The sequence below is a fragment of the Miniopterus natalensis genome, chromosome 2 (genome assembly GCF_054644295.1).
Source record: "Miniopterus natalensis isolate mMinNat1 chromosome 2, mMinNat1.hap1, whole genome shotgun sequence".
Classification (NCBI taxonomy): domain Eukaryota; kingdom Metazoa; phylum Chordata; class Mammalia; order Chiroptera; family Miniopteridae; genus Miniopterus; species Miniopterus natalensis.
The window spans coordinates 173,599,366-173,743,544 of record NC_142082.1 but is presented as its reverse complement, the minus strand read 5'-3'; the positions used below and the strand labels follow the sequence as shown (position 1 = coordinate 173,743,544).

At 43.3% G+C, this 144,179-nt stretch overlaps 1 protein-coding gene across 6 annotated transcripts; it reads left to right on the top strand.

The window, feature by feature from the left end:
- The first annotated feature begins 70,699 nt into the window (after nt 1-70,699).
- Nucleotides 70,700-141,297, top strand: IGF1 (insulin like growth factor 1). Of its 6 annotated transcripts, none has more exons than XM_016223216.1 (4): nt 70,700-71,044; nt 75,473-75,629; nt 121,348-121,529; nt 122,983-123,144. In XM_016223216.1, exons 1-4 carry the CDS (start codon nt 70,982-70,984, stop codon nt 123,142-123,144), a joined length of 564 nt encoding a protein of 187 aa, XP_016078702.1. In that variant the 5' UTR covers nt 70,700-70,981. The 6 variants fall into 6 exon arrangements, with proteins under 6 accessions (XP_016078702.1, XP_016078698.1, XP_016078699.1 ...); XM_016223212.2 differs by lacking the exon at nt 122,983-123,144 and adding an exon at nt 135,990-141,297 and having other exon boundaries at nt 70,702-71,044; XM_016223213.2 differs by lacking the exons at nt 70,700-71,044; nt 122,983-123,144 and adding exons at nt 72,809-72,894; nt 135,990-141,297.
- Nucleotides 141,298-144,179: the final 2,882 nt, after the last annotated feature.

The window sequence follows — 144,179 nt, the reverse complement described above, 5'->3', positions numbered from 1 at the left end:
TTACAGCAGGGGGTCTGGTCAGGGTCCCACTCTTCCACACAGGGCCCTGATGCCCCCCAAACTCCCCAGAAACCACACCAGGGTCCCTCCCTGTGCTTGTGCCCAACTTCCTACCGATTCAGGGGGAGGACTTGAAATCTGTAACCCAGTCCCTTCTGAGCCATAAGAATTTCATAAGATGAGCAAACTGCTTCCAGCCAGTGACTTAGAACCTGAACTGTCCCAGACTGCTGTTATGAGCTAATATCATGGGCTGAATTGTGTCCCCTCAGAATTTGAATATTGAAGTCCTAACCCCAGTGCCTGAGAATCTGCCTATATGTGAAGATAGGAAGGTTTACAGGGTTGATTAAGTTAAAATGAGGCCAGTCTGACTCGTAGCCTTATTAGAAGAGGAGATGTGGACACAGAACCGATAGGGACATGTATGCACAAAAGGCCATGTGAGGACACAGGGAGAAGGCAGCCATTTCCAAGCCAAGAAGAGAGGCCTCAGGAGAAACCAAACCTGCCAACACCTTGATCATGGACTTCTAGACTCCAGAACTGTGAGAAAGTAGATTTCTGTTGTTTAAGCTCCCAGTCTGTGCTATTTTGTCACGGCGGCCTGAGCTGACCAATGCAGCTGCTTTCCTTAATGAAGCAGGGAAGGCAGCGGAGAAATGGAGCCTCCATGCCCACGAGGGGACAGCAGTGTATCGGGTGAAGGACAAGGGGTGTTGATGATTGCAGACACAGGTGATGCCCGGTGAACTGGGCCATCTCTCTGAAAAGGTCTGCTTGATAAAGGTATTGCCCAACATCATTTTTAACCACATGAGCACCTACTCACACGTAATTGCCAACAATCGGTTGGAATATTTTCCCAGCCAAGTGAGCTCAGCCAGGAAGTGCATAGGATAGTGCTGGGCATATAAAAATAATGGCTTATATTGAGCACATACTACGTGGTGGTCGCTGACCTAAGCTTTACCTGTATTCACAAATGTTATCTTTGTACAACCGTATGTACTAGTTTCCCAGGGCTGCCATAACAAGTTACTACAAAGTGGGCTGAAGTCCACAGGCTAAAGGCTAGAAGTCCAAGATCAAGGTATCAGCAGAGCCATGTTCTTTCTGAAATTTGGAGGGGAGAATCCTCCCTTGCCTCTTCCAGCCTCTGGTGGTTGCCCACATTCGTTGGTGTACTTGACTTACAACTAGATCACTCCAATTTCTGCTTCCATTGTCACATGGTGACCTCCCCTCCATGTTTCTGTTTTCTGATAAGGACACTGATTATTGGGTTAAGGCCCACCTTAATCCAGTATGACTTCATCTTAGTTTAACCAATTACATCTGCAAAGACATGATGATTTCCAAATAAGGGTACTTTCTCAGGTTCCAGGTGGGCATGAATGTTGAGGGACACTATTCAGGCCAGTAGATAGGTACTGTTATTGTTATATCCGTTTTAGAGATGGGAAAACCTAGGCACAGAGGTGAAATAACTTTCCAAGTTTGCCCAGGTAATGAATGACAGAGCCAAGATATAGCTCAAAGCCCATGTTCTTAACTGCTACACTCTGCTGCCTCTCAAAACATACTTCCTAAATGAATGAATAAATAGTTACAAGTGATCGAATGCCGGCATGCCTGATTTTGTTGCCCTAACTTCGTTCCTCTTGAGTAACATCCGTGCTTTACTTCTGCTTTCTCCTTTCTCAAGTCCGCTCTCCACGTGACAATCAGATGTGTCTTTTCAAAACATATATCCGATCATTTTACAATAGTTCTTAAAAATTCAAAATGTAACTTAGCAGGACAGCCAATATCCTTCACCCACTGGACTAAAAGCTCCATGTGGGCAGGGCTTATATCCATTTTTTCTCACCACTGTATCCTTAACACACACAGGTCCCTAGTGCACAATAAGCCTTAAAAAATCATTAAGAGAATGGAGGAATGAATGAATGCATGAATGAATGGAATGAATGATCTGCGCCATCTCTAGTCTCAGCTCCTCCTGCTGCACTTAGAACTGTTCCACATCTCTTACATCTCACTGTACATTTGCATTTTCAATGCTGTACTCACATGGCAGCTCATATCATGAATTAAACTGATGCACCTCGGTGCCTTTGTTTATGCTGTGCCCTATGTCCGGTAAATCCTAATCACCCTTCAGGGCCCAACTCAAATCTCCCCTCCCCAGTAGGTACATGTAGACAACACACACACACACACACACACACACACACCTCACATTCATAAATTGCCTCCACTCACAAGGGTACCATAGAACTCCATGATGTCACCAACATTGCATTTAGCTTGCTCCATGACATCTAGTTGTACAAGGTTTCTTCCTGACTCCACTCCTGAGAGGTCTTTGGGAACAGGGGCTATGTCTTCTCCATCTGACACCATCAGCGCCTAGCACAGTGCTTATCAGAGAGTGGACACTCGACAAACATTTGCTGGAAAACGACTGAACACAGAATCTAACATCCATGTATACATAAACACAGCTTTTATTTCTATTTTCACTAAGGCCTGACTGTGAATCCAATTCCTAAATGATGAGGCAACTTCTTGGCTTTCAAAACCACCCAAGTGCAGATGTCACACAGCTAAGAGAGGCTAAAGCCAAGTCTTGGTTCAAAAACAGACATCCGAGGGGCAAACACTGAAGTACAGTGGAGCCCCTGCCACTCCCTGAATTCCTGTTTGTCTATGTGGTGGGTAAGTGAGCTGAAGAGATGAAGAAACTGACGGCACGATCCCAGCACTCAGGGTTGTTTTTACACAATTGACACAGTTTTATAGCTTTGTTGTTTCTTAATCACATCTGGAGTCCATTTCACAAATCAATAAGCCTACTTATTCTCTTCCCATTAATATTATTATGGGAGATGAAACGGCACAGAGGTGGAGAGCATGGGCTTTGGAATCAAGAGACACGAAATACACCCTGGCGCCCCCCATCTTTAATAGGCAGGGACGTTGTGTGCTCGGATGTCCCTCACTTGGCCACATGTCCTCCACTTTCTACCACATCATTTCATTCCCATGATCTCCTCCCCAGCAAGGCTCTCTAAAGAGTTGCTGACACGTGTTTGTACACATGCCCTGCTTTCTCACCTGGCGCTCTCTCCAGGGCCCTACTTAGGCTTCTGCCCCCTCCCACTGAGCCCACTCACCCAGATTCAACACTGCCCTCCGTATTGTCACCTCCCTGTCCTTACCTTATTTGACTTTTCAGGAACAGTACACACATAAGGATGATCCCCATCGTTGGAAGCATGTCTCTCCTCTCTTGGCTGCTGGTAACCCCACCTTGTCTTAGTTGCACCCCTTCCCTGTCATCTCCCAGGCTGTTTCTCCTAATCCTCTATGATTCCTCTTCCTCCCTCTGACCTAGAAATCCTGGCACAAGCAGGGACTCAGGCCATGCTTCCTCTGTCTTTCTGTCTGTCTCTCTGCCATTGGATCCTGTCCAGTCTTCATGCCACATGTATGCCGATGACTCTGACCATCCTTTGTCCCTGGACTTCTCGCTAACAGTTCCTTTGCCAGAGAAAGGCAGTATAGAATAGAATAGAGGGACTCGGGCCTCTTGGAGCCAGAGACCCTGAATCCTTACTCTAGCACTTAATTTGCTTCAGAACTTTGAGAAATTTATGGAACCTATTTCCTCATCTATGAAATGGGAATAATGCCTTATAGGATTATTTTAAAGAGGAAATGGGTTGACATATTTAAGGAATGTATACCAGTGCCAAGAACATGGCAGGCACTCAATAAATGATAGCAATTATTTGACCAGCAGTAGTAATAGAAGCATCTTCTCTTAGTCATTAAAAGGGCATCTCAAAGTTAATGTTCCTGAAACAGAACTCTCTATTCTCCAATTAAAACTCATTTCTACTCTATTATCCTTGTTCCCATTATCATATTGATTTATCTTATTTCTTCATATAACTTACTATTTGAAATGTCCTTATTTATTGTTTTTAATTGTTCATTGTCTGTCCCACCCACAGCTAGGAAGCTAGGACTTAAGCTTCAGGAAGGTAGGGCTGTGTCTCTTGTTCACTGCTGTAATTCTACCACCTCAAACAATAACTTGTATAACATGTAGTAGGTACTCAACATGCAGCTGTTCAATGAACGGATGGAACGGATGGATGAATGAATGACAAGCTGCCTTGGATTTGGTGCCTACACCCAGCACTTACTAGTTATAAGATATTAGGAAAATAGTTTACCTTTATAAGTATCAATGGGCTCACCTGTGAAATAGGATAGGAATGCTTCCTTATAGGTTTACTAGGAGATTTAAATGCACTTAACATGCTTTGCACAATGCCTATACCTAAGAAAGGTTTCATTACATGGTAATAAAAATGGAAAATATTCATTCCTATGAACTACAGAATGGTCTTTAAGAGAGATCGGAATCTAAGGAGTGTGAACCAAGATATTGCCAGAAAATTTTAAAAAGTATCGGTATATAGAATCATGGACTTTTAGAATTGAATAGAACCTTCAAGAAGAAATTTTATTACCCTTTGTGTCTAACACATGTGCAAACTGATGCTTGGAGAACTGGGTGGTTTGTACAACGTCAGAGGCTTGACTAGCAATAGAACTAGAATCCAGGCTCCCTAACTCCAAGTCCACTAACCACAACCCATTACTTTATCTTTTCCCAACTATTTTGACTTGGTAATTAATCTACATGAAAGACCCTCATACATGAACTTCAGGTTGAATTATTTTTTATATAAGAATATAGTATATTGTAATTATTTGATGGCAAGATGTGAAAAGATATATAGACATGCCCCATATTTCATCATTCATTTTTTGGTCTCCTGCTATGTGTTTAATGCTGTCCTTGATGTAAAGAAAACAAGTAGAAGACAGTCCTGTCACATTCTGTGCACAGACTAGTAGGAAAAACATATATTTATGTTGGTTACTCAACAATTCAGTTGGTTACTCAACAAATATATGTTGAGCCCCTGCTCTGTGCCAGACACTTTGCTAGGTTCCAGAAATGCAGTGGTGACTTAGGGTGAGGCATGGCTACTATAACAGTGAGAACCCAAATAACTCGGTGGTTTGAAGATTGAAGTGAATTTCTCTCTCACGTACCAATCTGAGGTAAGGCTCAGGTCGGTGGGTAGCTCTACTGCACCTGGCCATGTGGAAACCCAGGTTTTTTCCTTCACCTCCTGCCACTCCATAAGAGGCTTTGCCATCTGTCCTTCATGTGGTGGACACTGGGCCCCAATTGGTTCCAGCTGGGAAGAAGAGGAAGGAGAAATAAGTGGCACCCATCAGTTGTGCCCACATTCTATTTGTAGGAACTTAATCATGTGGCCACACATAACTACAAGGGAGGCAGGGAAATGCAGGTGGCGGGCAGCCATGTGCCTGGCTATAATCTATCACTATGGAAAAGAGGAGAATGCACTTGGACAGACAGCTAGCTGTCTGAGCCTCAGAGAGCAAAGCCTTCAATGCATCTCCACCTTTTAGTGCCCACAATCTAGAGGGGAGGTGGAAAATAATGAAATCCTTATAACTTATGGTAAACAGCATGAAGGCAAAGTATACGGGGTCATGAGAGCATAGTACTGGGAGAGGGACCTGGTCAAGTCCAGAGCACTCAGGAAGCAGGAATAGTCCAGGGAAAGGCCTGGCTGCAGTCGGGGAGGGGCAGTTTAGAAGCTCAGACTCCAACCAGATCCAGGCTTGAATCTTAGCTCGAGAATTTACCAGCTGCATAATCTGGGATGAGTTATTTAACCCCTTTGTGCCTTAGTTTCCTCACTAGTAAAACAATAATAATTATTATTACATATTATAGTAGTTATTATCATCACTATTATATCATAGGTTTCCTTGTTATGAGGATTAATTGTACTACATTACAGAACATACTAAATATGACTAACACTCCATAGGGGTTTGGGGAAACATGCATATCCCGAGGTCAGGAGGTTAGCAAGGAGTAATTTAGGTGGGTTATCTAGTGGTGGTTACTTAGGATTTTCTAGGTAAAGGCACAGGTATCAATTATGCCAAGTAATTCAAGGGTTTCCAAGTTTCTACTTTTAGTCTGTGAAGCACACGCCTGACAATGTGTGCCTGACACACCGCATCAGGGGAAACATCAAGCCTGTAAATCTTTGCGCTGCTGCCCAGAGTAGGTATAGATAATGCTATTGGTACATTCTACATTTGTACAGGAAGGATCAAGGGGTGGCAGGCAGGAACCTCCATCTACATGCTCCAGTGAATGTTCCTACTCCTTCGAGGGCTTCTTTGTGTTTTAAAAGCCAACTAAGTTCAGTTCTAAGTCCCCATTACACTGTGCAGTTGGGGTATTCAACCGGGTCATTTGGGGATTCCCCCCTCACACCTGGCACTCCACAGGTTCCAGGGAGCCCTTCATTCCCCAATCACTATGGAGACTGATTAGCTCTGAATGGTTTTTGTTGTTGTTTTGGGGGTTTTTTAAAGAATTTTTTATTGATTTTAGAGAGAGGAAAGGAGAGGGAGAGCAAAGCATCAATGTGAGAGAGAAACATCAATGTGAGAGCAAAACATCAATCAGCTGCGTCCTGCACAACCCCCACTGGGGATAGAGCCCGCTACCTGGGCATGTGCCCTGACCAGGGATCGAACAGGACGACGCCCAACCAACTGGGCCACACAAACCAGGGCCCTCTGAATTGTTTTATTCTCTGCTCAATGGGCCCTTCAGGTCATGGGATTGTGAAGTGACTCTGAGGAGTCCTGTATTTATTCTTGGTCTCCTCTGCCACTGTCCCCTCTGGGATCCAGCCACCTCCTTGGAGCACTGCCAGGGAGTGATGGTGGGGAGAGGGACGTTGGTCATTGATCACAGAAACCACAGACCTTTTCCCCCTTCCTACTGTCTGTGAATTATTTTTTCATCCTGGGAAGAATCTCACTCTTTACATTTTCCTCAAGGCCATTCCCTCTCTCCTCAAACTTTCTAGACTGCAGCCTGAGAAAATTTCCTTAATGGTGTGGAATTCTGACCACAAGGGCCAGGAAAGGTCATTGTTTGTATCCTTTGTTCTCTGTCAAAGACCTGATGGACAGGGAAGCAAGATCTCTGGCCTGCTTAACTGAGGGACAGGAAGGAAGGCAGGTGAAAAAATGATCTCCTTACAATTAGCACTGTTTCTGTGCAACCACGGAGCCATTTGCATCAGAATCTCTTCAGAAATTGCTTAAGAGATTAGCCTTTTCCTCTCTGCCCCAAGGCATCAGGACACAGACAAGACTCCAGTAGCAGCCGGTACCAGAAAAACAGACAAGAGGCTGAAGTGCAGAGGCCCTCAGATATAGTCTTTGTGTGTGTGTTTTAGTTTGCATTTATTTGTTTTTATTAACAGTTGAATTAGTTATCAATGATCAAAATAAATTCTGAAGTTTTCACATTAAACCAGGATAGCTGGCATTTCTTTTTAAAACAAAAATGGACTTTCAAAATACAGAACCTGTATTCCTAAATGGCAACACCGGAGCTGCATGGTGGCGCCCCCATCAGATTGAGCACTGAGCCCGTGTCCTCTGGTTTCCCACAGAACCCAATACCTCTAGTTCCCTGAAACCCAGTTGTGGTGCCAGATGTCAGGTATTATAGTAACTGTGATGTTGTTTTCTAACTGTAGAGTTAAGAAGAAAATAACTATTTTATGGATGCATGTTTCATGTAGAGAAATGAAAGAGACAAAAGGGCGTTTTTTGCTTTAGGAAAAGTGGGAGTGAGGCCATTTCCTTGTGGAAATGAAAATTATTCCTACATGTTTAATATGCAAATGAAGTGTGTCTGGGTCTAAGAGTACAACTTAAGAGTAGGGTTGCCAGATAAAATATAGCACATGAGTTAAATTTTAATCTCAGATAAATAAATTTTATTTTAGTGTATGTTCCAAATATTGCACGGGACATACCTATACTAAATCAATTGATCAATCAATCATGGTTTTTCTAAGTTTAAATGTAACTGGGCATCCTGAGTTCTGGGAATTTTTGTTTGCTTGTGTGTTTGTTAAATTCAGCAACTCTACTTAGGATGCTATTAGAAAACAAATCTTTTCCCTCACTTATTTCAAAGAACATGTGCTTATGTTTTCTAAGAACATAACAGTAGAAGAGATTCTCCTGGTGACAGGGTAAGAGTCTCTCCAGTAATTCACATAATTAGAAAAAAAGGAAAAGAGAAATAAGTGGAGAATCTATGACCTAGAATAAATTGAATCTCTCTTCTTAATCAGTTACATATTGATCATTTGTAAGTTTGGTCCTATTTCATTCATTCATTCTTTCATTCATTCATGGAACAAAAATGTATGGACTTGGCATTGGGGCTCTAGGTTCCTCCAGGGAGTGACAAATTGTGAATCCATACTGTTCAATATGTAACACTGTTCTGTCTTTTTTGCCCTCAAATGCTTTCTCCCCACTCTGAACGGTGCCTCAGTGCTCAGCAGTTCTAGAATTCTCTGCCGATCCTTCCCTAGGTTTTTCCTCCCCACCACAGAGCAGACACAAATCCAGTTCACTTTGAAGACTCTCGGGTTGGCTCTGGGATGGGAGTGGGTTTGGATTGGTTGTGTGGCGTGAGCTGCAAAAGATGAGAAATGAGCGTATTGACGTGATCCCATATTAGTCAGGAAAATTCTAAGAAACTGTTCCCAAAGCCAGGCGGTAAGAGGATTTTTTCTCCTCTATTAGACTTATGTAACTCGTAAAATAACAGGCTGCCATTTTAGAATAGTTGGTGTTGGCATGCTGTTATCGTGAAAATTACACGAAACTATTCTTTTTAGAAAATATTACTTCAGGTTTTAGGTTAAAGCTTGATGCCAATGGGTTTACACAATTATCGCCTCTTTCTTAGAAATAAGGGCAAAACCTCAAAACATGCCACAGCAGAAAAGCTATTTCTGTCACTGGCTAACAATTGAAGGACATCCACAAACCTTTGGAAATTAATATCCCTCAGGAAAATCTATTTGACGAAAGTCACAAGGAAGTTATTAACTAGAGTTAAGTCACTGGCAAGAGGTATTATTAATGATCTCATCAAAATTTCAAGTGCATTTAACTATCACATTGCAAGCCTTTATTATTGACGACTCAGAGGATATTAAATTATTCTACAGTAGTTACTTGGCTAGAGATCAAATAAAAAAAAGATGGAAAGATTAAGTTCTAGGTAATTCCATAATTCTCTAGGGTTCATACAATTAAAAAGTCACAATCATTAGCCATTCTGTCTCCCTCTGCCCCAAATCTACCTATGGCTAATACAGTCGGTTTCTTTTCACTGTTCATTGTTCCCTGTTTCTCTTCCAAATGCTGACACAGGAACCATGAAAGTCGGAGAAATCCTCCAAGTCTTGGTTTTCCAAAAGCAGTTCAGGAAGCTCAGTTTATTTTCAGATTGGAAAAGACACCTTCAAGCACACTGGGCATTGAACTGGCAACCCTCAAAGACGTTTTCCACAGGGAAATGCACTCTCTTTCCCACTCCATTCTCTCCTTCTGAGATTTTGTCCCGACTTTCAGGTGGATGCCAGTTTCAACCCCACCTTTGCCTTTGCTAGTGTCCTCCAAAAATGCTAGAGCTTGAGCAAGCACTGAGGTGGGGTAATAAAATTATATGTACATACATAGAGAGAGAGGACCTTTTCAGAAACAGTATTTTATAAGGCTTTTTGCTAAATTATAAGTTTGTCTGGTTACCTAAAACAATTTTCTCCTCGCTTTAGAGCCCCAAGTTTAACCAACATTCATTGAGTTTCTATTATTTGTGTAGCCCTGTGCCAAGGAGCTGGAGAGATGAAGGTAAATGTGAAAGGGTTCCCAGTGTTCGAGGAGGTCTAGAGATAAAAACAGAGTGTTTAGTACAGTGCAGTAAAGGTGATGTGCATGGTATGCCAGGAAGTCTAGGAAGCAGACAGGAGTGGAGCACCTACCCCGAGGTGGAAGGAGTGCCTGGGAGGTGCAAGGAAAGCATCCCGAGGAGGTGATGCCCTCACTGAACCTGGGGAAATAAGCAGGAATAAGGAAGGAAGAAAACTTGCATTCATCAATGTCTACAAAGTACAGGTGAGTCACACATGGTTTTCTGTGAAATCCTTTTACCTACCCTGGGAAATAGTGTTAGGCTCTCCTATTTCTAGCTAAGGAGACTGAGGCTTAGAGAGAGTATGTAACTTCAGTCAACTTGTAAATGGATCCCAAGCTTCTGCTCATGACCACTGCAGTCTGCCATTTCTGGTGTTAACCTCCTATTTTTGCTCCCCAGGTCCACCATTCTTATCTCCACAAAACTCATAGACAATCTCACTACACACACGGCCTGGGCAAACCACTTGCTATAGTTTGTCTCATCAGTGTGCTGTGCGCCACTGTGGCTGGTGCAGAACATCGAGTGTTTGAGACAGAAGACTCCCTGCAGGCTCAGGCACCTCTCTCTTCCATAATGTCTGGGCATTCAACACATGGACCACATCCTCTGGCACTTTATTAAACCAGGCATCCCTTGCTAATTGGTACATTCATTTGTAATGAGATGAAAGATTCTTTTTCCTGTTTGAGTGGCTGGTCAGAGGATTCTTTCAGAGGAAGGACCATTGTTGATAGGGAAATGACTGAGCAACCATCTTTGGGTAGGTTAGTCCCTGAGAGCTACACATACAAGCTGGTGCCAAAGCTTCAAAGAAAGGGGCTTCACAAATTCATGCAAGACAAAGAGAATTTAGTTGCTCCTGAGACAGTGGAAAATTTAGAAGGGAAAGTGAGGGGGTGAGAAGGGCAAGAGAAACACATGGTGTGATGTAACTTTTCTGGGATCCTCAACTTCCCTGCTGCATCTCTCGTCACACTAAATGCTCAGCTAGATTATTGGACATCTTGTGAAATCCAGTGAAGGAGCAGCTTCTGTCTGCAGAAGCCCAAGCCAGGAGGGTTCCAAAAGATTAACCAGAGTTCCCAGCGAGACAGCCAACAGGCAGAATGCCTTTGATTTTTAGAGGTGTGTGTGCTTTGATTCATCACAGTATTTTTCTCCTATCATCATTGTTTTTAATCTGAATGAATTTGACAACATTGTAAAATTCAGCAGATCTCACTTTTAAAAACCCAGATGTTCGGGTTTTCTGAAAAAAGAGTAAACAATGTGGCAACTCTGGGTCCAGAATACCACAGGGAAACAACCGAGGGGATGAGGTTGCCCAGTTATATGAGGCACAAACACTCTAGTTGCCACAGTCCCCACCACTCTCTATTACCTACACAACTCAGTGAACCTCACCAGCTTTGAGTTTGTGACCCCTGCTGTAGGCTAAGAAACTATCGCAGATCTCTTAGTGGTGGGAATTGGGGTTTCAGCCAATTTCTTCTTGAAGACAAGAGTTGTTTAGTCATGCTTTGTTTCTACAGCTATAGAACAAGGCCAAGAGCTATCAATTATTAATTATTAAATAGGTACTTTCAGTATATTGAATCTTCTAACCCTCATGAAAACCCTGGTAGGTAAATATCACAATTATCTAAACTTTACAAACAAAGAAACTAAGACTCAAAAAGGGTTAAGTAACTTGGCCAAATCCAGTCTTCTGCAGATGAGAGCTGGGATATGAATCTGGCCCTCCAACGGCTCCACTCTTTGCTTATCTTAGCCCTTCTCTAGGCTGTGAGATCCCTGTGCCTTTGGTGTTCTTCCACACGGCCCCCAACTCATCACCAGCTGGTCGGACAGTGGTGCCCTTTACTGAAGCAGCCAGTGGCAAATAGTGCAGAATGCTCTGGTCACGCTCAAGTCCTTTGGGGGTGAGACAGCTGGTGCTGGGATCTGGCAAATGCTGGTCCTCTCTCCAGGAGCCCCGCCCTTCTGGCCTATGGCTTGTGCTTCTGCACCCATATTTTTCTGTAACATCCACCGTAGTTCAAATAGTAGCAGACAGCAGGAGGATACGGAGCTTGCGATGAGACTTGGGGAGGTGGCCAGGAGGTCAGCCGCTGGGAGGCTCAGCATTGACAACAATATTGAGAAACAACAGTTGGGGAAAAAATGGAAGAAAGAACAAAAACCAAAAGAGCAGCGAGAGAGGAGAGAAACTACTGGATGAAAACAGGGACAGCATACAAAAAAGAGAGAAGCAGAAAATAAGAGAAGGGGAGGAGGAAACAGGAGCGTGTCCAAGTGACAATCACTCTGCAGTAACACAAAACCTCCCTCTGGGGAGTCCAGGAAGATCCCCTAGGAGAGACTGAGCGCTTCTCCGTGGGCCTCGGGCCCTCTCTCCCGACAGCTTCACGTCCTGGCGCTGGGGAAATCCTCTCCTTACCTCACTGAACACACCCAACCCCAAAGGCACTGTGCTCCTCTTTCTAGCCCAGGACTGGATAAATCTCTTCTTTGCCCTTCGTTACAAGACAAGCTTTAGTTTTTTGAAGGAATCTGACTAAGAACCGAGGGGAAACAGAAATATATGAAAGTGTGGCAAAATGGCTAACCATGCCACTGAATTATTCCAAGCTTAAGATTGCTAGATCTACTGTGCAAGGTGCCTGATTCAAACTGGCCTCTATCTTTCACTCATTCAACTGATATCTACTGATTGCCTGTTATGTGTCATGCGTTGTTCTAGGTGTGGGTATAAATCAGTGAGCAAGACAGGGAAGTCCCCACGCAGACTCCTCTCTCCTGTCCTATTTTGGCCAGGCATCCCACATGACCAATTCAGCCTTTCTCCTTCTGCCCATACCTGCTTAGAATAATTTCTTTGCAAATGACTGAAACCCAATTCAAACCAACTTAAGCAAAACTGGGAATTTATTGGCTCATATTACTAAAATATCAGCTTCAGGTGTGGCTAGATCTAGCCCCTCAATACTTTTCTTAAGGAGTCCTCTCTTTCCCCTTCTCAGTTCTCACCTCTTTTTTGCTTCACTTTCAGATGGGCATTCTTCATGTGATGGCAAAATGGTTGCTGTCAGCCCTAAACCTACTGTGTCCTTAGTGTCTGTCCCCAAGAGAAAGAAAAAACGTCTTTATTGATAATTCCAATATAAACCCAGTGGAGATTTCTGATTGGTCTGGCTTAGGTCATCATCCCTGAATGAAACCAATTTCAGTCCCACGTTGTCCTAAGATAAACATACAGCGGCAGTCACAAACAGGAAGCCACAAACAACAATCGTTTCACAATAGATATCCTCAAAGATATTCTTATTTTCTCAATTAACTAGAATCTAAGGATCAGAAATTGTGGAACACCACGTTTGGAAATCAAAGGAGGGAGAGAGTATATTCTTAGACAAGACTAGGTTTAAGGATCGACCCCAAGAAGAACAGGCTCACTGACCCAGCTCCAGCCTCACCTCCCCAACTTTTCAAGGTCTCCTCAGTTGACCTAGATGTGTCTTCTCCATCTTTGCCTCTCCTAAAGAGCACTGCATAGTAATTTGGCTACAGCAGGCACTCCAAAAAGATTGGCTGAATTGCCCTGGTGAATACAGGGGCTGGGGGTAGGAAGAGGAGAGGACAGAGGAAGGGAGCAGGAGGGGAGAAAGGCAGTAGGAAGGCACAGGGAAAGGAGCAAGAAAGACAAGGAAGGAGAAAGGGAGCACAGTGAGGCATTCAGGGACTGTACCCTGACGTCAAACATCCTGCTGTTCAAATCCCACACTGCCATCACCTTGAGAACATGGACAAGGCTTCAGAGACTCCGAGCCTTAATTTCATCATAGTATAATGAACACTATGCTATTCTTACTGGAGTCTTAGGAAAATTATGTGCAATGATGGCTGTAAAGCTCTTTAGCTCAGTCGGTTCCTGGTACATGACATTCATTTAATGATAACTTCTAACATTACCCTTATTTAGGCCCAATGTTACCATATGGGGGTGGGAGTATAGTGAAGGCCAAGGTGAGGCCCCCCAGAGCCCCACATGCCTCTCAGAGGCCATGAACGGCCCTCAGAAGAGGTTCAAAATACATTCTGGGGGGAAAAAAAAAAGTCTGCAACCAAAAAACTCAGACCGTTTCTAGAACCCAGTCCAAACCAAATCTTCTTGAAGGTCATAACGTGTTCTGAGGTTTCATTCCACTATTTTTCACTTATACAGTCCTCAGCCCTGCCAAAGCTGAGCTAGGATTTGAGCTCAATGTAGCCAAATACCACAAGGGGGGGAAAAAGTCCAAGCCCTTTGCCCTGAATGTATTTCCAACCCGACAGAGAACTAAAAGCCCTGGAAAGCACCAGGCAGCTGCGACCCCAGCAGCCACCTCTTCACTGCAGCTTCAGAGCATCATCCTGTGGGCCTTGGGGTACGGACCACAGCCCCCAGCCTCCTCTGTTGCCTCCACAGCCACAGATGCAGACAGGGGTGCTGGCAGTCCTTGAGTTCTGGCAATCTACCCACAGGCTTGGTGAGAAAGGAAGGCTGCCAGAATGGGATAAACTGACTGATTTTTCCAGAAAGTATCTTCCCTCTAGAGAGGCCAGTATTGAATGCAGTCACAGAGCTGATCCATGCCCACTTTCTTTATGGAAAAGAGTTCCCCAGTATTCAGTACACTGCGTGTCTACTAGTTTGCTTCTTGCAAAGATATGGGGGAAAAACTATGGAACATAAGATGTGATGGGTTCATTTAAGAAATGGAGTAAGACAACTGCTCATAGAGAGGGAGGAGGGAGGGGAAGAGAGAGAGAGAGAGAGAAAGAGAGAGAGAGATCAGAACACTAACATCTGTTGAGCTGAAATGAAATACAGTGTGTTGTCCTTTTATACCATGTGCTTTCCAGTGACCCCCATGGATTTTTCTGGAAATGTAGAGAGTACTTGTAGGAAGACCGGGTTCTAGGAAACAGACTTTTGCACTTAAGATGAAAGGAAGAACAGATGACCTGAAATACAGGGATCTCTTTCTAAGATGTGTAGTAGCCATTGATTAGGCCAACGTTCACATCACTGATAAAACTGTGTGTATGGGGTGGGGAGGGAGAGAGAGAGATAACATTTTTTGTCTACCACTTATTGGCTATGTCACTTTGGGAAAGCTATTTAACCTCACCTCGCTCATCTGAAAAATGGGCATAAACAAGAATCAACTGATAAAGATTATGTGTAACCATATATGTAATGTATGTGGTTCCAGGGACATCATAATCACTCAATAAATAACTGTAACGATAAAATTATTATTAATAAAAAGAGTCTAGAACTCTAAAAAAGTTACAGACCACTGATCTGGGTAGTTGTTAAGGCCAATTCAAGTTCTTTTTTAAAATTTTTATTTAACAGAAAGCAAAGGGGAGAGAGAGGGGGGAAAAAAATCAATGTGCTGTTCCACTTATTTATACATTCATTGGCTGATTCCTGTATGTGCCCTAAGCAGAGATCGAACCCACAACATTGGCGGACCAGGATGATGCTCTAACCAACTGAGCTACCCGGCCAGGGCCCAATTCCAGTTCTAATAGTCTGTGTGCCTTCCTACTCCAACTTCCCTACCTGCTCTCAGCCCAATGTCCTTCCCCCTAACATGGAAGAGGGAAGAGGGAGGAGACCAGAATAGCATGCTCCTCTCCTCTCCAGCTTTCCTCTTTGCATCTCTTTCTTTGAAACCTACATCCATATATGCACACCCCTGACCAATTGCAGCAATTGCAAGAAACATTCATCCCATGTCTGCGCTGGGTACTTGAATCAAAACCATGAGGAAGGTCCCTGTAGTGAGGCAGAATCAGGACAACAGCATGACAGGCATGCTCCATAGAAGTGATTCTCAGAGTCCCCTGAGGGGCTTGGAAAAACACAGATCACAGGTATATACCCTCCCCTCTACCCCCACCCCAAACTGAAAGCAGGGTCTAGAACAGATATTGGTACTCTCCTGTTTCCAGAAGCATTATACACAGTAGCCAAGAGGTAGAAGCACCCTAAGCGTCCACTGACAGATGATGAATGAACAAACAGTGTGACACACATACAGGAATATTATTCAGCCTTAAAAAAGAAGGAAATTCTGACACATGCTACAACATGGTTGAAACTCAAAGACACTACGCTAAGTGAAATAAGCCAGTCACAAAAAGAGAAGCATTGCACGATTCCACTTATTTGAGGTACTTACAGTCATCATATTTATAGAGACAGAGAATAGAATGGTGGCTGCCTGGAACTGCTGGCGGAGGGGAAAAGGAGTTGTATAATGTGTAGAGTGTTAAGATGAAAGTAGTTCTGGAGATTTGTTATACAACAGTGTGGATATACTTATCATGGCAGAGTGGTTAAGGTGGTATAGTTTATGTTTGTGTACATTTTACCACAATTTATTTTTTTTAAAAGGAAAAACAAAACACAGATCACTAGGCCCCATCCTCAAAGCTCTGAGTGGGGTCCAAGAATCTGCATTGCAAAACAAGTTCCCAGGAGCTACTGATGCTCTGTGTTGGGAACCACACTGAAACCCTACAGTCTAAAGTCTAAAGATCAGAAGCGTTACCCCAGGCAACATTACAGCCACTACTGGGAGTTGGCATCTTAGAACAGGGATCCACTATAATGGAACTGCAGTCGAGGTCCTCTGGCACTCTAGTTCAGACACTGGGTTGGCCCCCAGGCTCCTGAGACACTGGGTAAGAAAGGATAGAGGCAGCTGGCTAACATTTCTAATACATCCCTTCTCTTGGCACTTAGCCTGGAAGGCTCTCAGGACAAGGACTATCTTAAGCTTCCCTAGACCTCCCTTTGATTCTAACATCAGGTTTTTACATAGTAGGTGCTAAGCAAAATTCATCGATTCAATCAGAGAAGGTCACTACCTGCAAACTGGACCACAAAAAGCAAATGCACTCAATAAATATTTATGGAATGTCAACTTGGTACAGGCAAGTTCAAAGGGATCTAACCCCAACTATTATTTATTATTACCACTATTATTGTGCAAAAAGACCTAGAGCAGTGCTTAGCACATAATGAATTCTCAATGAATGTAATTTTCCTCCCACCATCCTGTTTACCAAAAGTGCTATTCCAACCTTCACTGTCTTATTCCAAGTGCCTAGCCCTCTTTTCCTCTTTGGGCAAGTGACTTTTGCTAATACTTTTTTAAAGATTATTATAAAATTTCTGTATCTCCTACCCCACTCCCACAACTACAAATATACTCATCTCTCTAAATATTCTTGCCTCTCCCCTCCCGCCCCCCGTTTTAAAAGGAGAAATGTCCTTGAAGCCTAATCCTCCCACCTGTCCTTTGTTTACCCTGCCGTTGGTCTACTCCAGCACTTATATCCATCAACCATGCCCCTCTTCCTCCTAACACTTGAGCCTCTCTTTCTCTCCTCTGATTCCCTTGCCTCAGAAAACAAACCCATTCTTTAAAAAGCAAGCAAACGAGCCAACGAAATGCCCCCTCTCTACCCTCCATCTATGTGTGGTTCCTGCTCTAACCCTCTTCTTCCCCCCCCAGGCAAATTCTTGGAAATCTAGGCCACCCCTTGCTGATTTCATTTCCGCCTTTCCTCACCCATAGCAGTTTCGATTCCAGCCACCTCTCTACTCACTCTGCTGTTGTCAAGGTCATGTTGACCTTTATAGTTACAGGTCCTATGGAGCTCCACTTGCCTCACCCTATTTGACCTTCCTAATTAACGCATTTGGCACTCCTCCATGAAACTTCCTCTTCCATTGAACTTTCTATCCGTTTCCAACTGTCTCTCACATACCTCTGCTGGGTTGTCCCATGGTCACTTCAAGATCTGTGTCCAAACTGAACTCTTTGTCTTTTCCTCCAAACTGAACTATTCTCTTCTGCCTCTCATTCTTGATAATGGCACTTCCATTCATCAGCTTACCCAAACCAGAAACCTGAAGGTCACCCTCAGTTTTTCTTCCTTCATTCTCCATATTCAATAGTTCACTTAATTATCTATAGTCCCTTAACAGCTCTGGGAATCATCTGTGTCACTTCTTTTCACTATTGCTGCCTTTTTTCAGGATATTACAACACTCGCCTAGCTTATGTCAATGGTTTCCAAAGTGGTGGAAACATCCCCAGTCACTCTTAACAACAAGCTATCTGCCTTGGAGTAGACGGCAAATAGCAAGGTGGTGAAGGCAATAGACAGCCTCTTCAAATTTAGGCTGAGCCCGTTCCCATCTGTGCGATGCCAAGCAAGTGATTTGCCTTCTCTGTGCCTCACTTTCCTCAACCATAAAGTAGGGATGATAGTAATGAATGGTAACCTTCCCTTTAGGGTTCTTGTGATATCAAAGGACTTTAACAGGCTTAGAATAGAGCCTGGCAAAGAGCAAATGTTCATTAGTTATCAGTAATTGTTATTATTACTATGATTTACTGCTGCCAGAGTAAATGTTAAATATTAAAGCTAATTAAGTCATTCCCTCATTTTGAAGTGAACTGATTCTACAACATAGCAGAAAGGGGGTTAGGTTCCCTACCTGGTCTTTCATCTCCATCTCCATTTCTTATGGCTCATGCTCCATACAAATTTACACTCCCTTCTTACAGTGCAAACCACGCACTCTTAAATTCCTGGAACTCTGCATGTTGTTTCCCCGTGCCTGGTATGCTCTAATGCTTCTTATACACCACAAAACTCCTATTTACTCCTCAAATCCGCTATGTTGTCTGTGAAATCAGGTTATTTTCTACCACCTCTAATAAAAAATCACTGATTTCTACATATTATTTCCATAGCTTGCAGGTACTTACATGTAAATACACATACATTATACTGCATTACATTTGTCTATCTGCACGTCTGTCTCTCCTTCTAAAAGATAAGTTCTTAAAGACAGAAACTATCTTACTGGCCTGCAGATAGACAGACCTGGCACATAATGTGCCCTTACATTATTGACATTTTACATTCCTCTGTGCTTCGTAATTTACAAAATGATATTTGTAGCAGATTGTCTCCAAAGCTGGCCATAATCAATTTCTCCCCTCATTGCATGGGCACACTGCTTCGTCTAGGGACTTTTTCCTCTCCTCCTGAACCTAGGCTGTCTTGGTCTCTCTGCTTTGACCAAAAGAATGTGGTGCCAAGTCACATTCTGGAACTTTCAAGCCTAGACCTTGAGAGAACTGGCAGCTTCTGCTTCCCCCCTTTTAAAAACAAGCCCAACCACTCAGAGACCCCCATGCTGCAAGGGAGCAAGGGCTGTGAACAACCCCAGAAGGCTGTCTCCTCCCCATCTTCAGCATCGCCACCATCCAGGGGAAAACCCAGCCATGCTTCAGAGCCAGCCTGCTCCCTCCTTTAGGGGGGTTAACCAACTAGCCTGATTTACCTGGAAATTCCGTGATGTTAGCACTGAAAGTTTCATCTCCCAGAAACCCCCTCAGTCTCAGGGAAACCAGGATAGTTCATCCCCCTGGCTTCTGGATGCCCACACTGTTAATCTGCTCTCCTGGATCTCCATTGCCCCCAGAGGTCTCTAGGTTGGAAAAAGATATTTATTACCTCCAAGACCAGTTTCCTCATAGTCCAAAGAATCACCCTCTATTCTATTTCCCATCTCCAGTCGTGCCCAGCCACATGGTTCAGTCGAGCGTGCCAAAGGTTATACAATGAACCCAACTAATACAATGAAGACTATTCCAAAGTTATGTAACAGAAACTCCCTCTAATTATTCAATTCCCGGTGAAATGAAAGCCCAAAAGTTAAACCCCAAACGAAGTCTCTTTTTAAAGCTCAAAATACAAGAAGTTAAATACATAAAATCAAAAAAATCCTCTCCTCTGCAATTTCTGTCTCTGCCTAGAATCAGCCAAATGGCATTTAGGTTCCTTCCCCATTTCCCGCACCATCATCCTCAAACATGAACAAAGCCCCTCTACCTCCTAAGGTGCACAAGTTCAGCTCTGTCTCTCTCTCTCTCTCTCACACACACACACACACACACACACAAAACCTCCACAAGCAAATCTGAGCACTGTGGCTCTGCTTGCCTAGCACACGGTCTCCTCAGCACCATCCACATAGGTAATTTAGGCCTACAGTGCTTGTTGTCAGCCACAAACCATCACAGAGACATGGTGCAACCTAGGACAGGGTGGAGAGAAAAGAGAAATGGCCCAAGGCAGGAACTTGAAAGGTAGTACTTTCATCCAACTCAAAGAGAGGTGTAAGGAATTATGCCAGGGGTCTAGTCTTAGTTTGTGACTCTCCCATTCCAAAGTCCAGGTAAAAGGATCGCCCTCATTTCCTATTCTTGGAGGTCCTGCTGCCTGTAGTCAGAGGGCCTTGACTAAAACACCATTCTTAAGAAATTAATTATTAGGGAAAGGAATTTTCCCTACACCAAAGAGCCCATCCATTTGGTTCCCTGAATTATCATCTTACACAGTTCGAGGAAGCTATCAATAAAGCACTTTTAAGTACAACGTGAAAATGAGCTCTGAGAAAGTAACTGGATAGATAAGAAGCCTGAGCAGAATTTTTTAAATTTTAATGGTTAAATTGCATTTTTACTCATTTATTAACATTTTAAAATATTAACGCTGTGGGATCCATAACAGCCTTTCTATTTTAGGGGGAAGCTTCCACAGACGTGTATCATGGCATGATTTAGGATTTATGGAACTGCGGAATGCTCAGAAATATATCTACCCAGAAATATAGCCCTTATTATGGTTCCCCAACTGCACACATGTGAAGTAGATGAATATGCAACAGATGGACCGAAGGACATTAGATGCCTTTTAAAATAAAATAAAGCCCTCGACGCTTCGAAGATGCCAGAGAAAAGAGATGCTCCATAGTTGAGTGGCGGTGGGAAAGCTGGATCTTGTAACCAGGATGTTTGTCCCCAAAATTCACCTCCATGAATCTCCCACTAAGAACCATCGGCACAAGTGTGCAAGCCTAAGAAAGTTGAGAGGGGCACTTCTCCCCCGTTTCCCTTTCTGGTCCAAGTGTGGACATGAGCCTTTTCTTCACAGTCTGTAACAGCTCAAGGCTGAGGTGGAATGTTTAAACAAGACACTTCTAAAGGCTCAGGAATAGCGAAAGGAAAGAAAGTGCATATGTAAGCTGAAGTCCTCCTGATCCTTTTGTTCTAGAAGAAATTCCTTTAAACCACCTGCTACACCCCCTCCATCACCAATTGCCATAGCCTCAGGTCCTTTCTTCCCAGAGTGTCTTCTTCGCAGACGTGGCTTCTGCATTTACACAGAGTCAGACAATACACAGCAACCAGCATCTGTTTCATCCCTAGAAGAGCACTGTGCACACACGACACTCATACAGACACACAACACAGCACCACACAATCCGGGCTACTAAAGAGTCTACATAGGAGCCCAGGGGAAGCGAGGACTTATATCACACACCAAACAAGTAGAAAATTCCTTCTTGAACATTTGTTACCCCAAAGGCCCCTACCATGTTGGGGCCGCCCTTCTCCACTGCAATGCTGTCTCCTCCACTCATCTCCATCTTACTTCTTGTGGTCTCTCAACCCTTTGTCTCCTCAGGAGCCACAAGAAAAGTTCCTTTTCTTGCCTTATGCAGAGCACTTTAGCAACCACCTTCTGCTATTGGAACATACCCTTGGGATCTCACCCTCCCACCCTAGAAATGGATCAGAGAATTTCTTCCACATATGTTCAGTGCATTTCTAAGAATAATTCTGCTGAATAACACTTTCTGTGTCTTTGTATGGAAATTAAACCCAGAGGATAATATAAAATTAGAGAATCCATTTTACTCATATTATTTGCCTTCAATCGCCATAGACCTGATCCTACCCAAGCTTTAGGCGTGCCTCGATGTGGTGGGTGTCACCGTCATCCAGTGGCACAAGTTCCTTGATGTCTAGATCCAAGGGGCCACACCCAGGACAAAGAAGCTTAGCACCCATTTATTAGTATCTGGTTTTCTATCTGAGGGTCCATCTATTATTCACTTGGTTGACTCAGGAAATCTTTTTTTGAGAAAACCATGGTTTCTCAAGTGGGCATGGTTTTATCAGTAGACTACACATGGGCACATGGTACTGACAGCACCAGGGCCAGCTTCATGGGTACGTGGCCTGGGCAGTCACACAAGGCCCCATGTTCAGAAGGGCCCCATGCTTGGTTTAATGTTCTGCAGTTACTGTCTTAAAATTCTTGGTTGTCATTGAACAAGGGCCCCTTCTCCACATTTTCACTTTTCAATGGATCCCACACAATGTGTAGCTGGCTTTGCCCAATATTTATATAAGAGGTACACACAGAAAGAACAGGGGGTGGGTCTTTTCCTTCCAATGACCTTAGTAACTGTGGCAGAAATGCTTTTAGTAATCATTACATACGAAGCTTCTTTGTCAGATGAGAAAATGGAATCCCAGAGATTCCACTTGGAAAGCAAATGATCCCAGGTCTCACAGCTCATCGGTGGGAGCACCATTGCTTCGCACAACTCCAGGGCACATCAGCCTCATTATCTTAAGAGTTGCAGAAGTCACCAACGACCTTATTTGCTGTGAGAATAGTGGTCCTTAGAGATGTGTCACACAATGACTCAGAACTCCCTCTCCAAACCAGCACACTCTCCCCCTCCTACCACTTTAGTTCCAGGGCACATCCCACCCTCTAAAGCTTTCTTTCTCTTTTCTGTGTCCATTTAGGAACATGCACTTGGGCAAGGAGAAGGCAACATTGTAAAAGGACATCTCTAGAAACAGGTGCCCAAAGAACTGAGGAGGATGCTAAATGACGGAAGAAACCAGAAGTTCGTCAAGAAAAGGAGGCCCAGAGAACATTTTTGTTATAAATTAAATTTCATAATGCTGGCAGGGAGATGAAAACACTAGAAAGGCAAAGCTGAAGTGGGTGGCTGACAGCTGTAGGCAGCTGGAGTGGAGAGAGAGAACAGGGAGACCATTAATGCACAGCACTGGGAAAAGGACCTGGAAATAATGAACATAAAACCCTACTGAGGAGCGAGGTGACACAATTAGAGCCAAATAATGGGCCAATAACGCAGTTCCTCTGCTAAAGGAGTTTTAATTTGCTACTAATAATACTGATGTGCTAACATGTGCTGCCCAAGGAAGGGAACACAGTGTTCAAATCTCAAGGTCATCTGAGCCAGGTTTTGGGGTTTCTCCAAATAGGGCATATCTGAGTCCACCTCTGGCACGAGGTTTGATTGAGGCAAGACTTGCCTCAGAGAATAATCCTCGTGCATTCGTGTGTAGTCATTGCCTGGCCCCCATGGATGCCTCTGGTGTTTGGGAATTCTCTTTCTGTTGGGAGATTAAAAGAAAATTGTTTAAATTTACAAACTACAATGCAGATTAAAGCTCAGCCCCAGGGGGTAGTAGCAGATGGGAAATATGAATTTAGTGAAAAAGCATCTGAACATTTGGAGTAAATTTGAAAACAGAACCATCTGTTAAATAATCGGATCCAGTAGACTCCACACTTTGCACCACCAGCTGCTGTCAAATAGGAGATTATGAAACCTTGTAATAAATGCTCCACTAAGCCTGTTTTCTTTTTTCAGGGTTAACTTGGGGCAGAGCTGCAAGGCTGCAGGGATGAAATTCTGGAGTCCTTTTATATAAGCATTTTTGTCCAGGTGTATGTCTTCATTTCGATTCGGTCATCTGCTGTGGGTGTAGAAGTGACTTCAAGCATGATGTGTAAGGTTGGAAGAGAGGTGTAAGAAGCAAGGTCCACCCTGGCCAGCATGGTTCAGTGGTTGAGCATCAACCTATGATCCAGGAGATCGAGGATCAATTCCCGGTCAGTGCACGTGCCCAGGTTGCAGGCTCAATCCCCAGCAGGGTGCGTGTCGGAGGCAGCTGATCAATGACTCATCATTGATGTTTCTATCTCTGTCTCCCTCTCCCTTCCTCTCTCTGAAATCAATAAAAATGTATTTTTTTAAAAAAAGAAAAACAAAAATAGAAGCAGGGTCCACAATAGCTCTGCTCCTTCTTACTGTAAATTCTGACTTCCTCTCCCATCTCCCCTAGTGTTTCTCCAGTCATTCCCTTCTCTGCTCTTCCATGGCCCACCATGGTGGATTAACCTCAGAAATGACACGGCAAGAGAAATAACAGCCAGGATTGAAATGGATGTAAGGGTCAACATTTGGGGTTTTCTTTTCTTTACTTCTGGTTTTGCCCACAGAAACAAAGGGGAATTAACAAGGCAGAGGAGCAGTCAATAATAATCCCAAAGAAAAGGGAACATTCTTCCCATGTCTACCCCACAACTTCTCTTCTTTCTTTAGTCCAGGTCCAGCTCCCAAAATCCTTGTTCTGAGTAGGTCTTGCTCACTTTGATGACGGAACTTTCTGAGTGTTGCCAAATAAAAGGTCTCTGTTACCTGCAGTCTCACAAGAGAACTGAGACCTGTGAGAATCTGAAGCAAAGAGTTTGGATTCAAGAGGGTCTCAGGAGTCTTTCTTACCTCCTCTCTTTCTCTCATTGCCCACATCTAATCCATCAACAAGTCCTCTTGCTTCTGTCCTCAAAACATTTCCCAAACTTCTCTCCGCCGCCTCCTCACCTCTGGCCTGGAAGACTGCCTCCTACCTGGTTTGCCTGTCCACACTTGCCCAACCTCAATCCTACCTCCAGCCAGTAGCAATAGGGGTCTTTGAGAAGCTTAACTCAAACCATGTTGTTCTCCCACTTCCAATCCTCCAGTGGCTTCTGTTGCACCTAGAATAAAGTCAGACTCTGCCATGTCCTATATGATCTGGTCTACATGATGTGGTCACTTCAGCTTCATTTATCATCATTCTTCCTGACTCACAACACTGCAGATACTCCAGCCTTCTTGTTTCTTTGACAGGGTAGACTGGTTCTCAGCTAAAGGCCTTTGCATTGGTCATCTCTATGGCCAGATTCTTTTCCTCCTGGCTGTCTCCATAGCTTTCTCCTTCTGGCTCTGACCACCTAAGTAAAGTAGCTGCCACCTCCTGCTCCCCAAGTCCACCCTCTCCTCAGCATCTGGACTGTTTCCTTCATGGTACTTAACACAATCTGAAATTAGGTAGCTTATTTATCTGATCGATTATTTGTGTTTGTTTGTTTGTTTATTACCTGTCTTTCCTCACTAGAATACAACCTCATTAAAGCCTGGGAATGTTTCTGAACTGTTCACTCCTGTGCCCTGGTCAATGCTTAAAAATACTTGTGAAATGAATGAATTATTGGCTGGAGATGCTGCAAAGAGATTTAGAACTGAGGACACTTAATACATTCTCTCTTTTAAAGGCTCTACGTTCAGTGATTTAAGAGCATCATTTGAAAATTCAGGCCAATATAGTGCATTTGTTCGACAATTACATTCATGTTTGTCAATGGAAATGATATGTGTGGATGATACACATTCCATGTAGAGTCACCACTGGCATGTAGTTATAATCATAGTGAACCCCTGTGTTTGTGAAATGCCCAACCATTTCAAAGTGCATCCTCCCATCAACTTCCTTCACCCTTTCAATGCAGCCCTCTGTAGTCATACTATTTCACAAGTGGGGAAACTGAGGCTTGGTGACATTAGCTAACTTCCCACAAGGTTCAGAGATAGGTAGGGAGCTTCTGCCCAAGTCCTCTGGTTTCCCACTCAGCTGGGCTGCCTCTCATTATCTCATTTGATGCTCACAAAATTCCTGAGAGATCACAAGGGCAAGACAGTAATCCCCGAGACATTCCAGTGAAGCCTTCACATCACACATATGGGTGCCAACCCTGGCTGGAGAACTCATTCTGCACATACCAAACTGGGAAACAGGATTGCAAGGGGTTCTCTTAATGCCACCCAAACAGCAGGGCAAGCTCTTCCAAGTTGCTGTGTGTGTGCAGCACAGGCAAAAGATGAGCCCATGCTTTCTCCAGCGCCACCTATCTCCATGGCCAAGTCACAGCCTTCAGGTCTCTTTGATTCCTCTCTCTTCTTTACCACCACCCACCCTCCTACCCACTAAGTCACCACATAGGGTGGGTTCTCCCTCTAATCCATCATCACCTCCTGTCTCGCACCACCATTCATTCCTTAGTTGTGAGCCAGTCTGACTATATTCAAATGCCTGTTCTACACTTATTTAGTGGTGTGTGGCCTTGGCAAGTTATCTCACTTCTCTATGCCTCAGTTTCCTAATCTGTAAAACAGAGGTAAGAAGAAGAACTGGACTCACAGGGATATATGAGGACAAAATTTTCCAGTGTCTATAAAGAACAGGGCATAGAGGAAGTGCCATGGATCTGTGAGCTATAATTATCATCATCAGTCTTTCTAGGTCCTTATTAACACTCCTCTGGATTCTTGTTTTAATCTCCTAACGGGACCCCTAACTTCTGTCTTGTCCACAGAGCTTCTTAACATATAAAAGGGATCATTTCACTCCTTGGCTTAGAACCCTCAATGGCACTCCACTGATCTTTTAAAATTTAAAGTTTTATCCACAAGGTCATGGTCTGGCCCCTTCATCCCTCTACCACCTCACCTTATGCCATCTCTGCTTTGCTCATTTGGTTACAGCGTTACTGGCCTTGCGCCAAGTTCTAGAACAAACTAAATTCTTTTATACCCCAGGCCATTTGCACATGATGTTCCTGCTGTCTTAAACTCTCTTCCCTTTGTTCCTCATATCCCTCTGGTCTCAGTTCAGAGCAGTCTTTCTTATCTACCTTACTTGAGAGAGGGCACTCACATCCATTATTTTCTGACTTGGTCCTCAAGTTATTTCTTAAAAGCACTTGTCCCACTTTCTAATTATTACATATATTTGTTTCTTTGCTTATTGTTATTGCTCTTTTCTCTTTCTACAAAATGTAAATATCATTAAGCCAGTGACCATGTCTTTCTTAGTGTAACAGCAGAACTTAGAGCAATGCTTGGAACTTAGGAGAGTCACCATAAATATTTTTGAATGAGTATTGAATCTGTATGAGCATGAACCAAGCAATATTTTCTGCCCACTTCTAGATAGATAGGCTTGAATGCCAGCACCAGAACTGCTATAAACATTGGAACTTGTTTGAGCCTGTGGACATGGCCTATAGGAATGACTGTATTTCCCGAGAGCTCACACCATTTCTAGTCCCACAGATTTTACTTTTCTTGTCGTGTTTGATCACAGCTTCTATTTTAGAAAAATAAGCAACAGAAAAGTTTTAAAGATGCATGCTTTAAGTAACCAGCTTTGAAAAGTTTATTATTGCTTGATACTCACACACACACACACACACACGTTTTAAGGAATGAAAAGTAAAGCTTCCCAGAGGAAGAAACAAAAAGAGAGAAGTGAGAGTTATAGACATATAAAGGGAACAAAACAATTAAAATGTCACCCATGAGTTTCACTAAAGAGAAATTAGAGGGGATTTCATTAAATTTCTCTACATTTTGAAGGAAAGGGAAATGAGGCCTATTAAAATTGGTCGGGTTACTCAAAGGTGAAGGTGTGGCAGCGTGTGTGTGTGTGTGTGTGTGTGTGTGTGTGTGTGTGTGTGTGTGGCTGTAGGAGGGGAAGTGGGCAAATTGTTAAGATCAGCAAAACCTCATGGGACAGTGGTGTAGCCCTGCTGACTAGTGCTTTGAAGACTTCCCGTAGGTTTATAACTACAGAAAAGAGCCAATTAAATTGAGTTCCTCCCTCCCTCCCTTCCTTCCTTCTTCTCTCTTACCTTCCTTTCACAAAACTTGATTGAGTTCCCACTATACACCCGGTACTATACTAAGCACTACTAAAGCAAAGATGATAAAGACCTAGTCTTTGCACTCAGGAGACCCACTTATCTGTAGAGAACACAGATATGTAAACAAGCAACCAGCCCAAAACATCACAGCTACAAAAGGAGCTACAAACTACAGTGGCAGGGTGATGAATTTTATTTAGGGGTAGCTAGAGCACAGGATTACAGCAAGGAAGGCTTTTCAGTGGCAGCGACAACTACTGTGGGCCTTGAAGGTTCCATGGGAACTTGGTGCACAGTCAGGTGAGGACAGGCATGCCCAGCACAGGCAAAGGCCAGGCTGGAGATCCTACATTGCCACCTTGGATCCTCAGCTCTACCATGTTTGTTTATCCACTCATGAGGCCAGCCCTGCCCAGGCCTGGAGCTGGGAGGGAGACAAATGCCCTTGGACAGTTATAATATGCTAAGAAAGCACAAAACAGAAATGGCTTTACATTGAAAAGAAAGTAAGCAAGCAGAAAACAAGCAAACATCAGTCAATCAATCTGAACAGCAGAGAGTTAAAAGGGACCTCAGGGTTCTCCAAACCTTTGTTTTCCAGGTGAGAAGGGGCTTGACTAAGACAAGGCGTTGCAACCAATTCAGGCTCTCCCTGAATCAGGCCACCCCTCCCCTGCCAGCCCTTCCCTCTGGGCCCTGCAAAGTCAGCCCACATCTCTGCAGCCGGAGAGGAGGGCACGGCCTCCACCACCAGGCAGTTCAAGGTCAAGGCTTCCCCGCCTCCTCGCCGGGTGACCCTAGCCAAGCTACCTGTCCTCCGCGAGTGCCCGTTTCCTCGGTGGTAAAATGTGGGTGAGGCCGTTCCCGACCACTCTGCAAGACTGTGTGAGCGCGGCAGGTGGCAACGTGCGTGCGGCCGCGCTGGCACTTGACAGGTCTTGTAAAAAATAAAATAAAATCATCTGTACTCACAACTGCAGAGCAGCAACCAGGAGGGAAGGCCCGTGGAGCCCCAGGTAGCGAGCAGGCCAGGGCTGCTCCCCTCAATCGCTGGAGGACTGGACACCCAGAATGCCCTGCGAGCAGCGCTTGCCCGCCCTCGGCCCACGCATGCGCCTCGGGCCCACACCCATTGGACGGGCGGTGGCACGTGGTCCTACTGCCCCGCCCCGCCCTCGAGTGCACCTGCCCGGGGTCACCCAGATGTCAGGGCAGCGCTCCACCTGGGTCTCAGGCGCAACCTGACACGGGAGCTTTCTCCCACCAGCCAGGGAGGAAACATGTGGGATGAATTAATGACGCCAACCGAGGAGAGCAACTGCAGGAGAACTCCAGTGGGCTCCTGACCGAGGAGCAGGGCGGGCCTGGGGGCACCTCCAGGCTGCCCCTGCCCCCCAAAGAGCTGCCTCTCAGCCAGCCCCCAGGCCTAGGGATGTGGGGTTTGAACCCAAGCAGCCTGGCTCGTGACTAAGAAACGAATGGTGCAGGGAGAGAGGGATAAGTGAGCAGGATAGACATGGTCAGGACCTCATGGGAAGAGTGCTTCATGTTTGCAGGTCAGGGGGGATCCAAACTGGGAGACTGGGCACCTGTGGCTCTAAATGCTCCGCCACACCGGGAAACGCCTCTTTTCCACCTACCCTTGCCCGCAGTTAAGTCGTTGTCCCCACAGGTGAAGCACTGGCTTCTTCCCAGCCACACGTTCCCCAGGGGTAATAGAACTGGGCCCTGGGTTTGCTATTGCTCCTTCCCTGTCCCGTCAGCCAAAGTGTCCTCTCTTCCATTGACTGCCCTGACCAAGGGTCAGTTCTCCGTGGAGGCGTTTCGTGTCTGGGCAGATGATGCCCAGTTTGAAAAGGACAGTCTGCACCGACAGGTGTTGCCAGGTGCTCACACCTGCCTGATGTGGGACATGGTCTCCTTTTGGGGGACATGGTGCAAGGGGCTGGTTAAGGAGAGAGGCGGGTGAGAAACAGGATGCCAGGTATCTAACAAAGTACTTGAAATGGAAACAAGGAGGGGCTCTAGTGGAGGTTTCTCCTAACGGGAGACTGCTGTCTTAAATCAGGCTGCCAGATAGCCCATGGCTAAGGCTTTGGTGACATCCTGCTGCTCTGGACCAAGTGGAATGAATTTATCTCCTTCTTGTTTATCGAAGACAGTCTTAAGGGGAGAAGGTGGGAAGTTAAGAGGAAGGTTGAATACAACCTGCACTGAAGTGGAGTCTTGGATAACCTTTGGACATTCCAGTGTGATTATTACCTTTGCTCCCATCTGCGTTCCGCACCCCTCCTCCCTGCCAGAGCATGCTTCTAGCATTTTCCTGGCTCCACCCGGTTCCCTCTGAAGGGGATGCTTCACAGCAAGGCTGTCTTTGTGGTCTTGTCTCTGTGATGGATGGCCGCCCACCATCATCCATCCTCGCCCAGGAGCCTGCACATCTGGGCGCACTTAATCAGGTTGTGAGATCAGAGTGGGAAAAGGAACACCAGGACCGCTGCCAGCTAAGGGATACTGGGAGAGGTGGAGCACGAAAGCACCGGTCCTATTTTATAAAGAGTTCCAAGAAGGGGCAGCCATAGGGTGGGGCAAGCTCTCCCTGGTACAATCTTCAGAGGACTCTGGCCACTGTAAATGGTGTATTTTCAGTCCTTTCTTCTTTCCCCCTCCCTTTTAATTGTTGAAAATATACATAACATGGAATTCACCATTTGAACCATTTTTAAGTGTATAGTTTAGTGGCATTAAGTACATTCACATTGCTGTACATCCATCACCACCATCCACCTCCAGAACTTTTTCATCTTCCCAAACTGAAATTTTATACCCAGTAAAACTAACTCTCTATTCCCCTTCCTCCCAGCCCCTGGAAACCACCATTCTAACTTTCGTCGTAATGAATTTGACTACTGTAGAATCATACAATATTTGTTCTGGTGTGTGTGTGGCTTATTTAATTTAGCGTTATATCTTCAAGGTTCATCCATGGTGTAAAGTGTATCAGAATTTCCTTCCTTTGTAAGGCTGGATAATATTCCATTTTATTGATCTGCTCATCTGATGACAGACACTTAGGTTGCTTCCACCTTTTGGCTATCAGTATGTGTGTACAAATACCACTTCAAGACCCTGATTTCAATTCTTTTGAGAAGTGGAGTTACTGGATTATCTGGTAATTATGTGTTAATTTTTTGAGGAACTGCCATATTGTTTTCCAGAGCAGCTGCACGATTTTATATTCCCACCAGCAGCACACAAGTGTTCCGATTTCTCCACAGTCTCTACCAACACTTGTCATTTTCAGTTTTGTTTTGTTTTATCTTGTTTTTCATAAAAGGGCTTGCTTTCTTTTGGTTTTTCTTCCAAATGGGCAATTGATCTTTGCCAGGGTGAAGAATTTCCAGTTCACCTCCTTCAGTCACCACAGGGGGCAATTATCTCACCAACGATATTCTTCTAAATGGTGTGGACACCCCTTTTGTGAACGCCACAGTCCCTGAAAGTCTGAATTCAGGATGGAAGTGCTTTTCCAGAGTTCAGAAACTTCAGGACATCTGGTATCTCTTTCTGTAGGTGATGACCCTTTCCACTGTTGCTGAAAAAAGTTACTCTGCTTTAGGGGAGGGAAATAAGGCACAGGAATGAATAATGTGAAGTAGAAGAAATGCAGGCAGTAGAGGCAGACCTCTGGGAACTTGCCTCCTCCTTTGCCATTGCTGGGCAGCTCTGTGGCCCTGGGCAGCCACTGGACTCGCCCAGCCTCACTTACCCTAGGTGAAAGTGAATAGTCATGTTTCACTATAGGAGTGATGCTATACTCACATTAAAGTTTCTTCATGCAATATGTACATTTACATATATGCAATATTTATCTATCAATTCATGTATGTGTGCACTCACACACAACCACAAATGCACACACACTTTTTCCCCCATAAATGCCTAAATGTGATCAATTCAGACATGCCAGTTTTTTAAAATATGTTTTTATTGATTTTTAGAGAGAGAGGAAGGGAGAGAGCAAGAGAGAGAGAAACATCTAGGTGAGAGAGAAACATTGATCATTTGCCTCCCACATGCACCCCAACTGGGGATCAAGCCCGAAACCTGGGCATGTGCCCTGACCAGGAATCGAACCAGCGACCTTTTGGTGCACAGGAGGGTGCTCAACCAACTGAACCACACTGGCCAGGGCTAGGGTTTGTTGTTGTTGTTGTTGTTTAAGAGCAATCTTTTTTTTTTTTTTACTTTGCATCTCTGTTCTTTCCCTGACCCTTACAGACATCAACCCCTCTACCTGTATAGCCCCTGTGAACTATCAAGTATGTATCTTTCCACAATTTTCTCCACGCTTATATGATCATGTCAATAAATACCTGTTCATATTGTGTATGAAAAGCAGTGAAAGCCCTTATAAAAATGGGACGTTATATGTGCTTTTCTGCATTTTGGCTTTGTCACTCAACATTTCCTCATGGAACTCCCTCCAAATTGAGCGGCAAGCTCTAAGTCAGTCCCTGTAATGGCTTAATCCGTGGTTTGACTGTGCTGTAATTTATTCCACCACCCCCTCTTGGTGAGCATTCTGTTTTCCTGTGCTCCACGTGGCCTGAGGGCCGCTCATGGACTGGGACTCAGCTGCTCAACGCCCTCCAGAGGCACCTTTCTCACTCAAAATGAGATCCAAAGGCCTCACCATGGCCTATGAGGCCCTGAACGATCCCTTCACCCTCCCTTTCCCACCGTCCTCTGCCCCACTCTCTCTGCTCCAGCCACACTGGCCTCCTTGCTGCTCCTCAAACCTGCCCCAGGCCTGCCACACATCACGCAGGCAGTTCTATTTTTTCCAGCAAACTTGTACTTGGTATGTACCCTAAACCACCACCTCCTTTCCCTCTTCACCAACAAAGTTAGTCAGTTCTTTGTGTCCCCAGAGTACCTTGTCTTTGTCTTAATTCCCCTTCCCTGGCTCTAGATACTGCAGGTGGCCCCACCTCTGAGGTTCCCAAAGCTGTGACCATCTCTCTCCAAAGCTACAAGGAGACTGAGACCAGTAGAGGTGGAAATCAGAATGTGTCACCACAGGGCCAGAAGCAGAGGACAGAGCTAGAAACTGAAGAGCTAGCTGTTAGCCTCTTCACCTCTTTCTCTGCAGAGTGAGGTTAATAACCATACTGACTCCATAGAGTCGCTGTGAGCACTGAATGAGAGAAACGATGGGAAATTTAGCCCAGCACCTGCCATAGAGTGAGCAACGATGGAGGAATTGGGAGAACTGGAGTTGGGCCACTGGAGGAGCCAGAACGTAAGCTTTGCAGGGGCCGGAGCCAGCAAGGGAGTGTGGGGGCTGCTGCAAACTGTTATCCGCTTCTCCTCCCGGGAGGATTGTACCTGCCTGCTCCACGGAGGCAGTCTTGACCATGTGACATTTTTGGTCAACGACTTGTGAATGAGATGTGCTCCCTCTGGGTAGCTGCATTAAGATTCAGTGCATCGTTTGCTATACACTTTCCCCTGCCTCAGCCACCACGGAGCATTTTCGAGATGAAGACTCCATCAGCCTGGAGAGCTGAACTAATGGGATGAGCAGAGTCCCTTGGCTGGCTTGCAGTGGACATGTAACACACCTGAAATAAATTTTCCTTTAAGGCACTAAAACACGGAATGGTTCATTGCTGCAGCCAGAAAACATCTTGCTATTGCTGGAGTCTGAAGTCAAGGAGAATGTCAAAAGATGCATCTGGTGGGTGGGTGGGTGGGAGTCCAGTCAGAGCCCTAGCGTGCCAAGGTGCTCAGACTTTGTCCTGCAAACCATCGGGGGAATTCCTTAGGCAAGCCCTCCTACCCTTGATGGGCTCACAGTCCCCGACACGTTCTTGGCATGGTGCCTGGGGCAGGGTCATATAACAATAACTGATTCTAAAGTCCACAGTGGCTCCTTCTTTGCCAAAAGATAAACTCATAACACTTTCATCTGGAATTTAAAAATGCATATTAATGGCCCTACCTGCCCCACTTCTTGGCACCATGAATTGCCCACTGTAACCGCAACGGTCTGCTTTACCGCCTGCAGAACGTGTTTTGGCAACCCTACGCTTCAGCTCGGTTCGCACCTTTCTCTCCCACCTGTATCGGTCCTCTCCTCCTCTCAGTTTATCAAAGTCCCAGTGGAAAGCCGCAGACCACTGAGGAACTGGAGCTCTGGTCCTGGTTAGCTTGATGGCACCCATAGGAACCCTACCACCAACATTTGAAAAGTTCTCTTAGCCACTCGCTCTCATGAGTAAAATGAAGATTATTGGACCAGATGCTCTCAAAGGTGCTTTCCAGCTATAACACTTAGATTTTAAATTCCAATTCAGCCAAGTAACTGCTCCCACCGCCAAACTCCTGTTCTCTGTATTTTGCACGTATAGGATGCTGTCTTACGTTATCTAATGTAAAGGCTTTACCTGCCTCCTCTCTCTTTCCACCCCCTCCCCTTGATGGCAGAATTTACAGTCTTGGATGCATTCATATTTCCTATGATCAGGAAAACCTCTCTTCTCCAAGTCTCATATTTCCACTTGGAGGGGTCTCATAAATTAACGCTCCTGGTCTCTCTTGGTGCCTCCAGTCATTTCTCCCTTGGGATAGATGACTAACCTGATTGGTGTTTGGGCAAAGGAACAGTATATTGGTGCTCAGCCCCTTCTGAGTGAAGCTTTTTCCTGATCCATCTGCAGAGAATGAGTTTGACCTTCTCTCTGCCATTAGGTCTGGAGCTGGCCCTGTGGGTGAGGCCTGCCACTGCCAGTATTACTTAGGATTCGGTTTGGCTGAAAATGGCAGAAAACCCAAAATGACTAGAGTTTAGGTCAAATAGAAGTTTATTCTTTATCACATGTAAATGAAATCAGCATTAAGCAGTTCGTGGCCAACCTAATACTGAATTATCACATTTTGTTTTTTATAAGAAGAATTATATTTATTTTACATTAGATACATGTTATTTTACATATTAGATACATATGTATTAGACATATATTTTATGTGAGATACCTACAAAGCTGCCTGTCACTTTTGTTTAAGGGTACAAATTATTCGGGCGAGACTGAAAACTTTTGAATAAGTAAGATCCCGTCTCTTATTCACAGATGATTCATTTCATGTCACACACACTTCATTTTTGACTCATAAAGTACGTCGAAACAGGCTCTGTAAGACATAATTATTGAGGCTATTTTGGGGCCGCTATTCAATGCCTTTTCCTAGCTTCTCTGCATTAATAACCAGTTTTTCCTCTTTATTATTTAGTATCCAACCAAAGGGAACTGGTGTCAGCCAATCAGCATCTTGGATGATGACTCATGTGCATTCAAAAGCTCTAAAATATTGAGTCCTTAACAACAAAAAATAAGCCTGCTGCTCAACAGGCACTGAGCTAGGTCAGAGGATGCGGTGGAAACTAAGACGTGGCCCCTGCTCCAGCTCTCTCTTGCTAGAAATGTAAATGCTCCATTACATAGTCACTAAGATCCCTTCCGGGAGAAATTTGTATTTTAACACAAAATAATCACTGTCACTGACTGTACAGCTAACAAGTTGCCTCCATTTGCATTGAGCTCATTTGAGTTGCACAGCAGCCTCAACAGAGGTCTCCATCATTAGTCCCATTTAACAGACCAGGAAACTGAGGCTTGGGTTAAAAAGCTAGCCCCCACATTACTCTGAATTTCAACATCAAAACTGTGTTTAAAAATCCCACTCCATGTGTTCCTCAACTCTGGAAATCTTTCCAGAAGGTCTGGATATAAAAGTATGGAGTGTTTTCAGAGTGGTGCCTGAGTTTCCAGTGTCAGAATCACCTGCGGCCCTTGTCTAATAGGCACGCTCCTGGGTCCCACCCCACTCCCGGTGATTCTCCAGCCCACTGTAGTTTGCGATCCACCAGAGGAGGCCCTCCGCAGGCAGTAAAGGAAGGGTAGAACATTCTAAGCTGGGGGAACTGTACAAACCAAAGGCTGGAGGTATGAACATTCATGGCAAACTCAGAATCCACAACAGACCAAAATTATCCATTGCATCAGTGTCTAGATGATGTCATAGACTAACCACTGAGTTGAAAATCTTGAAGGGAGGGGCCAAAATGCTCTCAGAGCCTCCGTGCCCTGAGTCTCTGCAACACCTTCAGCCTCTTCAGTCAGACAGGCTGCAACAGCTGGACGGGCAAATGTCTGCCTCTTGAAACCAAGGACACTTAATTTAAACCCAGACACAATCTGCTGCTGGCTGCAAAGACCTGCTTTCTTCTTCTGGGAGGTTTTTCTCCTTGAACTACATCCAGGTTCTAAACAAACTGTGTACGGTAATTATCAGAGGACTGGACTGGAAGCCAGGGGCCTCGTGTTCAAATCCTGCCTCAGCCACCATACTCATTTTATCTCTTTGTTTGCAAGTCGCTGAGCTATCTTAAGCTAACAGGGGAAGGCATGTAAAGACACGGGTATTTCATAGATTCCTGAAGGCAGATCTCTATTATTATCTTCCACCTCTCTTGACACGTCTGTTCACTTTTCTTCCTTTGGCCAGAGAGGTTTTTCTGCTGCCCTGTTGATAGTTCCCGCTCTGCTCCCAGTAAGAGCTATGGCAGTTATTGTTCACTTACTTAGTCCAGACATTACTCTAAGCTCTTTATAAATATTATTTTACTTAATCATCACAAAAATTCCTTGTAATAGGGATGCCATGATTACCCCTGTATGCAGATGGCAAAACTGACACACAGAGAAGTTAAGTACCTTGCTCAAGGACACGCAGCTGCTTTTGTTGTGGACTCCAGAGCCAGTAGGTTTATGTCCTGCTTTGTATTCTTTTATGCCACATACGAAGGTTTATTGGCTGTCTCTCCATCTGATTTCATATTCCCAAGTAGAACCAGGTTGCCCCAGTGTGACTGAGGCCTGTGCTCATGGAAGTGGTGGCTTTGGGGAAACCCCCGTGCTTCCTACACAAGTTCGCTCCACACCTGCTAATGCAACCAAGGGATTTTCTACAAGTCCCTCTCATCTTTGGGTCTTAGGTTCTTCTACCACACAATGAAGGCACTGATCCTGCGCAGCATTTCCCAGAATGTGTGCTATGAAACACGGGTTCCTCGAGATGCAACGCACACAAAGAGCTCTGAGGGCCAACGGGAAGTGGTTTTTACCTGATCCCCCTCTTGGACACCCACAATGAATGCTGTGTATTAAAGGCTCTGAAAAGTCCATTGGGGAAGATAGCTGCTAACGTTTAACACAGCATTTCTCAATTATATTTGCCTACAGAAGCTCTCCCCATCCTTGGGACAGACACTGAGCCTCCTGCTCTGCAGTAACCATGGAGGAGTCTAAATCCAAAGTACACTATGTTGGCCCTTGTCTTCCGTCTCCTCAAAGCCTGCTGATCAAGCCCTCTGTCCCAGCAAGTTCTCCCCCTATGGTTTAAGGAACACACTCCTCTCCTGGAGTCCTTCCTACTCCTCTCCCTGCTCTGTCCCAAGACCTGTGGTTGTCTGTCCTGTGTTAGAGTCTCTCAAGGTGAGTTCTCCGATTATTATCACCTACAGCTCCAATTATTATCTCCCCTGAACACAACACTTGTACCTCTTTCTGCCCACTTGACATTTCTACTTGGGTAACTCACAGAGGCCTCCAACTCGACACATCCAGAACTTGATCTTCCCTCAACAACCTGGTCCTTCTCCAGTGTCCTCCACTCATGAGAGGTCCTCTAGTCCACTAATGCGAGCAAGCCAGCAGCCTGTGAGTCATCCTTAATATCCTCCTTTCCTCACCGCCCACATCACCAGGTTTTTTATAGTTTGGCTCCTAAATAACACTCAAGTATATCCACTTATTCCCGTGTCTACTTCCACCACTCCAGCTGAAGCTGCCATCATGGATCGCCTGCTCTTCTGCAATAACTGGTCCCCTGTTTTCCCTCCTAGCCTTCTGTGCTTCCTACAGATCCCAGCTAGAATTCACCTACTTAAAACCCTTTGGTAGCTTCTCAGTGCTTTCAGGATAAAAACTGAAATCCTTAACATGGCCTGCAAGGTCCTGCCTCATCTAGTCCCTGCCCTCCTTCCAGCCTCACCTCTATCCACACCGCACCTGGCCCTTGGCACTGTGTGGGTAGAGGTGAAGAATGCTGGTAAACATTCTACAATCTACAAGGTGGCCCCCACAATAAGGAATTGTCCCCAGATGTCAATAGAGCCAAGGTTGAAACCCCTGTCCGAGTTCATTTCATTCCCCCTTGATAAAGATTGGTTTATAATTCCTGCAGCTCATGGTGAGCTCACTTTGGCCCCTATGACAGGTCCAGGGGTGAGCACATATCCTAAACTGATCTGACTGTAGAAATAGACTTTTCTTTCCATGGCTGGAGGAAGGGCATGTTCATTCTAGCCCCCATGTTTCTCCCAACCCTTTTCCTCTTCCTCTATCCCTCCCTCCCTCCTTCCCTCTCTAGTGCTTGGAAACAATAAAGCATGTTACCCCACCTGCTGCTGACAAACACCTTATGACCACATGAAGAAAGAATGCCAAGAACACAACTCAGACATCAAAGATGGTAGAGCAGAGAGTCAGAGAGGACCTGGACTTTGTGGCATTGTCGAGCTACTAGGTCACCCAAATCTGAAGCCCGCCTTACTGTTAAACTTCTTATTACATGAGATAAATCACTGTCCTAGTTGCACAAGTTAATATGAATTGTATTTTGTGCTACTTGAGATACTGTCAAATGGATCTGTATGGCTCCTTTCAGTGCTTTATAATTCAATGACTTCGTGATTCTAGACGTAACCAAGATCCTTCCAGTCCAGCATGTATTCAGTGGAAACATACATAACTCTAAGGGGTGCTGGTAGAAGAGGCAGGGAAGACTGCACTTCCACCAAATTAAAGACTACTTGGGCCACTCTGCATTTTCTGTTCCTCTCAGATCTACCTCAGAGCTATTCAGGACACCACGAGAGGCAGGCCATTTATTTTACTAAGATGATGACAGGTGTGTTTGTGACCCCATGGACCTTGCCTTCTGCCTGTTCTTATGGCTCCAGACCCAAGCAGCTGCTCCTTTTTCTGCTCTGGATGTGCTGGATGTTCAGAGTCATCTCTCCACCACCACTATCATCATCATCATCCATCACAGCCCCAGCTGCTGCGGTCACTTGCCATGACCATTAAGTACTGTCGTCAGGACAAACCAACCTAAATTGCTGGGTTCTGTGTTAGGACAGCATTTGAACAATGTTGGTAACAGCTAGGATGGCTGGGTGCCTGTGATAACCAGCGCTTAGCACTTGCCACACTCCTCTCACTGAAAGCTCACAGCCACTCCGAGATGCTGGCACCATTATTAACCCTATTTTCCAGATGAGGTAACAGGCCAGAGAAAGGTTAAACGATTTGCCAAGTCTACACAGCTGGTAGATGAAGCCTTTTTTTCCTGGATCATAGAAACTGAAGGATGAAGTCCCCATGCTTTAGTCTTTTTCAATTAAATTGGTCTTTTCTAAAACTTCCAATTAAAAACAAGAGATAGACAAGATAATCTAACCTAACAGTGTGGGGAGTGAAGACTTAAAAGCAGAAGTCTCCCCTGCCTGGTTGCCCCATTCTATGTGGCCCATCCGGCTCTGCCAGGGTAAAAGCTGCTGAAAGTTTCTGGAAGATATTTTTGCAGAAATTCCCTTTGCACCCGCAATGAAGCAGTGCTTCCCTTTATATCATCATCTCCTCCCCATTCCAGGACAGCCCTCTCTTGACACAAACCATTCTTTGCCTTTCCCCTGTGTCTTTTCTACCCCATGCCCGCAGGCCTCTGCCCCTTCTGGGAGGGCGGGAACTGCCCTTTGCCAGTGTCAGCAACAGCCAAGTCATCTAAGCACATGACCATCATGATCACGAGATAAGAGGATGAGAGCTCAGCCACCAGCATCTCGTGATGAGAGAAAGAAAAAGATCCAAATAAATCCTAAAAAGCAGAAGTTTCCTGAACAGTCCTCCTGCGGCCTTGTTGGGCAGCTCTCCCTTCCTCACATCTGAGCTGTCACCCTAATTCCACAGACTGTCTGGTTGCTGAGATGTCAGGGGGAGCCCTCGTCTGGACAGTTAAATAAACACATGAGGTCACTGGCAAAGAAAGACATTCCCAGGGATCTGTGCTCCCTTGGAGATCCCCAAGTGACAAGTGGCGGCAGTCCCAAGTGTGAACTTGGGGTCCCACCCTTTGTTCCGCTGTCACCACAAGCGGCTCATGTTTCTGTTCTTGTTCAAGTTGAAGGGCCGCTCTCGCGGAAAGGCTCTAGGAAATAACCCTTCCAACAGGGTTTCCGATGCTCTCTCCTGTATGCTCGCTCCATCCGTAAGTGGCTCGTATTTCCCAGCCACTGCTAATCCAGGCTCACTCTCCATCTCTCTAACATTTCTCAAGAGCATCAGCCTAAGTATCAGTTGAGTAACAAGCATTTATTCCTTAGAAAACCAAATGGAAATGGGGCAGTGGGCGGCGCATCTCTCTAGGGCCCAATCAGTGCTGTTCATGCCTGAGAAAGATGTGTGGCTGTGCTTCAGGTACATGAGGTGAGAGCTCCGAGCCCACCCCTGGAGGATTCCATGACATTGGTGACCAGACAGTGACTTTGAGAGGTGCCCTACTTCATCAGGAAGAGACTTGACCAGCTGGTGCAAAACAAAAATAAATCAAGCTACTTCTTCATGACTATTTATACGTCTTGAACCTGTAATCTACCCGCTTGCTTTAGGTAACTCAGGTCACTCCTTCCAAGATAAGGTATAAAATAGAAAGATCTACTCTTGCTTTAAACACAGCACTATCTCTCTTTCAATGTCCATCACCTCCACCACGATGCCATCTACCTCCTTGGCCAGAGTTCACCACCCCGCTGCAGCCGCCACCACCAGACAAGGCATCTGCTGCTCTCGGTTTGCACCGCACTGCATGCCCAGCTTCATTTGCATTTCAAACAAAAACTGAATATTTTTAGTATAAGTATATCCTAAGCAATATTTGCCCATATTTATCTGAAATTCAAACTCAACCAGGCCTTCTGCATTTTTATCTGCTCAATCTGGCAGCCCTACTCCTACACCACTTACTCTGGTTGGCTTTGGAAAAGGAAAAAGAGGGGCACCCCCACCCCGGCCTCTTAAAGCTTAGGGTCACTTATTCTATCACGCCCTGGAAGAGTTATCTGCACTGAAAGCTTAGAGCATTTGTTTTTGTCAGTCTGTTTGAAGTGATTGCCCAGCGAATATTCTCTCCAAATTCCAAGGCGCAGGGGTAAGGGGACAAAAATATGCAGAGTTGTTTACACTCCACATTCATTTAACTAACTCGAGGCAAGGACCCCGTTTCTCTCTCGAACTGTTACGAAAATCTGTCCGTTTCCAACACATCAGAGGCGAAAGAGAGAGTTAAATACCAGCAGCCACGCACTGAGATGGCAAATGGCCGCTTATCACTCCCCGGTTCGTGGAAGGACCGTATCTCGTGTTGTCAATTTGATTAAAGGCTTCAGCTTCAAAATAAGATTCGCGTCCAAGGGGCTTTCATTTTCTCTCTGATAAACGGGCATAATTCACTTTTCTCTAATGTTATTCCAAAGAGCGTCGTGTTACAATGGGGTTTTTGTGATGCCCCAAGAACACTTTTGAAACTGTTCTTATCTTTGCAGGCTCCTGCTAACAGCCACCGCAGTATTCTCTTGGGCATAACTGTGCCTGCTCTAAAAGGCTCAAGAAGTAAGTTTCTAGCCTCTGGAAGTTGGATCTCCTGGGCGGGAGGCAGGAAAGGTAGCATATAAATGCTTTTCCATAAAAGGCTTTATCAAAGGACTGAAACACAGCATCCTAGGTAACTGGCTCCAGATTCCCTCGCAATCAGCATTTTGTGAGCACCAGCTAGGCACTGGGTGGCTCACAGGCCAGCGGTGCTTAACCTTGACTGCGAATTAGAATCACACAGGGAGCTTTTAATTTATTTTATTTTATTTTATTTTTTTGTTATAAATTTTATTTTTGTTTAAAATATTACAGATGTCCCTTTTTCTCCCCAATGACCCGTTCCACCCCATTCCTTCCCCCTCCCCAGTCCCTCTCCCCACCATTGTCCATGTCCTTGGGTTGTGTATATATGCACATAAATTCTTTGAATACTGCTCTCTGGGGCCCACGGCCAGGTTCAGGCTCAATTGGTTTGGGGTGGGGAGTGAGCATTAGTGACTTTAATAGTCCCCCGGTGGTTCTAAGACGGAGGCAGCCATGGGAAGACTGATAGGTGCAGTTTTGCTTATTTACGCCAGCAACCCCACAAGGCAGCAGCAGGGTGGTATATAACATGCGAGGGCCCTGCCCCGTGAAAAGCGGTCTCCGTGGCCTCCTCCCCAAGCTGGGCCCGTTCACGCTCACTTTCCTACCCTGACAGCTCAAGATACCCGGGGGGCTGCCCCACCAGGACGTCTTTTTCATGTTGAGTCCTCTAAAAAGGGTACAAATGCTCAGAGCACCTCAAAAACTGAAATGCAACATATATGTCAAAAATGATAGATTGATTAAACTTTGTATTATCAAGTATTTAATGTATCCCAAAGTGAAGGAACAGTATAATGAACCCCCAAAAGCCATCACTCGACTCCAACAATTACACGCCTTTTCCCAGCCCTGTTTCCTCTCTACCAGGGGTTTGTTTTGTTTTGTTTTGTTTTTACTCAATCATTTCCTAGCAAATCCGGGTCCTCATGCCATTCACCTGTAACTACTGTAGCACGTATCTCTACTACCCGAGGACCTCTTTTTACTGTGGTAGAATGAAAATGACATAAAATCTACTATTTAAACCATTTCTAAATGTACAGCTTAGTGTGGCATTACGTACTTTCACAGTGCTGTGCGACCATCATCACCATTTGTCTCTAGCACACTTTTCATCCTGTAAAACTGAAACTCTATCCCCATTAAATAATAACTCTTCCTTCCCCTCCCCCCAGACCCAGGCGACCACCATTCTATTTCCTGTCTCTATGGATTTGACTACTCCAGGTGCTTTGTATCAGTGGACTCGTTTGTATCAGTGGACTCCTAAAGCACTTGTCCTTTTGTGCATTTGCCTTATTTCACATAGCATGTTCATCCATGTTGTAGCATGAAACACCTGAAGATTTCTTTCTGTAGCAAAATCCAACGCCATTTTATGGATACCATATGATATTAATATGTGTCCTTCAATCTGACAGTGGCCCCTCATCGAAAACCTCGCACTGTTTTTGTGCCATTCGCTTGTTAACGAAAGCAGGTCATTTGTCCTGCAGAGTTGCTCACGTTAGATCTGCCTGGTTGCGTGCTCGCTCCCTGGGATGCTTTCCACGTGCTCCTCCATCGCATTTCTCCTAAAAGCTGGTGCATAGATCTAGAGGCTCGGCCAGACCATTATCCAATTTTCTGGCAAGACAACTTTATGGGGAGTCTGACATAGGTCATGTTGTGCCATTCAGGAGGCCAGTCATGTCTGATTATCCTAATGTTGAGATTACTAGGGTGATGTCACCCTGTTCTTCCATCCAACTTCTGTGTGATGAAATTTCAACACTGAAAGAAGCCACTCTCAGTGTATGACCCCCTGCCCAGTTTCTCTCATCTGTTCAAAGGAAGAAACAAGACCAAAGACGTTCAGCGTTTTGTTCAACATCAGTTGTTTGTCAACCAATATTTATAAGCTTCTGCTCCTAAGAGAACCCGACGTTCTTTCCATGTAAAGTTTCATTGCTTCTCCCCCTGCTTCCAATGTGGCTCAATTCTTAAAGAAGTTAGTAGGCTCTGAAAACTGCCTAGAGGAGATATCAATCCCCAGGAGGGCAGAGATCTTAACTACTGATCCTCCATTGACCTCCCTGGTCAGAGCACAGTTCCTGGTACAGAGCAGGGGGCTGAAAAGTACTTGTTACATAAAAGGATGAATGAATGAATGAATGAATGAATGAATGAATGAATGAATGATTCACCTAAAAGATGCATGCTTTTGGGGCACTTTTCCAAACATATGTTTCCATCTTCTTTATATACATATATCTTCATAAAAAAATACCCAATAGTTCTTATTAGATTCTATGATTCCATCTCAATATGAATTTTATTTGTAAAGAGCACTGTGATCCTTTGCCAAGTGTCTTTTCTGGGAGATCTCACAAGGAGTCAAGGATTGGCTTTGATTTCCCCCAAAGGGCTTTGAAGTCTCTTACATGGATACTCTGTTGTCCCTCTACACATTCTAGAGGGTGAAAATTTTCAAGTGCCATTCTGATCACGTCATTCTCCTGCTGAAAACCCTCCTCTATCCTTCACTGTGCTTAGAATAAAACCCAGAATTCTAGCTGGGACCCCCAAGTTCCTGGCTATCTTACCTCATGTCCTTCTCCCAGCCTCATCTCAGCATCTCTTCTCCCACAGTGGCTTCCTTGCATGTCCCTGACCCCAGAACCTGCATCCCGCTCCCACCCCAGGCCCTTGCACCTACTGTTTCCTCTGCCAGGCCTCCCCCCTCCCACTCATCCTGAAGGTGGTTGATCTCCACCCCTCAGGCCTTCCTGATCAACTCCCCAGGACAACCTTATTTACAATGGGTCTCCTCTGGTTGCTCTCTAATCCAGCCCCTGGGCATTCACTTCGTAACACAGACTGCAGTTCCCTTATTTCTTGACTTGTTCCCTCACTATCACCTCTCTTCTCCATTAGCTTGCAAGCTCCACGAGGACAGACAATTTACCCATCTTAGCCTCTGCTCTGTTTTCAACAACTAGCGCAGTGCCTGATACAGAAAATGAGCTCAGTAACTGTTCACTAGAGACATGGCAGACTTTTAAAAGCTTGTGAATGCAGGTTGCCTGAATCCTGCCCCAGCCCGCCTGCTCCAACCCCCCCACCTCACCCTAGCAGACAGCTAAGCTCCCTGACACTAGCCCAGCTTGGCCCCAGGCTCTAGGCAAGGCTGAAAGCGCCCTGGTTTGCTTAGATCTCACGTCTAATTCCCTCGTGTTAGGCCTGCTCCCACCTTGGGCCTAAGGTCTACCTCTTAAGGTTGTCGCTTATTCCTGGTTCTAAATTTCCACCTGTTTCTCAGCTCATACATAGACTAGAACAAAGAAGTTGTTCTCCCTGCTCCTCCCTCTGTCATATTCTTATTCACTCTCCTCCCTCCTAGGAGCTAGTGTCCCGGTCCTATCCCGGTCGCTGTGCCAGGGCTGTGCTGCTGCTGACCTGGTGGGACGCTCTGGGCCTACCCTCACATCTCCCCATCCGATTTTCCCACCCCCTCCCCCAGCCAGCGCCTGGACGGTGGGCCATATTCTTAGGGCTGTCCCATCAAGAGCAAGCAAAAATTGACTTGTCCTTCCTCGATGGAAGGAGGCAAGGGTGCCCCCAAGATCTCAAAAAGGAAGAGCAAGTAGGTATCTTTCCATCATGAACACCTAGAATAAAAAGAAACACCAGATTCTTATATCCGAACTGCCGAACTGCCACGGGGAACCACATGAAATGGCCGCTATTCTGCCCACTCAACGCAGAAAGTCCTTGCCACTCAGCCTGCCTCCCCCCCCCCCCCCGACGTGGCACCCAAAGCTATTGGCAGCTATTTTGGACTAACTAGGGGGAAGGAAATATGGCCCTTAATTAAAGAATGAAAACTTGTACTAAACAACTCTGTGGAGGGGAATGCTTTACCAATCCCTTTGCCATAGCTTAGGACACCCGAAACCAAGGATAAGCGGAAATATTGGTTATCTATTCACTTCCTCAGTGCAGATGCATTCTAGCCCTACTGTGTGCTAGGCATCATGCTGTTAGCTTCACTTTATTTGTACATCTTATGTTTAATCCCAGTGTTACTCCTCCTTTCTAGGAAGGCCTTTGTGTTACAACAGAAATAGCACTGGAGTCAGAAAAACCATGGTTCAGTTCCCAGGTCTGTTCCTTCTTGTTTGTTTTGTCCTTGGTTTTGGTTTTTGTATTTTTAAAAAATTTATCTTTATTGTTGAAAGTATTACAGATGTTCCCCCTTTTTTCCCCATTGACCCCCTCCACCCCCTCTCCCTCTCAGACCTTCACCACACTATTATCTGTGTCCATGGGTTATGCATATATGCATATAACCAAAGAACTGAACTAGGTCTGTTCCTAATTAGCTGTATAACCATGAGGGGAGTTTTAGACTCTCTCTGTGTGCTGTCAGTTTCCTCATTGAGTACAAAAAATCCGCACACTATACTTTCAGGATAAAACAAGTTGATCCATATGTCAAGTACACTTACTATGGGCAAGTTCCCTTCACTCCTCCTTTTTCCTTAAATGCTTTACTTATTCTCAGGTTTCCTCATGGCAGCCATGGCCTCTGGTTTGAGCAGGTTTGTTCAGGTTGGAGCAGACATTTGCTGAGTGGAATAAAAGTCTGTGGCAAGGTTCACAGACACCAGGTGAAGAATCCCTGATGTATGTCTAGGTGCTTCCATACTCAGTGGATGACTCTGACTCCAAATGATCAGTGTCTGTTTGTTTTCTGTTCTACTTTCAGATGTTTTATAAACACACCAATATCAAAGAGCAACACCAGAGTTCAGCTGTCACATTGGACTTTGTCACTACCCACAGCTCTGGGCCAATGTGATCATTGGTTATGACTAATTGTTGGCAAAGCTGCAAAGAGCAGTCACCCTCAAATCCTGTTAGCGGAAGGGTAAATCTAGAACACCTTTTGGAAGAACAATGTGACAGTCCATATTAAAAGACCAAAAATGTATATAATTTGTACTCTAGAAATTCACCACTAAGACTATCTGGTGAGAAGGTAATTCATCAAATGTTTGTTTATAAAAACTTGAGAGGGAAAACCCTCCATATCTAACATGAGAGCCTTGATTAAATCAAGTATGGTTACCCACAAAATGGAATACAATTTGATGATGAAATACAATATCTCATGGTGAAACGAGAAAGTTTAATCTACTGTTAAGCGGGAAAAGCTGATTATAAAATAACACAGTACAATATTTATCTTTTTAACCAAATATGTCAAAGTTTCACAGTGGTTATATCATATATCCCTCATACATATGAAAGGATTATTGGTTTTGTCATTCTCTGTGCATTTCTATATTTTTCAAATTTCCTGAAATCTGTATAAAGTACTTATCAATACTTTCAAAATTAGTATGTGTGTTGGAGGTGGGGGAAAGTATGCATCTTTTTGTTTCTAAGCAGTTAACTCAAAAACAACTCTTTAAATAGTATCCACCACAAGGGAACAGAGTGGAGAGCAGAGTCTTCTGAAGATGGGTACATTCTCGTTGGTGGGGACACAAATGGCCATTGTTACATCATAGTGAGGGAAGATTTGAGAATCAGTCTTTTTGCTATTTCCCTATTCTGTATTGGTACATATTTAAAGAGTGTTGTTGTGAGTTTTCCAGGCTACATGTAAAAACTTGCCTTGACCAGTTGCATTCTGCTCAGTCAATGAAACAATGAAATACCAGGGCAGGAAGGAATCTTAGAAAGAATTTATTTTACTTCTCCCTTTCTTAGATGAGGCATCCAAGCTCCAAGGAGCTTAGTGACTGGTCTTAGGTAGCAGAGTTAGTCATTTTTCTTATATATGGCACTGTGTAGCAAGTAATTGGGGTTCACATGATGAATGGGGAAAGATGATCACAGATTAGGAGCCCCCTTCACAAAACTGTCCATTTGAAACAAGGTGGGGTAGGAAAAGCAGTAATGAGACAAGACGGAAGCTGCATTTGCCCGCATTCCTCTCAAAGAGAGCACAGTGTTTGTTCCCAGGAATGCTGTGATAAGCTTGCTTGGACTAGAAGCCAAGGCCTCCAGGCCATGAAACAGCAGATTCCAAGGCTTCAGGAGGGGCACAGAACCCCTCTGCACAAGAGGAGAGAATTATGTTTGTTCCTTAAAGAGTGAGGGATGGGGAAAGAGGAAAGGCATGAGAGATGTTCATCATGAAATGTTGGTGGGTAGGTCACTTTTTGTGAGGACTATGAAATAGTTGAGTTCTATATCCAAGTTGGGGCAACCTGTAGTCTGACTTGTCCCAACTCATCCCAGTTTGCCTGAGACTTTCCCAGTTTTAGCAATGACAGGGCAGTTGATTACCCAAGGGCAACATGTGCAGTGATGGGAGGAGGAGACTTCATCTGAAATGAGTTACAAATAAATTTTTATAAAAATCCAAGAGACTGTCAAATTTTGCAAAACATTCTCAAGTTTTGCAAGAGGTTAAATGAACAAAAATGATTAAGAAAACCTCTCTTCCCACATTTTAAAAATCTATAAGTTTGCAAAAATTAGTTTATAAGCCATAATTATGCTTTAAAATATTTATGAATGTGAAAACCTGAGTTAGAAAGTTTCTTTCTTGCCATTCTTGTGCATGAAGACCAGGGGTCACATTCCTGCCCTGCCAGTTGTGCAACTCACCAGACCTCGGTAGTGTATGTAGAAACCACATCTCCTGTAAATAAAACCCGGCTTCCATATGTGAAGTGGAAATATAATTGTTGCACTGCTTCAAAGTACTGAAGTTTAAATGAGCTCATGTGTATAACAATGACTTAAAAATTGTTAGTTTCTCTGTCTTTGACTGGTTAGATCTGCTGGAGACACCCTCATGAATGGGGTTATTGCGCTTATAAAAGATGTCCCCAAGAGATCCCTTGACCCTTCAGCCATGTGGGGATGTAATGAGAAGTCTGCAGCCTGGAAGAGGTCCTTCACCCAACCATGCTGGCACCCCCATCTTGGACTTCCAACCTCTAGACACTGAGCAATAAATTTCTGTTGCTTATTAGATACCCAGTCTGTGGCATTTTGTTATAGCAGCCCAAAAAGACTAAGGCAAGATTCATACTTTTAGCAGACACCTGTATATTTAATTACTTCCTCAGATAATTCCAATGGGTAGCCAAGGTCGAAGACCTTGACTATAGCATATGTGCGGTGCAATGGGTCTCAGACTGGGCGGGTCTGAGGCAAATGAAATGCACAAAGCACTTCATCCACTGAAGCTGGGTCAGAAAAGGTGACGCAGCTTCTGCCTAGTTATCTGGGAATACTCCTCCTTGGAATCCTGCACCATGCTCTGAGGAACCCAAGCTCCTTTGTGCAGAGGTCCATGTGGAAATTACCAGGCATGTAAGTGAGCCCTCTTGGAAGTTGATCTTCTAACCTCAGATTAACCACTCCAGGTGACACCATGTAGAGCAAATATGAGCCATCCCCACTGAATCTCACCCATATTGCAGATCTGTGTTATAAATAAATGACTGCCATTTTTAAGTTTTGGGGTATTTTGTCACATAGCAATAAATACCTGGAACACTTAGCGAATGGTGAAGCTCACATCTGAACACAGGCATTCTAACTCCGGGGTCCATATATGCAGTTGCTACAGATGTCCTTTCAGGATGGAAGGCATATTTATTCAAATGCCGAAAGTGTTGCCCACCAACAGCTCTCAACTCTCAGGCCTCTACAGCAATTGCCCTTGGCTGAAAAGAGCCACCTTGCCCAAGGTCATGACTCCCTTCAGGGCAACCTACACCCAATATCTGGCTGATGCAGGGATATAAAAGCTCAGCCTCCTTACCCCAACTTGGGCCAACTCTGAAGTCCTGTCCCAGCTTCAGAGCTCTCTGTGGGGTCAGCTAAGGCCTTGTTGTTGCTGCACCAACTTCTCTTTTCCCCCCTCTTCATTCTTTCACTTCCTCCACAGGTGCTGATCCTCAGAGACCTCCCCCAAAGCCTCCTGCACGCAAATGTCCATTTAGAATCTTTTTCTTGGGGAGGAAGCCAACCTGCAACACTCAAACTACGTGAAGAGTTGAATGAGACGTCTACCAAGGTGGTAAGCTGGAGGCACTCGAGCAGAGGCACTTGGCGGGAATAGGAGAGAAAGAAGTTGGTCTATGTAAACAACTTGTATTGAATTCCTACTGCATGGGAAATAAAGATAAGAGATTGTCTTTACCTAGAAAGTTTACCACCTAATAAAGAACGCAGGCAAAGAAACAGGAAATTACAGTACAATGCAATAAGTACTATGACACAGGGAGTGATTCTAACAGGGCCATGGGAACCCAGAGGGCCAGGAAAGGTATCTCTGAGCTCGAAAATATAGAATATAAGCAGCATATAGGGATTCACAGGCACTGCTCAAAATACAAAGGATGGGAAATGCTAAGTGATGTAGCTAGAAAAGTAGCCATGAGCAGGACCATGCAAGGCTTTGAGTACTCTGATTAGTGGAATGTATTTTACTTTATAGGAAAATATGGTTCCACTGAAGGAGTTTAAGAAATGGGCTATCAGAGTGATACCCACATCATGGAAAGATCATCATGGCCACACCTTGGAAGATGATTTTAAAAGTGGCAAGACTGGAGACAGGGAGGCCCTTTAAGGTTTGCTGTTGCAATGATCCAGATGAAAAATTATCATCTTTTATTACTGTTGTTGTTGTTACTATTATTATTCAATGATACTAAGAGAAATGGGAGTTCTGAACCTTCTCCTCTCCAACTCACTGCCAAAGACCGAACCATCTAATCCGGGCAGTCTGTGCTAAACGTGGCCGCCTGTGCTGATTAAATTGAGCAATTAGCTGATGAACCTTCCCCCCATGGAGAGGCTGAGAAAGCAGAAGAAAGAGCCAGAGTTTACCAATTTCACAAGGACAAATGAGTTCCTCTCCACCCGCCCCCACCCCCAGCACTCTAGAAAAAGCACCAGTTCCTCAAAATGAAGGGCTATGTTAATTAGACACTTCTTTGACACTCAACTGCCCGGCCAAATGTTGAAACATTCCGGGCACCCCTGCAGAGTGTGTCCCTGCCCGAGAGTGGAGTGTCGTGACCACTCGCGGGACTTTCCCCAAGGATGAGCTCATTTCTGCTGCCAATGTCATATCAAGGGCATCTCGTCCAGCTGGTGCCAGAGCTCACTTGTTGTTTGCGTTTGTCTTTAAAACATTCATCAGCCACCATTTCTTTGGTCCCAGGAGAGCAGGGACCTGAAAAATGGACAGGGAATGAACCCTGGAGGAGGTCCCTTTCATGACTGGTTTGGAATGAAATAATCCCAAATTAGCACATCTCAGAGCTCCAGAGAAGGGCTGGAATCCTTGGAGATTAAATTCCCTTGGGATTAGAAGGTGGAGTGGAGGTAGGGGAAAGAATTTCTATTTTGTTTTATGAACTACAATCTATACACAGTACTCCAATTCATTTAAAATTTTAATTCTTAAAATAGGTTATACATGAACATATTTAAAAATTAGTACAATAGATTATAGTAACAAAAATATGTTTCCTTTCCACCTTGTCTGCCTTTTTTCTCTGTATATATGTATACATCCAGTATTTATATACATAATTTTTATACATATTGCAGCATACTTATTCAAAGCTTTATGCATCTTGCTTTTTTAAACTTAATAATATATGTTGGACATCTTTCTGTATCAATACAAATAGAATCTTATTTATTTAGCAGCCACATAGGGTTCTGACATATGATTGTGCCATAATTTATTTAAACAGCATCCTATTGATAGACATTGAGATTGTGTCCAAAATTTTGCTACTACAAATAATTCTTCATGAATATTCTTGTGTGTATTTGTGTGTTTGTGCAAATATGTGCATTTATCAAGTATGTAAATTTGTATAAGTGCAATTTCTGCACAGAAGATACGTACATTTAAAATTTGGAAAGATATTAACAGATAGGCCCTGGAGCTTTGCTCTTGACACCCCACCATATCCTTCCTCAATCACTCATGGCTTCCTCCGGCCAGCACCTGGCCCTCTCCCCCTGAGGGATTTCCCTGGCTCTAAGAGTGTGCTTTGTTTGCTCACAGGGTAGGCCAGAAATGGTGGGGAGCGAACACATCCAAGAGCAGTCTTCAGTCAATGACAAATAGGAGCTGATGTAAAAATGTTCCCCTGTCTTCATTTTTCAGCAAGGGACAACTCTGACCAACAACAGTGGAAATCCACAATAATGGGATAGTCTCAACTGTACTTAGTGGCAACCATCTCATTAACATACCCTTTTATTGGCTTTTTTAACCTTTCCTCTCTCACTTCCCCACTCCCTGACCAGTGCCTCATGGGATCACCTTCCAAATAAACTACTTGCCCTCAAATCTTTGTTTCAGGGCTGACTTACAAGGAAGTTCATTTAAAAGGTATCCACCACCACAGTTATAATAATTAGCACTTCCATCAACAATGTCAGTTCCCCAGTCCCAACTCAGGGTCAGTTTTATTGTCTATTTATTCATTTGTTAATTCATTCAGTAGATACTTGTTGAGCATTTTCTATGTGTCAGGCCACTTGCTGGCCCCTGGATACAATTCGAAGAGCTGGAGATCGGACAAACTACCTACATTACCAGCAATTCTCCTCCTTTGAGTTGACATCTACACTTCTTTTAAGAAAGCTAAGTCCAATATTATTCCACTGTTGGAAGAAAGCAATTAAAATGCATAACCTTGACTAAAGCAACACATGAATGAGAAAGTCCAAAATCTAATCAGCAGCAACCAGACTGGTTATCAAATCCTTCCCAGGTTTGCTGAGGGGTGGAGTTGAAGAGATCAGAGATGCCAGGCCTTTGAAGTAGGTCAGGGGGACCCGGGACAGAAGATATTCTTCAGAGATTTGACATGTTGATCTAGACTAAGGTCTGGTCCAGGACAAAAAGGAACTGCTCAGCAATATTGTCATAAGGCTACAAATGGTCTACTTTCGTGATTTATGGACATGTTTTTGTTTTTCAGACTGCCTGTTTTCATAGTAAAGAGCTTTATTCCCGGAGCACTAATTAATGGAGGTATTATTGTTTTTAAAAGAGCAAGAAGGAAATTCACTCCTATCCTGGATAAACTCCACAGTCTGCCTTCTCTGCTCCTCGACCAGGACTGCCAAGCTTTGCCGGGAAGGCGTCCCTCCGTTCTATGATCACAGACTCCAACCACAGCGGGCCCTTGATGCTTTCTTTGCATAAAACTTGCCATTGTTCATGGTCAACTTTTGCCCATTCTTCTCAGCAGCTGTTTCAGACTTTCTCCTTTCTCTTTAAATGCCTTGTTCTGTTACTTCTCCCCTTGCTCTAGGCACATGAACCTCTTTCTGCTTTAAAGACAAAAACTGGCAACCCAAACATGGGCTTCTCCATCCACACAGCTCTCCTCATCTGCCTTCACTCCTGCTCTTGGTTGTTGGCCTCTCCACCCAAGGACCTCACCTATTCCCTCTGGTCCCCTCCAACTCATTATTCGAGGGCCGACCTTCTGTGTCTTCAGCTTCTCAAGGCTTCACTATGGCCCTTTGCCTTCAGCAAAAAAACATGCCCAAATCACCCCCGTCTTTAAATAAAAAGGTTTTCCTGTCACTCGCTCCAGATGGCTTCCTTTTTCATTTCTTTTGATAATTAAGCTCCTTGAAAGAACCATCTATTTGCACTGCCTCCACTTCCTCTTCCAATCATTCTTAATTCCCTGCATCTTCTTCTACTCACCACAACACAAATACTGTTTTCCTTTCCCACATTTTCAAATTCAAAAAGCCTTTTTCAAATCTCATCTTATTCAAAATCTCTATAGTGGGGTTTCTCAAAGGTGGTCCCTAAACCAGCGAAGGGAGGGAAGGAAGGAAGGAAGGAAGGAAGGAAGGAAGGAAGGAAGGAAGGAAGGAAGGAAGGAAGGAAGGAAGGAAGGAAGGAAGGAAGGAAGGAAGGAAGGAAGGAAGGAAGGAAGGAAGGAAGGAAGGAAGGAAGGAAGGATATTGTTAACAGAAGGATTAATGAATTCTAGGAGGTAAAAACAATAGATGCAATTCCCAGGTCTCCAACTTTACCCATTATATTGAATTGCCTATTAACCCTGTCACTTAATTAGGGAAACTGAAATGTCCCAAATTGAAATTAGTATGTTCCCTACTTTTAATTTTCTACTCAATTTTCTTTGGATTTTTTTCTTTTAAACACTTTTTTAAACTAACAAGGATATCTTCTCTTCATCTCCTCATATTGGAGATAACAAATAACAAGGGGTAGTAGAACAGAAGCCAAAAAAATAGAAATAGAGAGAGGCTACAAAGGCTATTTTTGAGAAGTCAGAGGTGAAGTCTGAGTTAGAAAGGTGTCGAAGGATGTTGAAGGTGGAGGTGGAAAGAAAGGACCTTCCTAAGAAGTCCCCTCCAAATCTTCCAGTGAACTGCTCTGGGTAATATCTCAAACTCAGAATGACTTCATGTGTCCACTGTCTCTGGCTTCCAATAGGATATGAGCAAAACTGATTATCCTATTGCCCACGCCTGTGTTCACTCACCAAATCATGCCAGTTTTGCCTCCCAAATGTTTCTGGAAAGTAATCTCTAACTTATATTCCTGTGACCACTTCTCTAGTCCATTGAATCTAGTCCATCTTTTCTGAATCTTTCATCTGAATCTTACCCAGTCTTCTTTCTTATCGTCTTGTCTCCTCCCCCAATTTTCTGCATATTATTTCTGGGAAGGTCTTGGGTTTCCAGGCAGTGTTGAAGGTTGACTTGATGTTTGTGGTCAAAAATCTAGTACGAGGTTATTTAGCCTGATTACCTGTTTTCTTCAGCCACGCTCAGCTGCTCAGGTGCTGGCATGGAGATGGCAGAGACTTAGAGTTGGGCTTTGCTTGACAAGTATGATGGGAGGAGGGATGGGCGAGGTATATATACACAAGAGGTTGGATTAAAGTGATGGGTCATGGAATCTAAGTTGGGTAAAGAGGGGAGCAAGAGCATGCGGGGCTATGGTAGGGAACTACTCTAGAATCAAAAGATTGGAGATCCCAATGGGGGCAAAGAATGATGAGAGGAAGGGTACTAAAAGAAGTGAGCTAGACAGAGAGGAGATGGTATGCAGGGTGCGAGATAATTGAAATGAAGATTTTGGAGGTAGTTCTTTCTCTTTTTTCCCTGAGAACATGCTTATATGGCTTATTCTGAAATGGATGAAAAATGAATTGAATTTGATTTATAGCAGAAGCACACTTCAGCATTGGGATTTTCATGTGATCAGATTTGGGGATTTAAGTAATGGTTAACAACCACAGATGCCCAAAAAGGGATTTAAACCCTAGGCTCTCAAATTAAAAGCCTGACAGTCTACCAACTGAGCTAACTGGGCTGGAGACAGTTTATCTAACAATGCCTACAAGGTAAGTATGGGAGGTGGTGGCTGAGGGAGAGTGGAGGGACAGATGAGTGGATGCAAGTAAATCAAGGAGTTCAGAGGAGAGGTTGCCAGATGGACTGTTCGTATGGATGCTTGAAGTCCTCAAGAATGGTGACAGTAACAATGGTGGAAATAAAGGCAAGATCCAGATAACAAATCTTCAACAAACGAAGGGGAATGGCCAGAAAGACAAGGTGGGAGTGATGATGGCATATTCTGATATCTTGCAGCCTGAAGAAGCTGGAAGTGGAGCAGCTTAGGGAAGACAGAGCGAAGATCAGAAAGTAGTCTTATGCAATAAGGAGGGCACCATCATCTCCAGACCTTGTTGTTCATGAAATAGAAGGAAAAAGAAAACAATCCCACGGAAGGCTGGGAAAATCCCTGTCCTCAAGAGGCAGATGGGTTTTAGTTAGAGCAAAATGGGGAAGCAAAACAAGAAATGGGGGATTTTTCTGAAGACAGGTCCTGAGTTCCAGAGGGTGCATCAGAAGAATTTGGTGGAAGGAATATAGATGAAGCTAGATTATGGGATGCACAAACAGTACAGAGTCGCCGTGATGAGGTGTAGCCTAGAATGTAAAGAGGGATCGCAAGCATGGTGGAGCTAGTCCATGTGGCTTTTAGAAGAGAGTTAGTAACCAGCTCTGACTGCAGCCCCCCTTCTGAGACAAAGTTGTTTTCAGTGATGAGGGAAAGTGTGGAAAGCAACACTGTCTTGCTAAAAAGCGTGAGGAGCTCCATTAGCCTTGTATGGAAGCCCAAAGCAATTCTTACTCAGCTCTGGATAAACTGAAGTCTTCCTAGGGACCGTTTGTATTTTTAAGGGAGGCTGCCTTCCTTTAAGCAGTTCGAGGGAAGGGATTTTGAGCCTCTGCTTCTTGTTTTCTTTGACCCACCTTTATGCCCCTCACTTCATCTCAGCTAATTGTCTAGAGAGTTAATTTGGCAGAACAAAGATTGCAGTTGCAACTCTCCCATCATCCAATCATCAAAATCAGATACATACTAATATTTGATGTTGTGTCTTTCTAAATTACAGCCAGTAAATGTGACGGGAAGGTCAGTGTGATTATTTATGATTTGAATGAAATTTCAGAATCTGAAATTTTGGGAGGTAGTTATTTTTTTAGACTTGGTGCCACTGAGGATTAATGACAGGGATCATAAATTTTATCGCAAGGGATACTTTCTAAGGGCTCTGCAGTCATTCATGTTAGCTGGCTTATTTCTTAAGGCTTAGATAAATTTGGGAATATCCAAGGCAATTCGAAACAGGTCACCTTGACCTTGAGCCAGTTTTCCAACCAAAGAGAGGCCATCAGGAAAGTCTGTATGCTGATAACACAAAGTAATTTTCAAATTGGAGAGCTTTATAGATTAGTGGTTTATACTAAATATATGCAAACATCTTCGTATTAATAACATCTGCTCTATTAGCACTTTTTGTGTGTGCAGTCTGTGACGTAGGTATTGTTATTCAAATTTTATAAGTAAGTAGTTTGCCAGAGAATAAATAATTTGCCCAAGGTCATTCAAAAAGTCAGTTATATTGCTGGGATTTAAATCTCAGTCTGTCTCAACCTGAGATTGTAGCTAGGAAAGCTCAGAGAGAGTGAGTAACTTGCCTAAGGCCATAAAAGCGTTTAGAGATACTTTTGGGATTTAAACCCAGGTCATGTCTCAACAACTTCCTCAGCTCTTATTTTGGAGGATAGCTATTTACTCTTTCCAACATGATGCTTTTATTCCTCCACCTAGACCGTCCTTAAGCTTGGCCCATCCACCCCAAAATGTTTCTAAACTTCCTCTTTTAAGGTGTTGTCTCTCTTTTCTGAGGCACATGAATCTAGAAGAAATGCTTCTCCCAGGCAGGTGCCCATCAATGTGTCCAAGAAGCCACCCTACTTATCACTAGTCTCTTCAACAAAGTACCACATTTGTGAACTTATATAACAAAAATACACATTTCTTCCTGTTCTCTTGCCCAGTTGGGATCATTGTACCTCTTTACTCCACACATCATCACTCATCAGTTCTCCTTTTCTCCATTTCAATGAGGTATCAAAGGAAATGGCTTCTGATTCTAAAATTCCAAACATCTATCGGTATTTCTGATTCTTCTCTTGAAACATGGTACATCAAGCACTGGTAGCAGATACGTGTTTTTGTTGCTCCCTCCATGCTTACCCTCAGCAAAAATATGCATAGGAATTCTTTTAAATGCTGGGTTTGCATTTCTGTAGTTTCTTCTATGATGTCAATTAATAAGGTTTGATCATGAAGAGAAAAAATGGTCATGGTTTTCCATATTTGCCATCCCAGATTCCAAGTCCTAAGGGGGAAGATGAAAAATGATGTTAATGGGCTTCTCTTTGAGGCTGAAGACAGGTATCTATTTGTCAAGTTGTTCATGCCCTTCATCTAGATGTCTACAGATTGACTGTTTTAGAAACTGTCTTGGCAATTTACCTGTTGAGCGTTGTCTACTGCAGTTGCTGATTTCCATGATTTTTCTAAAACTGGTACCTCCTTACATCTGACACAATTTTGGTATGGTTCTATAAGATTGATTAAATTATTCCCTATCAACAGACCAAAATTACCATAGTTATAATTCAGTTATATAAGCAGCAGTACCTTTTTCGCCAGTGGTTTGTGTCCCAAATATATATTCATCTACTCCAAGGAATCAGAGCTGCACAAAACTGCATCAGAGGCCTGGGGATATCAATCCACTTGCTAGACTATTGGCTATGAAGTCACAGTACCATACACAAGTCCTTACTTTTATCCTAATCTTTTTTGCAAATACTTAAGAAGTTCCCCCCATTGGAATCAGACCTTTAGAAATCCTTAGCAGTGATAAACCGTGACTTCCTCTGCTCCCCATAAAAGTAATATTTTTAAAATTAAAAAATTAAAACAAAATAATGCTTGTGACAAAAGGAAGGAGAGAAGTGAGGTGCCAGCTCCATGGGGAAGTAGGGCCAGCTCACTTATGTGCTGATGAGAATGATGCAGGAGAAAGAGCTAACTGAGCTTGGCAGGTGTGGCTCAGTAGTTGAACATCGACCTAGGATCCAGGAGATTGAGGTTTGATTCCTGGTCAGGGCACATGCCCAGGTTTTGAGTTCCCTGGGGAGCAGGGAACATGTAGGAGGCAACCAATCCATGACTCTCTCTCACACCAATCCATATCTCTCTCTCCCTCTCCCTTCCTCTCTGAAATCAATAAAAACATACTTTAAAAAAAAAAAAGAACAATAAAAAGAGAGCTAACTGAGAGTACATGAGAGAGGAAAAGAATTTCTGGACTGAGGTCCTTGAACAGGCAAGAGGGGATGCAAGTGGTGGTTGGTCTCACTAGGAACATGGAACTTTATGTCTGCTAATAGGAAAGAAAACCATATATGTGGTGACAAAAAATGGTGGGAAAGGGAATATTGTGGGAGGACCTTGTAGAAAGTCTCTTATGGCTGCTTCTATCTCTTTGATGAAACAGGAAGGAAAGTCTTCATCTAAGAATGAAGATGGTGGTGTAGGTGGTAGAGAACTTGGGAAAGAAGAGAAAATCTGAAACAGACATCTACAAGAGAAAGAAAATGAATACACATGGGAAATGGCATATGACTGCCAGGCAAGGCCAAGGGCCCATTCCTCCCTCTCTGCCCACCAAAGCAATAAACACATAATAAGAATCACACAATTTAGAAACTGATCATGTGCTCAGTTTAACACTTGAACAGCTTCTCCAGTTTTGTGTGTGTGTGTTTAGTGTCTCCTAAACAAGATAGTAAGCTCCTCAAGGTCATAGCTCATGTCATGTATTTGTTTGTGTGCCTGCGGTGCCTACCAGAGGAACTGGGCACACCGCAGAGGTTTCATGAATACTCACTGCATTCATCAGAACCACGATGCTACCTCTCGAGGATCAGAAGCTGACTTGGTATGGCAGAGCTCACAAGCCTGATGCCAACACAGAAAGCGAATCTGGTTCAGGATGGTTGATTTAGAGCTCCTTGGGCTTTCTGGTTTGGAGATTTGGGCTTGGGGGTCCTGGTCAGGAGGGCACTGACTGAGACACAGATACCCACATTGGAGAGCTGTCTGTGCTGTGTAGACGTTAGACTACAGAGGTCGCTTTAGAAGACTTCCTTGTGTTCATTACAATGAGCAGGCGTGATGAAACCTTATCTGGCCCATGGCAAGGAAAGTAAAATCTTTATCTGTAGCATTTCGATGAGTTAACTGAGGTTTATTCTTAATCCATTTGCTTGCTCATTTTTCAAGAACATTTGGATATTCATTTCCTACCTCTATGTTTTCAATTTATAGGAACTGCAATTTCAAATGAGAACATTTGATTCAGCTTTTAGTACTAAGCTTCTCTTGCCAGCTCAGGGATTGGAGGCAACTTGAGATTTTAGTGTTTTATTATTGCTTCTTTAAACAAATGATGACTATAACAGGTCATTTTTACATGTTCAATTTTTTTAAAGAACTACTTCTAGATTCTTATATTTCTAATCTTATTTCAACTTTAAATTATCTACCATCCCTCAAGTCTAGCCTATTCTCTACCTGCATTAAAAAAAAATTACCTTGGGTTCATGTTGTTTAGTTAAAGCCCACCGTTAGTGCCCACAGCATGTTTTCTCTTAGTGTTTCTAGGCCTCTTTTTAAAGTAGGCCAGTGCCACAATCAAGTAATCCCAGTGCTGGGTAGAAGAATACATGTAGAAGAATATAGGTTGTATTTCCAGCTCTTAGCATGTTGTTTATTATGTTCAATAACTATTTTATGAACAAAGGAATAAATAAATACATGTCTACATATGCACATACATGCACACAAGGGGAGGAGGCATGAACAAGGCCATAGGAGAGTTCACAAGGACAAGTCATGCCTTCTAGCTGGCCTAGGAAGAGGGGTTCGGAAGAGATTGCAGGAGGTTTGAAAAACTGGAAAATGTGCCAAAATGTTCAGCCAAAGGGCTGGGGTTGAGGTGGGGGTAAAGCTACTTTAGCAGAAGCTAAAGGTACAAACAGGGTGAAGTATGTCTAGAATATAATCAGTAGTCCAATTTGACCAGAAGGACAGATGAACTTATGTAATAGGAGGTACATTTGTTTGCAAAGATCAGTTCAGGCTGAAGTGTAAAGGGCTTGGGAGTTGTATTGATTCCATAATAAAGTCAACAAAAAGTTGGTGTGATTCAATACATTGCCCTCCCGGATAAAGAACATTGTGAAGCAGGTATCTACAGTCTAAATGTCTAAGTACTTTTTAAGTACTTTTTAAAAGTCTAATACCTTCTAACGAGAGGACTCATTAGAGGTTGCTCAGAGCTAAGTCCTTTTGGAGGAGATTTTAAAATATAAGCAACACGCCCAGCTGGCAAGGCTCAGCAGTTGAGCATCGACCTAGGATCCAGGAGGTTGAGGTTCGATTCCCGGTCAGGGCACATGCCCGGGTTGCGGGCTGATCCCCAGCAGAGAGCGTGCAGCAGGCAGCCGATCAATGACTCTCTCATCCTTGATGTTTCTCTCTCCATCTCTTCCTCTCCCTTCCTCTCTCTGAAATCAATAAAGATATATTTGAAAAAACAAAAAAATACAAACAAAAATAGGAGGACATTTACAACAAGTAAAAGCATCTTTTCTCTGATCAAGGAGGACATTGAACTGTCTGATTTACAAAGGTCAGTTACTCAGTGATAGTCGATCTGATCTACACCTGCATTCGCTTTTCATGCCCCTAGATCTTTCCAGCCAAGTCTCAGTTTGACAGTAGAAAAGAGGCCGAACTGAGAAAGACCTCAGATCAAGGTCCTGAAACATTGCCTTTCTTGCTCTTTCTTTCCTTCTGCTCTTTCTTCCCCCTGCTTTGCACGTTTGTTTTGTTTTGCACACATACGCTTACTTAACTGGAACTACGGGGTTAGCCTTATAATTCCAAACACATCAGATTTCCAGTTAGTTGGTCTCTGTCTCAAGGTCAAAAATCAGACCTGCTGGGCCAAGAGAAAGCCTCCACTGTGCTCCCAGCACGTGATTGGGACATAATGAACATCTGGAGTGTACACTCGCCTTCTTTACATGATAACTGATAGACCCAATCCCGTTGCCTTCTTCCAGGACTATAAAAATGTGTTAACACGGTTACATCACGCATTTCAGCTGGTTTGCATAAGGCCCGATTTTGCCACATGATATTTATTTAAGAAAGTAAATAACAGTCCCATTCAAAGTGATGCTGTAGCTCAGGGCACCTGTGTCAGCCCAGGCCTGGTATTTCCTGCCCATTTTCTAGACTTAACCTAATTGCTTGACACTGAGCTGTGTAAACTTATTTTCCAGGCAGCGTAGTTCAGTTGTTCCAAGAGAAGAAGGTTTTCTCTAGTTTGGGGTGACTCTGGCTTCATTGTGGGTGGTTGGACTGCCCCAGTTGATGAGAGGCACCTTCCTTCTGGTCACGCGTCGCAAAGGAAATCCCTCTTGTGTACAATCAGACAGCCCCGGCTTTGGCGAGCTTGGGACATGGTTGCCACTGGCAATTTTCAAAAGGGCTCAGTGAAGGCCCTGTGGAGCTGTTGCTTATAAACTGCAGAAATGCAAATTCATCCCCACTGCTGCTAAACGCTGACAATTGCTTTTGCCTGGTTGTTCCTGACTACACTCAGCGTCTGCTCTTGGTTCCTCTCTCCCACTAAAAAGGATCTCATTCCCCAGGAGCTTTGGGTTTTATGTTTTGTCTGTTTAGTGTTTGGGTCCGAAGAGTTGGTTGGGTTTGGATCACAAGAGTCCTTTGCCCCACTGAGGCTGTCCACAGAGGCAACACATGGCAAATTGTCTGCGGTTTGATGACACTTGCTTTATCTGCAAAAGCCACAAAAATGAGTGGGTTGGAAAAGTCCAGATGTTGGAAGGCATGACCTAGATAGCCTCCTGGGAAAAACAGATGCCCTCACTTAGCAGCCCCAGCCTCGCTCCAAACTTTGCAGATGCTACAATTGCCTCTGGAGGTCTCTTGCTTTCCAAAGCGATGGAGTCAGTTTAACAGCTTTGGCACCTTGCAGAGCAGCTAGCCAGTCCAGGATGTGGGATTGCTACCTTGATGGGAACCCAACTGGGAAGGAGCCTGCCAGTTGGATTGGCAGTGCTCTAGCCCCAGCGAGATCCAAATCTTAAGTCACCATTTTCCTTGTGAAGAATCAGGGATATAAAGCCAGAGAGCAGTTGATTAAAGGGAACGAGTTCAGCTAGCATTCATTAGCCAGGGAAAGAGGGGGAAAGAAAGAGGGGTAAAAAGACTAACTGGGAGCAAAAGCCAAAATACTAGCTACTGAGCGTATAATCTGGTCAAGTCATCCTACCTTGAATTGCAGGAAGCTCAACAAGCCTTTAGGAACTGTCTCTAATCCGTGATGAGCTCCATTTGGAAATGGAAAGAAAAACTATAGATTTCTGAGAAGCCACAGCTGCACCGATTCTAAGGGATTCCCTCTGTTATCTACCCCACCACAACCTACAGATGCTTCTCTAACCCTAGGAAGTATAGACGCGAAAGGTTGAGCTTGCCCTAGCTCCTAGGACTCCTAGTAGAGCATAAATTGTCATTAGAGGAAGTGGGAAATGTTTAGGCCCTCATGTCTCATCAGAACGAAGTGTATCCAAATCAGGAGGGGATTCGGTAGATGGATGTTCGGCAGGGAGACTTGCTCTACTGCAGAGGCCCACATCTAAAGCTCCAGTGAGACTCCCCCCAGTACACCTGTCCTCTGTTGTTATTGTAGCTGGACAAGTATAAGTGGCCTCCTGTCTGAGGCAGGCTTTGCCTGAGCTTCTGGCTTGGACTTTGGTACATCCTGCTTCTGGGGAGTGACTGTCTGTTGCTGCAGCTTTGGTTGCTTGTTTAGCCGTATTAGAGGCAAGCTAGTACAGTGAAAAATCTTTAGGGACTTGTTTTCTTCTCGATGTATTCCGAGGCAGTCGCTCATGCTGGAAGGTAGGAATGAGGACTGGTAAGCACAACCTTCCATTGTTAGATTCCCCTAAATGTTCCAAATGTGGTTTTAACCAGGCTCCATCCTAAGTGTTCATCTCTGAGCTTTTAAGATTGCCTGTTTTGGAAATGCCCGTTATAATTATTCTAAACTCATGTTTAGAATTAATTATTCCTTGATTGAATACCAATGGAAGTCCAGCATTTTACTGTACAGCATGTAGGGTTATACCACAAAATACTGAAAGAGATCATCTGTCTACTAAAAGTGTGTAAACCTGGTAGTGTTGTATATTAGACCAACCTGAGCTTGAATCCTGGCTCTGTCATTTACTAGCTATGGAACATTGAACATTAGGCAAATCGCTGAACTTCTCTTAGCTCAATTTTCTCTTCATTCATTTAACAGTTATTTTTGAGAATCTGGTGTATTCCAAGAACTGAACCAGGCACTTGGAAGTGAAAGTAGATGTAGAGTATCTATTTCGTTGAGGTAGGTGAGAATTAAGTGATATAATTTAAATAATGTGAAATAAAGAATTAAGTATAATTGATACTCAATGCTAATGGGTATTATCATTATTAATCAACAAATATTTATTGAAAACTGATTAGAAATGAAGCACTAGGCTGGGGCTAGGAATATACTGAACAATAACAGGTTATGAAGAAGCCATGATAAGCATTAGAAAGGGCAGAGGCTGCTGAGGAAGGGAATGTTTTGAATGGGAAGAGAAACTAAGCACAGATGTTTATGAGTATGGTTATGTGCATGTGTTAGAGTCCTATAAGTGTGTGTGTGTGTGTATTATATGTACACTTATTCCCCTTGGTGGTAGGAAAAAATGAAACACTTTATTTTCTTGTCATCAGTGAGCAGCATCTTGTAAATTATTAATGGCATAATCAAGGCAAGTGTCCTATGACTTTTTTTGGCAAAGATCAGAGAACAATAAACGCAGGAGCCAAAAGTTTAAGAAAAATGTATGGGAGGAAAACTTAGAATTGAGAAATATAACCTATTAACTTGAGTGTTCTTCTCTGCCACTGGGTAAAGACTATTATTATTGTTCCGTTTTAGTGAATGAGGACCAGTGAATGCCCTTTTTGAGAACCACTGGTGTGATGGTTAATTATAGGTGTCAACTTGGCCAGGCCACACTACCTACATATTTGGTCAAACATTTCAGATGTTTCTGTGAAAGTATTTTTAGACAAGGTTAACATTTAAATCAGTAGACCTTGAGTAAAGCAGATTACTCACCATTAAATGTGTGGGCCTCACCCAATCAGTTGAAGGCCTTAATAGAAAAAGATTGATCTCCCCAGAAGACAAAGAAATTTTGCCAGCAGAGGATCTTTGGACTGAAACTGTAACTTTTCCCTGAGTCTTCAGCCTACCCTTCAGATTTTGAACTTGCTAAGTCTCCATAATTACATGAGCCAATTCCTTAAAATAAATTGTTAAATGATAGACTAGATAGATCAATAGATAGATAGGTAATAGATATTGATCCTGTTGGTTCTGTTTTTCTGGAGAACCTCACCTAATACAACTGGGTTTAAATACTTATTTTGAGCTCTGAAAGAAGCCGAGGCCTTCACCAAGGTGTGAAAAGGAGCCAAGTGTGTTGTAGGTCCATCTGTAGGTCTGCAAAGTGCACATGGCACCTTTACTCCATGCTCAAGTGTCTGCTGGGTGAAGGATGAGGTACAGTCTCCAAGGGTGTATGCTTACCAGATGGATCATTACTAAGGGCTCCCCTAGATTCTGTACCCTTTCCTCAAATGATTACTCAAACTTCTGTTTATGCAGGGAGCCCTACCAAAAAGTCTGAAATGTTCCCAGCAGCTACTTTTGAGTAAAGAATTGAAGCTGGAGGTTATGCGCCCTGCTCTCAGAGAGCACAATGAGAGCTCCTTAATTGACCCACGTGAAGGGTGGAGCACTCTGATGAACCAGGTTTTCTAGGAAGTTCAGAGTTCACCAGAAATAAGACCTTTTTGCCTCAACCCTTACAGTGGAAAAAATCTTTATCAAGAGTTATCATTCTGTTTTTCCATTAAAACTTACCCAAGTATAAAGACTACATTTAAATCTTTCAAAATGGAATCTCTGGCAAGAGCATTGGGCGCTCAATCTACACCACAGTTCCTCTTACCCGGGCCTGCTCAGGTGGACCTGGGTTATAATGTAACCTGGGTCTGTGGGTGCATGTTTACCTTGAGGCACTATGCCATTCCCAGAGCTTATCACAGGTTCAGTTACATACAAGCTTTGTGCACAGAGGAACCGTGAGGGAGTTAAGACTGGTTTCCAGTCTTGCAGCTACGTAAAATCTACTGATGGGCTGAGAAGAAAGGGCTTCCACAGTGCAGGGGTCTGAGAGGGTGGACACAGCCTCAGCTCCCACATCACCCCAACACTGGGAGCCTCTTCTAAGTAACTTTGTTCATGCTGTTCCCTCTGCCTGGAACAGCCTTTACTGCTCTTGTCCATCTTGAAGGTGAACTCGTGCCTCAAGACTTAACTCAAACGCTGTTCACTCTACCACACCTTTTTCAACATCTCCAAACTATGAAAGTCTGGTATGAAAAATGAGTGTGAGGCTCCATGGTCTCTGAATCATCAAGAAACATAATGAATACATTTATATGGTAGCATGTTTTTTAATATCCAGGGTCTTTGTTCCCTGCTTATTTGTTGTGGTAATTTTCTTTTTCCCTAATGCATGACATGTTACACTGCAGGAATCCCAAACACCAGACATTCCAACACCAATTGTTCACATTTTGTCATAACCGTCTGCCACTTGTAATATTACTTATTTACTTTTAAAATATTTTTTCTTAAATTAATTTTTAAGGCTTAGGTGCATATACTTTAAAACTGTTTTAAAGTGTCTATTTCAGAAATAGCATCACTTGCCCTAAATAGAATGTATTCTTAAAAACAAAAAAAGTCCTATTAAATTCTGGATAAAACCACTCACTGTCTGTAAAGACTGTGGGCGTAAGGTCTGTTTGCTTGTTTGCTTGTTTGGTTGGTTGGTTTTTTTGTTGTTAAAAGGGAAGATTAGCAAGTGTTAGGCACTGAGCACAGGCTAGTACCAAGCTGAGAATTTCTTCTTGGTAAATTCAGGATAAAAAGATCATTGAAAATGGAACCACTTCCACACTTGGGCGATTCTTAGAGGTCGTGTCTTTGGCGGGTTTGCTCACATTTTGAACACCAACGTGGTGGAAAGAGTGCTGAACACACAGGGAGACTGGATTTAGGATCCATCTGTGAGCACTTACATTTGTTTCGTTTCAAATAAGTCCCTTTTCTGTTGACCCTTGGCTGCCCACTCCCTCACTTATCTTTTTTTCCTTTTTAGGAAGTTGGTCATTTCACCCTCAGAGAGATTTTCTTTATGTTAAATATTTTACCTTTATCATCATTAATTTTCCAGACTTCCATTCACTCAGCACAGTGTTTTGAGCCCGACCCAGTTCAACATGAGGAACACAGCGTGAAGATGTCTGTGCCCTCGTGAAGTTGGCGATCTTTCTTTCTCCCCTTCGCACTTTCCCCCTCCTCAAAACATAGCTTGCTTGCTTTAAAAGGAGTCATAAAACTAAAGACCAGTGCCCCTTAAAGCATATTTGCATCCAGAGCTTTGCAAAAGCCCACTCCTCCCCAAAAGGCCGCACATCAACGGTTAAGATTTGGTCGCAGTTTCCCCTCAGCCCACTAGAGGGCGCGCACATGTTTTGATTCCAGAAGAAGGAGCTTTGTGGGTACAGCCCCTGAAGTTTGGAGTTGGTATCTCCTTTCCCCACTTTCTACTGAACTTGGGCAATTGCGGCGAACCCCCTGGTTCTCTCGCTCCACCGAGCCATCCTCGCCCCACGCAGCGGCTCCACGCTTTCCTTTTACGAAGAATTCTTTTGCTCCCCAAACCACAGCAGTTTTGCTTCTGACTGCTTTCAACATTTGCCCTTTTGACATTTTAGAAGTAAGATCCAAGTCTGATGTTGAAAAGAAAGCATTGACTTCTTTAGTGAGAGGATTTCTTCTCCCTATTTCTGTTTTCCCTAGCTGTGGGGAAAATGCTCCTTTAAGGATTTAAAGCAACTCCTTTGAGCTACACAAGGCCTTTCTGAGGAATAACAGAGCTCCTTCCAAGCAGATCTTTCAGAGCTGACATTAGTCCCCTTGTTCAGCAGTATGTTGTATTTTTGAGGCCCGGACTTTTCCTCTGAGTTTTACATTCTACATTGACAAGCTCTTGATCTCCAACCTTGGAGAATACACTCCCAGACCAACCCTCCCCACAAACCCTGATCCAGGACACACATCCAAGAGTTTCCCCAAGTTCTTTGCCTGGTGGGTGGCCCCAGAACCTTAGACCTCACCCTTTGTTTGGTTCCAAAGTCCTCCTACCTCCAACTATCCATTCTGAGCTTTTCTTGGGAGTCAGCAAAAACATTAATAAAATACATTGTAAATATGCCCTATTGCACATGGATATGAAATTACGTCTGGATCAGCTCCCCTGCAGTTGGCAAGGAGAAGGCTGAGCACAGGGCTTAAGCAGCAAGAGTGGGACTGGGCCTCGCCCACCCCTTTCTGGGAATCTCAGTCAGCCTGTGCTTTAAGGAGATGAACAACTCTTTTTTTATTCCCAAGAAAGGTGTCAGAAGTCTTCTGAGACTGCAGCTTTATGCAAATACACTACTCAAGAAGCAGGCTTTAGGGCAGAGTTATTTATATGCCATAGGCATGGTACATGCAAAGGTGCAACTGTGAATCTGAATTTCCTGGAGTGTATGCTCTCATGACGAGCACATTGGTGCAGTTGGCTATTTTGATGGCACACAATCCCCATATCTAACTGCCAGATTGTCCCAGGCAGGAGACTGCACAATCCTTCAGTCACTTCAGAATGACCCTACATGTTTCTCTCCAATGGGACTCCATGACCTGAACTTTTCCTGAGGATTAGATTTACTACCACCTCAGACTCTCTAGTAATAGGTGCATTCATCTCTTTTCTCCTAAACAGGTACAGCACTCAGACACTAAAGGGTAATCACGTGGCACATTGATTGCCTTTCCACTTTCATGTCAACTCTGGAATTAGCAGAGAATATGGCCATTTCTCTAGGAAATTACTGCCCTGTTCTGTGGCGGGCTCACCCTACCCAGACACAGAGACTGTTCCCCACGTTGAAATACACAATAATCGCTTCAGGAAATTGCTTTCCCTGTTGGAAACTGGGAGCTCACACCGGAGTGTTTCCACAGCCCAGCTGATGATAATTACGACTCACTGAAATTTCAGTTTTCTTTCATGGTGACATAAAAACTGGGACATAAATTAAAACTCAATTATCCTTTAAGGGTAATTGGGGTTATGAAACCAAGAGACTGTGAGTCAGTGTGTGGATAGTGCAGGAGCGCAGAGTCTGGGGGAATGGTATGTGATCCGTCTCCCGGGGCAGCCTTTCACAGGACACGGTGGCCCAGGGCACGCCAGAGGGCACGCCAGCCTGGGTGCCAGCCTTGGAGAAAGGCAGTGAGCTTCTAGGGCATCTCAGAACAATTAAAATATGCTAAAAGTGCAATGGAGAAGTCCTGGCCTTCACCTGCGAAGGTGCCTGGTGAGGGGGCAAGGCTCCAGCCAGTACCTGACTCGGTGCCCGTGGGATGGCAGTTCTTCCAGCCTGGGAGACGGGGGCAGCTCTTTGGTTCTACGAGCTACATCATTAAAGTCTAGGAGAGGAGGACAGACTTTGTCTTTCACAAAAGCTACAGAAAAAAGGAGCTTTTGGGTAAAGCAAGTCATAAATTACATGCACGAAGGGAGCTCATTAAAGGAAGTCTTGCATTTTTCTTGAGGTTCAGGGATCGACCACCCACCTGCAGGTGCCTCCCTGGCCAGCTCTTAATGATGCATATTTGAATTCTCTTGAGGTCAAATCGTATCCACTGAAACTCCCCATCCTAGTACCCAAAGCCCCTCATGATCTATCCCTTCTCTCCATTCTGGATTTTCAAAAGGGTTTTACTTCCCTGTCTTCCCAGAGAATCTGTTCCTCCCCCACAGTGTGCACTGTTCATGTTTTTAAAAGAGCAGATACCCACCACATGACAGTGACGTTTTCCTCTCCATCTCTGCCACTAAGCCGAGAGCCCTGTGGGGCCTTGACCATGGTGCATGTAGTTGGGCACACAGTAGGCACTCACTAAATGACACTGAATTTGTGCACAATTGGAATGGCATAAGTCCAAAGAATTTCTAACTTTTCTTTCTGGAAGGTGAATCTTGCCTCACATTATTAACCACACAGAAGACTTAATCAAACCGAACCCCCTTCTGAAACCAACCAGGTTTTCCTCTGAGGACACTGACGCCTGCAAACAACTTTCTATCCACAAGACAACGTAAAGATCCAGATTAGGGTTTCCAGCAGACCTCAGTTTTCAGTGGACAGTGGACGCATAGCTATCCCTGTGTCCCCTGACAGTCCCCAGAGGGAAATGCAAGGTCCAGGTTATTTCCACCACCCCTGGGAAGCCAGGCCCAGCTAGACATCCAGGGAAAGTGGTATGTCTTATCTGGGCTTTCGAAACCTGATTTCATAATCCACTCTCTTATCTACACCTCACAAAACCAAAGAGAAATTGGTACAGAGTGTATTGACCGGAGATCAGAACTTGGTTCTCAACGGCAAAGGCAAGTGTACATTATAAATAGCAAAACAGCTGGCTTGGACCACGTTGCCGGCCGCTCATCCAGTGGAGGGATTTGAATGACATCATAACCCTTGAGAGGGTATTGCTAGCCAGCTGGTGTTATTTAGAATACACAAACATTGGAGAGGGAAACACACACACACGCACACGCACACGCACACGCATGCACACGCACACAGTTTCGAGCTATGCAGAAAAATAGAAACAATGGGAAAAGAGTTTGCCCCTCAGGTGCCCTTCCCCTGGGCGGTCATAGGCTGCCTAGTAGGGGGAGGAAGAAAAATGATTTTATTTTTTCAGTTGGCTTCACAGCTCAGCAAGGTCTTTGCCCTGTCGCGAACAAGAGGCACGAAACGGTGTCGTCCCAGAGGGAGCCCATTGCCACACTGCCTGCCCCTTCTCTAGGTTCTAGGAAATGAGATCATTCCCTGGCTTGGCAAGTAGGCCCAGGGGTCACCCCAGCGCCATATCCCGATCGAGTTTGCTTCAGTCATTTCAGGGTTAAACTCATAGGTTTTGGCTTGGGGTGGTCTTTCCTTCATTTCTTTTTTATTTTTATTTTTAATTTTGGGCTTGCTGTAGAATGTAAAACTGCTTACCCATCCCCCCCACCCGCTCCTTCAGTACCGATAAGGTGTCTTAACAGATGTGAGTGTCTTAACAGATGTGCGTGTCTTCATGCCCACGAGAAAGTTAATCAGAGAACAGATCCTCGTTTCCTACGGCAGCGTCGGTCTTTTTAATATCTGCCCACCCTGCCACTAACACACATTCTTTTAAGGGAAAAAAAAAAAAAAAAAAAGCTTCTGTGCTCTAGTTTTAAAATGCAAAGGTATGATGTTATTTGTCACCATGCCCAAAAAAGTCCTTACTCGATAACTTTGCCAGAAGAGGGAGAGAGAGAGAAGGCAAATGTTCCCCCAGCTGTTTCCTGTCTACAGTGTCTGTGTTTTGTAGATAAATGTGAGGATTTTCTCTAAATCCCTCTCTGTTTGCTAAATCTCACTGTCACTGCTAAATTCAGAGCAGATAGAGCCTGCGCAATGGAATAAAGTCCTCAAAATTGAAATGTGACATTGCTCTCAACATCTCCCATCTCTCTGGATTTCTTTTTCTTCATTATCCCTGCTAACCAATTCACGTCCAGACTTTGCTCCTCAGACGCAATGGGGAAAACCAGCAGCCTTCCAACCCAATTATTTAAGTGCAGCTTCTGTGATTCCTTGAAGGTAAATATTTCTTACTCTTTGAGCTCATTGGGGAATTTTCTTTACATTGTGTACTGTTTGCTTGCTGCCTAGAAATGTTATTCGCTTTAGAATTTTCATTGTTTCGGAACTGGGAGTTATTTATAAATTGCTGAATGTGCAATTCTGTGGGATCTGAAAAAATAGCTCCCGGAGATGATTGTCTTTGCACAGAAATATGTATGAGTAGAAACTATGGCAAGGTACTTAAGCCAAACCCTCCACTTCTGCAGGGCTTCCGTGGTGTCTTTATAGAGGATTCCTCTGAATCCTGTCTATGGTTTAAGGGCCATAGAGACTGGATATGAACTTGGGGATTTTTTTTTTTTTTTTGCAGGTGCAGAGGTTTAATTTTAAGACCTTGTTCTCATGTGTGTAGGAGTGTGTGTGTCTGTGTGTGGGGGGGGGGGGTGGAACTTGTCAGGACTTTTATTCCACGGCACGCCATATACAAAGAGTTACATTTTAAATGATATTAAAGCTTTTAAATGTGATCTTTGGAGCTAAGGTCCAGGCACTCTCTGCACTTCTGCCCAGAGAGTCCAAGTTAGAGTGGAGTTTAATTTGCTCTTTCAAAAAAGAACTTGACAGCTCTTGCTGACCTTGCATAGTCGTATAATTTAAACAAATGCATACTGTCTGTGGGAGGCAGAAACTTTCTAGCAACTGCTTGTCCAAGTTTTGTGGTTCAAAGAGGACTTTCACGGGCGAAGTTCGGGCTCGGGGGCTTGCGCTGTAAAACTCTGATCTTACACTCGGCGCTGCAAAGTCTCTTTAGGTCAGTTTGGCAGCCACCGTCCGTGCACCGACTTCTCGTTTCCCATCACTGGCCCCAGTTCAAATTTCCATTCTCAGCAAAATTATATCCTTCAAGGCTTGTGTTTTTCCAATTTGCAAGCACTTTTAAGCCGCTGTCACCGGTTCCCTGATGAAACTGCCTGAGGTCTCAATTCATAAAATGTCCCTGCCCCCGAGTACAACATTCATTTGCTGCTTTCAAATACTCCACCGCCTCGGACTTTGGGGAGCAAGTGGCTTAGGGGTTAAGGATCCATCCTCGCGGGGCGCCTGATTCCGCTGCCCTTGAGGTGCCGAGACGCAGGCTGGCTCCCTGCTTTCAAAAGAAATCAAGTCAATACACACATGTGCCGTGTGGTCTGACCACTGGGGCATTTGTCTCCCGGCTCAGATGATCCTAAAAGAGGCTGTGGCGTGTTACGTCTGCCTTCATTGCGAGTTTGGAAAACTGCTTCTCCAAATGTACTTTCCGTGCTGTGTATGCTGAACTTTTCAGAGGCAGAGCTAGCAAGAGTCGGTGCTTTTTCCTGCGCCTGGGGCAGGAAGTGGTTTGAGGGAGGCGAGTGGTCTTTCAGATTAATTCAGGGAGTAAAGGTGTCCTGTCTGGAGGCGAAGCTCACAGGCTGATGGATTGTACCCGGAGGCTCTAGATCTTTTCCAAGTGTTTGAGTCAGAGGGAAGAGGGTAAGGGAGAGGACTGGAGCCCGGGTCACTGTCTTGGGGGGGGCGGGGGGCTCCACAATCAGCATCCACATCCACACAATGGAAATTGGTGGTGGCTTGATTGAAGGGAAAAGATTGACTCAAGTCCCAGCTGTGTAATTTGTTCATTGTCTGAATGGACAAAAGGCAGTTTACCCAGACTCACAGCATACCTGCCTGGGTGTCCAAATGTAACTAGATGCTTTCACAAACCCCACCCACAAAGCAGCACATGTTTTTAAGTCCTCAGTTTTCTACTCACATCAGCCTCATAATACCCACCCTGACCTGCTGTAAAAGATCTGGAACAAACAAAAATGGTTACACCTACAGTGAGTATTTTCTTATGACTATTGCCCTCAGATTTTGCTGGGCATTTTCATTGCAGCCCAGACATCTGGAATCAATTGATATTCCATTTATTTAAGGTAAAAAGAAAGGTCTTTTGAATTTTGGATTTGGGGGGGGGCGTTCAGAAAGGGTGCTCTGATTTTTTCCCTTCTATTTTCTCTTCTTTTTTCTGGTTCTTCCTTTTTTCCTCTCTATCATACCTTTTCTTTCTCTCTCTTCATTTCTTTTGTGTTTGGCAAAACTAAAGGCCAAGGAAATGATGAGCATATGGGGCCACTTGTTTCAAACTTTTAACTCTTAAACAAGTTCATTATTGTTTTCTTTTGAGGGAGCGTAATGTGATAAATTTTTTGGTTCTCTGTGGCTGTGCTGGGCTATTTTGTGAACTAAAAGAAAATGTATTAGAGGTTCTGTCTTGTCCTAGAACTGTAAGTGCTGGCATGTATCTGACAATATATTTCAGCAAAAGAGAGGGAGAGAAAGCTGTAAAAAAAATGTTAAATTCTTAAATGCTAGAGATTTATATGTATTGCTGGACTTAGACGTGTTATACCAGAAATCACTATTAAAAATATAGCTTTGACATCTAATGATGTTATCAGTTCACTAAGGCTGTCAGTTGAGTACCTTTTCCTCTGGATTTCATGAGAACTGAAGAGCGTGGAGGCACCTACAGTTGCAGGTGCTTGGCCTGGAGCATTGCTATAAACTCAACAAAGAAGAGAAGGGTGAGAAATAAGACTGGCAGCATCAGGACACATTCTAGAACTGACCCACTGCCAGAGTGTGGGGTATGTTCTGTAAGAACAATTACAAGTTGCTCTTTTGAAAAGGGCAATGAAGTCCAGTTGGGTTGGTTTTGTTGAGGTTTCCACTGGAAATATGGAAGGGGGAAAGCCTCATCAATTATTTTATAACTAGGGAAAAAGAGGACTGGATGATGATTTGTTTCTAGCAGTCAGTGGTTTGGGCTTCGTGGGAGTGGAGGGTTTCCACAGGACTCCAACAGAGTCCTATTGAGAAAATGGAAGAAATGTTCAATTGCACTTCTACCTTCTCTTGAATTTTATGTCCATCACTTATGATGATATACAAACAGAGGGCACTTTTGGTGGTCAACTATTTAACAAGAATCAGGGGGTTAGGGTTCCCCCCTCCCCCAATTTCTAAGCTGAAGTTCTGGCCAAAAACATGGAAATCTTAATTAAAAGGATGGGGCACACTTTGTCACTGATGCAGAGCCATTAAGTTAAGAGTGCATGGAGAGCAAGGAGGGTGATAGAAAATCAGTAACAGTTTGTTTCTCCTAAAGGGATGGCGTTGAATGAATCTGCCTCTACTAGGAGGTTCAAAAAAGGCTCTTTTTATCATGATAGCTTCCATCCTAACTCCATCACCCTTTGATAGAGTCCCTCACTTAACCTCTTCTGGTGACTCTTCCAATGCTGCTGAGAGTAGATTCATCTAAGAAAGGGGAAGCCACTCATGTTGGGAGCCTTCCTGGAAGAAACCACATCTTGGTGCCACAAGCAGCAATATGGAAAAACTTAATGATCACCTTAGCCTTGTTTCTACTCCTTAGAGTGAGGATGGAGCTGTGAGCCACAGGAATTCTGCCTCTGGCAGGGCTGCCACTTGGCTGTCCCTCAGCACTAAGTCAAGCCAACCAGGGGTCCCTTGGTATATATCGCTATAAAATGGATCCAGTGTCACATAAGTCCCTCCAAGAGATGAAGTCAGAATTCCTGTGACTTAAAAAAAAAAAAAAAAAAGCTTTTGTAGGTTTTGAGCCCAGTGCTCTGTTCATGGAAGGCATTCTCTACACACAGTTGATTTGATATTGGGCTTGACACAAAGGGCTTTAGAATGCAGAGAGTGGGGTCGACTTAGCAAGAGCCAATTTCATTCCTAAATCCTCACAGTTTTCCTGTTTCTGTTGTTTTTGTTTTTTCTTTACTTCCACTTGTGGTTGTGTTAACTTCTGATATCCCCAGGTAAGAAATCTTTGTCTCTCTGTCTTTCTCTCTTGTTTCTCTCTCTCTCTCAATCTCAAGTGAAAAAAAAGAAAAGTTCTATAATGATATATAGTATTTTCACAGGTCCTTTTTTAGCCACCATAAATTCTCTTTAATCAGTAGCTAGGGAAGGCTGTTCTGATGAATTGAATATTCTGGTCAATAAAGAATGCATATGCCATCTGTGGATGGCCAATCTTTAGAGAATTTAAATTAATAGAGCCTATTTGGCACGAAATCTGGCCTGAGCACAAGTTAACGTTTGATAATTCAAGAAGTTTAGGGACCCATAAAGAAGGGGTGCGGGGAGGGCTTCTCCAAGGCTCCACAGTAGCAAGGGGATTACACGCAGGTCGTCTGATGCCAAGACGTGCTGGGCCCGGGCGCCCTGCGGCCTCGCGCTCCGGCGTCGCACTGCTGCGCAGGGCGCTCTGGTCCGGGACAGCGATGGGGCGCGGGGGCGGGGGTCCCTGCACCAGTGCCCCGCCCCCACGCCCTGGCAAGGCGCCAGGAGGGAACATGACCCCCTTCTGCTTCCCCGCAGGTCAAGGTGCACATCATGTCGTCGTCGCATCTCTTCTACCTGGCCCTGTGCCTGCTCACCTTGGCCAGCCCCGCCTCGGCTGGGCCGGAGACGCTGTGCGGGGCCGAGCTGGTGGACGCGCTGCAGTTCGTGTGCGGAGACCGGGGCTTCTACTTCAGTAAGTAGCCCTCCCGCCCCCAGCCCTGTGCCTTTACAGCCGCAGGGCGCGTGTGACTAGCGCAGGGACTGCCCGTGCCCCCCCCCCCCGGTGCCTGCCCTCAAGCAAGGCCCGCGTCCGGGGCTGCGCCGGCTCCGCAGGCTTCCCACGGCATTTTCCTCCTTAGCAGTTTGCCTTTTAACTATTTCCTCCTGAGCTCTTCTGCAGCTATTATGCTCTGCCCTCACTGTCCCAGTCCCTTCAGTGAAAGGAGGGGACGAAACGACCCTCGGGGACTGAGGTTTTTGCTCTTGAGACCCTTGTGTGCACATCTGACCATATGGCAACACGGAGATTTGTTTGAAGGGCTAGATAATTTGGAGTCAAACAGCAAGGTGGACTTGGAAAAGGAACGGAGGGGGCACATCCCAGATGTCTCCGTGGTAATCGCCAGGAACAGACAGAAGGGGAACTTGCCTCAAAGGCACTTTTGCAAACACCCAGGGTCTCCCTTAAATGCAAACAGAAATGCCAGGTTCATTTGCCCTCGAAGCAAATTGACCTTGACTTTTCGTTCCTGCCTTCCTCTGGCCTGGCCCTTTCCTGAGGCTCTCCAGTGATATCGCCATCTGGAAAAGGGTTTCTGGCGAGTGTGGGGTTACTTATTCCACAAGGAGGTCTCAGGTAATTAAAAAAGTCGACAGTCCATAAAATGTAGACAGCCAAGTCCACGGGTTGCAAACAATAAACATAAACAAAAGTCAGTGCTGCCCGAGGGAACTCATCACTTAAACAATCTACCCCCGAAGCATCTCTTGGTGCGTTACAGAACAGCGAAATCTAAAGCCAGACGCTCATTCTGTATAATTCTTTGGAATTTTAGAGAGTTCCAGAAGACTGACGCTCAGGTCCTGGGTGAGCATGAATCATTCTTAGAGATTCGTATCTCTCAAGTGTAGACAGCTTACATCAGTTACCCACTAGGCTTTGAAGAGCTCCTGGGATGACTCACACATTTCAAGTCTTTCTCATCTTCTTCCCAGGGAAGGTGGGGGGTGAGGTGGGGGGGGTGTAGGGGTGGTGTGGGGGGGTTGGGAGGGGCACTGGGATAGGGGGTCCATGTATATGTGTCTGGGTTGGGTGTGGGATTGGGAAGAAAGAGACTAAAAGGAGGGCTGATGATCGTAGATTTGGCAATAAGTAGTGTTCAAACTAGTGACAGAGAATGAAATGTGCTTTCTGCTATTTGAATGGGCAAATAAAGTTTCCAGCCAATACTTTAATTGAGCTAATTCATCTATTTTTCTGGCAATAAAACAATTCTGTCCAGCTCTTGCTTGCAGTGCAGATGAATGAGTTCCTCAGGTGGGTGCTTTTCAAACAGCGGACTTGTTTTACGGAAGGCAAATGTGTCACATCAACATCACTCAGCAATGGGTTGTCATTACTCTTTACTGTGCTGCTACTGGTTCACATTAAAAAATGAATAAGTAGTTCTCACTTATTATGTCCAAGAGGATATTTTTTGCCTTGATAATCCATCTGTGCAGTTTCCTTTGATCCAGTTCACTAGGTGATTGCCAAGCTCACGAGTGTCTTCTGATATGTGCCAGGTTGAATTGTCTTGTTCAACGTGATATGCTCCAGGATTTCCATGCACAGCGCATGGAAACTGGATCCTTCCATGACGACAAGGTTTGCATTAGATGATGAAAAGTGAGAGTGGAAAGAATGATTTGGTCCCAAGTAACCACATGGTACATATATATGTTCATACCAACACTTAAGAGTACTGGACAACTGTGATGAAAACCAACTTCAAGGCACTAAAGGGATCCTTTTATTCTGTTACTACAATGATCAAATTTAAGCAAATGCTTTTAAACTGAAAAGGATACAGTTGTCTGTGACAACTCTTGACTTTGAAGAGGAAGGTGTTTTATAAATTGTGTGTTATTATTGTCAGCACTGTCATTGAGACAATAAGTTTCATAAGTTTTGTCTTCTACAATTCCATGACTTATGTAAATCCTTTCCCTTGACATAGACTCTTAGGCACAAAAGTATTCCTGTTAACTTTCTAGTCAACTGGACAATCCTGTCTGCCCAAGAGAAGTTAGCCCCTTTAAATTCTTTAACTCAGAACGCTGATGGAACATCTGCTCTGGGTAAGACACTATACCAGTCATCAATGAGATGCCTAGAAACGAATGAGAGATTAACTTTGTCTTCAAGGAAGTCACAGTCTAGTTGCTAGTTGGGAGGTTAAAAAAAAGCACATAAGTATTATTAAGTGTCGTAAGAGAAAAACAATCATGGGAGATTAGATTATAGTCATTTATGCTTTTCCTGAATATTTTACTCCACTTTTGAAATCACCTAACTAGGATTTACCCTCTCAATGGACTCCTTGATGCCAAGTGCTGTATTTATTTACCATTAAATCCCACCACCTACCTCAATGCCTGGTTGCTATAGTAGCGGCTCATATTTGATTGTTGAATTGACAGGATTGAACTGAATTGAGTCCAGTTGAATGAAATGGATTTACTTGTTCAGGATCTTAGTCTTCAACACCATCAAGAATTAGGTTTGTCAAGTACTTTGGACAATTCTCACCTCATATTTATGCAGCTATTTAATAAAACTGTTTTTCTTCTTTTTTTGAATGAATACAATATATACTAACAAACTTACGGCTGCATTTGAGTCATTGCCCAAGCTACACTGATGGTCTGTTTTGTGTCTGAGCCAATTATTCTTACAGGCATTAACTGTTGTCAACAAATTTTATTGAGTTTCCTTTTTGTCCCTTGAGATTTACTGTGTGTGGAGAAGTCAGCTCTAAGCATTTACAGTCTTTGAAATACTTACTAGAGCAAAGTAGTCTTTGCCACCTCCATCCCCTGTCAATTGACTATTATATTTTTACCCTTATTTTCAAAGTTTTATTGTGGCCATGCCTTTTATTTGAAGCAGCTTAAAATCCCATTTTGAAAGTATGGGTTTGTGTTTTTTTAATAGTGGAAGGCAGTTTTTGATCTTAGTTTGAAATTCAAACATCTAAAAGAAAATTGCCTCCATATCTATCTTTTTTGTTGGGCCAGAAAGTTTAAGAAGGAAAGCTTTTTTTAAACCTCATTAGAAACACAACTGAATAAAATGTATGTCATGCTAATTTTGTATAGATTAACCCAGTGTTGTGAATGAACTCGTATTTCTCTATGAGCCCAAGTTCCACTGGAGCGCAGTGGAAAGCAACCATCCAGATGATGTTTTTTTGTGAACATCTTTCCAGCATAAGTGAAACACTTCCTCTATAATTAATGCAGCTTCCCCAGACATTTTCTGAAATGAAAGTTCCAATGAGGAGCTAATTACTGATTCTTCCCCGTGCATCACAGTAAGAGAGCGTATCCACCAGTCTTGTGTGCTCATAGTCCTATGAGAAAAATGGTGGCTTAATGGAGGTGGCACATTGGGAGAGAACCAGCTATTATCTTAGCAGATTGATGGAGCTCTCACAGAGGGTGGCTTGTTATAACCTCATTTTGTGTGAAACTGCAAGAGGAAAAGAGCCTCAAGTGAAACAGGAGACATTAAGCTTCCTATAGATATAAATTTTGACAGCCATTAACCATTTTAACATGCACTTCAAGGGCTTGTGGACTTTGCCTCTTTGGAGATACTTAAAAAATTGATGAACAACCAACCGTCTTGGATGGTTTCAGTTAAAAGCAATGAAAAGAAAGCGAGTTTCTGGGGTCCTTTTTAGTTTTCAGAATCCCTTAAATAAATTATATATGCTTTACGTTGGAGGTCTGGAAAAAAGAAAAAGCAAATCAATTAGAAAAGAAAGTTGGACACCCTTCCGGCTATTCCAGATTTATAGCTTTTATAAAACTTACTTCCAATGCCTAGTTATTAAGAGCAGGTCTGAAAAAAACAAACGTCATTCTTCGTGTGTTAAAGCGTACTGTTTGTAGAGTTGCAGTGAAACTTCACCATGAATTTCATTGGTATTGACTGAAACAACCTTCCTCGATCTAGGTTATTATGATCAACTCAAGCTCCTTTTATTCTAAATATCATGCTCAGAAAACTGCTCCCAGGCCTGTCATTCATTAGCTGTATGACTTTGGCAAACATTTAAACTTCCTGGGTCAAAATGTCCTTGTCTACAAAACAAGGAGATTTTGTTCAAGCAAATGACCTCTTCTAACTTTAACAGACTCATAGTCTAGGTTGTAATTAACAAAGATGTGGCGCTATTCGAGAAAGGAGAACCTTGGGTTCAAGTAGTGACCAAAGAACCTTCCATCTCCTTTATCTTCTTTACATAGATTCTGCTTGTCCCCAAAGATAGGAGATTACACCTACTTAAAGAAAGAGGAGCCACTGGCTTTGTTTTGTTTTAAGTTGGGTTTCAACCCCTCAGAGATGAGCTAGAAGCTCAGTCCTGATGGAAGACACACAGGTCGTGTGGCTAACGGAGCACCCACCACATGAAAACAGATTGCCATTTTTCTTTGCTAGGAAGGACCAACGGACAGTTCTCACCTACATTTTCTCACTCTCTTGGACAAGTGAGGTCAGATTATAGCTGCCTTTTGTTAAATTAGAGGGGACAAATAAGCATGATAACATTCTAAACCCTGACCGAAAGCCTTTCCCCAGCCTGTAGATAACTGCCTTTCCAATTAAAGATGCGACTGTACAATTTGGGGCATCCAAAGACATAGTCGCCCACTATAATTAGTTTTCCTCTGAGTGGGGCTGAATTGAAGCTGCGCCATTGGCACTCTTTGGCTTTGTACTTCTTACACCACCAGCCATGCCTTTGTATGGCAGCTGGTCAAAGTTAGGGGTACAGTCACTGGCTATGGAAAAGCTTTTCTCTTTGAAACTAATTGGCACATGTGGCGTTTGACCTTAATGCCCTGACCTCATCATTAGCACCACTAGGCTAATAAGCCACAGATATTTTTAAAGAAAACCAATGTTTTTATATTGACCCTACGTACTTGTTACTACTCTTTAAAGATGTCTAACAGGACCAAGGACCGCTAAGAAAGTGATGGTTTCTATGCAAAATTAGAAAATAATTTCAATTTTTCTGACATTTCAATGCTTTTAAGACCATCTCCTCCCTGGTGGAAAATTATAACAAGCAAAAGAGTAAAGGGTTCAAGACCAAGAGCATGGTCTCTATTGCCAAGAAGCCAGGGTTTGGATCCCAGCTCTGCAGCTTACCTGGGGGCGACCTTGAACAAATTACTTAATTTCTTTCTCAATTTTCTCATCTGTAAAATGGGACCTGCCTCATAGAACTGGTGTAAGGGTTAAATGAGTTAATACATTAGAGCATATTAACTTAGATTTTTTCCTGGCACATGGTGAGCACCATACACATGTTAGCTATTATATTTATTTATTCTGTTCTGGGATTAGTTGCAGAGTCTTTTGCAAAGGTCGAGGTATCTGAACAGCTAATTTTTTTGCACTCATTTTCTCTCCTTATGGGTGGCTTATAAAACCTGTTATTAGCAGCAACACTTATATAGTAAGGTCACTAACAAGAATGACTTATGTTCGACTAGTATATTTACTTTTTCAAAATCCAGTGTTAGCAGCTCTCTCACCTTGTCTGTACCCCAGTCTTGCAAGGCAAGAATTATTGCTTCATTTGGACAAATGAGAAATGTGAGATGTTGAGATTTTGTGACTTATCTCTCTGGATGGATCCAGAACCAAAGTCAAGGTCTCTTGTCTCCAAAAAAGCATGTTCATCTGGCCATTCACATTGTTTAGAGGCCCAATGTGGTGTAGCAGAGAGAGATGCTTCCCAAATCCCAGTCCTCTTCTGAGACATAAAGAACAAGAACCCCTGGGTGACAAGTTGACTTTGAACATGTCTTTGAAAGGAGGCATGAGGGAGATATCCATGTAATTTCACCTTCTAGAAAAACTCAGGAAATAAAAACAGAATTTCCTCAAGGTGCACGAGAAAAGTCTTCTTTGATGAGAGGCTGCTGCTGTTCGAGGGCCTTCCCAGACTGGATTCTTGGGCAGAACACTATATAGTTCACCTGTGTATATCAGGATAAGCAGTGTGATCTGGGGGAGCCCCTCCTGGGGCCAACTTCAAGTTTTCCTCTTCTTCTGCCAGCAAACCTCAACTTTCCATTTCTTGCAACTCTTAGTTCTGTTGGTTTTTCTCCAAGACCCACTGGAGAAAGGCTACTTATTGGACCATGGGCCTTTCTCTGGGTGCTATGAAAGGGTGTAAAGGAGAGGCGGTCACAAGGCACCATCATCTCAGTAGTGTACCAGGCAGAAAGAGACTTCCCCAACTTGACCATGAAAGGAGTGGTGGGAGCAGCCAGGGGTTTGGATGCAAGGCTTCCACCTGTGCAGGTATCATTCAACCAGTTATTTGAGGACCATTGATATTGGAACGTCTAATATCTTCAGTGGCTGGTAGGCTCGACAGTTTAGATCCAAAAGAGAGTTCTGGTGTTCTTCAGATTACCTGGGCCTTCACGGACCTTGTCCAGGCATCGTGCACCATGCCAGCATTCCCTGGGGCCTCAATTAAGAGCCAGCTCCACCCCTCTAGCAGCCTTGTTTCTGATTTCACAGCCCATACCAAACAATCAGACACTCAAAACAGGAACAAGATCTCCCAAGGAGATTTCTCATTGTTCTCAGCAACAGGCTACAAAGCCTTTGCTCTTTTATGCAGCCAGACATCTTTAACAACCGTGGTGGCAAAAAATCGGTTTGCACTGAGCTGCTGCTCTGGCAGAGTTCCACCCTACACCTCTCAGTGAGACATCAGCAGGCTCTGACATCACAAAGGATTACTTTGGGTTGCCTGGAAAGTTCAAACCCTCAGGCCTTATTAGCTGTTAGATGAAGGAGATGACAACACAGCATTTTGTTTGTCTTTATCTATATGCGAGATCATGTTTAAAACATAGCAAAGAGCTGTTACTTGACATGCAATTCCTTAACTGCAGTAAGCTGTATGCCTATTTAATGCATTGTTTAGTCTCACATTGGCTAAGGCCACTTAAAGAAGCACTTGGCAAGCTCTGGCTGTTCATTCTTGGCATAGATGCCCCTCTTACTTTTTCACTGAACCTTGAATACCAAGAAAAACCCTTCACTTACTTTGCATCTGGCATACTGCTTTATGCAACTGGCCAGAACTTTTGCACGTGGCCCTCTGCATTTGTCCTCGGGTAATTGATGGCTTTGCAATATTTGATCAGCAGCAGCACGGACACAAAGAGAAATTGTGCAACCAGCAGAGACCACACAGACTATTAAATTAAAACCTTTTACGTTACATGTTCAGGCATTCTGCAGGGATAAGGGTTTATATGCCAAAAAAAATTGCATGGTGAAGACCCTGGGAAGACACCCAAGAACCTGATTATTGATTAAGTATCCATCTCCGTAATATCTCCCTCTTAAAACTGCCTCGTTGTTCAAAGGAAGCAAAGTTGAAAATTTCTACAAGCTTGAAAGCCCTTTAAAAATAATCTAGTCACGCACCAAGAATGAAACTCAGAGAGAAGTGACATATCCAAGGTCACACTGCTAACCAGTGGCAGAGGCAAAAGTAGATATTGTTTTATTCTGTTTTCTGATTCCAATGCAGTGTTGTGCCTTCAGTAGCAAGGAACCATGCCTATGTCAAAGTCACCTGGTAAGGTAAAATCACCAGGAGAGGCCTCCAATTAAGCTCATCCAAATGAATATAGGTCTTGGTGGCTCTCTCATTCCAATAAACTCACCCGAGACTTAAGTTAACACTTTCGTTCCTCTGGGGTAGAAATTCCCACAAATTGAATTGATTCCCTGCCTATTACCTATACAGTGATCAAAGCCCTCGGATGTGCTTCAGGCATCCCAAGTCCACTTAAGGTCACAACTTAGACTATTATTGTATATTATACTATTCTGACTCTGGTCACTCTCTCCAATGTCAACTTGGGTAGAACTGCTTTGGAATGACTTAGCAAAGCTGTGCTCCTGGAAAATCTGAAACAGTCTGACGAGTTGTTGGGTCAGCTTTTTTTTCTGGAGATTTCTCCGACGGCCCCGAGCCAAAAGAAATTTACACCTGATTTTTTTTTTTTCTTTTTCAGTCTCCCAAGCAAATACTGTATGAATCTCTTCGGACTTTCTTCTTTCGTCTATGGTCTTTATGAGGCACTAGAGAGGCTGTCGGGGGCGGGGGGGGAGTGTCTTTTGAAACTTTGAAAATGTGTTGGTCACAGAGTCTGGTCTACGAATATTGCTGGGAAGATGGTACCACCTCTGTGCCATTTACCCTGATGAAATGGGTCTTTCATCAGAGGGAAGTATTAAGAAAGTTTGCACTGAGCCAACTCACATGCAGCCAATTGTGATTATCTTTGAAACTAGGGAAAGGAGCACAGAGAGTTAGAGCTCTAGATTAAAAAGATCTGGGGAAACTAGATTTCAGCCCCCTGGCTTCTCCTCCCTTGCTGCCCCCAGCCTCAGCCTCTTTTTAAGAGCAAGTGGCATGTTTTTAAATCCTACTTGGTTTTCCAACTCCCCCCTCTCCCTCCCCCCCAGTGCCATTGGCAACAGAGTTTCTCAACCTCAACACTATTGACATTTGAGAGCAGATGATTTCTGTTGGGGGAGGAGGGCTGTCCTGCGCTTTTTGGAATGGTTAACACCATACTTGGCTTCTTACCCTCTAGATGCCAGAAGTCCCCTCCTCCCAGTTGAGACAATCAAAAATGACTCCAGACATTGCCAAATGTCCCCCTGGGTTGCGGGGAGAGGGGAAAATCACCCCCCATTAGAAACTACTGGACTAGAGAAGTCTCTGGAGGAGGAGTGACTTGGAGATATGGGAAGCCATGAGCGAAAGTAACACACGAACAAATTATCAGGCACTGGTTAATCAGGAGTCTGTGGCCATCGCCCAGAGTAAGCACTGAGAAGAGTGGCTGTGGTTTTGAAAGCTTTTCTCTGAAAACAAAAAGCTCTCCCTCTAGGCTAAATAAAAGGTGTTTGCAGGCCCTCCCTTTCGCCTTATAGCTATGAAACTCATTTATGTTGGTAACAGCAGTAAAGGGAGACAGAAATGGCACCGAGCAAAGCTGTGTGCTTAGGAGTTTGTGACCATCTGGAACGAATGAAGGAGAAACTGGTTACCTTTGTGACCTCAATGTTTGTGGCCATTCCCTTCCTCACAAGTGAAAAGGCCTGGTTCAGACGGAGTGGCCACAATTTTTCTCCTCCCTTCGTGCGTCTTTCCTACCTGAGTATCACTACAGTCATTTTATTGCCCATAAGCAGCCCACCAGAAAGCAGAAGGAGAAGATCAATGAAGTATTAATTTGGAAATCAGAAGCTCCATATTTGGGCCTCACGCAGCTCCCCTACTTAACAGCTCTATGACCTTAGAGAAGTCACTTAATGTCCTTGGGCCTTCCATTTCTCATTAGTAAAATGGGAGTAAGAATATTACACCTCAGGCTGAACTGTAGAAGGGCTTTGGAAGCTGAAAGGGACATCCATATGTGAAACTGTTAATGGATTGAATTGAATAGTGTGCCTTGTCCCCCTAATCACCATCTGCAAATTAATTCAGTGGTCAGACTTCAACCACTAATGACACTGACCCATTAGCTCAATGGTTCTGCAATAATTGCAATCTAGAAAAGTTAATTTGGCAGTGTATCTTCTCAACCTTATTAATGAAAAAGAAAAGCATCCTGGTATCTCCTATTCACGTATTGCTTTGCATTTAGACCACCCAAGAGTTAATTAATGGATCCTCAGAATGCTCACTCAGTAATACTGTTTATTTCCTCATTGGAGGAAGCAGAAAAAATATGGGGCCTATCATTTTACCACACTGAGTGTGCTTGCTCAAAGAGTCTGTCTCCTTGAGATAGTTAGGTAGTCACTGGGTAGGCAAAAGATTTCTATTCTCCCAAGTCAGCTCTTGGTGATTTCTACTTAACCTCAAAAAGCAATGTTCAGCAGAAGAAATGTACTCACTAATCAGAAAAGTATCTTTACACTCTCAGGTTGCCCATCTAAACTGCTTCCCTATCACAGCCTGACTTAGGGGAATTGAATTTCTCTGTTTAAGCGTGGCTTTGATGAAATCAGCCTTGCAAGCTTCATCACTATGTGGACCAGTGACCATGTGATTCTATCCCAGAGGCTTCACATCTAACAGTTCCCAGAGATGGAACATATAGCATGGCTAAGACACCTCTGAACCACACAATCAAACACCAGTTACTGCTGGTGGGAATTTTCATCCTTTCTATTTTGAGCTCTTTCAGAAAAAGAAACTAAGTTTTAAAAAAAATTTTCTGTCCTCCAACAGCATCCAGTGGTGGGCACTTAATAAAACTCCTTGACTTGATGTTGGAAAAGTCATTCCAAAAGGTATTTTCTTCTACCAGTCTCCAGAATATACCCCATGGCTTTCCATTACTATTGCCGCCATTGTGGACCTGCGATTGAAGGTGTAGATTTTAAATATCTACTTGATCTGAGGTGTCATCTCTTGAGGCCCCTTCACGTTTACTCCAGTGAAACTTCTCATAGATCAACAGTAAGCTAATTCTAGTCCATGGGGAGTCTTCAAGGGCTACCATGGGAGGCCTCCCAAAGAGGTTCCACCGATGGAAATGGTTATGAAACCACTCAGAACCTTCACTCAGTCCCTCTGTCTTATTTCATCTGAGGTCCTCACATTAAAGGGAGCAGGGGGTAGTTAAGGGAAGATACTCAGCAAAGGGTCCATGCCTGGCAAATAAGCCCCAAGTCTGGGACAAGAGCTGGAGCACCAGCCCTCAGAGAACACAAGTGTTGCTCTGTTGCTGTCTGGCAAAGCATAACTGAAGAACTAGAGAGCTAGAAAGAACCATATAGAGCAATCTGGTCCAGTGCTCTCACTTCCCAGATGAGGAAAGCAACGTCCAGGAAAAACATAACGTGATGAGGTCACAGAGCATCCTGCTGGGAAAGCCTGGACTGCAGTTCTGTCACCCCGTTCTCAGCCTAGAACTCTTTGCACAGTGGGACACTTTAAACTTCACCTTAAAACTCCCAAGAAGGGAGCACCAGCAACCGCAGTCCATAAACACAGAGGGAACTGCTATGTCATACTCTTCTGATGTAACCCATCAGGATAGTCTTTGAAAGCTCAAGCCCTTAACCATTCACAAAAACTTTCCTCCAATTTCTACTACCCATTGAAAAACATCATCAAGTCCAAATCTGATCAGCCTGACTATAGGACTATGGATCTTCATAGACTTTAGTAGTTTGATGGATTGGAAGCTTTAAAAAAAGTAATGAGCTAATTCTTTTTTAGAGATCATTTTAATTTGAAGCCATGTCAGCTGGTTGGCAGGTATATACATCCTGTATTGCGTGCAAAGTCAGATGCTACCCGAAACAAAAGGTACTGTTGATGCATTATTTCTGTCTCCACACATCCCTGACTTGCTAGTCTTCCATGAAGAAGCTTAAATTTTCCTACGTATTTTGAGTTTTATGTTTCTTTCCATTAAAGTTTCCAGCCATTCACAGACATATTTAGTTTGGCAGAAAGTAGTGGTGACTCATAGAAAGAAGAAATTTGAAAGCAAAGCTACTGAAAATGGATCTAATTTCTTTTTTGGGTAATTTGGGAGCAAGCAATTGATAATTTGTCTAATTTTTCCTGGTTTCATCAGCTGCCATGATGCCAAATATTTGTTCCATATGGTGCTTTGTTATTCCTGAAACCTATAACACATTTCAGCTGCAACTATATATAATATGGTCAAAGGGTAAGGCTAGTGTTGGCTCATTTTCTCATTGTTTTTGGCCGGACACCCTCAATCAATAGTATTGAGTGAAAATACAGGATCATATTGAAACCATTTTCAGCATGCTCCTTCCCATGGATCCAGCTCTTTCACTGTGAGCTTGTCAAGCACAGCGAATGTTCCCTATTACAGGGATGATTATGTTTTCGGCAAAGACGCGACTGCCAGCTAATTGCGTTCATCTTATAGCTCCACTCTCAGTTTGATGTAGAGATGTTTTTGGCTCTCCAACGATTCCTTCTTTTACAGCGGATTCTTGTCTCCCGCTGTGGAATGGATATTTGGGGATAGATTCTGAGAAGATCCATGACATAGTCCTACAATAGGCATCATTTCAGGCTTACCTTGAGAGAGACAGTCTGTGGGCCCTGAGTCATAGGGATCATAAGACTTGTAAAAGGTATTAGTGCCACAAATCTGGCTGGCATTTCTGTAGATTACCAGCGCTTTGCGTGCAATTATGGAAATCCTTACAGAGAAGCCAGGCGAGGGTTCGGTAACATGGCACAAAAACTCCATGATGTATGAACTAAAGGCACAGAAGGACTGACTGTCTGGCTGGTTCTGAGGTGGGCACTGATCACGCAGTGTCTTAACGTCATTCAGCAAGTGACTGGTTTCAATCAATATAAATTATTTTGATGCCCAAACTAATAAAAAACAGCAATAATAATAAAGAACAGAGAATCTATCTCTTAGAAAAAAATTGGTTTTATTGAAGGCCATGGAAAGTGTTTTGTCGCAAGAAACAACCTCTTGTTTATAGCAGGAAATTTTAGTTAGATTAACTAATGTTCTCAGGGGCACATAGTATAATTGTAGTTTAGTACCTAAAGACAGATCTAGAGCCTTGCTACTTAAAGCTAGCTGACAGCTTGTTAGAAATGCAGAATAAGGGCCCTACTTTGGACTAATTAATACAAAAACTGCATTTTTCACCAGCTACCCAGAGGATCAGCAAGCACATTAGGGTTTGAGGAGCTCTGGTCCAGGGAATGGCAGGAAATAACAGGTACCTGTTGATTGGTGACTCCACCCGTTAAGAGAGAACACAAAACAGTCAGGACTGAACTTTTGCTGAAGATTTGAAAAATGTTATTGGGGCCAAACGTGCTGGTGGTCGTTAATAATATGTATGCTGATTCAACTGTATCAAGTCCCAGTTCTCTCAAATTGGGGGAGCCTGTCCTGGGAGGAGGTATAGAACTGCTCCAAGGATAACCCCGTGGCCTGACCTTCTGTGAACTGAAATTTGGAACTCCTAATTGCTGTGGCTGCAATTTCCAAACCCATCACTGGGGCCAGAAACTGCGATCCAGTCCTTAAGATCTTGCCAGTTTCTTTTTCAATAGTTACACTTTTTTTTTTTAAGAAGAGCCAAGCAAGAGTCCTTCAATTTCTTTTTTTCTAATCACATTGAGGGGACAAATGTGTTTTACTCATATCAAATTGCTTCCTTTGTCATGCTCAGCCGGGTTCTAATATTATTTCTTATGACTCGGAGTTGATTAGTTTCGTGAGGGTTGCTATTAGGATTTAAAAGAAATGGTCTTAAGCTAAAAAAAAATAAGTGGGCTTCTGTCACCTATTGGAAGGTGAAGGGTAAACTTTGAAACCGTTTTTTAAAGTGACAGCAGACTCCCTAGGTAAAAGCCTTCATTAGACCTGTTCTGGAACTCAGCACGTTCCCCGGCCTGAGCCCATTCACGAAGGTCAAGTTATCTCAAGGACATGGCTTCAGAAAGACCCCACAGCAGGACAGGTAAGAGTGACAGAGCTCCAGTTTGTAACTTCTCTTCCTTAGAAAAAAGGGAAGGCTTTGAACTTGGGAATTAGGGAATCTCGAAAGAATGTTAACAAGGTAAGGACCTTTCTCAGAACTAACGTTTACTGTCGTTTCATAGAAATCTCTAAAATCCTTTAAGAAATATGACTGGATATGTAGTTTACTGTATGTTTCTTTTTATTAGCATTCTTCTTTCATTACTTTTGCTCAGCGCTTTAGTAAAATGCATGGCAGTAAAATTATGGCCCGAGCCAATTTAATTATGGCATCATCGGCTGGGTCCCTGCTCTGTGCTAAGCAATACAGGGGAGGCTGGAGCCGTGTCTTCACAGAGGTTTCATGATAGCACACGAGGATCCATTAAATATCAATCACACAGCCTCGAGCTTGAGTCGCATAGGAATATTGCTCCCCTATATTATTCCAGTCCACGCCATTCATTGAGCGCTCCGGTTAGCCAAACACCCCCAGTGAAAAGAATGAATAAAGCATAACCCCTGCCCTCACGGAGTGGCAAAATGAGGCCAGACCCTACCCCCACCCCATCTGAATCTGGCCCACGAACATGTTTTGTTTGGTCCCATCAATATATTTGTAAATTTTGGAATTGTAAAAGTCAAGATTTTAAATAAAACTATTAACAGCTTCTCTTCAAAAACTGGGTGATTCTAAACTTGCTGGCCAGGACTCCAAGCGGCAGCTGTTGGCTGGGGCCCTCTGGGCAGGGGGTGCGGGCCTCCCGCTCACACGGTGCCTTCGGGGCTGGCGCTGGCCATCTGGACGCCCCCCGCCCGCAGGACAGGCCGCCCCGCCCCGCCCCGGGATGCACGATCTCTCTGGATATTAACCGTGCGCCCTTGTGCTGTCACCCGGGCACGACACTAGCCACCGCTGCTTCAGCTGAACAAGACACAGGACTTATCTTTAAGGAACTTCGCAGTTCTCCTCAAACGGAACAAGTGTGCAGCTCAGACAGAATTTCAAAGACAATCATGCCCTCCCAGGGAGCAAAGAACCCAAATCTGAAAAACCAAACATCCGATAGTTTAGAGATGATCAAAGAACAAGCGGAGTTTCTGGCCAGCGAACCTGTAAAGCAGTAAGGGCCGGTTCCCAGCCAGTGCGACGGACAAGTACACCGTCACTCAGGGTGTTTGGGACCGTGGGGACCAGCAAACCCCGCTTTTCATACACAGTGCCTTGTAACATTGTAGTTTGTTTTGCACCAAGATCCAGAACAGCTGTAAGGAGTTCACTAGAAGATTACACGTGTCCCGCCTTCCATTCCCAGCACTACTGAGGTCCTCATTACTCACCAAAACTATTGCAACAGCCTCCTCAGCGATTGCTCTGTGTCCAATGCCTCTTGATACCAGCCATCCCACCCATGAGATAATCTTTCTAAAGCACAGTTCTAATCACTTTATCCCTTTTTGAAACAATTTCCAGTGACCACCCATGGCTAAGTAAATCGAATCCAAACCCCCCAATTTAAGGTGAAGGCATTTTATATAAGGCCTCTATCTAACTCTCCAATTGTATTTCCTCATGTTTCCCTTGAGCAAAACTCAACAACGGGTGGCCTGTAAGTCATATCCAATCTTCAGAAGTATTTTGTTTAGCAAATGTAGGGCTTTTATAAAACTTTAAATTATCTGTCAATGTTGACTAAAGTATTCTCCCCTCTAGATTGGCTCATGCTTTCTGCTTTACCCAAATCCCCACTACTCTCTATTACTTACTCTGGCCCACTTGACTTCTTTTTATGATTTGCTTGGCATTTTGATAGGCATTGGAGTTTACAAATGCCCCCTCCATATTCTGACATCCAGCCTGGATGACTTAATAACATATGTTTTATTTTCCTGGACTTTCCTTCTGTTCTTTTCTCAAATGTCACCTCCTCTATAAAGTCTTCTATGATATGTTAACCGCCTTTTCTCTGAATAGCAATTACATTATTCTTACAACACTTATAACCTTTCTATATTTTGTTTTTTGGTGAGTGTTCATGCTTTATACCATCTGGTTGACTATAATCTCCTCAAAGATAAGAACTGCTTATTGTCTCTGTATGATCCCCCATATTCCTGGGATACAGTATAGTCAGTGTCTACATGGAATTAATTGTTATCCAGGCCTAGATTAGTTGTATATCTCCCTAAGAAAGCAAGAACTCACTTGAAATGCAGACATAGCCAAGTCGGAAGGCCCCCATGGACTTGTAGGCATTTCAAGGAGGCAGTGAGAAATGCTGTATCTAAAGGAAACTACTGAGGGAATTTAGGTAAACAGAACATGATCCTTTTTCTTGGAAGCTGGCTGTGATCTTCCAATTAATTCACTATTGCATGTCTCATGAGGAACATCGGCAAACCCTTCGGTATGCTCAACTAGTGTCAGGATTACAGGAGTCAACCCATTCTTGGGGCCCCCGCTGAAATAGAGAACTGAGCCAAGTAGAGCTCCAATACCCTGGAAAAAAATGAAACAGAAAGAGCTCTGCACGCTGCATTCAAAAGTGCCCATTTCTAAAGGTACCAAATGCCCAGAAAAGAGCTCTCACTGCTGTTTGCCCTGAGAGGGGCTGTCAATGATACATAGAGCTATAGAGTTAAAACTCAGTGGCTCCAGAATTGGATGCAACGTAATGGATTTTGATCAAAATGACTAGTTGTTAAATATGGGCTAAAATGAATAAAGTCACTCTCCTAAAATGTGGTTCAATTCGGGAACATTTTATGAACTACTGTGTACCCAGGACATGAGGTGAGGAGTCTTGAGCACCCTAAGGAGACTTGGCTTTGTGGTCTGTAAGCTGAGTGCCTTTGGGCAATCCTCATGCTTGTCAAATGAGTACAGTCAGCCCTGCCCTGCCTCCCAAAAGGTTTTTTTCTGAGTATCAGGTGAGATAACACCTATGGAGTCATCACAAAATTCTCAGGGAATCAAGGATAGCTACAGGTTTCTAGAGACAATTTGAGGTGTTTGAACTGAAGGGCAATAGGACAGGGTACATTCTGAAGCTGCAAGCGGGTTAGCCAAGGTGGCGTTCCTGCACCTTCCTGCAGGGATCGGGGGACTGCCATTCCTTCTAGGCCCTAAGGTGACAAGGCAAAGGGAGGAGCAGCTGTGCTGTTGGCCAGTGCTTCCCTGCTCCACCATCCCCGATTAGGGACAAGGGGTTAATTAAATGCATCTCTTGGGCAACAGAAATGAGCATGGCTGCCCCTGGAACACAGTTGCTTCAAAAAGTAGGCTTTTGTTTCAGGGAAAATCTCCCACAGAGAAACATGCAAAGCCAAAGAGAACTAAAAATAGCACCATCATTTATGTCAATTATAAATAGATTTGTTCCCTTTTGATTAGAAGATTAATGCTCGCTGAAAGTCTGTAGTTGAACAGAAATGAAGGAAAAACTCCCGACAAAATATTGTTACATGTTAACAATCAGATTTGACACCTTTCCCTCCCTGAGGCTTTGCCTCTGATTTTCCCTAAATGAAGACATTGGAGGTTAGGATTCAGTTTTTAGTCTCTGAAGTACATTTGTTCATACTTCATCAGCTCCTCTGGATCGTTCCTTACCTTCTAGATTAGAAAACACACACACACACACACACACCCCTCTTTCTTTATGTGGAAAAATTTACTATCAGTGTTAGGAATTCAAAAGGGGCAAAACTTTCCTCTCAGATGGTCACCATACACTATTACAAAAGTCCTATTCTATTTTTAAAATTAAATTTATCAGGGTGACATTGGTTCATAAAAGTATATAGGTTTCAAGTGTACAGTTCTATGATACATCATCTGTATGTTGCATTGTGTGCTCACCACCCAAAGCCCAACCTTCTTCTGTCATATATCTGACCCCTTGACCCTTTTCGACCCCCCCACCCCCCTTCCCTCTGGTAACCACCATACTGTTTGTTGTCTGTGTCTCTGAGGGTTTTTCCCCTTTTTTGTTCATTCGTTGCTTTCAGTTTCATATCCCACATACGAGAAAAATCAGGTGGTTCTTAACTTTTCCTCTCTGACTTATTTCACTTAACATGATACTCTTAAGATCCATCCATGTTGCTGCAAATGCATTTCATCTGTCTTGTGGCTGAGCAGTGTTCCATCCTCTCTATGTAGCACATCTTTCTCCGACCATCTAGCAAAGGCCACTACAGCTGTTTCCATGTATATAAAAAATGTATATAAAAAATAATAGCGGGAGATGTCAAGGTAAAAAAAAAAGTTCTTTTCACAAAAGAGACTCTTGACCAAACTACGATGTATGTGGGCCCTCAGCAAACGCCCATTAGCAGTGAGCACAGTGACCGGAGGGAAGGATCAGGCAGAGGAGAAGGGACCACATGCCAGGGGCTGTTGCTACGGAGCACTTGTCAGACAGGCAGCCAGTTCCCTTTCGTCCTGGAGGGAGCGTGATCTAGAAGGACCCCAGTTCTGCAGGCCTGGTTAGCGAACTCCTTGTCTTCTGCTCACGTTTTTGACTCAGCTCTTCCAGGGCCTGGAAGAGAAACGTGGGCTCCCCATCCAAGCTGCCTGCTAGGCTTCTCCTGGGGTGAGAGTTTATGGGTGAATCAGCAGGGCTCCTCCACACTTTACCACGCACCGTGGGATGCCCTGGCATGCGCGTCTCCCACCTGTGGGGACGAGGGATGGAAAAGCCACCTGAGCCTACCCTCCCTGCCTCATGGATGCTCTTGATTTCAGCCACCCCAGGCTCAGCATCAGGAAAGAGGCTGTGGTAGGGGTGACTGGAAAGAAGGGGCAGGTACAGTGATCAGGGACCCTATTCGGAAATTCCTCCCCCACTTTAAATGCCCTATCCTGGTCTCACTGTGAAATATTTATAATGAGCTTAGCTTGCCCTGGCCGGTGTAGCTCAGTGGTAGAGATCTACTGAAGGGTCTTGGGTTTGATTCCTGGTCAAGGGCAATTACCTGGGTTGCAGGTTCATTCCCCCAACCCCAGTCGGGGTCATGTGGGAGGCAATGAATAGATATGTCTCTCACATTGATGTCTCTCTCCCTCCCTCTGTCTCTGCCTCCCTTCCACTCTCTCTAAAAAAAAAAAAAAAAAAATGGAAAAAATATCCTCCAGTGAGGATTAACAAGAACAAAAAAGTTTAAAATGAGCTTAGCTTGTCAACTGGAAATTCACTGCCTGACCCGAGATTCAGGGGAGATTTCTGGAAAAAATCAGACTAATTAGGGATTTGGAAAGCCTGGGTCCCAACACATAAAGAAATATATTGAACATTTTTAAAGATATAAAATTCTTAGAACTGTTGGACAGGTTTCTGTGTCTGACCTCTCTCTTCCAAGTGGCATTGCTCAACAGCCCAGCTCCCATCCGAAGGCTGACCTCATGCTGTTGTGCAACCCAGAGCCATCGAATGTCACTTTGCTAAGGCACTGGCTGTGCATTCGACCACTGAGAAGCCCAGCAGCTTTAGGTTTTGAGTCAGAAGTTCTGAGTAGTATCGTTTCCGTGAAACCCGAGCTCTTGGTTCTTCTAAAAAGTCAAAATACATTTGGATCTTGCAAATCGAGAATGCCAGAGCCAATATTTTCCTCTTTAATCAAAACTCAGGAACGGCAAGGTGGGTGGCTGGGGCCAGGTCCTCCCTTCCGCTCCTGCCCTTCCCCCCGGCTCCCAGCTCAGACCCTCCCGGCCTGAGAGCTGAGTGGAAAGGAGCGTGCTCAGTCCCGAACCTCTCTGCCAAGCGCTGCATTAATGTGGACTCTGACACAGTGAGATGTGGAAACGTGAGTTGGAGATCAATTTGTTCCCAGACTGATAGGTAAACACAAAATAGGAAAGGCTTCTTCCCACTCATCCCCGAGTTCCCAATCAAATATTTGAGGTTCTAGCCAACGGCCGGACTCTACATCCAATGTTGGCCACTGACTCAGTTGACCCTTTGGTGGGAAATCTTCCATCCATGTTGGACCACTCCTCTGGCTCAATCTATGGAATGATTTTCAAAAGAGGCTGTCCCAGAGTGTTCTTGGGAGTTTCATAAAGATCTTTGAGTCCTGGCTTATCACAAAGATGGCAATGGCCTTGAGATCTGGTTAAGGGAAACACTGGCACACACAGGTGGCCAACTTTATCTTGCTCCTTCTGTGTTGCGGTCATCTTTCAGGGAAATCTAGAAATAACAGGACTACTCCTCCCCTCTCCCTGGCGCATGCACTCTCCTCCGGGGAGAAGGAAGGGAAACCGTGACATTCCCCAGACTTCATGAATCACGCCAGAGGATCGGTAGTAGCCTTGGTTAATGGCAAGGTCCAGAAAGGCAACCTCCAAAATTTGACGTGATGCCTGTTAAGTGTAATAAGGTTTACTCACATTTGCTGGGAAGTCATATCTTGTGTTTAAGATAGGCTTTAAATAGATAGGATTTGGATGGATGGAGGCATTCTGGGTGGAGAAAAAATGGAAAAGCACATAGACGGCAGAGACTAGGTCACGTGCACATGTGCATGAGCCAGCCAGCCAGGTGTTTGGGTGATACGCTCGTGGAGATAGTGCAAGATAAGCCCAGAAACAGAGGTTAGAACAACATTTATATTACACAATAATAAAAGCTAGCACTTTCTGAGCTCTTAGTACATGCCTGGTACTGTCTTAAACATGGATGTGTATTAACTCTTAATGCTCACGACCAACCCATAAAGTGGATACAATCATTATTTTCACTTTACAAGGGACGCCACAGAGGAATACATGGCTTGCCTAAAGGCACATAGTTTCTAAGTGGGACAAAACCAGGCTTTCAACTCAGGCAGCGACTCCAGTGCCCATGCTCCTTGGCCGCCCATATAGCACACTGCCTGTAGCAAGCCTCTATTTTGCCTTTTTTTGCATCCCCTCTTCCCTAGGTGTGGAAATACCAGGGGATAGCTAAGACCAAGCTTATCTATTCCTTCCTAGTAAGACCGCTTCCAACTCCATCAGCAAGAATTTATCTTTCCCTAATCCAGACTTGTCTTTATATGTACCAATAGCAATGTTCCAATCTTATGTTAGAGATAAGTATGGACTCATTTGTAAACTTCTTCAGTTCACAATGGACATCACATTCCCTTTTATATCCTCAGATATTGGAACAGCGCTATGCATGTAGTAAGTGTTCGATTAGCATTGTGTGAATTGTATTGAATATCAGAATCCACTGGTTGAAGCCTGAGGAAATGTCCCCTAGCCCCACCACACCTCTTTAAGATCATCTTACCTAATTTAAAAAAACAACAACAAAAAAACAAAGAAACCTTGAGCCCCACAAGGAACTCTCCAACTCCCCAAAACATACAACCCATAAAAAGCAGTATGGAGAAGCATAGTGTGGACAATCCCCAGCCACAGACCAAGAACACCATTCCAGGTTTAGCCCTGCTTGGCCGCAAGAGAATGCTAATGGTAACAGAGCTTCTAAAGGCAAAGACATGGCCACACAGGGGTGAAGTACATCACCAAGCACCATGGGGGTCCAGGATTTCTGAAAAGGCTCCCTTTATCCTGATAAAAGTCTCAGTTTCTTGACCCCCAAATCCCACCTCCCTGTGGGAGACTCAGAAACACCCGATTTAATTAAAGCCTCTCTTTTTCACATTGAAGTCACAAGTTTTCACAGGGTGCAACGTGTTGCTAACCCAGCAGTTTCCAAACCAGGCTGCTCAGCAAGGCAGGTGCTGTTCTCTTTTCAGGGCCTATGTCCTCAAATTGCTTTGCTGCTTAAGTGTCTCCAAGAAAGATATGCTTTTAGATTATCTGCTCCGGGGGATTCCAGCCCAAGCTCTCCCTCATTTACCCAGTTCTCTTCTGGCCTGCGAGACTCCTTTCTCCCATAGATGAAGTTAACCAATAGGAAGAGAATGCCTTATCTTTTTTTAAAAAGCACACTTTTAACATTTGACATTACTTATCTTCAAGCTCAGAGAGTCACGAACAACAGCAAGCACAGGACTATGCCTTGTGCAAAGATGGCAAATAAATATTTAAAGTGGCCTACAGCTGTCTAATCAGCAAGACCAGTATTAGTTGGCACTTTACAGAACTACAGTTGAGTGCTAAAATGTGATGGGTGAGTGCACAGATATTTACTGAGCATCTATTACATGCCAGGCTCTGTAGTTGTGCTTGGGATACTGAGTCGAACCGAACTGACAGGGTTCCTGCCTTAGGTGCTTAGATTTAGCCAGAAAGGTACAGACGGCTAAGAGAACAGGAATGGTAAGTCCCTGCACCCTGGAAACATCTGGGAAAACTATATAGTACATTCCCCAAGCTTTCTTTTCTTTCTAACCGTGGGCATATCTTTCTCTTCAGCCTCCCATCTTCTTCTTTTTATCTTTCCTTCCTCTGATTGTCCTCTACAACATGCACTGTTGCACATCCATTGTTACAGCCGTTGGTTTTAGATTCTTTGTGGCAAGGAAGCCTCACTGTTAGGTTCATTTTGGGCTCTTGGTCCTTCCTCTTCTTATCCAACCAACCAAGGGAGGCAACTTAAATTGTGTGACATGTTGGTTTCCAGCCGGAGTCAGATTCATTTTTCCTACACATCATGAGATATCTCAGGTACATTGGAGTCTCTTGTACTGAGAAGGCCCACAATTCATGAGGTATTAAGGAAAGGAAACCATACAATGTCCATGGGCCTATATCTTGGCGCCTTGATCTCAAGGTGCTGGCTTCCTGAAAATTTATTACCCGCTCTGTGTACACAAACAAAACAGAGAATGGTAGAACACAGTAGACAATTCTCAAATTACTTGTTTGAGAAATTCTCAAGTGCTCTTTGGAAGAGAGAGCAATTGTTCTCTGACCCTTGAAGATGAAGTCCACAAGGAAGTCACAGATACTGATATCACTTCATTGATTAGCTCATTTCCTATCAAGGAGTCAACATCCACCTAGGAGAGTTCTGGGAGTAAACAAGCTAGACGAGGTATGGGGAATGGAACCATTGATCAAGTTCCAAATATGAAACTGTGACTCAGTTGATATGACGTTAAAATGGATATTTTGACACTTGCTTATTTTCTTACCGGCAGCCTTTCTGAGTTACCAGAATCCTTTTCCTTGCTCTCCTCTGACACTATCAGACTAATCTTCTATAACAAGATCATCGGAAGCCTCTTTCAAGGCTGAACTTCTGTAATTCTGTATTCCTAGATCCCAAATCCTGCAAATAACAGAGGCTTTAGAGAAATGACCCAAGATCCTTCTGAAAATCTACCCAAGGTATTGGAGTCTTATTAGAATTGGAAAGAATTAATCAAGGTTAGATGCATAGATAGAAGAGTAGTATATTGAGAAAAAGCACGTAGATCTTGCAAAAAATGAAGTAAAAAAATAGCAGAAAACTTGTTTAAGTGCACCAAATGAATTTGAAAGAAACAAACGCAAATGTGTCCTTTATCTATATTCGCCAACATAGAGTAATAACCACAATCTCCCATTTAGGTGATGCATAGCCTTGGCCTCCAAACCCAGAGTGAAAGAAATTGAGAAATCCAGAAAAGCAGTATTTTATCAGGTCTAATTTAGTCCTAGAGCTATCAGGAGTCCATTTGTCTCCAAGTGGAGCATTGCCTGGTGGCTGTGTTTCCATTCATGGCAGGAAACTGCTAGGGCCATCAGAGCAAGAGAGAATTCACAAAGAAAGTCAGAAAGCAGCGCCAAAAGGCAAATACAGTTCCTGTCACAGCCAAAATAGTTCACTTAGCTCTTTGTGTTACTCCCTTACTCTTTGTAATGGAGCAATTTCTATGAGAGTTGTGTAAAAATAAGAGTTTTAGCTTTGAGCAGTAAGTGAGTGTATTGGGCAAGAAGAACATGAAATTTAATGAGAAAAGGTGATAAGGGAACAGTATAAAAGCTCTGGAAAAGAGTGCTTCCCCTTTAAAGAATCTACTAAGTAAAAATCCACACCTGGATGGATTTTCTCAGTTCAGAAGAGTCCATCACTTTACTAAAAATACTTTTAAGTGTTCATTTGGAGACTTCACATTTGACATAGTTGAGCACTTCCTTTTGGACACTCTCTTTGTCTCTAACTGGAAAAAATGAAAAGGAGAATCCATGAGGTGGGGGTACCTTGGAGATCTCTGTGCCGGCCCATGTTTGTATTTCACTTCTGCCAAGTGGATATAATATGACAAGACTTAGAAACCCTAGGAACTCCAGAGGGTAAGAGTTTCTGTCAAGAATAAAGGTAGAAGAACTATGGAATTATAGGGTTGGAAAAGGCCTTCGAACTCATAAAATCTCTCTATTGAGAAATAATCCCTTTTTCAAGGTCCTGATCAAAGGCCTCTGCTAAAATCCCCCCAGTGGTAGAACAACTTTACTGCCTCCCTTGTTTTGCAAACAGAAAACCATAGCAGTGGGTGGTATATAGAGAGAAGTGATGGCATCTCTCTCATGAGTGGAGGTAGCCCCTCAGCAGGGGCTCCTTCTCTGAACCTTCATTGTATCTTGTACCTTCTAAGGCACTTACCTCATTCTGCTTTGTATTACGGTTACTCATGGGTTATTTCACCCCCTGCAAGGTGATAAACCCCTTGAAAGCCAGGGCTTTGCCTATCCAACCATTTTCACATACTCCACTACACTTATCAGAATATACCAGGTAACCAATAGTTTTTTGTTTGTTTGTTTGTTTTGCTTTTTAAAATTACTTGTTTTTAAATTGAATTGCATTTTGTTCTGCAGAAAAACTGTGTTTAGTTTTGTCACCATAGATTTAAATTTCCTGAAAATTTTCTTAATGTATAATCCATAGAAAGCATGTCTGACAATAGTAGACAGTCAATAAGATTGTTGAATGAATAAATCAGTGAATGGCTACTCAGAGAAGATGCTCCCCTTTTCCCTTATGAAGCTGAGGCAGTGTTGAGAGAATTTTTTATTCTTCTGACCTTACTCTCCTGTTTCAGTCTAGTACTGCTGATTCAAAGGTATCATCATCACCATTAATTCAACACTGATGTAACCTGAACTTTTGCTCTGTGTAATCACAGATCTGGGTGAATTTCCTAGAAAAGAACAGCCCCTGAACTGTTAAGTAGTCAAGATGGAAATTGTGCCTCTTCCATATTGTTAAAAGCAAGGATGGCCTTAACTCTGCTCTGCCCCTCTCATTTTGGCCCCTACACTCCATAGCAGCACCTGCAGAGGCCAGATACAGATTTATAGGCACTTCAGACTTGCCTATTTTTGTGCCTCCTCCTACTCCATCCATGCACCCAGGGTGATCTGTTACCTTCCTTCCTAGCAGCTCTGTATAAATATATCTTAATCCAATGGGAAAAACCTATAATGGGGACATTTGAGGTACTAGTAACCAGCCAGTGACCTTCAATGAATTTTATTCATTCAGTAAGTGGTTATGATTAAGATATTTTTGCAAGTAACAGAGTTCTAGGATTATTTTGGCTTAAACAACATGGACGTTTATTTCTTTCATGTAGAAGTCCCAAGATACATACTTTAGGGTAGCTAAACTATCTGCTGAACAGAAGCTCTGTTCCACAAAATCTTCAGGGATCCAGGCTTCTTCTACTTTTCTACTTTAACATCCTAACATCATGGCCATCATCTATATGGCCCAAGATAGCTGGTGGAGTATCTCTGAGCAACATTCCAGCCAGCAGGAAGATTGGAAAAAAGCAAAGGATGCATGACAATTGTCTTTTAAGGAAGGATCCCAGAAGTTGTCATGTGACAGTTTCACTTACATTCCATGAGCTAGAATTTGAGCAAATGGCCACATGTAGCTGCAAGGGAAGCTAGGAAAATTAGTGTTTCCATTATTATGGAAGGCGGAAGAATGGATATTGGACAATGAGTAGGAATCCCTGACAGAAGGACCATCCCAGACCTCTTTAAGTCATGTCACCTAGGAGCTCACCTATGCACCACAAAATCAAAGGTTGATCTAGTGTCAGCCAGATCCAGATGCCAATTCTGGCAGCACCACTTGATGAGCTGTATGATCTCTGAAATATTTCCTATGCTATTAATATCGGGAATAAAACCTCCCCCTTAGGCTCCTGAAGGATGATGTGAGATGACCAGTAGTGCTTAGCACAGTTCTTGGTGCATAGTAGATGTTCAGCCAACATTTTTTATTATTATTATTATCATTCTGCGTGCATAGAAGGCTGGCTCTGCTCCAGGCTTTAGACCAACTTGGGTGTAAAAACATGAAGTTTGCTCCTGATGGCTGTGTTTCTTGAGCAATTTCATACTCTATCCATTAGCCAGATGTGTTAGAGCAAATGAGTGGCTGCTCAAAAGAATGGCTTTATCCTTAGTTGCCCTTTCCTTTCTGTCTTTGTTGGATGCTATCAAACAAGACAAAAGCAATTAATAAACTTCTCAGCACTGTAAGAAATGACAAATAATATCAGCAGAGCTCCAAAAGGAGCCTAAAATTGGGGCGGGGGGAGCATGATGGGCTTTTTAGAATGCAAACAGCATTAATTTTCACTTTGTTGTTTATCAGGCCAAGCATACTAACATGGAAAGTGACTCTGGAAAAGGGAAAAGAAAAATATACCACTTTTGGTACCTTCTGTTATGCCATATCAAGTATATGAGTTAAGAGATGTACTGAACTTTATTTTTTATTGTTTCATACTAAGTTTCTCTGAGAAGATGCTATAAGATGCACTAAGCTCATCCCACTGGTTTCTGTCTAGGCAGGAAGTTTCTACTCAAGCTGAGAAGCAATGTAGTAGAATGATTTAGTGCTTGGACAAAGTTGAGTTTGAATCTTGGCTTGGCCACGTAATAGGTGGGTGATCTTGAAATAGATTAATAAACTTTTCTAAGGCTCAGTATTTTCAACTTTAAGATGGGAATAATTACAATGCCAATCTCACAGAACTGTGTAAGAATTGAATGAAATAGTGTATGTATAAACCAGGAGTCCCCAGGTTTTCCAATCTCCTTACGTCACACTTTTATCCAATATCTACATAAAATGACTCCTTTTCACATACCATGGGAAGACCATGCACTTCCCTAAAGCTCTGAAGATCTGGAGCACCACAATTCTCCCAGTTCGTTCACTCCACAGTCAGCTTGCCAACTATTTCCCACTCCTAGTTTATCACTCTTAACTCCTGAACCTAACTCCTCCTCTATCACCTTTCCCTTTCCTATAGCTACTCTAGAAGATGAAACAAGGGTAGGAAAAAGCTGGAGGCAGGAAAGTCATGAGTGCCTGGGATTTTGCAAAAGTGGGAGACACGAGAAGTCTTAAAGGGACTGAGCATCATCCAGTTACATCACAAATTCTCTCTACAAAGACTCATCCCTTCAGCCCAGTAATTGAGTGTTTCTACTCATCATTATTTTTGTAACTAAAATTTAGAATCACAGAATCATAACATATTGCAGTTGAAATAAGAAGTAGTGTTATTGGTCCAAATGCCTCACTTACATATGGGGAAATTGATCTGCTAAAAAGTATGGGTGACCCATCTTTGCTCGCTCAAGCCAAATAATGCTGCCAGGTAGTCATAACCTACTAGTAGAACGTCTATTCTTCTTTGTTTATTTTTTCACCTGCTGTTCAGCTACCGAAGATAAGTTTTAGACATTCTACCTGCATTAAAAGTGTTTCTTCCAATTGAAGTACAAACACAGGTAGTGAGGAGATAGTGTGGAATAGGAGCCAGAAGGCCTGGAGTTCGGTCCCAGGTGGAAAGAACTGGCTGCTTCGCGTCGAGAGACTCATTTAATCCTTTAAGACCTCAGGTTCCTCATTTAGCAGCAAAGGGATGGGTCCGAATGGGCTCTGAAGTGCCTCGGAGCTCAGATGTTCCTTGCTTCTTGGCGGTGTCAACCATCTCCAACTGGATCCATGTCTTCCGATCCCACACAAGAGGGAGAGCAGGCCTATCCCAGGATTTGGGAAGGCCCATCAGGACAAGAATTGGCCTCTCTCTGTGGGGGCTGGAGAAGGGAAGCAGCTGAAGCAACACTATCCGTTTCCTTCCCGTTCAGAAGAGAACAATCCAGCTCCTCCCAGGGGACGCCATCAGGATCTTGACAGTGTGGGGTCTGTCTTATGATGGGAATGGAGGATTATTGGAGAATGGGGGTGCTTAGTGGCCATGATTCTGAACACAGGATCAAAGATGGAAGGAAAGCCAAGAGGTCCTTAGGTCCAGTCCCCTGCTTCTGTCTAAGCCTTCCAAGGCAGATGGTTGTCATCCTACATTTAAAAATCTCCAGGGCAGCTTCCCACAGTACCCTGAGGTCCACATGTTTCCCCCCTTACAATCAAGAAATTCTTCCTGAGGTTGTAGTGGAAACACGTTCAAAGTAGCACAAGTCTGTTTACCCCTGTCGAGTCCTGGAGATGAGGTGGGATACCCTGTGTAATAATAACCCTTCTCATACCTGGCAGTGGTGAGTAAGTCACCTGCTAGCCTTTTCTTTCGGGGGTGAAATCTTAATTTTCCATCCAGTTAATCATTTCTTTTTACTCCTATCTGGATCCTTTCCAGCTTCCCCAAATGAGTCTTAAAATAGGAAGATGAAATCTGAGTCCCCACTCTAATTAAAACCTCAGCAATGCCAAGTTCTGTGGGAGGATTACTCTAGGCTTTCAGTTCATAATTCGCAACATTCGCTCGCCTCATGTTACAGTTTTGTTGTAGTGCTTTCTTGCTCGCTCAGGGCCCAGAGCTAATTTGCTATAGTACTTGGCTCTGCCAGTTGGAGCCCATTTTTGTCCATTTTAAACATCTTCCTGTTTTTAATGACCTCCCCCATCTCTAAATTGTTAAAGGTCATTTTAAATTCTAATCCTACCTCCTAATATTTGAAGATCTGTTCCTGCCTTAGTGCAATCTGAAAAATATTCCAGTCTGTTATTTCAGTTATTGAGGAAGGAATCTCAATTTATATCAATCCTAGAAGGGCCTGGATATCACTTATTTCTCCCAAGACCCACAAGTATGGTTGGAGCATGAAAAGCAATGCAGACCAACCCTCTCCCATTCATTTATTCAGCAAACACCTTTGCCAGGACCAATGATATAGGCCCTGGGGCTATGAACAAATCAGTTTCTCTACCCATTCAGGAACACGTGCACACAAAGTATACAAAATGTATTCATTAAGCACTGACTCTCTGCAGAGCTGTGGTGGGCGTTGGCTTTAGAGCAGCAAAGAGAACATAGAAGGCTCGTCTTGCTTTCCTTTCCTTTTGGGAATCTCACATAGACAAAGTACAGGTCAACCGACAAACTCTACCACGTCAAATCCTGATTAAAAACAACATTGTTCCATTGTTTTGAAAGAAACAAGGGAATGATAGACCTCAGAGCAGCGCTGCCTTAGATGCTGGAGACAGGAGAGACCTCCCTAAGGAGGGGGCTCTAAAGACCTTAAGCTTAGCAGACTGGGTTCTGCTTTTCTGAAACAATCCCCTTTAGTAAACCAACTTTCCTCGAGTCTCTTCCCCCAAGACCTAGAACTGACTTTTGCTGGGATGCTAATGGACAATAATGTGCTGTTTCTAAAGTTAATCATTCACATGTCCGAAGGACTCTTTATCACTTCTTTAATCCAAAGATGTGATAAACAGAAGGAATTTCAGGATGCAGGTGCTTTAGTTCCTCGGAGAGTTAACAGGCATTCCTGGAAAACGGCCCCAAGGGCCATTAAGCGAGGAGAGTGGACTCACTGGCATCAAAGAGATTTCTTCACCGCAGAACTTCTCAGAGCCTTAAGTAGGCTGGTGAACTTTAAGACTTGCCGGTGTGATGACGTCTGCAGCAGATTCCTAAACTTTTCGGATGGAACCTCTAGGAACACGCTTGTGTGAATGCTGGGCTAGGAGCTACCTTGGGTCCTTTGTAGTCTTTTGACGTTGGACTTGGTATTTGGGATATGATTCTAATCACAGGAGTCAACGTGCAGGCCAGCCCTGGGTGTTTCTGAAAGGTATGAGTACACAAGACTAGCTTCTCTGGGAGCCTGGTCCTGTATTTCTCTGGTTTCCTCAAGTCATGAAGCCTTTAGAGAATCTTGCTTTTAAAATTAATTTTTGGGGGTGATATCGGGTAATAAGATTACATAGGTTTCACGAGTACAATTATTCTATGATATTGCATTGCATGCCCACCACCCAAAGTCAAATCTTCATATATTTGACCCCCTTTACCTTTTACTGCTCCTCTGCCCCCCTTCCCTCTGGTAACCACCACACTGTTGTCTGTGTCTATGAGTTTTTGTTTGCTTTTTTGTCTTGTTTGTTCATTTGTTTCTTTCAGTTTCGTATCCCATGTATGAGTGAAATCATAGGGTTCTTTTTTTATTTAATTTACTGGGGTAACATTGGTTAATACAATTACATAGGTTAGCTTTTTCTGTCTGACTTATTTCACTTAGCGTGATATTCTCAAGATCCATCCATGTTGTTGCAAATGGCAGTATTTCATCTTGAGAATCTCCTGTCTGAACTTCCTCTTTCCAGGAAAATCCACAAACATGCATAACTGTACACCATGCAGAGGATTCACGGGCCTCCTTCCCAAACTCATCCATGGACTGGAGGGTTCCTAAGGACCTACTGGTGCTAAAGGCTACTAAGCTTCTGCTCTCACATCATGTTGACCTCTTGGTCCACATTTTTGATTAGCCTATGTGTTTCCTGGGACCAAACCAAGTGTTCTACCTCCTCCCAAGCTTCTTGCAGCCTTGGTAGAGTGCCCAGCACACAACAAGGGGCTGATAAGCGTCCCTGTGCCTGTAGCCACCTCCCCAGAGGGTCCCACATGATTTCTGCCTGAGAAACAGCCGCCAGAGAGGGTGGGGAGACCCTTCAACACAGAAGTATACCCACCAACCCTGGGGATACCCACTTGGCTTCCCAATTAGTAAATGAGGTCATTGTCCCTCTGCTCTTTTCCAGAAATAGGTCTGTGAAGAAGGCGTGTGCTGAAATGGCCTAGCGGGGCAACAGGAAGGAAGGGACTAGAAAGGGAGTCATTAAAAACCCAACTCCTTCTTTCAAGGGAAATGGAAACGGGGACCTAGAGGAAAGTTATAATTGCCAAGCCAGCAGTGGCCCCTGCTTTCCTCCCCGTGCTCCCAATATGGATTTCCTGCCTGCGGGGCACCATTTGATTTAAAGCTATGGGAGCCTCACACGCACTCTCAGGAGAAGGGCTCAGAAAAGAAATAGAGCAGCCTTTGCCCCCTTCCTGCCACTTGAAGCAGTTGGTTTCATTAACCCTGTCTCCTCTGCAGCATTGATCCTGACACTTGCTGGAGAAATTTTGGTGATGATGTGTAGCCTGAGTGACAAATAACAAATTACGATTCTTTCTTTTTGCAAAATTGAATGTCCTTCAGTTTATGCAACCACCTCTGTTCTATAGGCAATCATCAGTGCTGTTTCCCTTTTGCTCTCCTTTGCCACGAGTTTTGAATGATCCGTGAAAGGATGTTTTGATGATGTGTTCCTGAAGGCGTGCCAAAACCCCACTCCACCTGTTCAGCTTCTCTGCGTTACCCTGGGAAGTTACATAAAAGGTGAAGGCACAGGCAAGGTAGATTTGGGTCGTCGAAAAGTCTGTCTTCTGAACTAAGTTTTAAAATCGTGCAGACTGGTTCAAATACCTACCTGACAATTTTGAAAGCCTAAAAATAAATTGAACCTGGTACTTGGTAAAGGCTGCTTTCAATATCATAGGACATCCCTGTGCTCCTAGCTGTGCATTTGGCCGGGGAATTTGCTAAGGCTCTGCCTTCCTTCCCTGTGACCTAGCTCTTGTCCTCAGGTGCTAGCTGGAAGTCAGGATGACCCAGACTGAGCAAATAAAAAACGCAGGAAAGGGGGAAAGGCCAACATGTGTTTTTCATTTCAGTTTAGTTTCTTTGGAGGGCTCTGACTTTTCCTTCTTGCAATAAAACAGGTTCTGCTACTAGACTAACATATGGATACCTTTATCAGGCAATTATCAAAAGAGACATGAAGCCTTTCTGGAGTTTTTTAAGGGTAAGAGGTCTTTCCCAGGGCTGCAGTCCTCATTGGCCCATTCCTCCTGTGCTCTACTACTTAATCATGTATTACACACACATGTTGGAAGGCCACATCACACGGAGGCATTGGCATCACCTGAGAACTTGTTGGAAACGCAGATAGTTAAGTGCTAGTTTATGATACACAAAGAAATCGGTTTACACCTTCAGAGAGGTTAGTGGGAAAGAAGTCCCCAGACAAGAATTCTCATGAGGGCCTAATGGTAACTTCTCTTGCTAAACTCAAACTTAGTTGCTGGGCAATTGTCATTAAACTGTTGAGTTCAGCAACCCCATACTACAGTTTCCTTTAAGGTTGTCCCAGTCATCAGGGTTATAAAGGGGATGATGACCTGTTACCTCATGCTTGTCTGTTTTGTTCACTTCGGATCCTCAGTACTGAGAGGAGTGTCTAGAACATAGTAAGTGCTCAATAAACATTGGGGATTGGTCCGGCTGGCATGGCTCAGCAGTTGAGCATCGACCTATGATCCAGGCGATCGAGGTTTGATTCCCGGTCAGGGCACATGCCCAGGTTGCGGGCTTGATCCCCAGTGGGGGGCGTGCAGGAGGCAGCTGATCAATGACTGTCATCATTGATGTTTCTCTCTCTCTCTCCCCCTCTCTCTTCCTCTCTCTGAAATCAATAAACACATTTTAAAAAGTAAAAAAACCCCACAAAACATTAGGGATTGCATGACTTATAAGCAGGAGAGAAATAATGTGGCCGAAGGAGGACAGATGTAGTTGGGCAAATTTGGGGTTCGATGGGGAGGCAGACTCTCAGGGATATTACTCCCTGAAAGGTTGAGAGACTGCAGATTGGGCAGGAGCCAGGTGACCCAGAGAGGACTTGGGTCCAGAAGGAGCTTGGAAACAGTGTTTGATATTTAGAACAGATTCCCCACTTCATATACTGGGGTGTGGTGCTGTCTTGGCTCCTTGGGCTCCCCCTGTCCCAACCTCAGAGAATAAAACTCACAGGTACTTGGTGATTTTGAAAGTTGAGAACCAGGGTCTCTTGTCGTCAATTTTATGTTCCCTGGTTTTTCTTCTACTTGGCAAACAGTTGGATGCCAAGCCCAAGTCCTGGTTACACCCCGTTTCCTTCAGAGGAAACTGCACTGGTAATTGAAAACAGAGATTGGTTCCTTTATTCTCATTCATGGGATGCAGGTGAGATTCCTGTTTGTGTTCCACCTTGGCTGTCTCTTTTCTAGTCCTGGAGGAAAATCTGGATATAATTCTCTGCTTTGGTCCTTTGGTCTTCCCTTCTGGTCCTTATGCAAAATTGTGAGCTTTCATCAAAAATATTAAATGTAAAAAAAATAGGATTGTCTGATAATATCCTTTGACTCAGTAATTCCACTCCTGGGAATTAATTCTTACAAGTCATCTCAAAGGGGTAGAAAGTTTTGTGCACAGAGACACTGCCATGTTAGTTAAAATCATGATAAAACTGGAACTAGCCTAAATGTCTAATAATGGGAGAGCTGTTAAAGAAATAAATGATGGCATATCTACTCAATAAAATATCCTGCAGCTTTATAATTATAATTATGAAAATTATGTAGCAATATGAAAAATGCTTGCAATATAATGTTAAGCGAAAGAAACACAATACTTCATTAAATTTAGTCTGGGACTGTAGCTATGTCAAAATGTGTACACTAAAAAAAAAATTTAGAAAAATGAAGATAATGTGATTTGTTGGGATGCCAAGATTATGGGTAAAATGTCTATATTTCAATTTCTGATAAAGTTTTTATAACTTAGTGCAACTCAAGGAGATCGGGGACAAGCTTGTCTGGCTGCATGACAGAGCCAACTGTCCCTTCTGAAACTGAAAAGAATCACAGTGTACTTGGTGAGAAGTTAGCCTCCGATACCCAGCCTTGCCCTTAACAGCAGGATTGCACAGACTTCTCTCTCTGGCAAAAGCCATGCCTGACATCCTTTCTGGCATTCTCTGGAGTACCCAGCATAAAACTCCCTGTCTACTGCACATGCTCAAGCCCTGGCCTTGCTGGGCTGACTCAGATGACCTCACTCCTGCCTTCAGGGATATTAGCATAATGTACCTGTGAGAATCCCAGTAACAGTGTCAACTTCAGGCTTTTCCTCACCTGGGAAGTCCCCCTCTTTAAAGATGTCTCCAATTAAGGTGAAGTGGCTCTGCAACTTACTAGCTATATGGGTTGGGTGACGTTACTAACCTTGCTAAACCCTAGTTTCCTCATATGTAAGAGAATCATAATAACAATGCCTACTCCATGTAGTTGCTGTAGGATGGAAATGAGATAAGGTATGAAAAGTAATATTTGTTATAGTAGCTTAGTAGAAAGCACTCAACAAAAGGAAGCTATTGGTAGTGTATTATGCAAGGCCTCCTGTTGTGCTACATGTCAAATAAATAAGTTTAAATATAACATGAACAGAAGAATGAAATGCCTCATTTCAATCTCAGGAGAAACTTGTGTTTAATGGAAAAGTATCCAATCTCATTTGATTATATCTTTGGGTCTTATTACAGTTTCTTCTCAATCATTAGCTAATCAGTGTCCTCTAGGCTTGTGTCTTCTCAAGTGTTCTTGCTGCGTGGAGGTGTCTGTGCTACAATGTTTAAGTCATGGTAGGGAGCTTCATTATGCTCAAACCAGGTGGCATGGTCTGCACAGTAACTCTGACACTTGAAGAAATACATAATTTCAGATAGAAGGCTAGGAGAAAGAGACACTCTTGGTGAGACTACAGATGACTAACCCAGGCAGGGGAGATGAGAAGGCTGGGAGGCCAAGAGCCACAGCCAAGGACAAGAGGAGAAATTGGTTGAAAGGAGAGTATTGAGACATCAACAGCTTGCAGAGAGAAGTCCAGGGTGATTTGTGGCCTGTTGAGTACCAGAAAAAAAAAAAAAAATGTGGCAAAAGAAGGCACAGATGTTCTGAAGAACGCAAGGAATTCATGATGGTACATAGTCTGACTGCAGGAAATGCCTGCCAAGGGCAGACATCTGGGGACAGTGGGAGCTCTGGTTTAATGAGAAGATGCTAGAAGACTAAGACCTCACAAGTGACCTTTACCAAAGTCTCATCTTGAACCAGAAGCAAAGAAGAGGAAGAGAAGGACTGGAAGCTGCTTGAAAAGAAAGAATCAATAAGTTAGCAAATCTTAGAAGTAGATTAAAATGTTTCTAAGCCAACAATGCCTGTTTTCCTATCATTCTTTTCGTTACAAGTCACTGCCAGTGACTTGAGCTCACAGTTCAGGAAGGAGGATGAGCGTGGCCCTCTCTCCATTCTCTTCTCAGAACCTACGACGCAGTCAAAAAGCTTCCCTTCTTTCCTCCAGTCCTACTATGCGGAGCTGTGACAAGACCTGGAGGGTCATTTCTTCTCACCATGCTAGCGGTTTATATATGCAGTTTCTATACAAATATGCATCTAATGGGCATCATGGTGATTGTGGAGACCAAACCTCAATTGTGGAGGTCCACAGATTTCATATTCTCCTTTCTCACAGGTGTGAGAAGCTTGGAGTGGGTTTACAGGGAAGCAGGCACAGAAGGTTCTCGACTTACTATGGTTCAACTAAATGATTTCTCAGATTTACAACGGTGCAAAAACGATATGCATTCAGTAGAAACTGTACTTTGAATTCTGAATTTTGGTCTTTCCCTGGGCTAGTGATGTGTGGTAAGCTACTCTCCTGATGCTGGACAGCAGCTGCCAGCACCAGCTCCCAGCCAGCCACAGGACTACAAGGGTGAACAACTGACCCTCTTCAGTGTAGTATTAAATGCGTTTCGAATTAAGATATGTTCAATTTATGATGGGTTTATCGAAATTTAACCCCATCATAAGTCAGGGAGCATATGCACTTACTGGAAGTCTGGGAAGAGAGAATGGAGGCTGCCCCGCTGAAAGACTGTCTATCAGAAGAGAGCACTTGCCCCTGAACTTGGGCCCTCACTTATAGCTGGTTAGGACAGAGCTAATTATGCCTAAATATTAGCACAAGCAGTGCCTCCATACAGCCTTCCCAACACAGACCTGAGCCAAAGAGGGCAGACAGAAGGCAAGTGTTGAGGGAAATAAAATGTCCCACAAGCAGTTATCCTGGCCCAGTGTCCCTGCCCAAAGGAGCCTCCCCAGTTCTATGACACATTAGGCTTCACATTGCTGATTCCTCATGAAGCTAATTAATTCTGTAACCATGGACAGATTTTGTGATCATTTGAAAATGACTGCTGGGGCAAGTGTCCCCAGTTCTCAGAAAGGAAATTCACAGAAGTGAGTGACTGGCTAGACAGCCAAGTGACCATTGCCTCAGAGTGGGGTCCCAGAGCGATGCGGTCATTTAGTGTGTTTGAGTGGCAAGAAAAAATAAAAATAAAAAAGAGTGTGATTTTTTTCAGCTAATGTCACACACTAAAAATATGTCTCCTTGCTGAATCTAGTAAAATAAATAAGAGGATTAGAGAATTTTCTTGATTGATGATAATATTTGCTAAAAAACACTTAACAAGGTTTGCAGATGTAAGCATGATATTGGTCCCAGATGAATTAAAGGTGAGACCAGGATTTAGCTTGGGGACAACTAAAACAAACCTCTCTTTCTTCTTATGCATAGTCACCTCTTCAGTTTAAAAATAATAGTTTTGGGGGTGGGTTGGGGGGGTGGCTAAAAGCTATCAGGCTCAGTGATTGCCAGATTACTAAGAAGCCTCTTAAGTTGACTTTGAGTTTGCTCTCATGTCCAAAGATATCTGAAATTCTATAATACAATAATTTGAGGAAAGCACTTAAAGCCTCTTGGTCATGTTTAAGCAATCAAATATTAAGGGGAAAGTTATAGCAGCAAAACTCCATAGAAAAAAGAAAGGATGGTCTGAAAAGTCCAGATTTCAGCTGAAAGTTCCTGAAATAATAATACAGTCACTGTCTAAGTAAACCATTCAGCCTTCGTCTGCATACCTGCCTGGTATTTTGATGAATAATACTAAAACTTGTTCGTGAACTCCTTGTGTAGATTTTAAAATTTTAATAACCTTAACATGAGTTTATTTTACAAAAAAAAAAAAAAGGGGGGGGGAGGTAGCATTTAAAAATCCATGTTTATAATGGTCATCTTCTAATATTTCCTCTGGGCAGAAATTGGGTACCAATGGCAGAGATGATGACCTGCCTGGAAGCCCCTTCATGCTATTGGAGATGAGATAACACATAGTCATAGCTGCAGTTTCAAGGGAAAGTATGCCTCTATCCCCCTGGAAGGAAATGGAATTGTACAGAGGATTCATATACCATTGACAGGCCCCAAGGAAACTAGTGAAATAAAATGTTGGCCACTTTAAGCTCTAGGAAGTTCAACCTTCTGGTCAACAACATGCACACCCCTCCTAGGGCTTATCACTTCCTCGCCTTTGAAAGTGCAGCTTTGTGAAGCGCTATGGTAAGAAGCATGCCCAGGGGTTTCCAGAAGGAGCCTTCTCACACTCATTCTCATTTCCACGCGCCCATGCAAGCGAGGGCCATCCCTCCTCATCCTCAAAGCCTTCGGGACTCTGGTTTCCAACATGTAGTTTGACTCCTTCTGTGTTTCCAAAGCAGCAGCCCATGACTCTCACCCTCTGGCCCTCCTCACTGCACGCCCTCCTGTCCTGAGCAGACCTGTGCCGTCCGCACAGATAGTCGTGTCCCCTCCCCTTACTCCAGCCCACCCCCACATGGGGCATTTCCCCCAGTTTCCTCCACCAACCTCAACACTGACCCCCGCTTTCCTTAAAGTCAGCCTACAAATCTTATTTTTCTCTAAAATTAAACCTGACAAAGAGTAAACCCCTGGGTCTCTCATCAGACTTCTCTTCGCTGTGTATCTCCCTCACTGGAGGGAGAGACGCTGATACGCCGGAGATTCCTTCTTGATGAAAAAGTGGGAGCATAACCAGGCAGACAACCCTTGGAGTCGTATTGTTGGAAGAAGTGCTTGACCTTATCATCTCGAACTTTGGTTGTCTACGTGAGGAAACTGAATCTCAGAGAGTCGGGATGATTTGTTAGTGCGTGCAAAGGACCTGGGGCAGGAATCCAACGCTGTTGTCAATATACCATGTGGCCTTCTTCGCAGTCCCTCTCCGCACACTGCTCTGTGCTGGGTGCTCTAGAAACACTCCCCACGCTGACTCGCCAGCATGAAGCGGACATCACACACAACCCAGTTGGCACTGAAGTGCGCACCATGCAGTTATTTATATCATGCAATGCCTTCGCCGCCTTCCCCTCCCTGCCTCCCTCCGCCTTCTCTCCCTTTGTCGCTGACTCGAGCTGTTTCTGCTCTGCGGTGGTGCCAAAGACTGTCTCTGCCGCCTTCCGACAGCTCACCCCCCGCTGCAGGCCCGGATGCCTCTCCTCGGGGCCTCCGCCTCCTGACTCTCCCTTCAGACACACCAGACTGCCCCGGCAGCCGGTCCCCCTTCACCTGCCATCCTGACCGTGTCACACCCACCCCTGGGAAAATCTCCAGTTGTGCCCTGAGCAGAGCACAGAGGCCCGAGTGAGGAGACAGACAGGCAGCAGGGCCCCTGAGAACACAGGGCAGGTGCCAAGTTGCAAAGAAAAGAGAAACGATAGACTTTAGAGTGAAACCAAAAATAAAGAGAATGTGCCTGAATACCCCTTGGGCCGGTTCATCTTTCTGTGGCACCAGCAAGAGGGGCGTTACCCTCTATTCTCGAGGCCCCTCTGTTTTGCCTACAAGGCGTCTTGTCCCACATCTGCCGGAGCAAACTAACAATAGCCATGTAAGCAGAGGAGATAATGCTGGTGGCAGGCGACAATCTCCAGCTTGGAGCCAGGCTCATCTTACAACTTCCGTCACAGTCTTTCTAAACACAAAGAGATAACCAAGGTCCACGTCTGCGATTCCTCAACATCCCTTCTTGTCCTTCCGCGGCCTGTTTTCACGCCATTCGGGCGTGGGTCCGAGACGGAGTAGCGATTCCGCAGGCCCTGTGACACTGTGTACCCGGGGGCGCTTCTTCTCAAAGTGCAGTTGGCAGGAGGCGGAGCCTTAGCTCTCAGTCATTCCAGGGAAGACACTAAACCCTAATTCCTGGCCCACCATGAACTCCACACGGCATGAGCTTCTGCCCAGAAGCTCATCAGCGAGTAAAAGGAATGCCAGCGGCTGCCCACAGCAGGGCACTGGAGGTTCAGGCGAAGAAGGGAAAGGAAAGAGGCGATGCGATATGGAGAAAGGCATAGGCTGGTTGGGAGGGATTGGAAACCCCCCGACCGTGTATTTCGCCCATCCCATGCTTGGCAGCGTCGTTGTCAAGTAAGCGAATGGATGCTAACCCTGAAAACCCAGTTATTTTAGACAGGGGATTATTTGGGAGGAATCAAAGGCAATAAGAGGTCAAGAGAAGCCCACTCGGCTTTGCCTTGTTTGACTTGATTGGAGGATTCATTCTCATAAAGCGTCTATTTCAGATGAAAGCTACTCAGGGCAGCCTACAGGGGTGGGCAAAAGTAGTTTTCCAGTTGTGAGTAGGCAAAACCCAGAGGTCATTTTTGCATTGTTATTTATTAATTTTTGTATTATTTATTTGTATTACAGCTGTAAACCGACTTTTGCCCACCCCTCTTTACAACATAAAGCTTGGATAGATAGCCTTTCAAAAGAACAGTTATTCATTCATTTTAATGGAGAACAGTCCTCCTTTTTCTAGAAAGACCATCTTTTTCAACCAAACTTTGGAAAGGGTGCATTTTTAGGAGAAAGAGAGGAAGGGGCTACCTGCCAGCTAGCTGTGTTAGCCAGCTCAACTCCATAACAGTAATAATTGCTAACGTTTATTGAGAGTTTACTACATACCAGGCATTGTGCAAAGTACTTTACATACATCCTCATATAATCTTCACAACAGCCCTGGGAGTTACTCCTATTATGTCCATTTACATACAAGGATCTGAGTCTTAGACGATCTGGTGCCTTGTCCAAGGTGAACAGTGAACACGTGGCAGAAGCCACATCTGCCTGACTCCCACGCCACATAAGGCCTCCTTCACTGGTATGACAGATGACACAGGCAGATCAAACTCAAATCCTATAAGATGTTCCAAATGCTTGAAGCCACGTAACTAGAAGGTGGTAGCTAACCTACAGGGCCGACCCAACTGAAATAACTCCAACAAAAAAGTGACCCCTTGGCATGTGTTTATCTTTTACCTTAGACGTTGATAAACCAAACCATTCCCTTAGGACAACATTTCTGTGCAGCAAAGCGTTTCTCTTGCCAAAGTATAATTTTGTTGGCTGTGTCTATCTCCTCCAAGCCCTGGAAACAGACCTAAGCTAGGAAATTGTGCTGTCCTGGCAAGTCGCTCGTCCTCCAGGGCATTGTATCAGGCTAAATAATACATCACGTTGCTTCCCGCTCTGCCGGCCCATTTCTCCAGAGAGTCCTAAACGGCCGTGTTTCTCCTCTGAACCTCTAGTCCCCTTGTCCCTACGCCTTACGCTTTAGCTCCCTGGCCTCGGAGACGCAGGCGGACTGAGCAGCACAATTGTCACACCTGCCCTTGAGTGGGAACTTCCAAAAGGAAGGAGGGTTTGAAGCCAGGGGCAGCACCCTAGAGCTCTGCTTCGTTCCCTTTAGACCCAAAGATACACAAACATTGACTTGATTGGGCAACAGGAAGACTTTGGTCTTTTGGGTTATGAGAATTTAGTAGCTGCAAAAGAGCTGCTGAGTGCTGGGGGTGGTGGCAGGTCCAACAGAGTCATGATTCCTAGAAAAGATGACCTCGTCCAATTGAGAAGTAGCGGGAGCAGCAAACACTGGCAATTAAAAATTAACACGGGCCAAAGTGAAATCGATGCCTACATTTGATAGGTTTTCAGGAAAAGCTTATGACACCCAGTTCATAGAAGAGAGAACATTTTCTGTGCTCACTTTTACAGATGCCAAAGGTCAATCTTACTTGGAAAAAGCTCTCTGCAGAAATGTACAGAGTCGCTAGCACTGTAGAAGGCAGGCAATAGGTATATACTGTAGAGAAACTTCTTCAAAAAAATTCTAACTTCACAGTGTTCGGCAGGAGTTTTGATACTAATGGTAAGTCACTGAATTCCTGATATATGTTTGAATATGTGTGTCCATACCCATGTTAATCTAAGTGCGTAACAATGTGGCCAGTTCACAGGAGCAAAAGCTCCTTTCCATGTCTTTACTAAGCACATTTTAACTCAAGTGTGATTTCCACAGAATTTTTAAAAGGTAAAATATGACTTATCAAAAGACTTTAAGTAAATGTGAATCCTATTTATTCAGAAAATAATAACCATTCAAGGGACTATTGCATTTTGGGTCTGGATAATCATATTATCACAATTTTTTTTTTCTATTAGGAATTCATGAAAGGGGTCCCATTTTCTATAGAAAGCCATAAAATGTGTAAGAAATATTAAGAAGGGATTCTCATTTTTTTCAGAAATGAAAGTAGCAATTGAAATGCTAAGATGGAGACAGCTTTAAAATTACTCACACTTTACCCAACTTTCCTGCTACTATTCCATGCAAAATTATGTCCACTGAGCGAATTTTTATGAGATAAGGTGATCCATGGAGCAATGCTGTGCTAAGAAACTAACCATACTGAGTTATTCTAATTTGACATCATGTCCAGAAGTTATAGATAAGTCATTGGTGCAAGAAACCTAACTTTCTGCCTTCTGTAGGTTTTAACTATAATATTTGATTGAGTAATCAAGCCTCAGTTAATCAAAGGTAAATGCAAATTCATTTTTTATAAGTTAATAATCCCATTTCTGTTTTTCATAAGAAACATAATTGTGAATTTTCTAGAAATAGCCCTTGAAATCCAACTTGAATTTCCTGACTTCTTTTTTCCTGCTTTTGAAATATGATCGAATTTAGAATGTCCTTTAGTTAGCAATTTCTAGAGCAGAGTTTTATTCCCTGGAACCCAAAGATTAAGTGATATCTTCAGAACTGCATAGTTCCCTATTTGGAAAATGTTTGCCTTTTTCATGACTTAAATACCCATTCTTCAAATCAACGTCTCCGTTCTTTAGTGGTAAAATTAAAATAATTAAAGCATTCTCAATAAACAAGAGAGGACGTTTCAAAGAGAATTAAAGTTTAGCATAATGTACCAGTTACATCCCCAGAAACCTGGAAGAAACACAAGCGTACCCAGCCCCAGTAGAGGCTGCACTGTTTTCACCAGTGATGAATGACCAGAGCTCTCTGCTCGAGAAGCGATGACCCCAGTGAACTCTCAGCCTTACACCTTCTCCTTCAGGGATGGAGGGAAGCGGGTAGCTTGCAACCAGGACAAAATGTGAGCCTCAGCTAATTGGTGTGGTTTTGATGATGCCACATTTCTGCCCCAAACCCTTGTAACTAGCAAGTTTGCCCTGAAGATTATTGAATTACTCCACTGATCATGCATTATTTAAAGGGAAGTGCTGTTATTATAGAAGCCAGCTGTTTAACCATTGGAATTCTGTCTGTTGGCCAACTTTCAACATAGAGCCGTGCACTGTGACTACACATGATATCTACACACAGAGGGGTCATGGGCCCAGGTGAGGGTGGGGCAGCTCGTCTGCTAAGCCATCTTTGGTTTGCATTCTCTGGAGAAAAAGTTACTGACAAAATAAATATATAAATATGTACAGTGTCAATGTCAAGACTTGGCCAACAAGAAAAATTCTGTTAAATGTTATAAATGCCTGTCCACTCTAACGACTGAGTGTGTAGACACTTCATAATGCCAGTATGACAGATCGCTGGGACTGTACCCAGTTGCAGAAGGGACTGTTCCAGTCACCTGTCTTTTGTTTTAGCATCAAGTAAGGAAAAGTGTTTGGAGCATCTTGGGGGGCTCAAATGATAAATAGAAAACAAATTTTCACTTTCTAAGTTAGAAAATATTCCAACCTTTTCCTGGAAGACAGTGTAAATGGCTTTCAACCATATTGAATATTTGGCCTGGGTGGGTTTCCTTCTGCATGTCTTCACTTGTCACAGAGTCTTCGGAATAGAAAGGACCATGACCGTCATATACCGTGTTCAATACAGGAACATGATCCTAGGATCTATCACAGGTGTTCGTACGACCTTTACTTAACTGCTCCCAGCAATGGGAAGTTCATTACTTTAAAAAGAAGTCTGTCCCATTTTTTAAACTTTTGAGTTCAAATTGTTAGAATTTTTTTTTCTTATATTTAGCCAATATTTCCCTTTCACCTACCAAATTCTGATTCCACCCACTGGAGCAGAACTGCATGGTGCCTGGTGGGGAGTTTTTAAAGGAAAAGATGAAATAATTCACTCTGTCACGTTTAAAAATCAGTCATAATGACCATAGCTGCAATTTAGAAGTCATTAAAAATACTTTTTTTTTTTTTTCCAAAATTGATACTGGAGCAAATTAGGTTACTGCCTTTCTAGTAAACCACATTGTCTCAGGTTTCTAGTGTTAGCCCGAAGCAACAGTGTCTTTATTTTGGTTCTGAAAAAAAGTAATGTGAAGCATTTGAAGATAAAGGGCAAAACTTTGACCCTCAACTATGGCCTCTCAATTGGTGAGAAATGATTTTTTAAATTAAATATCTTGATGTAGAAACAGAGACCAAGCCTATACGACATTTCAAAGGACTAATTGAACTTTAAAAGGCAACAGGTAAACCCTGTTATATTCATATATTCCCAATGAAGTTCAATTCGTCCATTGCAGATGCTTTGAAAAGACAAAGGAAAACATCTTTATAGGATTGTAGTAGAATAACTGATAGTTACATTTATGGCAAAATCCAAGTCTCTATACCACTATTTCAACAACATCTGAAAAAAAATATGGACATAAGGTAAATTTTCTTTATAAAACATTACAGAAAAGTACTAAATGTCTCTGTTCCTAAATTCATTGATTATGGACTAAACATGCCCAGCTATTTTATAGACTCAGTGAGTCTTCTGCACTAGCCGATCTCCCAGTGGCAAGTGAAAGCCCTGCTCAGGCTCCAGAGGGGGCCAGCTGCCTGGTCCCCTAGACCCCTCAATCCCGAGGAGCCCACAGGGTTTGCCCCCAGCGAGAACAGCAGACCCCACCCAGAGAGACCACAACTGAACCCTCACTGAGTTACTGCCCCCTGCTGCCCTAAGAATGACAATAGACCTTCCTTCTGGGGAGGAAGCATCCCCAGGCTCCTGTGCCAAACACCAGGAAAACATCTGTGTTCTCAGAAGATGCCACTAATGGCTGGCCCTTCAAGCAGCAAGGCTGCCAGGCTAGCTTGGTGATGGGCTGTGACCCTGGGTCTGATCTCCCCAAACCAGAGTTCAAAAAATACATGAGGGATTTTGATTCTCAAAAACTCCATCCTAAAGAATGGTGTCATTATGCAAACATAAGACTTTTTTATTTAAAATATAATGCTGTCTTCCATGTCAGGAGTTAAGATCAAATATATGTCAGATTGACTAACTGAATTCTTTTGGATCAATGGTGTACAAATTTTCTTCCATGAAGCCTGAAAGTCAGTGGAGAAAACCCAGGCCCCCTACCTCCCAAGGGAGTTAAAGGGACAGGAGAGAAAACTGAGACTTGGTCCCCTTGCCCCCTCCTGAGTCAGGGCAGTTTTACTTTTGCCTGTTTTACATATGGGTGTATAAGTAAGATTTGGTTTAACAGAAGCTCTATTACGACAAAAAGCTTACAAAGAATCCAGGTACATTTTAAGGTCCATGCAAGCTTGTTTTGCCCTTTCTTTTCACTCTAGAGCCAGGAAAAGTGTGTTCAAATCAAAACAAAAAATGAAAGCAGACCAAAACCTACTTGCCAAGTAGAGAGGTCTAATTGATTTGCAAATATCAAGAGAAATTTGACTCACGGTTCCCTATGGGCAATCCAAGCCACACGAAAGGGACATTTAGTTCATTTTGTCTCTGTTTAATAATTATTCTATAACAAGACAGAACTGATTATCCTGGTCTCTCTGGGGTGATAGGAGAGGGAGCCCTATCACATCGGTATTGTCATCAGTTCTAAGTTCCAAGGTTTCTGGATGCAATCAACAGTAACACTGCTTCTTTCACAGACCACATAAGATCCTGGAAAGGGGTGCGTAGAGGAAGCAAACCAATATTTATTTAGGACCTACTACGTGTGGTGGTACTCTAAGCACTTTCCATACATTTTCTCACATAATCCTCAAACAGTCCTTACAAGGAAGATATCGTTAACCTCACGTTATTAATAAGTAAACTGAGGCCCAGGAAGTTTAAATGACTTGTCCAGAGTTACACAACAGGCCTCCCGGGCTCTATGAAGCACTTGGGCTTTGCAGAGGGAAGATCTGAGTTTAAATCTTGATTCTACCATTTACTGCGTAATGACCTGGAGTAAATCATTCCCAACTCTGACTCTCAGTCTCCACATCAGGAAAGTAGAGTCTTTCTAGATTTAGACCCTCACTGATGCTCACTCTGATTTTACAGTGGAAGCAATTCAGCAAAAGAGCAAATATCTAAGCCATCCTGCCTGGAAAAACTATGTAGATTTGCTAAAAAGATCAAGGAAACTGAATATATGATCTTCTATTTAATTAACATCTCTAGCAGCCTCTCAACTAAGCCAATATATAAGGAAAGGCTAGCATTGGGCACACACGAGACTGTTGACTAAAGGTTGCTGAGAACTTCAGGAGAATGAACACCAAGTGCGTCATGAATGAGCTAGTGCTAACGAGCGTGACACAGACTCCGGGAGACATACTGGAATCCAGAAGCATCTGTGGGGACAGGAATTGTTGGAGAAGCTTCAAAAAGAGGTTGACATGCACATGTGTGGGCAGACGAGGGCCAAGGAGGGGAGGGTTCTCGGAGGCCGGGTGGAAACGTGGAGATGGGCTATTCCACTCTAAAGCCAGGCCACTCTGCGTTTCGTTTGCACAGACAAGCCCACAGGGTACGGCTCCACCAGTCGGAGGGCCCCCCAGATCGGCATCGTGGACGAGTGCTGCTTCCGGAGCTGCGACCTGAGAAGGCTGGAGATGTACTGCGCGCCCCTCAAGCCTGCCAAGGCGGCCCGCTCCGTCCGCGCCCAGCGCCACACCGACGTGCCCAAGGCTCAGAAGGTAAGCGGGGGGGGGATCGGGCCATCCTCTAGGGATCTGTGTCTTATACGTGTGGGTGGGCCAACGGTAATTATGTCCCCGCAGTCTCCCGGCTTATGGGTCAGTTCAGCCGCCTTCTCACCCCAGATGCCCATCTCCTTGGTCACCGTGCATTGCAGTCTCTCTCGCGCTGCTCTGGGCGATCTGGTGACCAGGAGGCGGCGGAGGCCAGTGACTAAACGTGGGCTTTGGGATCAGACAAAACTGAAGTCCTCGCTTCGCAATCACCAGCTGATCGCCCTAGCGAAATAACGTAACCTATGCGAGCCTCGCTGTCATCCGTAAAGTTAGGACAACGGTCATAGCTACCGCATCAGGTCGCTGTAAGAATTAAGTTAACGCACGTACGGTGTTTTCCACGTGTCTGCGCAACACAGCTGTTGGACAAGTGTTAACATCTGTCATAACTGTAATTAACAACAAAGCCTGGAAACTTTCAAGTCCTAGTATTCTACAAAGGTGCCAAAAAATAAATAAAAAAATCTAAAATGGGAACTATTTGAAATTCACATTCAGGGGCAATTGTGATTAAAGAAAAGACATTAAAAATACAAATTTCTGTTTGGCTCAAAGAATACCTAGAAATTTCTAATGATCCAAATTTGCAGGTGCCTTGTTTTTAAGAGCTAGACTTCAAAGAAACCTTAGAGGTACTGTCTCTGCCATCAAAAGTCCATAAATCATCCGATGCACGTTCGTCACCTGATACATTCTTGTTGAGTGAGTGAATGAATGAGTGTACAAATGGATGTAAGTGATTAACTAAAATTTTAGTCATGAGGTAGAAAGAATGAGACTGAAAAAGAAGGTGAAGGAGGGAAAAGAAAGCGAGGAAGACTGAGTAAAGCGTCTCCTCGGGGACTCTGTTGACAAAATGAAAAATAATACGAAACAAAAACCCACCACCTGAGGTTTTAATCTTTGGAGCCCAAATAGCATAGTGCCGAAATCCCAAGAGGAGAGGCCGAGACCTTTACAGTGACATCTTTGCTGCTTCCTGGTCCCGAGGCAGGAGGAGGCCCGGGGGGCTGAGCAGAGATATGTCTCCGGGGAGCCACCTTAAGGGGTAGAAAGGGACCAGGCACAACTTGGTGCCCAAAGAACACAGCAGGGAGCAAGCGCCACAGAAGTTGCTTTGAGGCGAATGAGACTGGAAAGTTGCGCTGGGGATGCTGAAGGGAGGTTAACTCTTTTTCTTCCCAGGTGACCCAGTGCCTCTCAATTTCTAGTTGGGGACAGGGTGGGGGTCAGAGATGTTGAGCCTTGTGACTGAGGTCTAGACACCCGTCCAACACCAGTGCCGCCTCCCGCGGCCCACGGAGCCCGGGCATTCTGGGCTGACTCAGAGGCTCTGCCTGCGGGCCACCGAGGGGCCCGCCTGTTCTCAATGCCATTATTTTTGTGATGTTTACAGTATCAGCCCCCATCCACCAACAAGAAAAAGAAGTCTCAGAGGAGGAGGAAAGGTGGGCCAAAGAAACACCCAGGAGGGGAACAGAAGGAGGGGACGGAAGCAAGTCAGCAGATGAGAGGAACGAAGAAAGAGCAGAGGAGGGAGACTGGAGCTAGGAACTGACCACAGAAGCGGAGAGGACAATGAGGAGGAAGCAGACGCGGGACAGAGGAGTGGGAGTGCGGGACAGGAGACGAAGACCGGTAGCCTAGCCGAGCCAGAGACCGAGCCTGTGTAGGGTGTGGCTGTTAAACGTGGCGAAAATGGAAACGAAGCGTGCTGCCCCCAAGAGAGTCCAAAGAAAAGCAGTGGCGAAAATGCAAAAAGAACGAAAATTATAAAAGAGCCAAATAAGCCAGTTTCCTTCCTCCGAAAAACAGTTAAATAAAAGATTAAGATTAAAAAGCATCAAGGCTTTTATATACATTTCAAAATGTTGTGTGAATCTATTACAGAAGAATTGCTCATGTCAATATATGTCCAGAGTTAAATGTTAGCCCCAAATTCTCCACAGGACTGAATTGTGTCATAGGATTCCCAAATTTACTTTCCTGCAATGGCCTTGGAGGCCGCATTTCTTAGTCAAGCCCAGGTTTGGGCCAAAGGGCATCCAGTATTTGCCTAAAGGCCTGTGAGGTAACCTATGAGAGGAGGTCATTGAACTTTTTATTTTTTTGCACTTTGGAATCAGATATAAAAGATGTATAAGTTTGCTAGGGCTGCTATAACAAATACCACAGACTAGGTGGCTTAAACAACAGGAAGTTATTTTCACATACTTCTGGAGGCTGGAAGTCCAAGATCAAGGTGTCGGCAGGGTTGGTTCCTTCTGAGAAATATTAGGGAAGGACCTATTCCAGGCCTTTCTCTATGGCTTGTAATTGGTCTTCTCCCTGTGTCTTCACATCATCCTCCCTCTATGTACATCTTTGTGCCCAAATTTCCTCCTTTTATAAGGACACTGATCGTATTGGATTAGGACCCACCATAACGACCTCATTTTAACTTAATTGCCTGGATGCTGACCCCCCCCCCCCCCCATCTCCAAATACAGTCTCATTTTGAGGTACTGGAAGTTGGCACTTCAACATGTGAATTTTGGGGTGGGTGGCATAATCCAGCCCATAACTGGAGACTTCTGATGTATGGCTACTGCCGTCTGATTCCACCTCCTAAAATATTCTCTCTTGTTCTGTTTCTCTCACTTTCATTCACACACACACACACACACACACACACACACACACACACACACACACACACACCTAGCTTTTAGATCTGAAATCCTAAGAGTTTCTGCTCCATGGAAATACTAGGACATTTATAAGGCTGCAACAGGCCTCAGAAATCATTTGCTTCAATCTCTCCATTTTAAAGATAAGGATACTGAGATCCAGAAATGGGTAAAGATGTGCTTGGGTTCCAAGCTGCCCTCCTCCTGGCCAGCAGAGAATAGCACATAATCCACATGGACTAATAAGAATTCCAAAAGAAAAAGATGGGGCAAAGTGACCCCATGAAGTCTCCCACTAATTTAATATTTTTTCACCAGAAGAACAGAATGAATGAGAGCAGGCATGCTGGATTTTCCTGAGGATAAAGAAAAGCTCAGTAGAATCACAGAATGTAGGTCTTAGAGATCTTCTCCTTTACCTTCCTTGATTTAAACAGTAGGGCTAGGTCTTCATAGATAATAAAGCATAAAGTCTCAAGATCATCCAAATTATCAATTATAAGAGCTGAGAGAGGATAAGTGCTCGGCCGAGCCAATGATGACCGACCATTGGGGTAAGAAGATGACTAAACCAAGAAGCAAGGCATTGTATCTAAGTAGCCTACGTTGACAATGTCATGGTAAAAAGAAACCTCCTTTTGGCCTAGTCCTTCATGCCCCTGCCATGCGTTCTACTTCAGGGTCATCCTCCATGGTTCACTGTAAACCCAGGCTATATAACGTATGGATATGACCAAGGCTCAGTCTAGGAGAAAAGGTCCAATCAGAAGCATATCGAAGCCACAGATGAGAGCCAAGCCACTGCTGTTGTGGTTGCAAAGTGGATCCTGGGTTATCAGAGCAGACAAAAGCCAGCCTGGTGCCTGAACACATCTGGCCAGCCACCTTATTCAGGAGATGCTGAGTTCTCCTACTAAGACATCATGAGCTAGAACCAGCTTCAGGCACAGGCCAGTACCTACTGTGACTACCACCTGAGAGTAGCCGGCAAACACACATGGCTCTTCAAGGGACCACAGTTGAGCAGAAGAATGAATAGGTCATGTCCTATGAAAAGGCTCCTTAGAGAATTATCTCTTCCTTCTTTCATTAATGATTGAATAAATGTCAATTATGAATCAAGTCTTTGGATAAACTATAATTATACCAAATGATGAACTTCATTCAAGAAGAAGTAAGACAAAGACATTAAACGAAAAAACGTAGAAAGGCAATAGAACTTTCTAGTTAAAGAATGTTTAACTCCCAGATTGTTGATTAAAACTCACTTCTTTTTGGAATGGGTTTTTATCAACTCTAAAGCAAGTCTCTTGAATGGCTACATGTGACTTCTGAATAATATGAACTAAGTAAACAGGAAGAATCTATTAGTCTCTTTCCATCTCCCCCTTTCTAGTATCAATACTAAGCACCTAGTGATATATGGTATATAATGCTGGATGGATGGATGGATGGATGGATGGATGGATGGATGGATGGATGGATGGATGGATGGACGGACTGATGGACAGATGGGCAAATGGATGATCTAGGCAGGTGAATAATGGTAGAAAGACAGATATAAAAATACATAGCACTGCTGAGATGACATGATTCCTCTCATCCTTGCATAGGATAGTGAGGCAAGTACAGAGTGAAAAAAGAGATGGCAAAGGAGTTGTGCTTAAGTAAGTGTTACATGTTTAGAATTTCCTTCTCTGGCCTCAACTGAAATCATTCAAGGACCTACTGCTAAAGGTGGCATCTGCCACCTTTAAAATCAGATGTACTTTATAGCAAATGTTATACACCTATTAGTCCCCTCAATACTTTCTTGAAGTAGGCAGAGTATTAGTCATCAGTTAAAATTCTACTGTTTTAACTGTTTCTCTTAGGGCAAATTGATGATTATATGTAAAACATAGGAATATGTAAAGAATCAGGATCCTGAAATAAAATTGTTGAAGAATATTTTTTTATTGAGTACCTACAATATGCAAACCTCTGTATTAGGCAATGAAGGAGAATTATAAAGACTGGAGAGGCAGTAAAACATAGTGGGTTAAGGGTACAGAATCTGTAATCAGACTGCCTAGGTTCAAATCCTGACTCGCTTACCAGTGGTATGACCTTGGGCAAATGATGTAACTTACCTGTGCCTCAGTTTCCTCATCTCTCAATGGGAATCTACTCAATTGAATCTATCTAATTGATTCTCATACAGTTGTGAGGATTTGAGATTTTGTGTGTGTGTGTGTGTGTGCAAATATATATTATAGTGAATGCATTGGTGCCTAGTACATAGTAAGCGCTATTAACGTTTTTGTTAATATTATTTTACTTAACTCTAAAAATTTGAGTCATCTGAAAAAGAAATAGGTCTTTTCAAGTGGAAGTAGGTCTCATATCACCCAAAACTTCAAGCCCAAGCTGCCAACACTTTTCAGTGACAAGGTAGTGGGTTTCAAGCACATGATGGAAAAAGAAAACTCAGTAACCTAAGACCCCTTCCAAATAGAGAACCCAGTTCTACAAATAATTACAACTTAAAAAGGAAGCTCGACCATCCCATGTGAGGATCCCTTAACTTTTATTTTTAGGTCACAGAATGAACTTTCAGAAAACCACCATTTTTCTCAACCGGTTAAAGTCAAATGTAATATGTGTTTTCATTTCATGGTGCCTGAGGAAAATTTAATTGTAGCATGAACTCCAGCTCTTACTAGTTTTAAGTCAGATTGCCAAAATAAATAGAAATGTGGGCTATTTCCGGGCTCACACCGCTTCCGGGACATTTCGGTTTCTAGGGCTGCCGATCTGGTGCCTTTCGCGAGCATTTGATCTCCTTTCAAACATCTCTTGAAAACAAACAAAACCTCATACAGCTTCTAATGCGAGTGCTGTTCGGGTGTAAGGGTGGAGGCGGGAAGAACTGCGCTCCAGAGAGCCTTTCCCCGCCCCCCACCAACCCCGCGGGAGAGGATGTTTTCCTAAGCAAAACATCTCGCAGTTTCTCAAAGTCATTAGCATACGGGGGGTAGATGGGGTTTATTTCCTTTACTTGCCTCTAAGAAAGGAATAGGGCTTTTTGCAGTATTTACTAGATAACAGGGAGCTGACTTTTTAAAAATTTCTATTGAATTTATTGGGGTGACATTGGTTAATAAGACTATATAGGTTTTAGGGGTACAACTCTATAGTACGTCATCTGTATATTCTATGTTCACCACCCAAGTCAAGTCTCCTTCCATCACCATTTCTCCCCCCTTTACCGTCTCCTACCCCCCCCTTCCCCTCCAGTAATCACCACAGTTGCCTGTGTCTATGTGAGCTGACTTTGAATCCAAGACCATAGCTGATAGTCTGAAGTCCGAGCGCAAGGCCTTGGCGGGACGCGTCTTTAGATGAAGCAGAATGCCCTTTACGAGGTTGGGAATGCCCATTGTAGAGGTCCTCAGCTTGTATGCCCGCCAGCTACTGATTCCTTTGAAAAGCAGTGACAATATTTATTGCCCTGAGCAAGGTAAGGCTATTTTTTAAAGAAGGAGCAGGTGAGGTTAGCAAAGGTGCTTCAGTGGCCACTGACCTTCCAGACCTACAAGGTCAGAGTCAGCTTCTCCATTCTCAAGGGCCCAGCTGAAATCTGAGCACCTTTTCCTACCGTCCACGTATTTGGGGTTCATGTTTAGGGGGGGTCTTAATGCTTTTAGTGCTACCTCATTTTTATCCAGCAACCAAAAGAGATGACTGAGAAATAAAGACTTAGGTTTAAACTCAACAAGAAATAGACATTGAGAACAGCACAGAAATAATGAGAGACATGGGGCGATAGGTCTGTGAGTGTATGCCTGGTACTTCCAGAGAGCAGCTAGGAGAGTTCTCACCATACTTAGAACTCAACGACAGCTCTGATGGGCTGTTGCTGGATAAGTAACAAGAGCTAGAAAACATCTTGGAAAATAATTAATCTTATTAACTAATGTAGTTATAGTTTAAAGACCCATTGGTCAGCAAACTAACTCTTGAGAAAGTAGAGATTTGATAAAAATAAGAATGCTAAAGGTGCATTCAACTAATTTTAACTTAAAATGCCCCTGGTGGTAATATACAATCTGTAATTAACTACAGCAAATAATTGGGGGGGAGGGGGAGGGTGTATTTTCTCTTCTTTACTTTCTCTCTCTTTGTGTATGTATGTGTGTGTGTAATTTTGTTTGTTGCACCCACTGGGGATTTGGGGTTAAGCACATTCCAAAATTATAAGTAAAAACAGCTTCCTGGCTTTTCTTTCAGTGAAGGTAAACTACTCTATAAAATTTTATCATCATTCAGGGAATGCATCATTCCTTTGTTTTCTCAAAGGTCTAGTCCTAAATTAATTGTTATTCATGAAATAAAGGGAATATTACTGAAGGGGCAGGAAGAAGTTGGTTTCCTTTTTATTGCATCTTCTAAGGATCCAGGGACTTAACCACATCCAATTTGACCTGTAGTGACCCTATAGATCAGAATCCAATAACTTTCACATAGAACCAATTTGCAACTTAGAAGCTTTCAGGTCTAATTCTCGACCCAGCACAATTGATGGTCCATGGATCCAGCCAGTTTTCCTTCCAGCTTCTACTAGAGAATGAGGTCACTGGCAAAAACTATCAAATGCCTTTTCCACCACTTTCCCCTTCTGTCACTATTAACCTCTAGCTTCCTCTCTTCACTCTGGCATACACTTTTGTCCCCACTGGATTGGATAAAGGAACATACATTTATTTGAGTAGCACAGGCCATTGTCACTCTGGAGAAAAGGTGGCAATGGTTTATACTGTCTTTCTTGGCTCTTCTGACTGGCAGAGTCAGAATTTTCATTGGAAAGTGGGATGTTAGGAGCAAAATCTATGAAAGGCTGAGCATGATGGCAACTCTTCTCTTGGGCAAAACAGCCCCAATGAAAGACTAAGAGATTTGACATCAAACCCAACTGGCCAAGTGGCCCAGGCTTCCAGGCTGGGATTCATATGCCAAAAATTTTTATAAAATTCTGTATTAAATATATAAATGTTTTATGGGCTTTTCTGCCTGGCCAACCCCAAGAGGTCAAGTAATCAAAGACCAACCATCCCTGCCATCTATGAAAATACAACGTGCTATTTCCACAGCTGTGGATAACAACTACAGTAGAACAAAAATCCCAAATGATTAGGAGCGAGCCCATGCTTAGGTGAGAGTTGGGTAGGGATTCCTGATCAGCTGACAACTATAGACTCGGGAACACTCAATATTTGTGTGATGGTATGAGTATGGTGTGCTGGAATAGTTTACGAAGCATTGCAGGACTAGAAGATATGAAAGGTATAAATGGATCAATAAGTACACAACATTATTATTATTTTCAGTATTGATTGACTGAGGCTACTATTGGATACTCTGGTTTGTCTCTTGGGTAGACAACGATGTTGGTTTCTTCTTCGAAAGGTCTCTAGGATGAAGGTAGTGAGTGCTTTTGAAGTGCTTTTGGCTCAGTGCAACAATTCTGATTTTTTAAAAACTGTATACACGCATGGATTGTTCTTGCACCATTTTCTGTCTTGGAAAAGCACTGGCTGGCACCAGGCATGTTTACTTTTCTATGCTGAGGGCTCCCATCAACCTCAAACAGATGCAAATCACTTCAACTTGTCAGAGTGTTATTTTGTTCATCCTCAAAGTTCAGGGGAGCCTTCCAAACTTCCAAAATTTCTCTCAGTTCAGGGAGGAGGAAAAGTTAGAACACAGTATTCTTTTTTGGTTTTTTATTGGATTTATTGGGGTGACACTGGTTAATACAATCACATAGGTTTCAGGCATACAATCTATGATACATCATCTGTACATTGTATTGTGTGTCCACCACCCCAAGTCAAGTCTCCTTCCATCACTATTTATCTTTCCTATTCCTTCCTCTACCTCCCTCCACTCCTCTTCCCCTCTGGTAATCACCATGCTGTTGGCTGTGTCTCTGAGTTTTGCTTGTTTGTTTCTGGCTTAATCCCTTCACCTTTTTCACCCAGCCCACAGCCACGCTCCCCTCTGACAGTGTCAGTCTGTAGAACACAGTATTTGAATGTCCTGCCCAGATCTGTCACACACACCAAGAATGAACAGAAGAGGGCGACGCCCTTTCCTGCTAATCCTGTGAACTCATCACTATTGTACTGAAATGACCCCAAAAGGTAAAAGCTCTGGCTTCACATCTCCCCAGCACGCTGTAACGTAACTCACTAAACACACTAGTTTATATATTCCAGCAGAGGTTGTACATCAGATGAAATAATCGCATTTTGGAGGCTTCATAGAAAAAAGTAATCAAATTCTGTTTATAGGTAAAAATGTGCTGAATCTTTAGCACATATCAGTGAGGTTGCTAGAATCTGGTGTTTCACTTTTTTTAAATACTTTCAGCAATTCCAAAGTCAACTCCCTCTGGGAAAGACAGTGTGCTTCAACTTTTTTCTTTAATTTAAAACTGTAACATAAACACAAACAGCTAACTAAACAAGCTGCCCCTAAAATCAACAGTCCAAGCAGCCCTGAACCCTGAAGTATTGTACAGCATCCTTCAGGACCGTTAAAGGCAACAGAAATACTTCTTGCCAGTGAGGGAAAATGCCCCTCGGAATTTTTCTTTTCTTTTCTTTTGTTTTCTTTTGTTTTCTTTTGTTTTCTTTTCTTTTGTTTTCTTTTCTTTTTCTTTTTCTTTTCTCTTCTTTTCTTTTCTTTTTTCTTTTCTTTTCTTTTCCTCCAGGCTCTTAAACCATTCTGTTAGTGATTTCTTCTTACATCATAGGCAGACGTATTTGAAATCGAGTTAGGTGGTATCCTTTCAAGAGTAAGAAAGTTGCTAGGTCGGGATAATTGTGGAAAAATGATGGGACAAATACAAGTCCTCTAATTCCTGCCCTGGGAGCCAATCCGCTATGGCCAGAGGAGAGGGTCATACTAGAAAAAATGGCCATTTCCACCATGACCACATAAAAGATAGGATGTGGTGATTTCCAGGAAAAAAACAAGAGGCTGGGCTGATGAACACTGTCCGGTTTACATACCTCTCATTTTCTGTTACAGAGGCAGCCACTCCGTCAGGAGTGCGAGTCTCTCAAAATGTGCACCTTGACCTCTGGTTTTAAAAGTCACATTCCCAAGCGATGAGCACATCACAGGGCACTCCCTGTGCGTGGCTCCCAGAGACGAAGGCTGGCCTAACCCTCCTGAATTTGAACTTGTGATTCCCTCAAGTAAAGAGATTTCAAAGCCGATCCTGACACATCTAAATTGTCCTCCACAGTTTCACATGTCTCCGGGCCAAGCCGGCAAACTAGCCAGAGCACATCCCTTTACCAGGTGAAGAGCTGATGCCTGGGCCATCTTTTCAAGCCTCCACTGCTCATTTTTTCCCTCTATTTTTCCCTTCCTAGGAGAAGGTCAATGCTGAGCTGGGACCTTATGCTGTATAACAGATGATTATTCCATGCTGGACAGTATTTTCCCAGTATTTTCATAGGTTGCCAGGCCTCTTTTAGACTTTATGTCATGCAATACTCAGCTTGTTTGGAGTGGCGGAGGTGGAAACATAGTCTATTGAAAATATCACTGCTTCCTCCCTGAAAATGAAAGGAGCCTATTACCATCCTTCCTTTAGATTCCTTCTCTCAGGCAAAAATCTCATAAAGATAGGCAGGGAGGAAAGAAGGGTGTATAATACCCATGGGGTTAGCTTTTGCTCACTGAATACTGTGCTACTAGCCTCTGCCAGTGGTTACGTACAAATGGGGCTCACACTCCTAGTTGGAAGGCCACCCACCCCCTAAGCCAGTATCTACCACCATCTGGGATCATGGGCAGCTCATGACATGATGAACTACAGTTATTTGGGAGAGATTTGGGCCTTGAGGCACCAGGCGTTGTTTGACCTCTTGGGGAGGCGGTATGGCAGAGCAGCCAGCTGGTGAGCTCCAGGGTCAGAAGGAACTCATGCAAATCCCAGCTATAGTCACATCTGCCCTGCAAAGAAATCAGGCAAATTGTTTAGCTTTCAGCAGCTTTCTATTCCTTAGAGGTAAAATGGGCCTGGCACTAGTACCTGCCTCCAAAAAAAATGGCAGAAATAAATAAGAAAATACCTTCAATTAACATACATAATGCAGTGTCCAGCATGTTATATGTGTTCAAGTGATGAAATTGTTATTCTTTTCTTAAAATAATGCATTGTTTTATTTTTAGTCCTAGGTCTATCAATTTGTTCCTATGTGACCTCAAGCAATTTACTAAATCTTAGGGAGCCTCAAATTATATATAAAAGTGATGATGCAAATGATATCCTCCCAGGAGGTTATTCTGAGGATTCTGTGAGATTACTGGGTAAACTGTAAAGTGTCTGCAATGTTATTATCAATATTATTATCATTGCCATTGTTACCAGCTCTCAGTGACCTTCTTAATCAAAAAGTTTGTGCACAGCTTTCCTTTGAAATGCCAGGAGCTAGGATTAGAGCCCAGAGGTAATGGGAGAATGTGAAGGACCCCTTCAAGGTGTTTTCCAGCTTCATAAAGATCCGTGGAGAGTTCACAATGTGTAATCATGTATATTGCAAATTAAGCCCTTCTCAAACTGATTCCCCGATGAGTAGGTCAACCCTTTCTTCAGAGAAATAAATTTCCTCAACCAACCCTGGTGAGCTAGAGAACCAACTTTTTTTTTTTCTTTTTAAATAATCTTACCTTCCCTGGTGTCAATAGGAAACAGTATTTACTCACTACTGTTTTCCTTTCAAAAATCTGTCTAGCTGCATACTAGAAACTGCTCGGGCTGGCTTGTTTGTCTTGGACAAGCTGTTAAAGTGAAAAGTTTTTGCTTGGCCGAATGTGGGACAGTTTCATAACCCTTCAAGAAGTGCACAGAAAGCGGGTGCCAGTTCCGATGGCTGCCTCGGCCATGCCTCCACTTGCTGCCCATTGTCAAGGGTGGTCAGCGTAATTAAATTAAGACAATGAACAAAGCAACAGATGCAACTGAGACCAAATCCCCGAGTGCTTTTGTTTGGTCCCTGTCATTGTCTGCAACAAAGAAGTCACATGTGAGAGCCTGGGAAAAGAGCCAAATGCAAACCAGGCAACATCCCAGCTGGTTGTGAACGGCCCCCACCGAACATGTGTGTGCATGGGAACCATGCTCCTCAGGGCAGGGGTGCCTTCCTCAAGTGAGCTGCTCCCCGTGGCTCTGCTGTGCTGACAGACCCAGAAGGACTAGGCCGGGCCCTTAGTCCAGGCTTTCCACCTCACACCTCAGCTTTGAGACAAAAGAAGAATGTCCCTGCAGGAAAAAGGATGCCATCTGTATGGCTGGCCAGTCTAACCTCATCTGTCTGTGCTCCAGCCCTCATGAATTTGAAGAGTGAAGCTCAGGAGATACCTGAATTTCTTTTTCTGCAAATCTGGGATTTAATTGGACTTGAGAGGAAGACTAAAGATTAAACACCTCATGTGTCTTTCTTTTAATTTGTTAGTTCCTTCTTGACTAGTTTCCTAGTTTAGGTATTTCCCCCAGTCTTAAAAATATTTTTTTCTAAATTGGTAGAAAAAAGGTAAAACTCAAATTAGCATATTTTCAGACCTGTTAGTTAATTTAGTCAGTATTTTGATAGAGTAGTATCCTTAGTAATAGCTATTTGGAGTTGTGATAGCCACACAGCTTATCAGTAGGGTCTGCTGAGAATTGATGAGAAATGCATCAAGGAGTTTGGGGTGACAGTGATCCTACTGTGTGGCCCCATATGTCTTTCTCCCATTTTTCTGAAGAACTCCTTTATGAAAGCAAAATAAGATGTAAGATTAGGACTGCACATTTACTGGTAATTTAACAGTAGATGTTTTATTCAGCAAGAAATACATGTTAAGTGGACTTAATAAAAGGCATATGATGTTTGGAGAAAGGTGCCAGGATTTTAAACAGATGGCATTTCAAACTATCCTCTACAAATGCCCAGTTTCTTCCCACAAGCTTTTTGTTCAGTGGCCATTGAGCTATTTTCATGAACACTTTTACACAGTGATACCATCTTCCTTCTATTCAGTCCCTACTGGATAGTGACCATCGACTTACAAAGTGCTAACTGGCTTTTATGAAGGACTTGGTGATATAATGTTCCAGGTAGAGCTGAAAAGCATGTGTAAGGAAAATCACCAAATCCCTATGAGCCTTAGCTCAGGGATTAGGAGTTGATTCTGCCCCAGCTTCTCGTCCTCTCCAGGTATCAGGTCTGAGCGGCCGTAAAGGCCCCTTATGATGATCTCGAAGCACCTAACAGTGATTGGGTGAGTGGTCATTACCTTAGCCAGAAGGAAGAGTTTGGAGATTCCAGCCACCATGGAAAGAACTCTTGATTTTGGTCTTGATGGAAACATGCTCTCAAAAAAAAAAAAAAAAAGGCCTCTGTAGATCTTTAAACCCTATTCTGTCCCAATGTCCCAGTAATTATCCATTACATTCTCCTATACCTGCGTCCTGGCTAGAGGTGAAACCAAGAGAAAAAGCACCTCATATTTATGGTGCAAATGCCCCTTCCTCCTGGATTTCATTTCACATCTTCTTAGTCTGGATAAACTTTGCTATTGAAATGTCTTCGAGGATAAAATAATAACTATGGGGAAAGTATAACAACTTGATTCTGCACATTACCAGAGTCCATTAAACTCATTTATTCATTCATTTAATTCATTCTACGGCTATGTAGTGAACACGTGCAAAATCCTGGGTGCTGTGCTAAAGATGGGGCTGTGATGCTGAGCAGGAAGCCCCTGCTACTCTGGGGCTTCTGCTCTAAGCAAAACTCGGTATCCCTCGGATGAAAGCGTTGCTTGTTGATGAGCGAATGGTAACATCAAAGCAGGGAACCCTGGAGTTTTAGTCCAGGAATGGTTCCTCTCCAATAAAGGGGAAATAATGATAAGAAGACGACTAAGATAATAATAATAATAATTAATAATAATAATTCTTATATAGTGTTTACCATGTGCCAGACCTATTTATTGTAAGTGCTTTTACGTATTAATTCTCTAATCTTTAATTCTACGAGGTAAAAACTATTATTATCCTACTTAATGGGCAAAATTGAGACACAAGAGATTGTCACTTGAAGTAGTGCACAGAGCTAGAAAATGGAAGAGCTGGGATTTGAGCCAAGCTCAGTATGTCTGTGATTTTACAGACTCTAAATCAGTTACGAATTTTCCTGCTCTTCTAAAACTCTGTCTTTCTTCAAAGAGGAAAAAAAAAAAATGAAAAAGAAATATCCTTTTTTTACAGAAATTAAAACAGAGCAAAATGCAATAAAACAATGGAGAATCACCCCAAAATATGATTTTTTTCCTCACTGAGAAAAGATGCCACAGGCCAGGAGACTGAATTTTTAGGACCTCCTTTCTATCAATGAATCTGTGATAGCAGCAGATGAATACAAACAGAGTATTTTGTGTGGTTAGAAAGCATCTGTGGACCCCATGCCACCAGCGCACAGAGAAGTAGCTTGAGTGAGGTTTAGCTAAACTAAAAACTGAGAGCCTATTTCCTTAAATACGTCTTTCTCAGAAAACACTGGCCCAGGCTCTCTGTTAGGTCGACTCGTGAGCCATGAGCTGTGAAAGGCAGAGACCCGATGGGAGAAGCGGACGAGAGGGTGCCTGAGACTTCACCGAGTTAATGTCACTGTTTGTCCCTTGTTTTCAGGAAGTACATTTGAAGAACACAAGTAGAGGGAATGCGGGAAATAAGAACTACAGAATGTAGGAGGACCTTCCTGAGGCTGAAGAAAGGCGTGCCACCGGCAGGATCTTTGCTCTGCATGAGTCACCAGTTAAACACCAGAAGACCTACCAAAAAATAAGTTTGATAACATTTCAAAAGATGGGCATTTCCCCAATGAAATACACAAGTAACCATTTCAAACATTGTCTTTAGGAGTGATTGTTAAAAGCTTTGCACCTTGCAAAAACGGTCCTGGCGTTGGTAGATTGCTGTTGAAACTTTATCAATAACATTCTATAGAGAAAAATCTATCTATCTATCTATCTATCTATCTATCTATCTATCTATCTATCTATCTATCATCTATCATCTATATATCTTAGTCCCTGCCTCTCAAGAGCCACAAATGCATGGGTGTTGTCTAGATCCAGTTGCACTAAATTTGCCTCTGAATCTTGGCTGCTGGAGCCATTCATTCAGCAGTCTTGTCTAAGTGGTTTATTAATTTTTTTTTATTTGCACTTCTTTCTACACAGCACAGGCTAGTTGTTTTGCAGCGTCTGATGCCCTTGTCTGTCTGTCCCTGCCCGCCCCCCTTCGTCGCCTTGTATTTGCTGAAGTCGGCCTCCTCCGTAGCGGCAGTGCGCAGTCCAGGAGCACACCAATACTACCCACGAGACCCTGCCTGTGGCATTTGTACCAAATATAAGTTGGGTGCATTTATTTTCGACACAAAGCTTTATTTTTCCACATCTTGCTCAAAAGAAAATGCAAATAGTTGCAACTTTGAGGCCAAACGTTCTTAGGTGTTATGTGTTAAGCACAGAAAGTCTCAACTCTCAACAGTTCCTTCCAGTGGCGAGTTAGTGTGCGACCTAATTAGTAACTTCTCTTTGATTTTTTCCATATAGAGCACTATGTAAATTTCGCATATTGACAATACAGGATATATCAGACAGTATGTAAAACTCTCTTTTTTTAGTACAATGGTGCTATTTTGTAGTTTGTTATATGAAAGAGTCTGGCCAAAACGGTAAGAGGCGAAAGCAAAACCAAACAGGATGCCTGGAGCCAAAGGTGACACAGAGGGGAAGGGCACTAAGAATCTGTCCACCTGGGAGGAAGGCAGAGTACCCCCATCACGCCTTCCAAGAGAGACCGAAGACGCAAAGTCCACCGATGCAGATTCGTTTGGCGAGTCCAGAGAGGAGTGGAAAAAGCAGAAGGCTAGGAATTTTGCAGTCCTGGTTTCTTTTTCTCACAAAAGAAACAAACATCTGAGGACTCGGCCATGGACTCACCACTTTGTGACCTTGGGCAAGTCACTTCACCTCTCTGTGCCTCAGTTTCCTCATCTGCAAAATGGGGCAATATGCCATCTTCCTACCTCACAGGGGTGGTGTGAGGATTAAAAAGATAAAGCTCCAGATTATTATCCTGGGTTGCTATGAGGGTGTAAGGTCAGAGCCCCTGAGTTGCTGGGATGCAAGGAATTCTATAAACAGCCCATTCAGAGCATAGCTAGAAAATTAATTAGCCAAATGCCCCTGACATGCCAATTTTTGTCAATGAAGCTATCCAATTAAGTATCCAACTTGCAAGTTGCTAGTTGCAGCTTGATCTCATTTAAAACAGTTTTCAAAATAAGTTAGAAACATTTGATTAACAACTTGATTTTGAATTCTGCATTTGGGTTCATAAACACAAAATGGAAAGAGAGAAATGAAAAGAAAAAAAGAGAAAAAGGAAAAGATTTCTACCAGCAAAAGGGTGATTATTCGATTTGTTAGCACTCGCTGACTGTTCCAGGCAGTTACTAGAAATCTAGTAATAGTTCTTTTAATATTATAAATGATACTCTATTCATTTTGAAAAACACAGTTATTCCTTCTTTAGGCAATCTAAAATAATGGCCCAAGATTTCAACTATTGAAATAATATCTAATAAAATGTCACACTTTCTTTAATAAATTTTGCTTTTATCTTTGGCATATATATAAAAAATTTGGTTTTTGTTAAAATACTTTTGATTAGAGTTACTAGTTTCGAGGCAAAAATTTCCTTCACAACTAGGAGTCTTCCCTCATGTCTACTTAGGAGAGTAACCCCTAGCCCTCCATGGATGTGTCTTATCCATTCAACTAAAAATTTGGTATCAAGAAAATCTAATGGTGAGGACAGGCCATGGTGACCTAAAAAATGTTTCCTGTCTATGTACCAAGATTTTCTTATTAGAACAATGAATCATCCACCATTCAGATCTTTTATCTGCCTTAGAGCTTTTTGGTGAAAAGCAACCAGGTTTGATTATTTCACGCATATTTTTATCTTTTTACTCTTGGAAAGTACATCTATGTGGGGGGAAAATTACCATGTTTACTTTTCATCCCACTTATTCACCTCAAGGTTCAGAGGCCAGAAATGAAAACACAATAATAAAGATTTCCTAGATCTCAGAACATATGCAAGAAGAAGGCCTCTTCAGATGTCAAAGGAACTATGAGTCATTTTTCCCTTCATCTGTTTTCCAGGCATATGGGTTCTGTGAAGTGAGGTGCTGGAACCCTCTTCCCAAAATGGCACTTCTACTTTTTATTTCTTGTTCCTAGAGTGCACCTTTTTAAACCACTAACTCCTAGCAACACTTTACATGCAATCTTCTGCCAACCTATGGGTTTCCAGACCTAGCTGAATAGGGCAATTATAAGAATGTCTATGACTTGATTCGCTTAGTAATTCTGTTCATAGCCCAGATGCCCCAGTGAGGAAAGCTTAAATAGGCAAAGATATCATCTTTCTTAACTTTTTCAACACATAATCCTCTCCAACTGTATCATAAATTAACTCATTAAGAATTAACTAATTATTACACTAACCCACTATCTTATTTTCAAATGAATAAAAACTAGAAGACGATTTGATGTCAACTTTAAAAGTCAGTTGGTCACCATGTCCTACAGCAGAATGAACCAGAATTGACAGAGAGGGAGCACCTAAAATTTCACAACTCAAAACTTTATAAGTTTTGCTTTAGAACTTTAAAATGAGGCAATTTCAGGATGCTTATGAAAGAGCCATAAATACTGGTGGGAATTAACTTTCAACGTATAGGCTTATTTCCAATTTAAATGACAGAATACCTAGGTCAAATTTCTGCTCCCACTTCCCCAAATAGTATAACAGCATTATTTGAACTTTTTAAGATGAGGAGTCTCCACTGAGAAAGCTAATGTATCTTTCCATCAGAATCCACTCTTCTAGGGCTAAAGAAAAACTCCCCCAACACATCACACACACACACCCTTAGAGTCCAGTGGAATACTAAAAAAAAAAAAATCACTTCCTTGAAAAATCTGTTAAAAAAAGAAAGCCTGGCCTCCCTGAGAATCCTTCCCCTCTGGGAATGTCAATGTTTGTGTAGATGGAACCATCTCATGCACTGTGGCTCCAGGGGTTCGGTTACTCGTCCATGCAACTTGGGAGTAGGATTAAATTGGAAGATGTAGCACAATTTTGCTTTCCCATTTATTGTTTGGCCAGCTATGCCAATGTGGTGCTATTGTTTCTTTAAGAAAGTACTTGACTTAAAAAAAGGAAAAAAAAGAAAAAAAAGAAAGCATAGACATATTTTTTTAAAGTGTAAAAACGACAATTCTATAGCTCGACGGCTTAATAAAGCAGCACTAGGTCTAGTCACCACCACCTCTCCACTTCTTATCACTCACAGGTAGCAGACTATTCACCAAATTGTGAGTTTGGTGGTGTGGGGCAGAAGATGGAAATTTTTTAGAATCACAAGGCTCCATTATTTTGTTGGCTCTCAAATTTGGCAAAATTAGCACTATGTTACCCAATCTGAACACCTTGATCAAAAGCATGGGATATAAATGGGGCAAAAAACCCCACAAAAACCTTATAGGCAAATGGCAGAACTAAAAAGATGATTAAGGCACTTATTGATTTTTGTGTGTGTATGCTCTCTGCTCAAAAACAGATATTCAGCAAGTAGAGAAAATACAAAGAGAAAAAAATGCATAGATTCACCTGCTAAAAATAGCATCTGCCAGGTCTCCCTTGAGTAAATTTTGGCATTGACTGGTTTATAAAAGATGTATTTTCCCTTCATCTAAACATTTCAAGAGCAATGGCTCCCATTAAAAGCAATCACTGATATTATGGGGAAGTGTTGGAAAGTATTTCCTTATGAGATGGGGGTTATCTACTGATAAGGAAAGAGAAGAATTGATGAGGAAGCGTTGAAAGAGATGGCTAACAATCTGTGAAGACTTTTTTGTTTTTGTTTTTTACTTTATACAGTCTTTATGAATATCTTCATGGTCAAAAATGACTTGGTTCTTTCTTCTTTTATATTGGAATGAGGGATGATACGTTAAACCCAGCAGACTCTTTAAAACTATAGGCTAGATAGAAATGTATGTTTGATTCGTTGAAACTCTAATCAGACTAATTAAAATGTTTTTGCTATTTTCAATCTTAAAGGATTGTCCTAAGTCATTAGAGACAGATCCTGTTGGGCTCTCCTCTTAGGAAAGAGCATTCCCACTCAAATCACCTGGGCTTTCCCAGCAATGTTTTCAAAAGATAAATCTGACTTATGCATCATTGTGGCATCATTTACTTTAAATAGAAGAATTGTGATCTTTACGCCCCTCTCCTGCAATGATCATCAAGTCCAAAATCTGAGGAGGCAAAAACAAGAAGAAAACTTTGTTGGTTCTTTGTTTTTGGTTTGTTTGTTTGTTTGTTTTCAATACTAGTGTTTAATCCTATAATACATATTTGCTTATCAATATTTTAATATGCTAAAAGACTTTCCTGTTAGGTATTAGAAACTGATGCATAGATATCTTTTTTGTATGATTTCTATTTAAAAAATAAAGGAGATGAGAAGACCATCTGAAGCTTTAAGTGCGAACGGTACAAGATAAAGATACCAATTTAAATAACCAAGTCCCATCCGGAACAATACTTTCTTTTTTAGGAAACCTCCATAGATAAGACAGAGGCCCAGGGAATTTTGGAAACTGTCTTCGTTCCTCCCAGTCCTTATTTTTTACCATCTGCCTCGAAATTTTATGGAGGGCTGACCAAGCTGGAGCCCCAGAATTAAAGGGACTTCTTTAAAAACATACATTTTACATGTTGCCTCTTAATTACTGATTATGCATTGATCTTAAGCATGGTCCCTCTTTCCCCCCATTCTTCAGCTGTCATTGATAAGGTCTTTTGGGGTGGGGGGCGGGAGGGAGAGAACATTTTTTTAATATAATGTTCTCAAGTCCAAGTATCACTGTCCAGGTGAAATAGGAGTTAACATGGAGGAGACAGAGTTCCTCCTACTTAACCCCCGCAGAATCACCTTCAAGATGACCTTTCCTGACCCTTAGACCCTGCCCTGTTTTAAATCGCCCTAAAATAAACATTACACATTCTCTTTTGCCCAAAATTCACTGGGTTAAAAGTAGGAAAAACGAATATGGGGCTCGAAAATCCCTTCCAAGCCCCCCGCTGGCCCCACTCACTCACCCAGGGCCAAGCCACTTCCGTTAATCTCTTAATCTGATTTTGTTCGGATATTTATCTTGTACCTGCTGCTACACACACTACAGGAGGGACTCTGAAACCTCAAGCCGTCTCCTCACATCTCTTATCTGTGTCTGTGTATCATTAACATGTCTATTCAAAATATCAAAAACTTTCAAGCATCATGCAGCTCATATTCAGTTTACATAAGGTCCCTAAGTACCATGTCGGATCTTTTTTTGCTAAAAGGGTTCAGAAACTCTGAGAAATGGGATTACATCATGTGTTTTGCTTCATATGTTTTTATCGCACTTACAGGCCAAGTGTGATAAGCTTACAGACACTGAATTAATTTTCCCTGCTACTTTGAAACCAGAAAACAATGATTGGTCATTCATTATATCTGTCTTAGTTCAAAAGCATATTTTCTGTTAAGTTACTTCTGATTGTATTTGAAATTATTATTCATTTATGGCAGAAGAATATCAATCCTAATGACTTCTAAAAATGTAACTAACTGAATCATTATCTCACATTTACTGTTTAATAAGCATATTTTGAAAATGTATGGCTACAGCGTCATAATAAAATGATATCTCTTTCTTTAGTAACTACATTAAAATTGATCATATTTGATGAATTCATTCTTTTTTGGACAGTGTTGGTGTAATGTGTCATTCCTGAAGAATTCTTTAGTGATACAGCATTTTTATTAAGGTCACTGCCATGAATAAACATGAAGACTTACCCAGAAAAATATAATCATATACCTGAATGGCGATATCTCATAGAATTTACAGATTATACTTAAAAACAAATATGTGTCAAAGAACTTGTACAACCTATATAAGAGATGCATGAATTATAAAATATCTTCTTTCACAATAAAGCAGGTTTAAGTAACCGACCCCACTCACATAGCCCAATAGTGAGTTACAATCCACAACACAAAGCGTTTGGGGAAAGATTTTCTATCTCATATAGCACACGTAATATACAAGTAGCATTTAATACACTCCCATATCAGAGGTTTCATATGAATGTGATCTCTCAGCATTGAGTTTTTGTTGCAGTAAGTCTAATTCTTTCCTGAGCAGATGCAGTGAATATCAAACTCCCAGCAGCACTTGTAGAAGACAATGTGGAAAGATTAGCGACCTCCCTGTTGTTTAAAAGCATCTCATTTCACTTTCCTTTTCTTAAATCCTCTGTGGGACATTTGGAAAGTTAGCTAAATGTAAAATAAAGGCTCATAAGTTTTGTGCTTGATTTTAGGGAGCTACGAATAATACTGAAGCTTCCTTTCTTATTTTCCTTGGGCAGCTCCCCGTCACTCCCAACTTCACTCCCTCAAATTTCCAGGGCTCTCCCCAGGACTAGCATTCTCGGGGACCCCTTACCCCTTTCCATGCTCAGCATCTTGCCTCCTGTGGCCATGAGCTTCCAACTGCGCTGCTACTAAACTCCATTAAGGAATTTCTGGCTGCTCATCTGCCTCCTGTCATCTTAGTAACATTCCTTCCCCTCTTCTGCAGACTCTCCCAGGAATTCCTTCCTGTCCCACCCTTCACCCTCTTGGTTGGGAAGAAATTGCAAGAAGACCCTCTCACCTTCTTATGCAGGGCCCAGCAATCTTCCCCCGTCACAGCTTCACCCAGGGTGGGGGTGGGGGTGGGGGTGGGGAGGAGGGTGGGGGTGGGGCAGGGTCCCGCTCACCTTTTGTTACTGAATATGGCGGAAGGGTCTTTTTTCCTAAACAAAAGAGCAATTCTGTCCCTAAGAGGAATTCTGTCTTCCTTCAGTGTCATCTCGGTCAAAACACAGCCTTTTTAAAAATGACATTATTTGATAACTGCCAGCGCATCCCAACAATAATGATGGTTAGCAGTCGCCAAGCGCATCCTATGGGTCAGTCACCATGCCACAGTGTTTACCTACTATCACCTCATCAGCCCTTACAGAAATCCTGTGAGTCAGGCACTATTATGAACCCTATTTTACAGACGAGGAAACGGAGGCTCAAAGACATAACTCACTGTGGGTCACAGTCGAAGCAGGCTGGAATCCAGGTCCGAGGACATCAAAACCTGTATTTTCACTATGTCACCTCATGCTCCAGTCCCGACATAAGGACTGTTCCATACACCGACCAATACATTCTTGTTCAACTTGGTTTTACATGCTACAGGCAGGTTTATAGCTAATTGCATCTTTGAGTGGTAAGCTATTTTTTGAATAGAATATTATTAAGATAAGTAAGCGTTTCTGCTCAATAACCAATGTATCTAACTGGGTTTTCAACCTTGCCCACTGTCACTCGTCACTCCATTCACACTACAGTGTCAGTCACAGTCCCTCAAGTCGTGCATATGATTCCAATGGTAAACCGATCTCGGGAGACCTCCATGAGAAAGGGTATGTCTTGGGCCCTTATACAGCCCAGAAGTAAACCATTTCCACATAAGTAAAACTAGAAGGTGATCATAAAGAACCTTTCCAAAAGCTCTGACGACTATACACCAACTGTTTTCTTGACAGCTTATCAAAGGCATGTCGTCTCAAGCATTATGGTTGAATCAGGGCTTCCACAGATAAAACTGCGGGCTTGTGGAGTAAGGTTCATGAGAC

What these genes read in the sequence shown, in the direction of transcription:
- IGF1 (XM_016223216.1), top strand. Translation starts at nt 70,982, where the DNA reads ATGGGGAAAACCAGCAGCCTTCCAACCCAATTATTTAAGTGCAGCTTC. An exon ending in AGACCGGGGCTTCTACTTCA is followed by an intron (nt 75,630 to 121,347) that starts GTAAGTAGCCCT and finishes TCGTTTGCACAG; the next exon opens with ACAAGCCCACAGGGTACGGC. An exon ending in ACGTGCCCAAGGCTCAGAAG is followed by an intron (nt 121,530 to 122,982) that starts GTAAGCGGGGGG and finishes TGATGTTTACAG; the next exon opens with TATCAGCCCCCATCCACCAA.